Source organism: Ochotona princeps, chromosome 25, assembly GCF_030435755.1.
Source record: "Ochotona princeps isolate mOchPri1 chromosome 25, mOchPri1.hap1, whole genome shotgun sequence".
NCBI classification, from domain to species: domain Eukaryota; kingdom Metazoa; phylum Chordata; class Mammalia; order Lagomorpha; family Ochotonidae; genus Ochotona; species Ochotona princeps.
Genome location: NC_080856.1, coordinates 10,568,031 through 10,712,209, shown reverse-complemented (window position 1 = coordinate 10,712,209; position 144,179 = coordinate 10,568,031). Strand labels below are relative to the sequence as shown.

Here is a 144,179-nt window from a genome sequence, read left to right as displayed (position 1 = left end):
TTTCTGGTGAGTCACTTCCCAGCTACAGGAGCTGCCAGAAGCAGATAGAAAACACTTTGCAGTATCAACCAAGAATAAGAAAACAGATCTTCAACAGTCTTACCTAAAATCAGCTTGTGTCAGTTAATAAGGTGTTGAGCCATTGATAAGATCCATGGGGTATCCCTAAAGAAGTACCTGCATCTCAAATAAATTAAAAAAAAAAAAAAACAGATTCTAAAAATAGAAAAAAGTTTCAGAAGCACTCTAATCTGTCTTGACTCTCCATTGCCATATCAATTTTTTTCAGGAACCTACTCTAATTCACCAAAAGTTTTCCAGAAAAAAAAGGGAAGGCTTTAGTTTGTCCAGTATAGAAAATGTCTGCCCTTTGTCAGTTTTTAAGCCTGGGCCCCTGGGTTACTAATTCTCTTGAAGTCTAGAGAGGCCCAGGAAGCATGTTTAAAAGACACACTGTCTATAGAGATTTGGTCTCAATTTCTCCTAGCCTATGCCTTGAATACTACCCTGGCTTTGATCAGGTGCAGAAGCTCAGCCAGCAGTTTTGTGTGCTCCTGACCTCTAACCCCCACATTGCCTTTTACATGTTCCTGGCCCTTGTTTCTCAGATCAGCACACCTGTTAGGTTCTCACCCAAGTTCCCATGATTTATTAACTCTGACCATTTTCTTAAACTTTACTGTTAATAATGCCTTAATTAACACAGGCATCCAGCACTGTCACGCCCATCTGCTATCATTCCCAGCCCCAAGGTGATAACTTGAAATAAATACCAATACAATTGCTTTCCCAGAGCTGTCTGACTTCTGGGAAATTCTACTGAGAATACTGGATATTTCATCAGCAAGTTTCAAATATTCATCATCAACCAATGTTATCAGAATATTAAATTATATAAATTACCCAAAGAATTCCAACTCTAGAGTCTACCCAGGCTCTATAACACAATAGAGTTGATAAAATGCCTACAGATCAATGATTTTCCAAGAACAATGTGTCCTCTGGTGGCCGGGTAGTCAGGAATAGATGAGGTATTTGCCAAGAAAGGAGAGCAATCATTCCTTAGTCTCTCACAAGGGATTAATCAACGATCCTAGTGATTTTCACCTGTAGATGATTAAAGGCCAGTGTCTAGATCTTCAGTAAGTGTCTAGGAAAGCAGAGACAAGGGAAAAGTTTATTTGCTACCACTTTATTACAGACTTCACTCCAGAAAAGCAAGAGACTTGCAAGAAAGCTAGTGAAAACAGCATCAGTTATTATGTCTACTGCTGATCCCATCATCACCAAAGCGGTAACTTACACACGTTATCTCATCCCGCTAGCCCCACTATCAACTCTAGACTCCTTCATGCTTGGTTAGCACTGTGGGTGCTAAGAGTTTCTTGCCCAGTAAGTATCCAGTTATTTATTTTTGAGGGTTCAGAAATTCTTACATTGTCTCACTCAGTGTTTCATGAGTACCACAATCACCCATTCACCATTATCATTAGGCACAAAAGCAACAAGAAATGTCCCATCAAATCACTGTTTGCAAACAAATGTTTCCCTGACTCTTTTGAAGGGCATCACTCTGAGGTCCTCGTGGAAATCAAGAACCACTAGCTGACCAAACAGTTATGTCTTTCTTCTCTCGAGTTTTCCAGGTAGTGGTCATTGCAGCTTTCAAGTTCAGCCAAAGTATCATTATGTTTTTTGATGGAAAGAACCAACACGTCTAGAACACAAAAGCCCAAGTTATGGTTTCAAAAACATAAACTGCAACAATGTGTCACAAGAAATGACAATCAAGAAAAGTCAGTCCTACTTTTACTCCAGAGTCCCTGCCTGTGTATTCTAGTTAGTGGAGATATGTACCATACAGCAACCATTTGTTTGGCACATATGTGAAAACCTGAAGGACAGTGCCATAAACCAGAGGATGTAGTCCACAGTTAACCCCCTCATCAAACTATTAGTAGGCCAGTCTGCTCTTTTGTTAGGCCAGCTATTTCTACGTAATGGTAAACATGATAATACCAACGATCCAATGACAAGTTCCTATTATTATAACTCCCTTGCCATAGAATGAAATCAGTGAATCTCTTATTCATTGACTAGAGTTGTCCAGAATACCACAAACCACATGGTTTTGAATGTGAAAAATATACTGTCTTTCTAGAAGACAGAAGTCAGAAAGGTGTCGATTGGGCCACGATTTCCTCTGAATTCCTCTTCCTAGCTTCCCTCTTCCTGGTTTCTGATATTTGCCTGCAACATTGGACATTCTTTGGCTTACATGTGCCAATGTCATCACATAGATTATCCTGCTGTCTCTCTGGCTATTCTTCTCTTTTCATCTTATAAGGACACCACTCATATTAAATTGGGAGATCACCATTCAATACTTTCTTAGTTGAGGCCCATCCTTCTCTTGTATGTATGATCTTAATTAATTACAATTATAATGACCCTACTTCCGTATAAGGTAGCATTGTGATGCTCCAGAGGTTAGTTAACACTTCAATTTTCTTAATGTAAGGGACATAATCACACTTCAACCCGTAACAGATGCTATGCCAATAGATTAGGCACCCTCAGATTCAGGTTCTAATCTTTATTTTCAGTATATTCTGTGTTGTAGTGACCAAAAATGACAATACTTAAAATCTGCAGAGACGGCCTGTAGCCTTCAAATTGTTAGTCTTAAGTAGGCTCTAAGGAGACCATAAGTGCTTTTAATGAGTATCTAGCACTTAACAAAAGCTAACCTACTCTGCAATTCTTATCAGTAAAACTGCCCTGCACTGTTCCAGCCATAACCTTCTTATTTCCAGCCCAATCTGGAAATTTAAGTTTAACCTAAAGATTTTGACACCCATATCCCTCATCTGTATGCCTGGGTTTCACTCTCTGCTCTGGCTCCTAGTTCCAGCATCCTGCCAATGCAGACCCTGCGAGATCTTGATGATGACTCCAGTAGTTTAACTCCTGCCACCCACAGGGGAGACCTGGGTTGCATTCCTGGCTCCACTGCAGCCCCAGCCCAGACTCAGCCACTGGGTGCATATAGGGATTAAACCAGCATATGGAAGTTCTCTATTCATCAGTCTGCATCTCAACTAAATTTCCTATTATAAAAAAGATAATAGCCCAAACACATGGAAAAATATATTAACTACACGTTTTACATAACTAACATAATGTAACATGCATTACATAACTCTGGGTTATATGGTTCAGAAAGTGTGCAAAGTTGTATACCTCTTGTTATCAGAAAGCAGGAAGCATGCTTTAGGAGAAGCAAAGTTTTTCCTGGCACTGAAATCTGCAAGACCTTTCGGCGGTCTTATACAGAGAGGAAACTGAGTGATGTAATGGGCAATGTCCTCAACAACATTTTCACCGAAAATGCAGAAGTTGACTTCATTTTATAATGAGGTGGGAAAATTTATTATTTCAACAGCTGGCACAGGGATTTCTTTTAGAGAGGAAACAACTTTGTTGGGAATAACACTTGGGGTGGAAGGAAAGCCTCTAAGGTATGGTGGGTCTGTAAAAGCTTGAGAGCAACAGAAAAAAGAACAATTCTGCCTAATGGGGAAAAAGTCATCTGATGGCCATAGGGGCATTTAAAAATGAGTGGCTGAAGAGTTGATATAAAAAGGGAAAGTAGAAAGCCACAGGGATGATGCAAGGCTCTGGGACCCTTCCTCATTACCTACCATCACCCTTGGTCTTTGATTAAAGTTAAGGCAACTTGTAATTGCTTTGGGCATTTCAAAATGTACATAAAAAGTCAAAAAGTGTTAGTGAAGTTCCTGGTGAGGTGAGATGACAACAGAATCTAAGGACCAGAAGGCAAGAGAAACATAAAGTCCGGAAAACTTGAGCCATGTGGTATCAAGAAGAAACGGGCAGCAAAAAATAATGCTGAGAGCAGTTTCCAAGACCAGAGGAAAAAGTGCTGATTTTGACATCCAAGATGTCAGGAGTGCCAGTCTGACAGATTTGTCTTCAGAAGTTAGACGAGACACTCCCTTCCCTTTGCTCTCTTCATTGCAATGACAGACGCTCCATCCATATTTTCGGCCTGGTCCATGCAGTCCCAGCTTGAGACATTCCTAATAAACCATCCAGCTGGTTGCAGCTTATTGGCAAGGGGTTGAGGAGAGGTAAACAGAAGTGTGTGAATAACTTCGAGGACCCAATCCTATGGGAGGCTACCTGATCTCTAATTCTCTGAGTTTAACATGGGGACACGGTGACAGTGGGGATTATTTATATCATATTTCAAGGAATTCAAGGTGGACAGACATAACAATGTTGTCATAGTGATTCCACAAGATCATCAGGAATGGTTCTGGTTTTCTGGCCTTCTTGTTTGCTATCATATGTTGATCACAATCCTATTTATACCATGTACACCATATTCATAACTTAAGCAGAAAAACGGGGAAAGAACAAAGAACAAAGGAAAAATCCAAACTTGTGATCTTCAAGCGGGGTTTTTTGTGTGTGTCTAAAATTAGTGATTTCTGTTTATAATGAATTAGCACAAACTGTGTCCATGGCAAACCTTCTATGCAAAAGCAGCCAAAGACATGAGAATCGTTTTCCTGAGATCCTTGCTGATAGAAATAAATCCAGAGACCTCAAATCAAAGAATTGGAGAAACTGAATACTGACGAAGCAATCATCAATGTTTCCCATATTCTATCAATAGAAATTCCACTGCTGAACTGAATATAAGGAATGCAAAACAGAACACCTGGAAAACCAGATTCTAAATATTTGCAAAGCACTCATCAATTACCTGATTATTCCTTTTGCACGATGTTCCATCACTAATTTGTAGAAACAGTTACTGTTCCTGCACACTTTATTAACTACTTTTCTATTAGTGTGCCTTCAAATTAGTTGGAGTGTTGGAGTGGAGTAAAGATAGCCACAACATTTTTTATATATCTGTGACTAATGCATGAGTTTTATGATCCCTTTTCTTGAATCTTGGTGAGATCTAGGACCACCTAAGCAGTAAAATGTGGCAGAAAAGATGCTGTGACACATTGCAGGTGTAGACAGACACAGGAGATTGGCAGCTTCCTCTTCTTGCCTTCGCCAACTCTTCCTCTTAGAAGCTCACAATATTTTGGGGAGGAAGTTCAAGCAACATTGCGGAGAGACCTATAAGAAAATCAGCTAACACTACTAGCTTGTAACCCTAGCCAATCTTCCAGCTCAGAGCTCCACTAACCTTCCAGCCATTGTTATAAGTCATTTTGGAAGTAGATTCTCTGGCCTCAATTGAGGTGTTCTAGTTGATGCCTTTTGAAGCAAACCTGAACAATGTGCCCTAAATGCTGCCAGAATTTCAAATTTGTGGGAAAAAAATATTTGATTTTTAAGTCGTGTGTAGCTTGCTACATTGAAATAGAAAAAAACAATAATTTTCAATGAAAGAAATTAGAGATGCTTTCATGCAATATATATTTAGGTGAATTTTTAGTGCTCAAAATTTGTGGAAAAAATACATATCATGAATATGCCATTGATCTTTACTTAGTTCAAAAAGCCAGAAATGTATTTATTAACATTATACTTTGTGTTGCATAGTTACTGACGTAAGTATTTTGAAAGTATATTGTTTTATCTATTCATCTCTTTTTTATTTGAAAGGTAGAGAAACAGAGAGAGGTGTCTCCCATTCACTGGCTCGTCCTCAAATGCCCCCAACAGCCAGGGCTAGGGCAGACGGCAGCTGGTCACTGAGAACTCCACCCAGGTCTCCATCCTGCCACAGGACTGGCAGAGACCTTCCAACAAGAGCTATCACCTGCTGCTTTCCCGAATACACATCAGCAGGAAGCAAGAAGCAGGAGCAGAGCCAGGGATGGGTCTGGGCACTCCACCGCAGTGTATGAGAGCCTGAAGCATCTGAACCATAATGCCAAATATCCACCATAAATATGTGACCAAAATAGCCGAGGAGAATATATTCCCCACCTACAAGAAAGCTTCTATCCATCTATCTGTCCATATATTTAAGAAGAAAATGGCTTTAAAGCATCTGCTACTGTAGTAGTAACACCTTCCTGAGCTCTGGATAAATTATAAATGTTTATAGAATTTAGAGTGGAAATCACCTTTAAAACAAAAACATATAGTTAGTTGTGTTGGGTTTTAACATTTGGGTCTGTCACTGCCTACAAGCACAAAAGTGAATGAGAACAGGGCAGGATTCAACGATCAGTGAGAATGCTGAATCTAATATATTAGACCTTGATAACTTAGTTAAAATATTTTCTCTTGGGTTTTACTACTTTTACAGTTTTAAGAATTTCAGGGGACAAAGTCATTCAACGTAAAACTCACAGAGCCAATACTGTGCAACGGGTTAAGCCACTGCCTGTGGTGTCAGCATCGTACATGGACACTGGGTTGAGTTCCAGTTGTTCCACTTTTCTTTTAAAGATTTATTTATTTTTATTAGTAAGTCAGATATACAGAGAGGAGGAGAGACAAAGAGGAAGATCTTCTACTAATTTACTCCCCAAGTGGCCACAACAGGCAGAGCTGAGCCGATCTGAAGCCAGGAGCCTCCTCTGGGTCTCCCAAGAGGGTACAAGTTCCCAAGGCTTTGGGTTGTCCTTGACTGCTTTCCCAGGCCACAAGTAGGGAGCTTAATGGGAGTGGGACCACCAGTACACCAACTGGCACCTATGTGGGATCCTGGTGCTGCAAAGCAAGGACTTTACCCACCAGGCCACCATGCCATGCTCCGTTTTTGATCCAGATCCCGGTTATACACCGAGGAAATCAGTAGAAGATGGTCCAAGTGTTCTGGGCCTCTGTTGCCTTGTAGGAGTTCCAGGTAAAGCGTGCTCTCTCTTTCCCTGTCTCTCTCTCTCTCTCTGTCTCTCTCTCTCTGTGTAATTGCCTTTAAAGCAAATAAATGAAGCGTTAGCAGAAGAAAAATGGGAAAAAACACAGAAAAGTAGATGACCAATTTAAAAAAAGAGTAAAGCTCACTAGCCTGTTTGAGGTACAATTAAAGAAATTTTTCTTTGTCCACGTTATGATGAGAATTTACATCCTAAAATTAAAATCTCTTAATGGACTCAGCACATAAATAAAACTTACAGCCAGTTTTCAATTAGACCTGGGCAATTTGGTATGAGATCTAAAAATAGAATCACTTTCCCCTATCTAGTCTTCTACAGAAATACACGTAAGTTAGGAGAGATGCTCAGTGATTTATAACCCAGATTCAACATAACAGAGTCTTAAACGCATCCACCCAGGTTAATGGTGGAGGGCTGGTACTGCAGTTCCATTCTTAAGCTTTTAAATAACCAGACTCCGTTTGTCCTATTGCTCTCCAATCTTTAGGTTATTGTCTTCATGTATTCAATATGGCTTGTCACCTTGTGTGTATTTCAAGCTATAGGATGAATGAAGAGGAAAAAGAAGGACAAACCTTCCCTTGAAGGATGCAGCCTAGAAGTACCACAAATCAACAACTCTGCTCACATTCCAGTGGCCAGGACACAGTTAAGGCAGGCCAAACTCAGACTAAGAGGAAGGTGGAGAAGGTAGACTATATCCAGGGGGCCTGCGGCCAGTAAAAACCTGGGCATTCCATTGCCATAAGAGAGGAATGAAGAGTAAATGTTGAGATACTAGAGTGCCTGCCAAAAGGCACATTCACTCAGAAGCAAACATCAGTCTTCAACCCGACGTGTTAGAAGATATTTGATTTGAACATTCTGCCTGAATGAGCAAGGGACCAACACTGTGTGTAAGCCTCTCTGACCAAGACTATGCAGAGGCCCCTGCACTATGAAAAAAGACAATATACCTAAGTCATCTTTATGTATCAGCCATAAAATACTCTGGTAAATTAAAAAAGTCAGAAATCATTGGTTCAGACATGGCTAATAGATCATAAGGGCACATTTATTTTTTCCAAGCAACAATTTTTAGAGTGCTCTGCAATTTGCTTCCATGTAATTTTAGCCCATGTACTATCTTTCAGCAGACAATCTCAAGAAGCTTTTATAAACATTAATTAAGTGAACTTCACAACACTCTTGAGAACTGGGTATTAATACGTCCATTTACATGGCAAGAAGCCAGATGAACATTACAACGGAACATTATGGACCTTACTTGGTTCTGGCCTTGAAAGGACATCTAACAGGCGATACTAAAAACCCAATGTTCACCTGAAAATTGGATATTTAGATATGCTAGATTGGCAAATTATTATTATACTATGTTCCATACAAGCAAGTATGACCCAAACAAAAATAAAGCTTTTCCTTGCAAATGCTACTTCAATTTAAAAGTGACTGATGTGTAATCTATCCTTAAACCTAAGTAAAACAATAAAATCAGAAACCTTTTCATCAAGCTTGATATAATTTGTTTCTAGATTACATTTGAAAAAGCAGCTGATGAAAAAGCTACTCAATTTGTATGTCAGGACAGGACAGCACATATCAAATTTCTCCTAAGAAATAATTAAATTATATAGGGATTTTCATTACATACATTTTCTGTACTAAGAGTTGCTGTGGTGAGTAAAAAAATGGCAAAATACATGACTTTGAATATAATATCTGGAAATCTAGCTCTTTGTTTATGTTGGCACAAAACATATCTTGGACATATTTAAAATTCCAAGCTTTTCACAGTCAGTACTGACTGAAGAAATTTATTGTAGACATGTCATACGTTTGAAGAAATTTTCTAAATATTCACAGAGTTATAAACCGGATCTCTTACATGAGAGCACTCTGACAAATTTGTGGATATTGGAATTAAAAGATGTTTATTATGTTGTGAAACAAATCTGAAAATCATATAATTTTTGCATAACACGATTTCCCCCTGCACTTTTTAAAGACTGCTCAAAAAGGCAAACATACTTATTTCACTTGCTAAGTAAATGATCTCACACTCCTCCTCCTCCTTCTGGTAATGTGATCTATGTCTGAAAAACACTGAGGTCTACAGAACTCAGTAGAACAAAACTTTTAAAAACTAAAAACGAAGGCAAGTGTGTTACTTTCAGAGAAACAGACAGGGTCCAGTGCAAGATTTCCAGGTGACAACCAGGAGGAGGACTAGTGAAATCTGAACCTGACTTTCATCAGAAATCTTTCTTAGTAGTTCTTTTTTTTTTTTTTTTAAGATTTATTTTATTTTTATTACAAAGTCAGATATACTGAGAGGAGGAGAGATAGAGAGGAAGTGGAGCTGCCGGGATTAGAACCAGCGGCCATATGGGATCAAGGGAAGGACCTTAGCCACTAGGCCACGCTGCCAAGCCCCTTAGTAGTTCTTTAAAGAGACATTTTAAATCTTTCTGCAAGGACAACTCAAAAACGTAGAGATAGGGCAATAGCTTAAATGCTCTCTTGGATTTGCTGGCTGGTCTTAAAAATCACAAGCAAGTTGTGCTCACTTCGGCAGCACATATACTAAAAATCACAAGCAAGTTGGAACAAAAGTTTCCTTGGACATTTACCCCGAACAAACCAATAAAGAAATGGAACCCCGCTCCCGTTTCAAAGGACTCACTCATTCCTGTGTGTTGACATTCTCAAAGCATTAGGGACTATTACAAGTCAGTTCATCACCCAAAACTTTTTTGAAGCTCATTATTTTGTTAGGTTGCAGGAGATATGGAAAGCACTTTTTCAAAGGAATATCAATTAAACCTTCATAGTTAATTTTTTAAAAGGTAGGAAGGTGGTGGTGATGGGGAGGTCCAGGTCATCAAAACCTGGTAAATTTCTTTGTTAAAACTAAAGGTAAAATAGAAAAGGTGTTGATTACTTGTGAGAAAATAGGAAATAGTAATAGAAGATTGGGAAGATAGGCCAGGCTGAAAACTATTCTTTGTTTCTACTTGTAACAGGTAGGTTAAACTTTATGGACACGGTTTGATTTTAAGGACTTGCCTAATACACTAGATTGCTTACAGTACTAATTTCATGCTCGTGATGGTGACCAATGCTACATGACTATATATTAAAAGCTCCAAATGGGTGCATTAATGTGCACGTGCAGAAATCACTTACATCTGTAAAATGAGAACCACACTGGCTGTGGTAGGTGTGTGATCTTTTTCTTGATGAATATCACAAACAGAAACTACAGTCCTCTTCACAGATGTTAAGAAGATGAGCTTCTCCCAATCAACCTTCTCCTAAAAAGCCAACTGAGAAGCAATATTAACTGATTCACGTTTTATCTTCTCTCCATGTTCTATGCTTTCTTCCAGTGGAAGGGGTAATTAGTGTAACAATTAAAAGATCAGCTTTTAGAACCAAATATGTACAACAATGTTTATTTACATCCAGTAAATAAAACTCCATGCATTAAGTAAATTGGCCTTAGTTATCCAATAAGGTAACAGCAACTGCATTAGCTAAAGATAAAATATGTAATATTCAAGACAAAAGAAAAAATAGTGCATGTACCAAAATGGGTAGTCTTTCTAGTTTTACTATCAGAGATCATTTTGTTCATTTCAAACCTCTTCATCTGATTAGACTAATTAAGACTGATATTTGAGACAGGATCCCTCATTAATCTTTGCTCACTGGCCACTTCATTGCTGCCTTGCATGTACTGCTCTCTGCCTGGAGTGCTCGTCACTCAGATATATGGGTAGTTTCTTACACTACACTGTAAAGTCCTTGCTGAAATACCACCTTCGTAAGGAGACCATCCTTGAGCACCCAGTAAGAAATTTTCCTAAGCTTGGCATAATACCCATGCCATTTCCTGCTAGTTTTCCCATGGCATTTACTATCATTTGATATGCATGTATTTTCTCAATCCCCTCCTTCCTGGCATTCCCTTCACTGAATTCAGCCACAAGGCACAGGGCAAGGAAACACGGTAGCTACCACATAGAACCATCAATTTCTCAGGACACTGAAACAGGTATTGAGAAGCAAATGAAAACGCCCGACACAATTACTATCACCTGCTGTGGATATATACTTACTCTCTCATAACATGTGTTGATAGATCATCAAGACTCAGTGCTCTAAACACTCAACTTGGCTTCAGAACCAGTAGTTTCCAAATCCACAATTGCTATCCCAACTCATGAATTCTGACTCCTTCCATACCAATTTTCCTCAAGTTTTATAACAGATAACCAAGGACTACGAGACATTTAAGGGAATTTTTGAGGGAACATTCTTATCTGTAAGATAACCTTTCTCAAGCTTCGTAAGAATAGATAACCAAGGACTACTAGACATTTAAGGGAATTTTGAGCGAATATTCTTATCTGTAAGATAAAAACAAAGAAACAGAACAAGAAGGAAAGGAGAGCAATGAGACAGAAGAAGGAAATATGTATAACACTATATGTTATATCTTTATACTATATATGGTATTTTACATTATACATACACATAAAAATCAGAAGGCAAACTGTGCTTTTCAAGAAAAAGACAAAGTAGAAGACAATGGATCTCCATAATCTTTTTCCATATATGCTTGTAAAATATATTTATTAATTTGAAAGAGTTACAGGGAGAGAAAGGAAAACAGAGAGAACCTGCTCCCATGAGCTGCTCCTGGGTCTCCCATGCAGATGGCAAGAGGCCAAGCACTTGAGCCAGCTTCTGCTGATTTTCCCAGGCCATCAGAAGAGAACTGGATTGGAAGCGGAGCAATTAGGACACAAACCAATTTTATCCACCCTGCCACAATGCCAGCCCAAGCGCATTTAAAAGTAAGCTTAATACTGCATGTCTTTTGAACTCAAGTGGTTTTAATAAATAGCTACATGAACAGAGGTAGAGTTCTTATTCCCCTAAAGTATGAATCATATCAAAAATTAATCAAGTAAGTGGAAAGTAAAAATGTTATTATACAGCTAAACTTTGCTGTCAATACTTTACACCTGTGTGGAAAGCAGACTGATGACTGCTGAGCAGCTTGCTAACTTCCCAAACTGCAACTCCTAATTAACACACCTTGAGAACTATCATTGATATGCAGTAGTGATCCATGAGGCCTATTGGCAGGGAGCCTGACAACAAAACGCATGTTTAAAATTCCAAGTCAGGGGAAAATGCTATATTACTTGGCACAACTACTATCACCCACCTGTGCAGAAGGAATATGCTTTTCTCGTGGCTTATTATACATAATCTGTTATTTATATGTTCTTGGTTTCCCTCCAATGAATTCTACTCTTATCCAGTACAGTGGATACACTCAATCTAGTAGGAAAAGTTCATCAGCTTAAATAAAACATATATAATGAGATTTCAGTGTTCTCAAAATTCAATCTGATACAATTTTAAAATTCATATAGAGAGGTTTACAGCACAGTTTATAATATTAGCCTAAAATCAACTTTGCCACATTTAGGACTTACAACAGAGATGATCCAAGCCCTCTAGTAATTCAATAATACAGGAATTTAAAAATATAGCTTGTCTCTAAATGAATGGGGAGGTTTTATCTTAATGCAGAGTCAGAAAGAAGTAATCATTGCGATTGTATGAGGCTGGTTATTTTAAATGTTTGAAATTATTTTAAATGACAAAATCATTTACTTGAAGTTCTGAATATCATGGAATGTTTTTGTAATAGTTTCTTCATCAAAAGTGATTGGAAAAGTACATCTCAGAGCTTCTGCTACATTTCTTTCATAAAGAAACTTTACAAGAAAAAGGCAAAAGACTTTAGTAAGAATGTGGACAATGGCTATAAACAATGAGTGGAAAACAACCATTTCACTAATATATGATAAATTTTAAAGTAATAACACCATTATAGCTATAATAGCATAACATTCTTAATCATCAATTTGATAAAGTTATAAAACAAACTTTTACAAAGTCATATTTAAGGCAGTACTGATACAGACTGACATTTCTTTTTTCCATTTTTTAATTTAGAAATTAGCTCCTCCATATGGGGAAGAACATGCAGGATTTGACTTTCTCGGTCTGGCTTATTTCACTCAACAAAACAAAAAGGGTGTGTGTGTGTGTGTTTTGAGAAAATACACACAAACAGATAAACCTCTGGCCAGACTAACAAACACAGGGAAAAAGTCACATAGCTAAAGTTAGAGATGAAAAAAGAGACACTGTCACCAACACCAGTGAAATACAAAGGATCATAATAAACTAGTAAGAAGAACTACACGCTAATAAACTAGAAAACCTCAAATAAATGGATTCAATACCTACCAAGATTAAATCAAAAAGAGATACACAACCTAAACAGACCCTTACAACAAGCAATAAAATCAAAGCAGTAGTCAGAAGTCTTTAATCAAAGAAAAGCCCAAGACCAGATGGCTTTGCTACTGAATTCTACAAAACATTCAAAGAGGAAGTAACTCCACCACCCTACAAACCATTCCAAAATACTGAGTAGCAGAGTTATGTCAAGCTCATTTTATGAGCCCAATGCTTGGTACCAAAACCAAAGACAGGACATAAAAACTACAAACGTATATCCAATGAACATAGATGCAAAGATTCTCAATAAAATACTAACAAACTGAGTTAAAAAACACATCAATTATAAATGATCAAATGAGATTTCTCCCAGAAATTTGAGGGTGGTTCAATATGTACAAATCAATAAACAAAAATCATATCAGTAGAATGAAGAGCAAAAAATAAATGGTTATCTCAATATATACAGAGAAAGTATTTGAGAAAATTCAATACCCTTTCATGATTTCTTCAATCCTGCTGATTTGGGGTTTAATTTGTTCTTATTTTTCTGTCTTCAAGATACATCATTAGATCTTTGAGAAGTTTCTCCTTTTTAATGTAGCACTTAATGATGTAAATTTTCCTCTTAAAACTGGTCTTACTTTGTGTTGACACAGTGGCATAGCAAACCATTCCTCCACCTGTGACTCTGGTATCCCATATGGATGACAGTTCATGTCCCAGCTGCTCCACTTTCAATCCAGCTCCCTGCTGGTGGCCTGGGGAAGCAGTGGAGGACTGCCCAAAGCCTTGAGCTCCTGCAACTACGTATGAGACCCGGAAAAAGCTCCTGCTCCCCACTTCGAAGCAATATTGACAGATAAGAACTATGATCAGTCATTTTGTTAACTAAATACTGATTTCACTTGCTCTGTTAGTGATTTCAGTGGTGACACCGTGTTCATTTCTTTTTTTTATTTTAAAGATCTATTCATTTTATTACAGCCAGATATACACAGAGGAGGAGAGACAGAGAGGAAGATCTTCCGTCCAATGATTCACTCCCCAAGTGAGCCGCAACGGGCCAGTGCGCGCCGATCCGAAGCCGGGAACCTGGAACCTCTTCCAGGTCTCCCATGCGGGTGCAGTGTCCCAATGCATTGGGCCGTCCTCAACTGCCTTCCCAGGCCACAAGCAGGGAGCTGGATGGGAAGTGGAGCTGCCGGGATTAGAACCAGCGCTCATATGGGATCCCGGGGCTTTCAAGGCGAGGACTTTAGCCGCTAGGCCACGGCCGCCGGGCCCGACACCGTGTTCATTTCTAATGTAGGCCATCCCTCAGAGTTTATTGTAAGGCTGGCTGGTCTGGTGGTGGTGAATTCTGTTTCACTTCCCTAGGAAATATTTTATTTCTCCTTCACTTTTAAAGGATAGCTTTGCTGGATATAATATTCTTGATTGAAAGGTTGTTTCTTTTTTCTTTTTCTTTTAAGACTTTGAATATATCATCCCAATCTCTTCTGACCGCTGACAAATCTGGTTTAATCTAATTGGTTTTCCTTTATATGTACCCTGATGCTTTTCTCTTATCGTCTTTTGGATTCTCTCCTTGTCTTCAATGTTAATAATTTCATGGCAGTATGCTTTGGAGAACAGCTCTTACAGTTGAGTCTTCTTAGGAATCTTTGCGCTTCTTGCACCTGGATGTCCCTATTAATACCTAGAAAATTCTCAGCTATCATTTTATTTATCAGGTTCTCAATGCCTTTTTCCTTTTCTTCACCTTCAGGAACACCTTTAATATAAATTTTTTAATCATTTAGTGGCATCTCATTTCACATAGAGTTTCTTTATTCTTTTTCATTCTTTTTCTCTTTACTTTGTCTTACTGGTTTTTTTTTTTTTTTTCCAAAATTCTTGTCTTCAACGCCAGAAATCCTTTCCTCCAGTTGATACATTCTACTGTTAAAGTTCTCAATCATATTTTTAATTTCACTGATTGAAGAGCTCCTCTCCAGAATTTATATTTTACTTCTTAATGACTCTCATCTCCTTAGTAATATTTTCATTTATGTCACTCAATGACTTCATTGTTTATTTAATCTATCTGTATTCTCTGGCATCTCATTCAGTCTCTTACCATAATAATTATGAATTCTATATCAGTCATCTCACAAATTTCTTCAATTCAGGATTAAATTATGGAAGACTATTCTGTTGTTTTGGAGGTATCATGCCACCTCTCTTCTTTACGTATCCTGTGTCTCTATATTATGTCTACCCATTTGGTGTGTTTGTCCCTTCTTCCTAATGGAGTGGGTTTTATTAGAGAAAAGTTAATGGTTTAGCTGGAATGTATGGTATCACCTGACTTGTTGCTTTGGTTTCACTTTTAGTTGAGGCCAGGAGTATAGTCCCTGCATGATTTCTCTGTCTTAATGTCAGCTCTATCTATAAGGGACACAGTGGTCCAGTCAGCTGCAGTTAGCATGGACAGAAGCATGTCTGAAATGACTGTTTCCTTGGGTGTGCCTACAAAGTTTGAAAATAGTCTCTCTGGCCAATGTGATAGCCAAGACCTTGTTCTTGGTGTTGAGTGAGAAAAGGGTGGCTGCCCCTCTGTCCCATGGCAAGCCTGAGTGATGCCAGGGCTTGTGGCATCAATGGCTGTGTCTCTAGGACAATGCAATATGGATGGACTCTTCTTCAGGTCCTGCTAAAACAGTCCAACTAATGCTATGGCTTTTAATACCAACAATCCTGGACTAGGACAAGAGGATGTGAACTGAAGCTGCTCTAATCCTACAGGGTGACGCAAGGCAGACAGGAGATTTTACTCTGGAGGGTATGAGTCCACAGAGATGGAATGCAGATACGTTCTTTCCTATATCCACTGGGTGGATCCCAATGACATTGAGAAGTTTACAACAAGCTACTGCAGGCTCATAGAATAATAGCGTGGTTATTACCCATATATTCCAAGGTAGGAACAGATTTTGCTATGGGCTACTTATAGTGTTTGCCTTCCAAAAGCTAAGAAAAATCCCTCTTGTTCAGGTGGAATGTGTGAGCAGAGATCTGGGGCCTAATTCCCCCAAACCTCTCACAGTTGTAGAATGCAGAGGATCTGTCCTTGTCCCACATGTCACCCTGATTTTGGTCAAGATCATATCTGATGATAGCAGGAGCAGAATAGAGGGGTGCTGCATGGCTTTTCATTGTGGACTATGGCTCTGTGTGCAGGTGGCGGAGGGGAGAAAAGGAAAGCAATGCCTCCTCCCTGCTTCACACCCAGCAGTGCTGAGACCCCAGTCAGTTCTCCAGGGTGCAATGAAAGTCACTGGGTGACTGTGGAATCTCTCTCTCTGTTAAAACTGAGAGCAGCTGGGTGCACAGTGACCCTTCCTACCTTGAGGTGGTAAGCTCAGAGTAGTTTGAGGCTCAGAGCAACTGACCACATAGCACAGCTGGCAGTAGTGATGTCTCCATCCCTTCTTCTCTTGTCCTACTGAGTCTTCTTTTGTTTCCCGCTTTTCTGCCAAAAATTTTCCATCATTCAGACCTCTGGACATGCCTTCCTTTGTTCTTTTCCTATCCCAGAGCAGCTTAAGTCAGTGCAGCATACACTATTGAGCCAGTTTCTGAACAAACTCAAGCAGATGTTAAGTTGAATCTACCGCAGTAGTCCAGGATCTACAGTAAGAATGGCTGGCTTGGTCTCCAGGGACAAAAGGGCTTTTCTTCACTCTACAGTCAATAGTCATGGTCATGACCAACAAGTGCTCCCAAGAGGGAAGTATACTTGTGTCCTGGGTGATATCCAGGCACAACTCTCCTCCCTCAGGCTCATGTGACAGGTTTACTGGTCTCCTCGATCACATGCTTGACTTCACCTGTGACAGGCTTAATGGGCACATCCAGTCCCAACTCTCTCGCCTCATTTGAGCCACTGAGCAGTAGGTACTTTCAACAACCTAACAGAAAATAGCTTGCGAGTCAGTTATCTGCACTTGTCACAGGAATTTTGCCCCTACTACGTGACTCTTTGTATACTATGTATAATGTATCCTTTGGGGAGGTGACACGGATCTCAGTGTGACTTCCTTAAGAATAATAGACACTGTCACAGTGTGTTAATCCCATCTGTCTCCCAGGAGAAGAGGAAGATTATTAATTACCTAGCACAGGTCAGGGGGTCATCAGTCCCACAAAGAGGGTTTACCCAAGGTTTCCTCAGGACATGAATGAGGTGGAAGCCTGGTGGAGCTGTGGGGCCCCACTCAGGGCCCTCCCACTCTCCAATTCCTAACATGCCCAGGGAGCATCTAGAGGAGACACAGTCCAATTTCCAGATTTATTAATGAATTTTTAAAACTTTATATATACGATCATCTGCCACATAAGGGTTTCATCAATGATGACCCAGATTTCTACAACAGTGGTTCCATAAAAGGAGATTGCCAAGGGACATAGCAGCCATCTCATTTTGTCTAAGTACACTCTAAGATGTTCACAATGCATTTCTTCAAACGTGCCCTCACCCATGATTAAGTGGTATAGAAATCAAGCCTTTGGGACAAATAGATTGAAAGGTTACTATTTCTGGTGCCTTGCTAAACCATGCCAAAGCAGAGCTGGGTCAGCCTGTAGCTGCAGTAACACTGACTGTACACACCACGGTGCACTCAGAGATGTAAGGCCCCACACCTCCCTTTCCCCACAAAGATAGCATTTCTCCTTTTCTTTGTCTTAAAGGTTTTCTGAGGCACAAAGCAGCAGACAGAAAAAAGCTCACACAAATTAATACATCATTGGGTTATGCTGTCAGAAAGACGGCTGATTGTAACACAGTGTGAGATATGCTAAATTAGGAGTAGGAAGGAACATGGAAAACAGACTAAGCAACCTGTCAGTATGCCCAGGGATAGGACAGTGATGGACTCCTTCCAACATCATGTTTGGACCCTGAAAGATGAGCCAGAGATTGCCACAGAAGTATAAAAAGGAAGATCATTCCCCATGGCAGCGAATGAGCAAGCCAATGTCACTGTTTGCCGGCAAGGCTGTAACACTCTCCGTTTCTGCCATAGGAGACCCCAACATTCTATTTTGCTAATTTTGGAAAAAGGGAAAAAAGCAAAATAAAAACTAGGGAAACCCGCAAGGCATATATTCTCCTAGGACAGACTTCATTTCCCAATACCAGCAAGGGTGATACATTCCCTAAGGATGACTCAGATTTCATCTTCTCTTCCCAGGGCGAGAGTTAATGAAGATGAGTAACCCGACTGCTTGTTGTAGAGTCTTGGCCTACTCACTTCTGAAGCAATCTTTGCTGACCTAAAGGTTTCTGGGCTTCTGTTCCCCAGCTGCTCGTACAACAAGCGCCTATACTCTCCTACACTTCCCCAAGAGTGGTGCCTTCTACCACCAGGAGGGAAACCCCTTCTCTTATCCCAAACTGCCCTGCTCCTCTCTCCCTGTCCCCCAAGCCACCTGAGAGCTTTCAGATTTGGCTCTCTACAACCTACATTCAACCGTACTGAATTGTATTCAAATGTTCACAGCAACACACAGAAAGGCACTGATTTCTTTCAACAGCGTAAGTATGTGGTGATTATAATTTTCTTGGAATTTCTCTTAACTGTCCTGACGATTTCTCCTATTTCAATGGATTAAAGGTCTTACTTCTTTACTAGTAATTACCACCAGAAAGTCAGGGAAAAGACATGACTCCCAACATCCAAACAACTTCCAATGATAAAAGTTCTGAGTATGAAGCGTAGAGTGTTCAAGGAGTTGTTAGACAAATCACATTCAGGATGTAACTTTAAAAATGTTCAACCAGGGAAGGAATTTGTTAGAGGAAATAAGCTTACACATGTGTAGGAAATGCTGAGAAGGTAAGATCTGAAAAATGGAGTTAAACAAACAGGAGAGTCAGAGATGAGCCAGAACTTGCAAGGCACTCTGGAAACCAGCATGCTGCCTAAGGCTTAGAAGCCTATCGAAGGCTGCTGGCCTTCCTGCCTCTCAGTTTTGGCAGCAGGAAACAGTGTCTGCTGAAAGAGCAAGGGTCACTTGGAGCAAGCAAGGCCAGGATTAGGAGCGAGGGAAGGACAAACTAAACCCGCTGCCACGTCCGCACCCATCTCTCACCGCCAGCAGGTAGGAGACCAGCTGCCCCTCTTCTTCCTCTCAGAGCTAATATTGTTTCTTTTGTGGCCAGCCTCAGACAATGATTATTTGCAAATGAAAAGTCTGAAAAGCATTAACAAAACAACTGAATGGCATTTCTGAGCATAACCAACTACACAACAGGACAATCTGGCACACTGATATTTAGACTAACCTAACAGTTCCTTAGGCAGGCACAAATAATTACTCCACCTCAAACTCAAGTCCAAATAACAAATGCATCATGTGTCACAGGCTTCCATTAAATGACAAAAATGAGTAAAACAAACAAAAATCAATCTTTGTTCCCCAGGTTTATTACTATCTAATTTTCAAAATAAATACAGCATGATAGAGAACATCGTGCTTTATTACATGTATACAAAAAGCAAACTTCTGAATATTGCTCAATTTCTCTGATCTTAAAGTAGTTCCACATAACCCGTATTCTCTCTAATGTTCCTCCTGATCGCTTCTCCTGACAGTCACTGCTAGAGTGTGGGGGAGCAATCGCTCAACATTGCTCTCCCACATTAAGGAAATGTCTCTCGCTATTCTGTCTCCAATCTCACCCTTCTCTCCTCCTTCCATTAAATCAGTGATATTTTGAAAATGTAAAATTCCATTACTTAAATTACTTTAGGGACTCCTTATCACATCCTATAGAGATTCCTGTGGTATAGCAGAACCCTCACAGGTATTCTGCCCCTCACCTCCTGGTTCAAACCCCCTTCTACCCTAACCCCAAAACACTGTGTCCCAGCGTATCTGCACTATTTGAAGAACCCTGACTATATGATTCCAAGCTTGCTTGCTCCCTCTTCTAAGATTTCACTTCCTCATTTCTGTTACCCTGTAAATAATCACCAGAAGTCTTACTTCTCTTTGAATTCGTGGCTCAAATGTGGCCTCCCTTTCAGTATTGTCACCTCTTCTCACCTCACCTGGGTCCCTGAATCTGACCCATAACATTCTCCAAATGTAATAGGGTATAATGGAGCAGGGAGAGGGAGCCATCATCAAACAGGTGTAATGACTCAAGGCACAATAAACCTTGCTAATCACAGACTTCAAGGTGAGTGGGCCTCATTATGGCTAATCAAACACTGGGATCCCTTGACACAACTCTTTCAGATTCCAAATAATGCTTTGCAGCTACTCACATGCTAAATATGCTGCTATATTCCATCCATGTTAAGATCAAGGCATCAATTTTCTTGCAGCATGTGTCTCAAGAAGCTGCACTGACATTTGAGATTCATAAAAAGCATCCTGTTATCAGAACGGCAGTCGGTTTTGACGGCGGGCTGTTTGCTGCTGACTCCCCTATGTCTAATCCCCTTTTGAACTCCTAAGAGCTCCTAAAGCTCTCTCACTAAGAATGGCAGTTCTTCAGACAGTCCGCTATCTTCCTCTTTCATTTATAGATTATTAGGCTCCTTTTTAAGTTCAAACTCTTTCCTTGCTTTTCTGATTCTACACCACAGACAAGAACAAAACTCTCAGTAACACCAGGGGTGGACAGCACTTCTTACGTTGTCCTAGGTCTGATGCTTTATATGTTGGTTTCCCTGCTAGACTGTGAGCTCCTCAAGTTTCAACCACAGCTCGTTCATCTTTGTAGCCCCAGATATGAACACTTCCCTGGCGTAAGGTAGGGACTCAATAAACATTTGGTTAAAACATTAATTGATGTATTAGGAGATCTGACATGTTTAAATATTTTAGTCCATGTTTATAGTTGCTTCCATTCAGATTATGATTCCCATAAAATATAGTCCTATATACACACAGAAATTGATTTATTTGGAGGCAATCCAATAAATGTAGATGGCCAAATATTAAAATTCAGTCTAAATCTTGAAATGGCCCTAAATCATATGACCTCATTGATCAGATTAATAAGATTATTTCTAAATCTCAACTTCACTGGTGCTGTTTAAACATGCTTTTGATCGCCACAGAATACAGAACAACAGAGAGAACATCTGGTTTTTCTTAACTTTGAGGTGACAAATCCATGTGTTAACAGTAGCAATGGGAGGGCTGACAGTGCTTGATAACAACTCTAGTGCAGGGAGCTCAGACCCAAACAGATGACCAGACATTTCAGAGGAAGCTCGAAAAGGATGATTTTTCTGAGTCAGGTTATACATGCCTTGAAAGTTCCTTCAACACAAGCATGAAAGTTTGCAGATGATTTTATCAGATGTGACAGTTTTGTCTACAGCTTAGTTTACAACTGCCTCGTGGGGGCAGTTGCGGTGGATTTTGCTGGTTTTTGGATGTAAAGGCAGGAATGTTTACAACAGGCCAATGAGCTAGAAGTCCTAAGCAGTGTGCACCACTGCCAGCTTTCTGAGAGTGACCTTTGGTCGCTTTGTGCTCTTTTTTCTTTAATTCTTCATCAACAAACCAAGGTTAACTCAGAGTTACTGCCATTTCTTGGATGTGTTTTAAATATATATTAATAATGATTATGGTTAAGACTGTTAAAAGATTGAACCCTGGCCAAGGAAAAAGTGTTGAAAAGTTTTGATATAACTGGCTTTATTATATTTTAGGATATATTAATATGTAATAGTTCTAGTAATCCTAGCCAAACATTCTGATTTTTCTGTGCCACAAAAACCTTTTAATTTGTGGCAACAGTTAAACTGCCAAATTTACTTTTGGATTTACCAAACATACTCTCCTTGAACTGACTACACATTGGAACAGAAAGAATTCTATTGGGCCAGTGTTGCTCTGCAGTGCATTAAGCTGTCACTTGGGACATCAACATCCCATATCGGAGGGCCCATTGGAATCTCAGCAGCTCTGCCCCTTCCAACTCCCTGCTAATTCACCTAGCAAAGCAGAAGATGGCTTAAACTGGCAAGACCAGGCTGGAATTTCAGATTTCTGGCTTTAGCCCATCCCAGCCTTGACTACCACAGCTACTTGTGAATTAGCCAACGGAAAGACCCTCTTTTTCTCTCCCTCTTTTTGTGTGTGTATCTATGTGTGTAAGAGAGTCTCTCTGTCCTTCACATAAATAAATACTTTAAAATTTTATCTTACTTCAACAAAACAGTGATGAATAAGTATCATAAGAACCAAACAATGAAACATTTTTCTAATATGATCTCTCACATATAATTAGAAAATTGTATGATACATTCACTCTAAGTAAACTTATCTTAGCCAACTTTCACCTAATACTTAATATTTTGAAATAACTTCCATCAGAACTTACAACTGTTTTGTTCATGAAGACTCCGATTCACCGGGATCAAGAGCCAAAACACCAATCAAGTCAGAGAAAGACCTAGGACGACAGTTATCACACACTCTCACGGACACAGTTTTTTAAAGATAATCATAAACAAATGCTGATCAATGAAAAAATACATTGACCTTCACGGCTGCACTTTCTCTGAAACAAGTCAACTCACTTGCCCAAGTTTAAATTAAACAATAAAATCAATAAGCTAATTAAGAAATAAGGCTGTACTCAGTTGTATAAGAAAAGTGAAACTGCTTCTTCAAAAAAACCAATTTGCCACAAGTTATGAAAAAAATGAAAAAACAAAAAACAGAGAAGGGAGCGTAGGGAAAGTAAGAAGCAAAGAATGGAAGGACATGGCTGGGAGAGGAAGAAGGGAGTGTGGAGAATGAACGGATATGGCTTTGGGGGAAGGTACTGATGGGACAAAGAATTGTAGGAGCAGCATTCTAGGACAATTTGCAAGTCTTGACCTTCAATTCTCACCTCCTATGAGGACAGAGCTCTTCAAGAACCCTCTTTCAGGAGTCCTGACCCTGTCACCTTTCTCTCCCAAGATCTCCAAAGGAAAGTACAGAGGTGGTGACCACAGAGGTATAGAACACATTCTGATTCTTTCCCACACCCCAGAGGTTTTGATCCTGTGTACCTCCAGCCCACCACCCAGGCCATCCCAATAGCCCAAGAGCTTTGCTTCTATCTGTACTACATTCTACTTATGAAACTAGGAGCAGATACCAGTACCTTTTATTCTTCACTGTAACGTCGGTCTCCAGCAATCAGGTAAGCAAAAAGATAGCCATGCTGTAAGTTTTGGGTGACCCTGTAGAGCAGAAAGAAAATGAAAAGAAGCCTGCTCCAATAAAGCAGCTTAAGCAATCACCTCACTCATCAAAGGACAAGAAGCAGATTATTATCATTGTAATGAGACATGCAGTTGTTCTGAAAACAGAGACTCAGACCAGCTACCTGATATTGCATAAGTTACATGGCATCTTTGAGTGCCTTTTCCAGGAGGATGATATCTATTCTGGATTTTTTGTAAAACATCTGTTTGTTTATTTGAAAGGCACAGATACAAAAAGGGAAGGAGAGAAAGGATAAAAGAGATGGTCCATCTACTGGATCAATCCCCAAGAGGCTGCAGTAGCCAAGTTTGGGCCAGGCTGAAGCCAGAAGTGAGGACTCTGTCCTAGTCTTCACATGAGTGACAGTGCTCCAAGAGTTTGGACCATCTTCAGTCTTCTTCCCAAGCACAGTTCACAGGAAGCTGAATCAGAAGCAAAGCAGCCCAGACTTGAACCCAGCTTAATCAGCTGCACCACAACCCCAGACCCCTACGTTTGATTTTTATGATGAGGACATAATCAGAAATTCAAAACATGATGGACAACGTCAGACAATCAGTAAATGATATTTAAAGACATCATGCCTTTGCCTGAATTTAGGAGAGGCAATAAACTGGATGTGAAAATGGACCGTATCACTAACAAAATTGCAGCAAGCTGAAGGAGATGGTAATTTACCTTTAATTTCCTCCCCAGAGTTTGCTAGGTCTCTGATTAAAATTATGACACTTGGAGCTTGTAGTCTAACAGTCTTGAACTTCTCCTCAATATTGAATATGCTCAGTCATATTTTTAGATCTCTTGCATATTTATTTTTACAGAGCTCAACCACAAACAAATGACCACTATAAATCAACATAAAGGCAGTTCATATTACAAGCACTCAATTCTGACCCTTGTTGGCTGTTATTTCCACTTTTGAAGACAATGTTTCCCAAAGTGTGATACCTATAATTATTGGAAATTGACACTGAAGATCTTAAGATGCAAAGAAACATATTCTGCAGGCGATTAAGTTTGGGAAATAATAGAAAAGTGAAGTTAAGAAGGGTTTTTGCTTTGTTCTTCTACATGTATTTTCAGAAATTTTTGGAATTCTAATATGCACAATCTCTACAAAGGCCAAAGAAGTCCCTCATTTCCAAATTTCTAATTGCCCACAGAAATGACATGAGCGATCACCACCTGAATTTTACTGGCCTTTTATGGAGACATTTTTCTATAGCCACAATAATACATGTGTTAGGGAAGAGCAGAAACAATGAAGGAATAAAAACACAAGGTAGTGATCACAAGCTCTACGGCTTTCAGGAGACAGTGATGTCAACAGCAGAAGCAAGCCAAAAGTGACACAGGAGAATGCTGAATTGTAGAACCTGTGTTCTGTTTACCATGACTCCAATGCTTCAAAAACACTCTATGGAGCCCAGCAGGATAATTCAGTGGCAAAATTCTCTTCTTACAAACGCTGACTCATGTCCCAGATGCTCCAATTCCCATCCAGCTCCTTGTTTATGGGAAAGCAGTAGAGGATGGCCCAAAGCCTTGGGACCCTGCACCTGCGAGGGAAATCCAGAAGACGCTCCTGGCTCCTGGCTTCATATCAGCTCAGCTCTGACCTTTGCAGTCACCTGGGGAGTGAACAGGTGGATGGAAGATCTCTCTCTGTCTCTCTCTTTCTCTCCATAAATCTGATCCACTTCGCCAATAAAAATAAATAAATCTGAAAAAATTTTCTTTGGACCCACGCATGTCTCTTGTGGGCCCTACTCATCCCTAGTTTCAGGAACAAAACCCCTATTCTAAGAAGATGGCTTATATTTCATACTGAGTGCCAAATAAATAAATAAATAAATAAACTTACACAATACCTTCGAAAATCAAACTTTAAAGCATGAAAGGGAAAGCACACAGGCAGTGGCATATTAAGGCAAGCAGGTAGCTGTTCCTCCTTTTTTTTCATTTAAAATTTTTCACTGATATCTTTATTTTATAATTTTCTTATTTTATTATTTGATGATCCAGTTCCATAGGCTCTGAGATTTCCCTTCACTGACTAACCCACCCCAATTTCCCCTGCAATATTACAATAGTATAATCCTACAAAAACAATCGTAAGTCCATCATTCAACTATTTAAGTATATCCTGACATTGTAGGTATGAACAATGGCAGAGGGTCCAGCATCCTATTGTCAAGATATATTTAACAGTTTCATTGGAAGTCCAGCTTTGATTTGGAAGCAGAGATGCATGTTGCATTGTACCTTCACATCTCAATACGTTGGTCTTTACACAGTTACTATATATATCTTTAAATAAAAAGTCATAAAACAAAATCAACAACATCCATAGTGGTTGTTCTAGTTAGTTTTGATTCATTAAATATTGTAGCAGGTACACTACTATAGTGGGAAACATGGTGGTTTAGAAAATCCTGCATGGTTTTGAGCCCAGATTTTTGGTTTTTTACATGAAGTTCTATTCTAGTTGTTATCATAAAAAGTCTATAGTTGAGTGGTTATAAACAGTATACAGTTATATGGAAAACAATGTATTCTTTGTCAGCAGGATAAAAGGTTTTGTAGATATCAATTAAGTCCATTTGCTCTAATGGCCAGGTGAGCTCTGTTTTTTACTTGCTGAGTTTCTGTCCCGCCAATCCGTCCATTGATTTGAATGAGATATGAAGGTCTCCCACTGTTTTTGTATTGGAAACTATTTCTCCCCTTAAATCCATTAGAATTTGTTTCATGTAGCTAGGTGTTCTGGCATTTGATGCATATACATTTACCATGGTGATCTCTTCTTGCTGAATGGATCCTTTGATCATTATGTGGTATACTTCTTTATTTTTTTTTAATGTTTTTCAGGTCAAACTCTATATTTTCTGATATAAGAATGGCAACACCAGCTCGCACTTCTTTTCCATTAGCCTGTAATATCTTTTTCCATTCTTCCACTTTCAGTTTCCACCTACCAATGTTGGTGAGATGAATCTCTTATTGGCAACAGATAGGTGGATTTTGTTCTTTGATCCAGTCTACTAATTTATGCCATTTGACTTATCAGTTTAAGCCATTTACATTCAGGGATAATGTGGATAGATAGTAATCTGGTCCTGATATTTTAGCATTTGGTTGTTCATTGTTTAGACTTAGTCCTCTGTTGTCACTTCACTGGGATGTTATCCATGTTTGCCTTTGGCTTTTGGTAAGTGTTATTCCTTTTCTATGTCAAAAGAATATCTTTAAGCATCATTTGTAGGGTAGGTCTAGAAGAGGTGAATTCTTTGAGCTTTTCTTTACTGTGGAAGAATTTTATTTCATTGTCATAGGCAAAAGAAAGCTTTGCTGGGTAAGTTATTCTAGCCTGACAATGTTTCACCTTTGAAATGTGGAATATGTCACTCCAGTCTCTTCTGGCCTGTAGAAATTCCTCTGAGAGGAATCTGTAGCTCCTCTCAGAATCTATGAATCTGGGGCTCCTCTCTATGTTAACTGATTTTTTTCATGTGCATATTTAAGGACCTTTTCCTTATGTTCAACAGCATAGAGCTTGATTATCATATATTGTGGTGAAAAATGCTTTTGGTCAAACTTACTGGGAGTTTTGTGCCCCTCCTGTATGTTGTCCCTAATTCTTTCTTCATATTAGAGAAATTGTCTCTACTGCTTCCCAGTGTCGGCAGGTCTCCAGGTGCCTCTGTGCTATCAGCTTGCCCTCTCCTATTTCCTGGAACCTGTCATCTCTGCTTCACCCTGGCTAATTATTCTCTGCCATTTTCTGGGTCTGTCCTCACCCTACACCGCCATCTTGCTCTCTCAGTACATATTCAGTTGTTTCTCTTGACCACAACTACCTTCAGGCCAATCTCAAAGGCAGTAAGTGGAATCTTGGCTTATAGTTTAGCATTGGGTGTTATCCACCAGTGTGTTGGAGGGATAGTTCATGCTTTTTGACCACTTAAATGTTACGAGACACTGCTCCATGCACTTTCCTCATTTAATCCTCACAATGACTGTTTTCCTATTAAAGATTTATTTTCACTTATTTGAAAGGTAAGTTACAAAGGGAGGGAGAGGCAGAAATCCTCCAACCTCTGGTTCATTTCTTAAATGACCAAAACAGCCAGGTTGGTCCTTGCAGGCCCCATCAGAGTGCAAGATATATTTCATTTCCTGAATTATATCACATGCCTACACCTGGCTGAAGAGGATTCTGGGAAAACAAGTATTTCTGTTTTCCAGCCCAAAGAGAGGAGGGAGAGAAGAGAGGATCAAGTTGGGAACAGGTGCTGGCTTATCCAGTCATCAGTGACAGCCACAAGTGGTTTGGTTTGGTTTGGTTTGGTTTGGTTTGGTTTGGTTTGGTTAAGAAAATACCAAAAGCACTTCATCATACAAGTTAACCTTTTTCGAACCAAGGAAAGTTAAACAGCAACAAGTTCACTTCAAAACCAAAACAGAATTCTGCAACTTCTATTACAGTTTTTGATGTGTGTGAATCCATCCATTTCCTAATCAAATCTATATAGGTTTGTGTGTAAAAATTGTTAGACATTCACACACTCAAGATACTTTTTAAGATGTGCCATTTTTAATATTCATTTATTTTAATTGATTTGAAAGATGGAATGTTGGGGGTTAGGGTATCTCCCTTCCAGTAGTTAACACCCCAAATACTTAAAACATCCAGGGGTGAGTCAGGTAAATCAGGATTTCCGAACTCCATCTGAGTCTGCCAAATAGCAGCCATCATCTACCATCTCCCAGGATCGACTAGCAGGGAGCTGGATCAGAAATTAGGGAGCTGGATCAGAAGTGGAGCAGCTGGCATTTGGAAACCAGACTATCCAATATGGGATGCTGGCTCCCAAACACAGGCTTAACCCACCATACTACAATACCTGTCCAAACTCACAGACATTTAATTTTGCTATTCTTAAACTTTATAGCATATTATCTTTGTACAATTAATTAAACAAAGCAGCAATGTTCAATAGTTTTTAAATTGCATGGAAATTGAAATTCCACAGCAACAAGAAACTAGAAAACTTCAGCACTAAAAATATAAAATAGATTGTTCTTATTTATAATCTATTTGATTTTCCAGTTTGCATTGGCTTTTCTGGGTCTTTCAGCAACTTTAATTGTAATTTTTTTCTTTTATATTTTTGTCACGGCTCTCAAAACTCAGAAAACCTGTTAAGGCAACTACATAACTCGATGTAAAAATTCAGTTAACATATTGCTATGGAAACCAGGAAATAGAAACAGCACTCTAATTATTCCTTTAGACAACTGTAGCTAAGTGTGTGTGTGTGTGTGTGTGTGTGTGTGTGTGTGTTTAAATTCACTTAGGTACCTTTTATTGAAAGCTGTTACTGGACTCAAACTCGATCATTGATCTGCCCATAATTAGGCCCAGGACCTTAGCATAAGTAAATTAGCATTTCAGTATGAACCTTAGCCATTATTAAATTATGCCATGTGGTATCAGGATACCTTCAGGATGGCTATGTTTAGTTAGGCTCACCCAGTTGAGTGGGGTCTCTTAGACTGGTATGGGTTACATGTGACCAACACTTAAAAGCAATTATAAAAATAAATAATTGGGGCCTGGCGGCCGTGGCCTAGCGGCTAAAGTCCTCACCTTGAAAGCCCCGGGATCCCATATGGGCGCCAGTTCTAATCCCGGCAGCTCCACTTCCCATCCAGCTCCCTGCTTGTGGCCTGGGAAAGCAGTTGAGGACGGCCCAATGCATTGGGACCCTGCACCCGCGTGGGAGACCTGGAAGAGGTTCCAGGTTCCCGGCATCGGATCGGCGCGCACCGGCCCGTTGCGGCTCACTTGGGGAGTGAATCATTGGACGGAAGATCTTCCTCTCTGTCTCTCCTCCTCTGTGTATATCTGGCTGTAATAAAATGAATAAATCTTTAAAAATAAATAAATAAATAAATAAATAAATAAATGAAAAGCTGGGTTCCAGCTGTGTAATCCTTAGGGAATCCTTGTGGACTCAGTTTCTTCATCTGTCAAATGGTTCAATCAAGGAATCTCATAATGTGATGGGACCTTTCCTTTTCAACTACACTGGGGAGTCATGAGCTAATCACTTGTGAGCGCTGAAATTGCTCTGTACCGGCTCACAGGGCTGGCTGAACTTTCTTCTTCTTCTTACTTTTTTTTTTTTTTTGTAGTACTAAACAGCATCTGAACCTACCGAATGACTTATTTTTCCCAAGACTGTCAATTATTAACAGATCCCTGTCAAATATATTACTGAAATTACTGAACAGGCCCTTTTGATAGCTGAGAGAAACTCAAGCTCTAACAGGCAAGGCGGTTCCTTAGAGCCTGCTCCTTTGGAGTATTTATTTCCTTGCAGGTGGGCATATATTTTTAAATGGAAAATATTTCTTAATCTTCATATGCCCTAATAAATTAACCCCTCAACAATTCACCAAGGGCCAAAACATATTTTTAAATAAGATTTCATTATACAAGTACATATCAACGTACAAGAACTAAACTTTGTTCACTAATATTTGCTACGTTAATCTACCTGTTTCTACTCATGAAAAGAAAATAGAGAAAGAACCTGACGTCTCCTCTGTTGTTTCTCCCTCGCAGACATTCGAGTTATTATAGGAGAGGCTAATGGTTGCGTCACAAACTCAAGGGGAGCACGAGTCCACCCGCTCCCACCGTCGTCGCTGACAAGAAAGCCTTGTTTCTGTGGGGGTCCCCAGCTCGCTCCGCCGGGGTCAGGGGTCCACGGCGCACGCTGACGCGACCGCGGCCGTGGACGTGAGGGAGGCTGAGCGGCGAGCCTCGCGCGGATTGCGCGGAAGGCACGCGCCGAGCGCTCCGCGGCGCCCGAGCGCTCCGCGGCGCCCGAGCGCCAGGAGGGGGAGACTCGGTGCCGCTCCTCAGCCGCTCGCCTAAGTTCAGAGCGCCGGAGCCGGCGACGGGGAGGGAGAGCGCGCAGCCCCGGCTGAGGAAACTTCGCCACCTAGAAAGTTTCACCTTGCCGTGGGCGGGGGCGGGGCGGGAGGAAACGCGACCCCCGCGCGCGGGGCGAGGCGTGGCGCGCGGGCGGGCGGGCGGCAGGAAGGGCGGGGACCGATTTCCCTCTCTGGGTGGTACCAATCCCCACCTCAGCGGTCCTGGGCCGACGAGCCGCCGGCGAGACGGGCGGACGGACAGACGGACACGTGCTGAGGCGGGCGGTCGAGCGAGCGCCCGAGGGCCGGCCGCCTCCCGCCCGGACGCGCCCGGAGCGCGCGCCGGTGGCCGGCTGAGTCACGGCCCGGGCAGCGCGCGGGTGGGAAGGGGCGGAGGGAGCGGCTGCGGGCTGGCGGGCGGGGCGCTCGACTTGGCTGGGCTCGGCCCCGGCCGCAGGTGACCCGGAGGCCCGTCGCCGCCCGCTGCGCCCGGAGCGCTTTCGTGACCAGATGTGGAGCGGGTCGGAGAGCGCGAGCCAGATGCGGGGCGACAGCTGACTTGCTGCGGGGCAGGAGGGGAGGCACGGAGCGCGCGGGTGCTCCCCGCGCCGCCGACTTCTCCTCGACCAGTTCCTGAGCAGCGCAAGGTAAAAACTATAACCCCCCCAAGATCCTCACCCCACCCTCGGTCCCAGCGCCTCTGCTTTCTTTGTTCGCCTTAACACTGTCGTTCCAGTGGGCGAGTCAGCCCACGGAGATGGGCGAGAGTTGCGGGGCTGTTAGAAACTGAAGGGAGTGGCCCACGGGGAGGGGGGAATGGACTTGGGTTTGTGGTTTTGCGGGGGGGATGGCTGCCTTCCGTCACCTCTATGTGTGGGTCAGGGGCAGAGGGGCGCTCGGGCCGGGAAGGCTGGGAGTTTCAAGGCTAGGATCTGACTCAGCCCTTCCCAGAGGGATCCAGTCACCCTGTGCCCTGGTGATGCAGGCGACAGGGTTTGAAGCAAACCATTTCCTTGTCCCCAAACCTATATCTATATGGTGTTATATGTATATGGTGTGTGTGTGTGTGTGTGTGTGTGTGTGTGTGTGGAGTGGGAGGGTGGATCTTCCCCCCGGGGCAGGTGTCTGGAAATTGGTGAATTCTTCAATGTTCACATACACGGGGCTGGCAATCCATCATTTTCGGCGTTCGTTGTCTTTTCACTGGGACTCTGGCTGGGAACATCTGTCTTAATAGGTGAAATAGATTATCACTAGCCCGAGGTCAGCAGCCTGGCTAGTGCCAGTGCTGGCCCAGTCCCGGAAGCACTGGGGCAAGGACTTCCCTGACTCTTGACTGCGCGGAATTCACTCCCAGGAGCGGTTTCATCTTTTGTGCTTTAAAAGAGACGTTTGCTAATTTGGCAATTGGAGCAGTTAGCAGTGGCTCACGCCTGAGTAGCTGCCCAGTGTATTTTACCTTATCACACTTTGGTGCTCAGAGGAGCCCTTGAACGAAATGAAATATTGCCAGCTCTCTTAGGCAAAACAATCAAGATACTGTAATTGCCACGTGAAGCTGGTCGATGAGTTTGAGAGGGTTGTAAAAACTGGCAGGGCAGAGAAGACGGACCTTCTGGACCCTCTGCTGAACTTCGGGATTGGTCACACTTGGTAGCACTGGGTGGAAGTTTCCTGTGTCACTTCCAGCAGCCAGACACATGCACATTGCCATGCAAATCAGTTCAGAAGAGCATTATTTGCCTTTACAGCAAGACTGTTATAGCTGACTAATGAAGTTTTTTCTGCATGAGGATGATCTGGAAATGAGGTACATCATGTTTTTCTGTGCTACTGGGACATAAATGGGCTTTTATGTGAGCAGTGTTAAGTGGTGCCTGGATTATTTACAGGTGTATAGCTTTCCTTCCTAGCTGTAGGCATACAGGGCTTTTGTTTTGTTTTGAACACATCAACCTCCGTAATGGAACAGAAGTAAGGAACTCTTCCAACCATTGCAAGTCTGTGTTGGATTCATTGTGCATTCTTTTGACCTGCTGAATAACACACGAGTGAAATTTACATCATCAGAAATTTTTGTGGTAATGAAAATGTGTCTGATTGCTTGTATAATATAATAGTGTTTAGAAAATTCCATTCAGTACTCAACTGTGCATAAGCCTGCATTACTTAAATAAAATTTGCTTTTAACATGATGGGACTTATGGCATAAAGAGGATGCTCTGTCAAAGACTGCTTTTTCAAAGATTGCTTTGTCCCTGATACATCTCAGTGGGGGTTACATTAGATGCACAATATGTGTTTTCTGAGCTCCTAAGGTTCATGTGAATGATGAAAATGTGCCAGGTTAACCATAGCCAATGAAGAAGAAAACTCGTAACTACTGTTTTCACCACTTCTAAGCCTACACAATAAGATAAATGGCACTTTACTAAATAAGAGAAGTACCCCGTCATTTATAAATTCCTTTAACGTGTTTATGAACATGTGTCCCACATTAATCTTGAGCATTTAAACAAGATTTCTTTTCATGAAGTCTAGAGTAAGAAACACGTTTCCAAAACCAGTGTCTTTAACTATTGCTGCAAAGAATAGTTCAGAATAGAATTAGTCTAACGTGGCTTTTGCAGACCTCCATAATACTCTCAGATAAATTTTCTTTCAAATGTAGCTTTCAGAGGGAGAGAGACAAACACTCTAAAGGACTAAGTGCTTCTCAGGACATTTGCTCTGTCTAAGAGCCTGCACCCAGGTGTTGAGAGAGGTAACTGGTGGAGCATAGCTCATAACACATACATACCCCAGCTTCTGTGCTCCCTCCCAACCCCTTCTGTGCCCTGATTTTTCCAGACCAGTTCCCCCATTACTTCTCCACTGTCATTAGGCTTACTGATTCTCCCCAGAGCCATTCATTCTTTTTTCCTTCCCTAAGATTTTTCTTGATAAGCTGTGTGTGTGTGTGTGTGTGTGTGTGTGTGTGCTGGAGATGCAATATCACAACTGTGCTGCCTGAAGGGAAGAAAATACGTGCAGAAGCTCAAGGGCTGGGGAATCACTCACCTTTTCCTGGTAGGCATAGGTTAAAACAGGTGAATTTGACACACGGCCCTCAGGGCTGAGTTACTCCCTGCAGAATCAGGGCACTTCTGTGGTGGGCACAGTGACTCATAGCAGCTCAGGCTAACTTTGATCCGTGCTCCTGGTGACACCTAACTTGCTGCCCAGCCCACACCTGCTTCACCAGAATAGCTAAGAACGCAGCATGGAACAGCATGAGTGCCAGGTGATAGCAGATCATAGTGAACTTTGTCCTTGAAGAGTTTACAGACTGGATGTGTGGACAGTTATCATGCATATGAAATGAAACCAAATTCGTAATTACTCAGAAGACTTCATACAAGAAAGACAAGTTTATAAATACCCTCCTTGGCTAAAAAATCATGGGATTTTTATTTGAAATCAAAAGAGTGCAACTTCAGACCCTTAACATTTTCACAACACTTCTTTTTCTGACCCTACAACATTCATAAGAGGCTGGCAGAAATAGCTTAATATTCCCATGTTATAGACTAGGAAACTGTGATCTTGAACCTGGCTCCCCTGCCTTCTTTCCAGCACCACACGTGTCTCCCCAGTGTCAGCGAAATGTAAGGACTGTGAGAGGTATTTTCCACGAGGCAGAGGTAAGGATCCTCAATGTGTCATAAAACAATGAAGATAGCATTTCTAGTCGTAGGCGTTTTCTTGCTCTCCCTCTCCCTCTTTCTCTCTCTCTCTCTCTCTCTCTCTCTCTCCTCTCTTCTCTCTCTCTCTTTTCTCTCTTCTCTAATACTACATTCCAAGAAAAGGCTTCATTCATATGCGCAGGCCATTCTGCTCCTGCTATCAGATTAAGACCTGTGAGTAATTTTGTAATCTGGCCTGCTATCACAAATCTCATTCTCAGATATCACTTCAGCTGTGTTAAACAGGGTACTATAGCCCCCTTGGGTTTTGTTTCAATAAAAACATCCAGTAAAATCAGAATACTTTGCTCTTCAAGGGGCAAAATGAAGCAAGTGTTTTTATAAGCTGTAAAATGTAATTGAGAGAAAAGTCACATGTGTGGCATGTGTAACAGGCATGGACAAAGTGAAATAAAAGGCAGTTTACTTTGCAATCACATACGCAGGTATGCGTTCGTTCTTTCTGTAATTATGTAAATTTGGGCAAGTATCCTTATGCAGTTTACTCCTGTTGATTTTGATTTCTGTGGTAGATTATGTAGCCAGGAGAAATTCATTCTAGTGTTCTGTAGACCAGTAGGTTAAATGTAGTGTGCAGCAGGCTGTGATGTATTTTAGATTAACTAAAGAAGACTCCTGAGGTTTCCAGCCTATAGAAATAGATATTTGAAGAACTGAAAATGATAATTACCATGAATTGACTATACACTATATATATGTATCAAGTTTTTATGCTGTACACCATAAATATAGATTCATACCAACATGTGTCAGATAAACAAAATGAAAGTATGTAGTTTTGGTCTCAAAGAAGTTATATAAGACCTGTGGGGCATGTAATTTATGTAGTGAGTGAAAAATTCAAAATGTATTTCTCAGACTACAGTAAAGGATAGCAATTATGACGTGTGGTTAGAAAATCACAGGTTCTCATGGAAGGCCTGTTCCCGTTCTCCAGGAATGTGATTGAGGATTCAGTCATTCATTCAGGATAGTTTATTCAGCACCTACCAGGCATGGACCTCAACTCTAACGTGGCAGTGGAAAATGAACAGATAAGTCAGACAAGGATCTCTGGCTTTACGAGGCTTGATTCTGTTGAGGAAGGCAAGCTGTGAGGAAATAACGTAAATAAAATGTGTTTTATGTATGTTGGGGAATAATAAGAGTTGCGAGGAAGAACAGAGTGGTGAAGAGCAATAAGGACTGAGAAGGGTAACTGGGGCAGGGGGAGTGCTTGAAACAGTCAGTATGAGAACACAGAAGGGTTCCCTTCAAAGTTGACCTCTGGGCTAGGACCAGAAGGATAGGAGGGGAGTAAGCCGTGTGGCTCTTGGGAGCACTCCTTGGGGGTACCGTTGCTACCCTGTGTTTTTCTGGAATTGTGCAAGGGGCAGTTTGCACAGCTGTCATCACAGCCCTTAGATTTTAGGGAAGTACCTGCACAGTGCCTGCCTTAACTAGCTACATTTCAAAGACGAACATGCAAGAGTGGCCCACACCACTTGTTTTCTGGGGCATGGATGAGAATCCATAGTATTTGCTCACTTGTGCCTGGTTTCACTTGCACCCTCAGCCTCTCTCAGAGATGCATTCACACCTTTTCTTGATTTCCATACTGTGCTCCAGTAGTCTTGATTTCCATACTGTGCTCCAGATCCCCTCTGTAGAGTGAATGAGAAACTCACAGGGGATGATCCTTGTGGGTGTGCAGCCTCTGTCTGCTGTGCACTTTATTCCTTCCATCTCCTTTTCCCTCTCCACTGTTAAGCCACTCTACTCAGTTTTCTTCCTTCTCTACTATGCCCTATCAGTGTCCTTTGGGAGGATTTGCAAGCAAGTAACTTGAGTAAAGCTAACCGCTTCACTTAGAACTTCACAAATTGCTTGGAAAAATTCCTGCCCAAGAGAAGCATCTGGCATCATCAGTGTTGCCTTGGGGCCCAGTGCATGGCAGGAACTCGTGTGGTGGCTGTCGTTCAGTCTCAAGAGAATCTAGAAATCTCTGCATTTTACAATGTTGACTGTGTGTCTTCGAAACACTATGCAGATACAGGATGTTTCTGAGCCAGGTTGGCTCTTGCTGGTTCCAATTGCGCTTCTCCCCTGACAGTCAGCAACATGAACAGAACCTCAGGAACACCTGCCTCCACAAATTACTTCGCTTCCAGGAATTCTCAGCTATTCCTCTGGAAAATTAACGATTTAAGAAATTTCATTGCCCACTGGCAGGCACATGCTGCTTTCTCGAAACTCATTTATTCATCTATTTTGGGTAGAGCTGTATATATTTCTACATGAAACAATAGTTTTTTCATTCTTAGCTGAAGTAATCATTCTCTGAAACCTGAATTGATCGTAACTTCTTGCATAAATTTCCAAGTTCTGTCATTCAGTACACACTCTTCCTGTGGAATTCTGGCTCTCCTTTCTTTTGGCTCTGCCTTGAGTTTAGTCTACCCCAGCTTCACCTGTTGTTATTCCCCTGCCACAAATTCAAAAGGCACACTGCCTTGTTGCTTTCAAGTGCCTTTCAAAAGCAATCAGATCGCTGTTGCAATCTGTTTTTCCAAAGGAATAAAAGCTCCCAGGTTGTGCACTAACTTGTTTGCTTTACTCTGAAAAACTCAGTGAAATGCCCAGGCCAGCAGCCTCCTGGAAGGCCATTGTGTTGAAAAGGAAGATTATGTACTGTATTTCTTCCTACTATTTTAAATGCCAATATAGTTATATATCTGAAACCATGCACATATTAAGTTCCGTGGCATTTTCCTGTTGAAATGGCTTTGTACTCTGTGCTGGATTTCTGAGGTGGCACCTAAAATGTCAGGTCCAAATTTTGATGCTTTGTGTTTAAAGAAAAAAGAGTAAGTAACTTGGTGGATTAAAAATTACTCCAAATGTTCAGTAAGACCATATAAGAGTTCTCATTTGTCATACTCTTGAACGATACCAAGACAGTATTCAAAAATGGAGACCTGTGAAATAGCATTGGCCACCCAAGTCAGAGTGAGAGAGATGGAGTAATTTGGTTTGTAAAGGTAGGTTGCTCCCTTTGGGAAAAGAACGCCCAGTCAAATTTTGGGACCATGAGATAACTGTAACGAGCTTAAAAAAAAAATTGACTCTGCTTGGAACCAGAGGGTGATCAGATCAGCATTTTTCTCTCTTATGTTTTAACCCTAAGAGTCTTTGAAGGGAAATTTAATCCATGTGTTTTTGATTCAGTAAATCTTAAACCATTACACATACACTGTATGTCACTCTAAGTTCTTTGATGTCTAAGAAATCTTTGACATTATGTAAACCCCTTTTAGTTCCACAAAAATAGGAAGTTACTTTTGCTAAGGGTCAGTAAACAGCATCTCCAGAAGTCCCATTGAGGTCTTAAATCCTGGAATTGTGATGGAGTGGATATTTGAGTGCATTTTCTGATATAATGTGAAAAAATGTAAGTTCACTTAAAGACCTTGTGTACCAGTGGGACTCACTTGCAGTCCTTCCTAACATTAAGGAAAGGATTTTGACACAGTTTGTTTTGCTGTTGTGAAATACATTCCAAATGTCTGTCATTTTATCTCAGCACACAGTAGGCCTTCAGTAGATATTTTATTGAGTATTAAATGAATGCCTTTTTCTTCTGCTCAGAACCTTCTAGTTAATGTCAATCTTTCTTTTCAATATCAATATCCATCTGTCATGTCTTGGAAAGAAATCTATTCTGAGCTAGTGACCTGGTTCGACAAATTTTTAAAACAAACCATCTAACTAAATATATGACATTTATTGAAATTCATTTTGTACCGTGAAGCAACTGCCTTGCACAGAGTGCTGAAAATAGGAAGGAATTTCTAGGCTAATTTGATTAAATATTCACTTGTTACCATATGCTTTCTGAAAATTGATTTTTTTCCCTCTCTTTGACAATTCCTATCATCCTTCTTCCCACCTTGGCACACTTACTGATTGAAAGCTCTGCACAGAAAAGGGCAGGTCACTTGTATCCATAAGTAAGAGAAGCAAGTTCAAACAGGCTAGAAAATGTAATGCTATAATCATCTGTTGTCTTAATATAGGGGGAGCAGGGGTTACCCAACAATAATAGTGGTGTTGGATTTTGCTCTAAATTACATGGATGACACATCTTTGAACTCCATTGTGTGGGGGAAAAAAAACCCTTCTTACTGTAGTTAGATTTCCTGTTTGTGAATGTGTGTTTTCTGGTAACTAGACTTCCCATATGGGTTCCACATGAAAACATAGCTTTACATGCAATTGAGCACGCAGGATTGGAGTCCTGGCTGCTTTGGAAATAGCACCTTCTCAGCTCTAAAAGGAAGTAACATTTAGAAGGTATAATATGGTAACAAAGGTGTTGAAAGTTTTCTTTGATAATGTGTTGTAGATTTCTGGTGGACCAGCACATTTTATCCTCAGAAAAACATTTGTGATTTTTAAAATAAGTGTTGCTTTAGTGTGACATGTAGGCTAACAGAATTTGGCTATTTCTCGTATCTTGTGGACATGAGGGAAGAAAAAGAAAAATTGTGTCATTATGCTCTTGAAATAGAGATTGTCCTAGGTGAACCTGAAGGTTTAGTGAAAGCATACATCATCATTAAAGTTTGTTTTGACATTTAATTCTAGATAGCACTGTATTTATGTGGTTTAGATATACCTAATTTTTCCCTAGGGGTTGATCAGATGGTCAGTAATAATTCCTTACATACATTAAAAGATTTCCCAACTTGATAATTGAACAAATGCTTGTATACTTGTAATTGTACATTTAGAAAGATGTAGTTCACTTTAAGAAATATTATGGGTGATATCTCTTATGCCCCAGATAAAGGACATACTGATAGATAAGTTGTATTGATGGGGTATTATACCAGTGTAGTCAGCAGAGGGGAAGGGTGGGTGAATCTGTTGGAGTCATGGCTATGTTGATCTGTAGCTCATAAAGAATGTGTCCCAGAAGAAGCCAGGCTCCCTTCCTTCTAAGTGGGAAAGAAACAGGTCACAAGAGGGGAATGCAGGGATACTCACAGTGGTATCTACATGATAAACACAATCCAGCCTTCTTCCATCTAGTACTGCACGTGGTTTGATTCTGGGAGAAGATGCCCTCTCTCTCAAACCAGACCCTGCCATAAGTTGCCAGTAAGAACAGCCCGAATACATAGCAGAAGGTGAGCTTTTGATCTGAGTATTGGTGGCATGTCAGCTACTTTCAAACACCCTGAATGAAATCCCATATTCTCCAAGAAAATCACAGCATTAAAAGAAAAGTGAGGCAAGTTATTACTGTTTTAATCTCATGTTTGAGTGTAAAGTTTTCTAGCCTTTTGGTTCACTACAATGAATAATTTGTTGCTGAACCCAAAGGTTGTGGTCCTAAAAACCATGTCTGTCACCATTCACACAGAAATGGTATCTACTGTGGGCACCTGTTAGCTTCTCCTGCATGTGCTGTCTGAGGCCAGTACTTTGGGCCTGGACTGTAGAATGTTCGTGCTAGTGCAGATGTGGGAATTGACATTTTCATATTTTAAGCACCAACTCAAGTAGTATGCACAGACTTGAAGAAAGCACTAAAAAGGACTGCCTTCATTTCCTCTTTTGTTCCTTTTGAGTCTTATGTGAGCTGCTCTGACCGGTCAGCTTCACATGCAGGCAGTGCCACTTGATCCAGCCATTAGTTACACTTTCCAGAGTGAACCTGACCACTACCAGGTGTAGACAGAGATGCAAACAGGTGAAATGATTTAGGACTCAGTGAACCTTTGGGCTTAAACTATTATCTTAGTTACTATGATTTTTTGTTGTTGTTTAACAGACATAAAATGGAACAAATCAAGAAGAAAGCAAAGTGGAGACTTTGGACAGGAAAAAAAACTTCTCACAGAAATGAATTTGCATTTTAGACTTTTCGAAAAACTCTATCCTGTCAAGAGACTTCTATATTTTATTTTGGCCTCAGTAACACATTCTTGGATTGTTCATTGAAATCTGTATGTAAGGGCTTGTGATTTTAAACATTCTGCTGGCTTTCAAAGAGCTTGACAACAACAAAAAGTTGTTTTTTAAATCACCAGAAAAGTATAGATAACACCCCAGACATTTTCATTAATGACAGTGAAAGGTGACAGTCCTTGAATCTAGGTCATACACTGACTAATTACTTTCTAAATGTTATTAAAGGTTCTAAATGAATAGCTAGACTGTTATTCAGGATCAAGATTCCCTCACAGTTTGCAGCAATTCAGAACTGTTGAACAATCAAAACCCCCAAAGTGGTGCCCTCAGAGCATGCCCCACATTGGAGACCCAGGATGGATGGGATGCTGGGTGGGGCTTCTCCCTTTATCTCCCTCCTTACCCCAGATACAGAATAAAAAGAGAGAGAGAGAGAATGTGGAAACAATGGTCTTATCCACTTTCCTGTAGTCCTTGACCCTTTGTGTCCTAATCAACAATGTAAAGATTATCAAATAACATAATTAATTTAAAAAAGACTCCCTCACAATTTCTAAATGGATTTTAATCTTCAGACCTAGATGATCATTGTATCTGGCTTATTTTATTTAACATCTTCAGACTGTTTTGGCTCTGTTGCAAAAAGAGCAAAATATCTGTTTCAGCGTTATCTTTGCCCTGAAGTTATTCCTCATAGATTACTATAATATAGTTTTGAAACAAAAATAATCCAAGACTGGCATTCCTCCTAATAGAAGTCTATGAAAGTGATGAATTATATAAGCATTACAAAGAATTTTCTACAGAGGTCATAATTATCTAACCATTTACTTCCCAAGCTTTGCCCGCTGACTGTATAGGCAGTCAGTGAGAACAGTCATTGTGCATGAAGGTAAGTATTACCTCAAACAAACTTTGGTTCTTGTTTTCGTCCTTTAGCAGGTTAACCAATCCATGGCATCTGTTTCTCTCAAAGTCTAGTGGGAGACAAAGATAAGTGAATGACAACACTACATGATTAAAACTAGAAAGGAAGTGTATGAGCTCATGGGACAGTTCCTGATCTTGCCAGAGGGTGACAGAGACATCAGAGAAAGCTTTTCAGAAGAAATGCTACCTAAAATGGACTTGAAGAGCAAGGCAGCATTTTCCAGGGAAAGTGAGGACAAGAGTATACCATAAAGAGGGCTCATACTTCAGTAGCTCAGAGGGAGTTTGATGACTACAACCTAGATTTCCTGTGGGGCAATAGAGAAAGGCACTGCTGGACTGTTGGGTAGAAGCTCAGTCATGCGTGGTTTTTAAACTCTGCTAAGGAGTTGACCCCTTACTTCCTCAGCGAAGTAACATCATCAGATTATCAGTTCAGAAAGTTATCTGTGATATACTGGGGAACAGATTATGAGGGCAAGCATGGAGAGGGAAAAGCCAACTAGGTAGTCCAAGCAAGAAGTGACACCAGCCTCAGCTCTGGGAGTGGAAGCAGATGGCCATTTAAACACACACACCCCCACCTCCCAGCCCACCCCCCATAGCTTGGAGTCAAGGGTAATATCCTGGAAATGTGGGAATGTTAGGCAGGACAGTGTAAGGGAGCGGACTTCCTGGGAGTGAATGGACGTGCCAGAGGATGCCTAGTTCCTTTTGTCATCTCTATCTCATTGATGCCCTCCCCAGTCCAGAAGCATTGGTGACCCCAACACTCAGTTGTCTTCTCCTTACTCTCTTCACTCTTTGGCAATCCCATTCAGTCTGATGGTGTTTATGCCGTGTGTATGCCAAACAAACTCTTCATTTAAGTCTCTAGCCCAAACCTTTCTCCTTAACTCCAGGATTTGAACATTTACTTAACATGCTCACCATCTCTATATGGATTATCCCAAGGATATCCCAATCATGTAGAAACCCTCCCTTCTCCCATCCCCACCAAATCCCTGATCTTCTCAAAGCCCACTGATGGATGTACCTATCAGTTTACCCATGTTAGTAACTAGCAGGGCCATTTTCTAAGCTACAAAGGCCAAATTCCTTGGTGTATTCTTGATTCCTTTTTTTTTTTTTCTCACACACCACTTCGTTCCAACATTTCCTCTCTGACCTAGCAAGCTCCCCATTAGCCTCACTACTCCACCTGTGTTCTGTAATAAACCGGCCTCCAGCACTCACTCCCGCATGTCATCAGGATGATTCCATTCAAACATAAAGCCTTGCTCCCTTGCTCAGCACCCTGAATGGAGTCCCCACCTCCCTCTTGGAAAACCCCAGATTTCGCAATAAGGTCCAACAGGCTCTTATTGTTTTTTTCTGATCTCATCTCCTGATTGCTACAGGACCCTTTGCCATGCCTCTAGCATACTAAGCGTGCTGTCACTTTCTTCTGTCTTGCCTCTACCCAGATGTCTCCAGTGGCTAGAGCTACCACTCCCTCAGCTCTTTCCTGAAAAGCTACAAGCATCTTCATTAACCTTTCTTCCAGGGAATCCTGGTCCCCCACCCCTGATCTTTTTGTTCCCAGTATTTGCCAACTACCAATATCCAGCAAGATGGATTGATTGGTTGTATTACATATGGTAATTTTATCTTGGTCTCCCTGCCAGACCAGGGAAGGTTTGTTTTGTTTACACATGTGTCTGATGTATCTGGCGGATAGTAGCGTCTCAATGTACAGTTGTCAAATGTAGTCTTCTATTCCTATTGGTTAGACAAATGTGATGTTGGGGAGCTAGATTTCCAGATTCTTCTGTAGATAAAGACGCAAAGAATAGATCTAGAACTCTTCATTTTGCTGGTAGTCTTCATGTTTTACCACTTGGACACATACATTCTGTAGTGTCTTCTTGCATGTAGCTCCTTTTCAGTCCAATCTACTCAGTGCCCTATCACCAAACTGATCTGATAGATGATGACAGTACATTGTGAGAGAGGGAGAGATAGAGGGAGGGAGAGAAAGAGAGAGAGAATATACTGATCTCCTGCCTGGAAGCTCCCGGTGACACCCCACCTACAGAGAAGGCACACAACCCTAAAGGGATATGTGACTTTGTGATAGCCTTTCATGCCCTGTCCCGGCTTGCCAGGCTTCATTCACTGTCAGCCCAACCCACATTGCCTATTTGCAAGCTTGCTGGACAACCCTACACATTCTCTCCGTAGTAGCTGCATGTGAACCCTTTCTGTCTGGAGTGTCTGCCGTGTTCCTCAAGTGTATCTGAGCAATTCCATGTTATCCCACAAAACCCAGCTCAAATAAAATTACTCCTCTAGGAAATCTGCCCACCTCCTATCATCCACATATAAGCTGTTTTCTCCTCCAACTCACCAAGTGCAAACATCCTACAGCCCAGCCTACTAGTGCAATGGATAAAGCTAGAAACTCCCAGTCAATGGGCAGCAGCTATAAAATTAGAAAAAATTGATAGGTTTTTACTACCTTGCCCTCTCCTCTTTGTCTTCTGCATCCTCTCCCTCAAATATATGTTCTTCTTTTCACACACACACACACATATTGCCTTGAATTATTATTTTTCTTGATGAGTAATATTTAAGTGCAACACTGAGCATAGTTGATCTTAGGTTTTCCCAGCCTTTCGGTTCATTAATTCTCCAGGAATCAGAATATTTACCATGATTTAGAAATTGGATTCTGCACTTATTTTTCTGTACTCCTATCTTTACAGTTTTCCTGGCATTCTCTACTCATTGGAAATATTTCAGAATTTTTTTTGTGGAAACTTTTGTTTGGTTCTTTATTGTCTGATGACATATTGATCTCAGTGTAGTGTTATATGTTTTTAGTTTTTCTTCTAACACCATGAGATTTGCATTATGTTCACCCAAAAAATCTACATCTATGCAAAGTAAGGCCAGATGTGGCTGTTTCTGCCGTTCACAGTGTTCTCATGTTTGCTGACAGCTCTTTGCTACTTTGCCTCAATAAGAAATGTCATATACTGACAAAAATGCATCGTGACAAAGACATCCTGGTTCATTCCAGTGTCAAAGAATCTACTTGCTGATGCCAACTTGTAAAAGAAGTTTTCAGGTTTGAACAGAAGAAAACTCAGAACTAAGTGAAAATGGTTTTATAAGACAAGGTTCACTTTGCTCGAGCACTCTGTATTCCCAGGACAGAACTTGGGTTTTGATGTCCTGTGGTCTCTCTCTTGTCTCTCTATCCCTAGATTGTTGATTTCTCTTTCTTTATGGGGCAGCCACCATGATAGGCCAGGGGGAAGGGTGTACTATCCACCTCCCCATCCCTTCTTAGCCCTTTGGGCTCTGCTTTAGATGGCACTGGAGAAGATCAGTTACATTCTATCAGCCCAGTCCTTAGCACAGTTTCCCCATTTGGAAATTGCAGCTCGCCTTATGCTAAGGACATTTGCAAACAGTGAGGAGGGGAATGCCTGATTCATTAGTGTGTAATGGGCCAGCTTCCTCTCCAACTGGTCTCCCTGCAGCAGTTCACATTCTGACTGCTCTGTCAGGTTCATCTCATCCAAACCTTGATTCTGAGTGCAATTGGAAAAGGTTGCGAGGCTCCGCAGCGTGGCCTAGTGGCTAAGGTCCTCGCCTTGATCTCATGTGGCTGCTGGTTCTAGTCCCGGCAGCTCCACTTCCTCTCTGTCTCTCCTCCTCTCAGTATGTCTGGCTTTGTAATAAAAATAAAAAATAAATCTTAAAAAAAAAAACTTTCCTAGGATTCTTGTCATTTTAACACTTCCTTAGCAGTGGAGAAATTCTACCTTCACACTTTGAAGGACAGTGCATCATCCTGACCTGTAGTTTGTTAATGGAACAAAAGCCTGTCCATTAATTGGAGTTCTGAGAGTTCAGTGTATTTTCTGAGCAGTGTTTTGTTTAGTTTTGTAATACATACAATGGTTTAAAAAAAAAGTGCCATTTATTCTTCCTTATCAGAAATTCAGTACTTTCAACCATTCTTATGAGGACAAAGATGTTGGCTAACAGATATCAATTTATAAGTGATAATCTTCAGAATATAATGAGATTCTATTATTTTTATCTTTGCCCTTACCATATGAGAGTCGAACAATGATATCAATCATATATTACAACCAGAAAATGCACAGTTGGCTTTTTCTCATGCTACAACTCGTTTTCAGCTTTTAAAAAGACTATAAGAAAAAGAAGGGAAACAATATTGAATAAGAATTTGAATAAAACACTGTTTATCTGTGTCCAAGAAGCAGCTTGTGTATAGTAAGTAAAAAATAAGTTTTTGGGCATCACTAGAAATAGTAATGATGACATACACAAATTATTCTTGCACTTAAATTTAACTTGTTTTCTTCTATGATCACCTGTATTTTAATCTGGATAAACTATTTTTAATAAATAAATTACTCAACTCTTGGAATACCTGTGTGCTACTGAAATTTTACATCAAGTATGGACAGGTTATAAAGCATACAATTGTATGGTATGTTTAGAAAATAAAGCAAAACTATTCCCTTCTGCATACTTATACCATCACATGATATTTAAAGCCATCTGCAGTTTAAACAGGTTACCCTGTTAATCACTTTTAAAAGTGTATTTTAGATACATTGCAGCAAAACTTTAAAAAATAAATTGTTTTGCAATGTTTATTTGCTAGAAACAACTTAAAAAAACTATTCTACTGCAAAAAGATAGACTCCACCCTAATCCTTACAGTCTGAATTCTATCCATTTAAAATTTGATTAATCCATTATTTTTCCCCATTTGCTTGCAACTAGAATTGTCATATAAATAGGTTCCTGAGACATGCCAGAAAATTATCTACTGCTTGAAATCCAGATGTAACTGGGTGTCCTTCCGTATTCCATCTCAGTGGGGCTATGAACTTACTGTTCTCTAAAGAGGTAAAGGATTGGTTCCTATTGCTTTTGTTTCTTGGTATGAGAGGCCCTTCTGTGACCTCTGTCGAGAAGCACATGTGAAGATGGATGTCAAGAACTCGAAAGGAGGTTCAAGGAAAACCACAGGATGGCCACAGTATGGGAAAGTAAGAAATCACATTATTTCAACTGTAGATAAGAGGACTGAGATGACAAAACCGTCACGAAGTATTTGAAGCAGGTTCTTTTTCTAAGGACAGCTGCCTCGTTTCAACTGATTACAACACAGCTAAGGGTAATCGGCATCAAAGCCAGCTTCTTAGAAAGGTGCAGTGTGTGCTATGTGGTTAAACACCAGTGCCATGCTCATCACCAGCCTTCACGGACAACCCACAAGATGTGTCCACTCTCCTCACATTTGACAAAAGAAAATGGCAAGGTGTGGAAGCTAGTCATCCTCTGGCTTCACACCACATCCTAAGCCTATCTAACGAGCAAGTTCACACTCTCACCGCTGCAGCAGTGTTCATCCACTCCTCAGAAGAATGGTATGAGATGTGTTGTGAGGAAAACGCTCTGTAAATATGAAAAATAGACTTCCCTCACAGGTGTTCTGGAGTATTTCAGTGTGGCCACACACAAGAGCAGTAGGATGGGTGGAAGAATCCTATTGTCCCACCGACTCATCATTAGCAGGTACCATCAGAGTGGTGTCTGTCAGTATCAGAGGGGATTTTGACTGCAGGTGTTGTTGGACCTTTCTAAGGACAGGGTGGGATCCCTGCATGACTATAATGGCACTGCATTAAATCTTTCAACACAGGCATCAAAGCGTTTTCTTAGATTTTGTTTTCTGAACAGCCCAGTGCATCCATTCACTTTCAATATGAGCTACACATTTAGATTTGAAGTTTGTCCTGCTGTAATTAAACCTAGAGCCTGTATGCTCTTTGAGGATAGCAGTTCTCAGAATCTAAACAAGCAGGTAACCTGCAGTGGGTATTCAAAGATATGTGATAGAATGTAAGGTAACCCTTCAAAAGCAGCAACTATTGATAAACATGATTTCTTGAATATCATCAGCAGTCTCCAAAGGAATATGCTTTCTTGCACTTTGTCTTCCTGTCCTGTGATGATTTAAATGCAGAACTAAAAGTTTTCCTTAGGATTCATTCTGGCAAGGCTTCCTGAAGAGTTAGGCCTAACTGTTTTTATGGCTGTAATTTCCTGCATATGGGATCTCGACCATTTTCCATCATCATAAATCCCTTTGGTATACTTAAAAGCAGTATTGAGATTTTTTTCTAATTTTTATATCTTAACTCTTCACTTAGATATATTATTTCCATTTTCAAATTATGTTAAATAAATATTGTGGAATTATATTGTAGGATAAAAAATAGCATACTGCCTCAGAAATCTTAACAGATAGGTTCCCAAATGCAATGTAAAATATTTACAGTAATTATTCAAGTAGATAAAGGAACCTTCCTTGTCCCAGTTGGTTGAATATTGTACATAATGTTCCTTTGTATGCACCTAACTTTGGTTTTGAACTCTCCAGTCTATAGTTTTCTACTGGACACTATTGTCCAGGCATTTTTAAGAGTGAAGGAAACTATTGATGAAGAAAGAAGAACAAAATTCTATTTCCTTTAGCTTAAGGCATGACTGGATACAGATTCATAAACAGTAGCATCAGGATACTTTTTCTGTGCCTGGGCTATCCTATCCCAGGGTGGTTTCAAGTTTAGTTGGGTTTTTTCCATGGGGTAGCAAAGATAGTCACTAGACACTCCAAGTTAATACCATCTCTAGTGCTTGTGGTCTCTGAAAGAGAAAACACCCACACTTGTATATCAAATCCCAAAAAATACTCTGGCCTTGCTTTAAGTTCCATGTTCAGTCTGACCAAGTACTGGTCAAAGAAAATACAGCTGGTATTTGGTACAGCATGTAAGTCCCCGCTTGTGATGACCACATGTGATGCATCAGGGTTCATGGTTCTAGTCCTGTTCTTGCACTTATAATCCAGCATCCTGATAATGTGCATCCTGGGTAACAGCAGATGATGGCCCAAATGCTTGAATCCCCATGCCTTGCATATGGGAGACCTGGATGATGTGCTGGACTGCTGGCATTGGCCTGGCTCACACTCAACTGTCGTGGGTATTTGGGAAATAAACTTACCAAATGGAAGGCTATCTTTCCTTTTCTCTCTCTCTTTCTCTCTCTCACAAATAAAAAATAATTTTTTAAAGAGAAGAGAATAGAGATCATTGAAAGGCCACGTTGGTTTGCTTGTGTGCACTTTACTAAAAGAGAAGAAGAGGCTATATGGCTAACAGACCCAGCTGGTAGGGGATGAGACTTTTGAAAAGAGTTACCAGTGAAAGAGTCACTGGGTGCTGGGCAGGTAAAAATCAGTATTATTGTGGCTTTTGAATAAAAATCATTTTCAGGAAATGCAAATGATTTGGAGCAGTTCTAATGAGCATTATACATTAAAAGGATGCTCACAACTAGATTGTGTGTTGGGTGCTTTTTTGAAAATGCTTTATCCTCTTTAAACCTCATTTTTGCTTCTGAAGACACAGTAGTTTTGATCTCATAATCATGATAAGAAGAGATGCCTTAACCATGTTTTTGTAAATGCTAAAGTACTATTTATATAATTGTAAATTGTTAGAATTTCTAACAAAATTTTTCCTCAAGGAAAGTTAGCCATGTTAACATTCAAAAAGTCTGGCTCAAAATACTGTTTTCCATCACACCTGTTGTATTTTTCCTTAGGACTCAGTACTTGGATATGCTTTGCAAGATGCTTTTGTTGATGTTGACACTGTCAATAGGCACAGGTAGTAGGTTTCTCAGTGAAGAGCTGGATAATCAAATATATTGCTATATTTCTGGGGGATGAAAAAAGTGATATAAGCTGGTTTAATGAGAAGCTAGAGGTAGGTGGATAAAAAAATGGAGTCAACCAGCTGGTTTTACGGTTAAATTAAGCAGATACACAGTTAACAGAACAGTCCTTCTGAAAGGAAATACCGCAAAAAAGCAATGGGATAATAACCAAAGTTCTACTCAAATAAGCACTCCCAGGAAATATTTTGCCAGTGAGAATATCTTAACCATCAACTGAAGAGAAGTAAAGGAATGTTTTATGGGTGATTCAGTTTCACCTGATATATGCCCAACATTTTAAGAGAATGAATTAGTCAGTCTGTTTGAATCATCTTTATGTGTTCCTTGTAGTAAAGAACTCAAAGCTGGTTAAATGGCTAGCACTTTCTCAGAATGAAAAAGCAGCAAAAACAGTGAAAACAGACATTTTATGTTGAAAGCCTGATCCAGGCACATCATGAGAATAAATGTATCAAGACAAAAACATGCAAAAAGTGGAAGTATTTCTGGAGTCACTACCAATATAAATATGAAAATTGCTCAAGACAACCAGATCTGGCAGGTTATATAGATGGGAAAGTGAAAGCAATTATGTCACGTTAGTGGCACTGAAATTAAATGAAATTGCAGGAAAACAGTCTCAGAATTGAGAATTATTAGAATTGGAAATGTTTTGGAATTACAGAGTTTATCCCAGAAGTATGCTGGTTAATGTTCGATAACATTCTCCTCCCGGCCAGAGAAAAACCAGTGTGTCAGCTTCTATGATATAAATACTCCCACCCTGGCTGATTTCGGGCCACCAAGATGAGATGACTGAATTGGAAGTTGGAAAGAGATGCACAGTATAAGATATCATGAGCAGTGAAAGTGTACTCTGACCCACACCTGGGTCAACACTATAATTTCACAAGTAGGAAAGCAGTTGAGGTCAGAGGGGATTTGCTCTGGGTCATACAAATAATCAACTGTGCCGCTACAGCTAAAACCAGGTTTTCCCTAATGCTGTATTTTAGGACCAGGTTGGTATTATGAGGACTGGACCACTGATTGATTGATAAAACCATTTTTTTCCTTATACAGAACAAATATCCCTTTCTCTATTTCCTTGTGATGTTGCCATCTCATCCAGGAGATAACAAGAAGCCCATTTGTACATTGTCTCGGGCTCTAACAGTAAAGTCTAGTACAGTGAATGATTTATGTGCCAACCTTAAGATACAAACTTGATTTTTGAAACATAATGTCATGTGAAACCTCAAATGTTAGAAGATGATCATTTTGAAAGATCCGTCAGAAAGTCTAGAAGGAAAACAACAGTTGCTCACTGTCCACACTGCTTTTATGAGCATCAAGTGAGATGCAGATTGGTTGAAAGGTTGTGTTTTTTTGTTCTTTGTTTGTTTGTTTTTGGAAACAATGGTTCGTTGTTTCTTTTGTTATTTTTTCCTAGAGAAAAATATGGTAAGAAGTTATTTATTGGGTTAATTTCCCAATTTTAGAAGAAAAATTACGACCATTTTAAGAAGAACATTGCATTTTTTATGTAATAAATGTATGCAGCTAACATGTATCTTATAATAGGACAACCTGTTCTTTTTTTTTAAAGGTTTATTTATTTGAAAGGCACAGCGGCAGAGAGAAGGAAAGAGATTTTCCATTCACTGATTCACTCCTCAAATGCCTGTATCTGGGGCTGAGCCAGACAAAAGCTAGGAACCAAACTCCATCTTGGTTTCTAACATAAATGGCAGAAAGTCAAGTACTTGAGCCATTGTCTGCAGCCTCCCAGACCCATTACTAGGAAACTGGATTAGAAGTGGAGGTAGGGGCCAGGCGTGATGGCTCAGTGATTAAATCCTTACCTTGCAAGTGCCAGGATCCCATATGGGGACTAGTTCATGCCCCAGCTGTGCCACTTCCCATGCAGATCCTTCTTGTGGCCTGTGGTAGCAGTAGAGGATGGCCAAAAGCTTTGGGACCATGGACGCACTTGGGAGACCTGGAGAAAGTTCTATAAATGTGATCGGCCTTTCCAATAAATAAATAAATAAATAGGGTTTTTTCCTAAAGTGAAGGTGGAACTCCATTCCAAGCACTCTGATGTGAGCTGCAGGCATCCCACTCATTGTACCACAACCTCTGCCTCCTACAGCTTGTCCTTAATTTTTCTGTTCTTCTATGCCTGGTCATTCTCTTTATAAGCACCAAAAATGTCCCAGTACATTTCAAAACAAAGAGAATTATATATAAAATTACTAAGTACAGCCCGTTATATGGATACGCACTGTGTCTCAAAGCTCTCTTGGTGACCCACGTTGAGTCATGTGAGACTGTGGAGCTGAAACTTAGAGATGAATGAGTAGACAGACAGCTGGAGGTACAAGTGGTCCAGAAGTAGAGGTCTGATTGTCTAACTCCTGATGCAGTACACACTCCATCACCACTCAGAGCACAGATGTCCTGTTGGCCAGACACATAACTGAATCCTGGTTCTGTGTGGTTTAGTGAGTATACTGATCTAGAATAGGGAGATAATAATACTTCCTTCTTCACAGGTGTGTGAAGAGTAAATCAGAGGGCTTGGCAGCATGCCTGGCACATGGTAAGCACTCATTCCACATTATTATTAATTTTATTGTTAAGTGGTAACATCTCTTCTAGGTCTTCACTTTCCAGAAGCTTTGTTTTGCCTTCTGACCCAACTGCACTTTCATCATTTTCCTTACTGCTGCGAAGCCTTAATCAGATGTTTCCCTTTGCTCTGGCCATTGTATCCTTGACCTTTCCCTCTGAGTTTCTTCCATCTTTCTTGAATATGAACAGGAAGTCACAACACATCACATCTTATCCTGAAGGAGCCCTCAGAGCAGTCCTTTTACTAATGTCTTGCTGGTCATAGCTTGCATGCCCTGCAGAATCTACTCTTACCCTCTTTATGCACTCTCCAGTCTCTCTGTATCCATCACTTTCAGCAGATGATCATGTGCTGTGATTTATTTTTAAAACACAAGATCATATGTCTTGACCTCCTTCAGTGTTCCTGTATGTATCTTCATCTGACTTCCCATTCTCTTCTGCTGCCTCAGTCCTGTGACCTTACTTGTGTTCCAAGTATCTCAGACACATCTGTTTTGTCCTTAGCAAATTGCTCCGATGGTTTTATCTCTCCTTGGCCTCTTTGATTTTCTCATTTCTGCAGCCTCAACTGCTTGCTTGCTTTCCTGTCCAGGTCATTTGCTTTCTACTTTGCACAAATTTCTCTGCCTGCCAGAAATTTCAGCCCTCGTCCTCCTTGAAGATTCAGCTCCAGCATCATTCCCAATCTTCCCGGTTGCTTCTCATGGTTGTTACTCTGTCTATAAGCCCACTGTGTCCACCAAGCAGTTGTGAACTTTGTAGGAACAGCACTGTGTCTTTCTGAACTTTGAATCAATGTGAGTGGAAGAAAAGAAGGTCTTAGTAGTAGCACTTGCCCTTCGTGAATTTGCATTTCCTATGATTTAAAAATTAAACCCTGTTTATACCTTTGACCCTGTTAATACCTTTGACTTGGCCTTCCTTTGACAAACACCCCACTTCCTCAGTACTTACTGCATTTTAACATCTGACATCACTGTTCAATCTATATAAACTACTCTCTTGAAAACCAACAAAGAGCTTCCATGTGGACCCAGGTCTCCCAGAGATCATTGCCTGGCTCCTGTCATACAATGTGATACTGGCACTCCTAATGCCTGCCTGACATAACCTTCCTGGACTCTTTCACCGGGACCTCAACAAAGGGTATTGCCTAGGGTTTGCTTCATTCACCCCCTCTCCTCTACTATCACTTCATTTCTCCAAGGACATATTCACTCTTGGCTTCAACCATCTCCTCTTTGCAAACAACATGCAAGTTTCTATTTCAACCAAAGTCTCAATTACTTCACTAAAACTGAGTTCTGAATTTTTATTCCTTCTGACTACTGTGATGGCAGATACCTGGTACTAATGCTTCCAATTGTTGTCTTATCCAAGACAGATAACGCCTCATTCAAAACCCATCAGCTGCTTTCCCAGGAAGGGCAACTTTCCCTGCAAACACTTGTCAGTGTTCATCTCTACTGCTTGGCACAAACACTCTGCCTGCTCGGAATTCTCATTTTTCACTTATTCCAAACACCTGCTTCCTGGTGAATAATGTGAAATCTACTCGTCATCCCTGTAGTAAACCATTCACTCATTTCCCATCATCACATCAAAGTCAGCACTGCTAAAGCCAAATTTCCCCGTCTTCAGCCTAACTGCCTGCTACTAATTACTCTGTTGTAAATGATCCCACATTTCCCCAGAGAACTGCCATCATCCTCCCTTCTCTTAGGTACTGCACCCTTTAGTTCAAAAATGCTATTTATTCAAATATGTCTCTCATTTTTCCCTTTTGTTCCTGGTGCCACTGGCTAAGTGCTAAGCCTGTAAGCTCACAGTGGGTTATTATTTATTTATTTATTTATTTAAGCTATTGCTGCTTAAATGGTTTTGATTGCCATGGTCTCCCTACTCAAAGATACGTTGGCTTCAACATAATTTTGGAGTAAATCTAACATCAATCTTATAGTAAAAGCTTGGTCCCATAGCTCAGAGCTTTTCAGTGGCTTTCCATTGCCTCTTAATGAAAGCCTCCATTTAATAGAGTAAAATTACCCTTGATTTTTGGAGTCAAAAAGATTTGGTATCAAGTTATGACTACTAGATTTACCTGATTTACTGGGAGAAATGGCCTGTACTTGGGATTATGACTTGAGTTTTAGAGCTTTAGAGAATAGTCATTTAATTTCTTTTCATTCTAAACCATCTCCTTTCCAAAGTGCTAAATGACAATAGCTATTATAAGGCACACTTTTTATAAATTGTCCATCTTAAGTTTTTAAGCAGAAGATTCTCTCCTGCTTCCTAATAGAAATATCATCCAAGTGCAGATAATAGAATGTCAAAATCATGTTCTTTTATACTAAGTAGCTTTTTAACTTGGTAATGAACAATCTGTTGTGCTTTGGTTCTGAAGATAATATTTTATATTATACATTTTCAGATTGCTGTTTCAGGGTTCCTGGTGGTCTTACATTGTGAGTTTTTGTCTATCTGAAACAATAGGTTAACTATAGCCAAAATGTAATCGTACCTTTCCTCTGCACACAAAATCCTATAAACAGCATGTGATCGTATTACTACTAGAATTTATGATTGTTTTCTTCCAAAAGGGATCTAAATTTAGCCTAGTAATTCTACATGCTCCCAAGGAAACAATGCCTGCTGTGATTTCTAGAATAAATGAATCCGAACCACAGTTCCTTTACTTGACTGAGAAAGCATAAATATCAACCTAGTCATTAGCTAGAGATCTGAACCCACATAAAACAATCAGCAAGGGGTTAATAAAGACATGCCCTATGTTTCTTCCTTCCTTGTTGAATGAGTCTAACTTAGTTGCTGTTTCTTCTTTAATACAGAGCATTGTTTGCATCTCGTAATGGTTCTCTAAAATTACTTGTTCATGGCTTGAGTTCTAAAATTAAGCTATGTGGAGTCATGTCCAAGTGCACAATGCATCTTTTTATGTGAAACCCACTGGAGTTTTTTGTTTCTCTTCTATGTAGAAATTCCAGCTGGAAAGCTTTATGTACTATAGTTTTTACTGGGGTCATTCTTTCCTTTTTTATTCCCCCCTTCTTTGTTTCTAATGACGACTAAACTGCTCTTGCCTTGAACGTGTCTTGGCAGATAAACTTCTCACAATGAAGGGGCCCGCTGTGCTTGCACCTGGCGTCCTTGTGCTCCTGTTTACCTTGGTGCCGAGGAGCCATGGGGAGTGCAAAGAGGCGCTGGTGAAGTCTGAGATGAACGTGAACATGAAGTATCAGCTTCCCAACTTCACCGCGGAAACGCCCATCCAGAACGTCCTTCTACACCAGCATCACATTTACCTCGGCGCCATCAATCACATCTACGTTTTAAATGACGAAGACCTTCAGAAGGTGGCTGAGTACAAGACTGGGCCACTGCTAGAACACCCGGACTGTTGGCCATGTCAGGACTGCAGCAGCAAAGCCAATTCCTCAGGTGCCATTTGGAAAGATAACATCAACCTGGCTCTGCTTATTGACAAGTACTACGACGACCAACTCATTAGCTGTGGCAGCGTCAACAGAGGCACCTGCCAGCGACACGTTCTCCCACCTGATAATGCGGCTGACATACACTCAGAGGTTCATTGTATGTTCTCACCACAGGCAGACGAAGAGCCTGGCCAGTGCCCGGACTGCGTGGTGAGTGCCCTAGGAACCAGAGTTCTCCTATCTAAAAAGCAACGGTTCATCTACTTCTTTGTGGGCAATACCATAAATTCTTCTTACCTTCCAGATCACTCGTTGCATTCGATATCAGTGAGAAGGCTGAAGGAAACGCAGGATGGTTTTAAGTTTCTGACAGATCAGTCCTATATTGATGTCCTGCCTGAGTTCCGAGATTCCTATCCCATTAAGTATATCCATGCCTTCGAAAGCAACCACTTTATTTACTTTCTGACGGTCCAAAGGGAAACTCTTGACGCTCAAACTTTTCACACAAGAATCATCAGGTTCTGTTCCAAAGACTCAGGATTGCACTCATACATGGAAATGCCCCTGGAATGCATTCTCACAGAAAAAAGGAGGAAGAGAGCCACCAGGGAGGAAGTGTTCAACATCCTTCAGGCTGCCTATGTCAGTAAGCCTGGGGCCCATCTTGCTAAGCAGATCGGAGCCAGCCTGAATGATGACATTCTGTTTGGGGTGTTTGCCCAAAGCAAGCCAGATTCCGCTGAACCCATGAATCGATCGGCCGTCTGTGCGTTCCCTGTCAAATATGTCAATGAATTCTTCAACAAGATTGTCAACAAAAACAACGTGAGATGTCTCCAGCATTTTTACGGACCCAATCATGAGCACTGTTTCAATAGGGTAAGTCACACAGGTTCGCCACATGCATAGCATGAGGCTTAAGGCAGAGTAAGTGTCAATCTAGAAAAAAATGTCAGCAGTTTGCTTGTGCGTCGTGAATGGTCTCTATCCAGGATATTTGCAGATTCTTTCCAAGAAAACTAAAAAAAAAAAAATGCATCTTCATTTATAATTAAAATCATATTTAAAAATTAATGTGGAAACTGGAGAAAATGTACTTTTACAGTTTGGGTTTAAATGTATGCAAAATCTCAGATTATTAAAATTGTTTATCATAAAAGCTTTAGTAGATCCAATCAGATTTATATTGGTTTTGACAAATAGAAATCAGTGATCCTCTATACTTAAGAAGTAGATTTTTATTGAAAGTGTTAGGGAAATTCTTAGTTCTGTGACTGAAATATAAAGCTACTAGCTATACCCAAATGTATCCTAGGAGTCACTTGTTCACCTGTCAGTAGAGAAACAGCATTAACCTGGAACTCCGTTATGGCCTGTGGCATAATTGTACAGGACGCAGATTTAACTATCAGGTCCTGAGTAAACCTCATAACTTAGTAACTACACGTAATTGTAACAAAATGAACCCCAACAGTTTTCAAGGTTATACCAAGTAGAAGGACCACAGACAATGTCCTTGACACAAGAAAGTATATAATTTGTTAAGGATAGCAAGGGCATATGAATTTAGCAACTTTGGGCTTTTTCTGAAATACCTAGGCTGCTTTCCTAGGCCAGACACTTATGGAAATGCTGAGCAGCTTTTTTTCCCCTGAAACTAGGAAGATACTTCTGAATATGTTAGTTCACCTTTTGGAGAACAGCACATAAGATTTCCTTCTTCTGTATCCAAAGTCAATGAATATATTTAGCTTACACACACACACACACACACACACACACACACACACACACACTTCACAACTAAGGCTTATTCTCTGCATATGCTTAAATGATACATGGCAAATTTGGCAAGAGGTAACAGAATTCCATGTGAAGCTACCCTTTTTTCTTCACTGGAAAGTACAAACAAATGAAAGGAAGCAAAAGGACTTGCAGAAATCTGGTATTAGAAAATAAAGGTGTAGTATTAATAGCGTTACAGAGAGAACACTTCCCCTGCACCCAGTAAGTTGCTTCAGAAACACAAACTTACTACAAGTCTGTTGGGGATCCCCAAGGCTTCCAGGGCACGTGATGGCTGTTTACATCTTGTCTGTTAAAAATGTGAAAGAGACTTGACTTTAGGATATATTGAGAGCTCACATCCTTGTTTTATTTTCTACATTTTATCCTCTAGATGCAAAAGTATTTATGAATTCTAGAAATCCTCAAAACACATCTGACCTTTGCCTTACCCCTTGACTTGTTTAGTGTTCCCAGGGGAACGATGAGACAGGATTATCCAGTGAAATGCAGGTCAGTTTTATCGCCCAGGAAAAATGTCCAAAATGCACAGCCACACCTGAAACCATTATCACTCCCATCACAAAAATTTCTGTGAGAAACAAGATGAAACTTGCCAGCATAGTCTTCTTGAAAGGAAAGCAAATTTTTGCACTGGCCACATTCCATAAAAACAAATACCTTAAAACATCCTTTATTTATTTGCCTATTTATCTTCTTTGGTTAAGAAAGACAGAATTCATCTAAAAACAGGACTACATATGTTGTATGTTTTTGTATACTCAGTCCAAAGACTTGAATCATTCCAATAAATAGCATATACTCTCCCCAGCTTCATCTTGCAGTGAAGGCACCTGGAGCCATTTGTCACACAAAAACAACTGATGTACAAGATTAGACCTGCTCGGAAAGTCTAACATTAAGAGGACTTAATTTTATCTTGGCAAACTTATTTGGCAAGATAGCAGGTGACCCTTCTATTAATTTCTTGGAAGTGAGCTTTCATTTCAGCACGATGTTTGGCGGTAGATACACAGCTTATTACAGGATAAGTATAGAGTGCATCGGATGCAGTCTGCACAAGGTTAAGAGAACTACAGCAGGTGCTCTCATGCAGGCCTCTGCCCCGTCAGAGTCACAGTCACACAAGGGGTTTTCTGACTCTTGTGGAGCTTCTGACCATGTAAAGAGTGATTTTCTATCACAGGACAAATAATGTGTCCAGAAAGGCTGTTTTGCATTCTAGTGGTACAGCAGGTGGGTCTGGCCTCTGGATCACATACTATATTGCCATCCCATGCTCATGCCATCCATGAAATGTGGTAGAAACTCCTCCCATGCATTTTCTCATATAGGTGACATCATAAAAATCCACTTTCAAGTCATGTGGTGATTCCCAGAATACCTCACATCACCTATAAATTTAATTGTGTTTCAAAACTGTCTCCACATATAGTTCTGTTTCTGAAAACTTACCCAATTCACAGGTGACCAGTGTTTTCGTTGTATTAGTTGGTCTATAAAAATATGATTTTGATATTCACATGTAATTACTTTCTAAAAAAGATTTATTTTTACTTATTTGAAAGACAGAATTACAGAAACAGGGGAAGGACAGGAGGAAGTAGAAAGAGAGAGAGAGAGATCTTCTATCTGCTGATTCACTCTCCAAGTGGCTCCAAAGCCCCAGCTGTGCCAGGTTGAAGCCAGGAGCACGGTTTCTTTCATTTCTCCCATGTGGATGCAAGGGCACAAGGACTTGTACCATCGTCCACTGCTTTCCTAAGAGCATTAGCAGGGAGCTGGATCAAAAGCGGACGAGCCAACACTAAAACTGGTCCCTGTATGGGATGTCAGAATCGCAGTCTTTTTCACTCTACCACAACGCCAGCTCCAATCACTTCATTTTTTTTAAGATTGATTTATTTTTATTGGAAAGTCAAATATACAGAGAGGAGAGACAGAGAGGAAGATCTTCTGTCTGATGATTCACTCTTCAAGTGGCCGCAGTGGCCGGAGCTGAGCTGATCCAAAGCTAGGAGCCAGGAGCCTCCTCCAGGTCTCCCACATTGGTGTAGGGTCCCAGGGTTTTGGGCCGTCCTCGACTGCTTTCCCAGGCCACAAACAAGGAACTAGGTGGGGAACAGGGCTGTTGGAACCGGTGCCCATATTGGATCCCAGCATGTGCAAGGCAAGGACTTATAGCCACTAGGCTACCTAATGCATCAGGCTCCTGTATTACAAACATGATTCTTAGAGAACTTGTTAAAGTGACTTCTGATTGAGAACTATGAGACTAAAAACAGACTTGAAAAAGTTTCTGGAATCATGTGAATTATGAGAAAACTATCATGAATTTGAACAAAACTTTAACATCAAAAACTTGGTTTTTAGTACCATTTTTCTATAAAGTGTTTAATGTATCCTCAGACACCACATACAGTCACTAAATTCATCTTAAATATCTTTACTGCCTTTTTGTTTTGTTTCTCTGGTGAGACTCCATCAGCATCCTAATCCTAGTTTGGATGGAAATTTATTTAGATGGATGTATATTCCCTAAATAGCTCATTAGTATTCAAAATAAAATGACTGAGAAATTATTGGAAATAATATGGAAACTTAGTGAACTCAAATTTCAGGAGGCAAAATGTTAGTTCCTATTGAGGTGTAAACTATATTTAAAAATCAGCTAATGTGCTTTAAAATAGCTATAATTTCCAAGTAAGACTTTGGTTTACATGATGTTTCCTGAAAAAAAAAAAAGAAAATACAGAATCACCACAGAATCACATTCTTCTTATCTATAAATGAGCATCAATATTGAAGAGAATTCTTTTTTTATTCTAGAATCAGCATAAGTCCAGTTCCTTAAATTGCCATGTATTTACTGAGAAGAAGTGGCATAGTGCATTTCGGAAAAATGTTTGGTGAACACAAATTAGGAAAGGATCCTTCACGGTGGGGACTGAGTTGTGAGAGGGCAGCTGGAGCAGAGCATTCCAGCTAATGGTCGTCTGTGGCTGAAGTCTAGGGCTGCAGTTGAGTGGTAGAGCTGGCAAGGCCAGCCTCGGCCACTTCTGCATTAACCAGAACTTCCCTGCCAACCCCTGACCCTGGACACAAGCAGCTGCTTTTCCAAGGTAGACTCCAGAGCTAACCAGGAAGTCCTCAGCGAGTGAAAATCCGCCAGAATATCAGCAGGGAAAGAGGCAGTCTTGCTTCTGCAGTGCTCCCTGGTTCAGGTTGAAATTAAAGGGGATAGCATCCAAGGAAAATGTGGAATTTAGTGTCATTCCTGGCTTCAGATTCTAATCTGACCACTTCCAGAGTGTTTGCTTGGGTGAGAAACTTAATAAGCTCCTAGGTGTTTAAACCAGGGCTTCCTTATTTTTAAAATCTAGATAATAGATATAGCTAGCTTATATGGTTATTTGATCACTAAAAAACAATTTATCAGTGTCTGACACAGTAAAAACTGCTCAGTATATCAAATCGTTTGTTAGTATCTCTTTTTATACTGTGCTGATGAAGTGCCTTGAAATTTACCAAGTGTTTTCAAATACATAACTTTCATGAAGTTCAAAAAAAATGCAGATTCTGAAAATATCTATGAAGTAGTTTCCAAAGTTTTGTACCAGAATAAACTTACTTTTCATTTAAAAAAAGAAAAGTGTTCTTGAAATAGCTCTTACACTTCCAAAAAATACGATGAACACATTACACAGTTTTTCCTACAGTGATATTAGCCAAGTTTTCTCTAAATGTTTGAAGAAATGAAAGTAGGTATCTAGCAAGAATTTGCATCAGCCTCTTGAATATCCTGATGATTAATGATGGGTCAGCTGATCTCTCATCATAAATAGCAGCTTTTCCAGGGAGGAATCCTTATTCAGAGGGGGAAAAAAAAAACAGTGAAAATGATTGTTTTCTGGAAGAGACACATTCTGTTAGCTGTAGGAGTCCTTCCATACCTGTTGAGTGAGCCACATCCATCCTACTTACTTTCTTTATACATCTTATGAGGTAACAGTCTACCCAAAGAAGCACAGGGAAGGGGCTGAGTGTGAGAAGAAAAACATTGCATCAGAATTGTTCTGTAGTCAAGCTGGACACATAAATTGTGCTCCTTTGCCCAACTTTGTCTCGATAGACCCTTGGCACTCCAAGAAACTGTGCTTATGTGCTTGTCACTCCACAGAAACAAGGGTTCACAGATAACGTGGTTTTAGAAAAAGCCAATCTCCTGGATTGTTTGTATCAGGCTTCCTTGTTTTTAAATATCATTTATACTCCAAAGAGAAGCCAACTGCTTCCCAAAATAAAGGAAACTTAAGGTAGTAATTTTCCATCTCCGCATTAGAGTGCCAAAGTTACAGGGTCATTGCTCAGCCAGCAAAGGAAAAAAGCAAAACAATTAGAGTAGTTTTGAATGAGAGCAAAAATCAAACCAAAATGTGAACAAGAAGTAATAGAAATAGGCAGAAAAATAAGCATACAGTGATGCGTCTTTATTACTGTTATAAAGATGACAGCTGAGGAAAATTGAGTTACGTTTAAGTTGTAATGGAAGAAAATAATTGCAGCCTTCCATCAGGAAAACCACAAGGACCATTATTGATCTGTCATCCTCAGGGCATGTCCTGTAATATTTAATAAAATAAACAAAGATTTATAACTCTTCATGGCCATATATCTATAATCTCCCACACCGTATGAACTGCAAATGTGGAATCAGTGTTACAAATAACATCCATGTAATTATATTGGTTTGGCCTGCCTTACTTAAACAATCTAGTACTCTCTGGAGAATGCATTTTGTATTAGGGATGAAAAATATGAAGTCATATTACAATTATTTCACTTCCTGTGCTCAGAAATGAGAGAATATATGAAAAATATTGGAAATTCTTCATTCATGATAACTAAACCTAAACACTGAATATTTTGGCCCTGGACCAAATGTAGTAGGTACAAAGTTGAATCTTGCAAGAAGGAAAATCCTCAAGGTATAAGGATTTTAATATAAGTGGAAATTCATTAATTTTTTACTTGATCTCTTTTCCTTCTGTAGGCTGTACTTCATTTTCCGCCTGGACTTAGTGTGTTGCCGCTTTCTAACTTATTTATTTGAATTCTCTGTCTGTCCCAGGAGAAGTAGCATATTGCACAATTGTGTTAGAAGATACTTAAAGTTAGCTTCTTTCCACAATTTTGTTAACACTCTGAGGTCAGTGGGTGTATTAAGGGAACACACGCCCTTTGTCTTCTCCCTTCCTCCACTTCCTCCAACAACCTGTCTTTGAACCTTTGAGTAGTTCATTGACAGAACTTTGCCAGGAAAGACAAAACAGCAAGGACATAGTATTTCCAATAACTGTAACCATAAAAGGATATGGTGGAATTAAAACTGTCACCAGAAGTGTAGGTAGGGCTCTCTGGGTTGTATTGCATGACGTGGTTGGTAGTATCTCCCACTTGGTGTGGGTCATTAACTATGTCACTTGCACTTCCCATTCATTCTTCTTAATGTCCTTGGAAAGAGATATAGGAGCTATGTTTTATTTAAGTAGTTGATTTTCGCATGCAAATTCTATTGGCAAAATTGCAATCAACAATGAGGAGTTCGTTCAAAATCTTAAAGAAAAACTCTCAAGAGAGATTTTTTGAAAGCTCAAATGCTAATAAAACTTTGAAGCCACAGTGCAGATACATGGTATTTTCGTTGCCATACTACATGATTTGAGATTTCTGGAAGAATGTGGGATTGTACATTTTGATAAGAAGAGCAACTTCTTTGAGTAGTATGAGTTTTTAGTCAGATTAAACTTCCGAGCTTTGGGTGTTACCTCTCACTTCAGACTTGTGTCTTAACAGTGCCCGTCCCACCTGCATGCTTATCTCCTCATTCTAATAAGAAAAATGAGGTTCTGTCTGTTGTATGGAAGATTTACCAGGAATGTTTGCCATTGCTTATTCATGTATTGGCAAGGAGGCTGGTTTGGTGGGCATAAGAAGAGCAGAATGACTCAGTGCCCAGATACGTGCCCTCAAGTCACATCTCCAGTGTCCAAGGAGGGATATAAATGCTCTTTTATCCAGGAAGTGAAATCAAGGGCTCAGCTACTCTTGCAGTCATTAGAACTCCTTGGATTTTTTTTTTTTTTCTTTTTAATAGGGAATGTGGTAAGTGATTCTGGAGGCTGGATACATTCCAGGCTGCTAATTATGTATACTTTTCTAACTAAAATGTTCCAGGCAGATTCATTTACATATGAGTTACTTGCTGAACAGTGCTGACTTCCTGGTCTGAAAGCCTGTTCCTGCCTTACGGAAGCAGCTGACTGCCCTTCACTCCAGACCTGCACTGATAGGAGCAGACGCCATGTGACCACTTACTTAGTGACACTTCAAAATACTCTTCAGAACAAGATGACAGCAAAATGGCCAACAGTTCCATGCTAATGTAGGATACAGGCTTGTTTTTAATCAATCTTGTTTTTTAGTAACAGGGGAAAATGCCTTACAAATAGTATAACTATTTAAAAAATACATCATGATTCCAACTGAATGACTTCAGTTGTCTCATCTGGGTATATCTCCGAAAGTTTCATTAGTTAGAGGACATGAAAATGGTGAATGATGCTTCAAATCAGAGCCCAGATAAAAGGGGTGCATTAAGGTCAGTTTTGATTTGGAAAACATGTTTTCCTAGATCTGATTTTCTGAAAATTAAGTTTGCTGACTTGTTCTCTCAAAATATACAGATTATTCATGTTTAGCTAGAATATGTCCCCACACCAAAAAAGTGTCTATCTGTGTATTAAATTTTTTAATGATATTTAAGTTTTAAAATGTCTGTTTAACTCTCGGTAGGCTAGCAACCAGTCTGCTAACTAAAGCATAAGTGAAGTGATGCTCAGGAAATGGGACAAATGCAAAGATTAAATTGGCCTGTTAGCTCTGACTGAGTCAATAGTATTTAGTGCTAATGCACTAAGCAGATTACAAACACTAATGTAGTGGCAGTCAATAGCTAAACGAATATCTCTCAAAATTATCTTGACAATAAAATGTGCAATATTTTCCATTTATTTTAAACTAATCACATTATGGCCTTGTTCTTTTATCTTATTCGTTTAAGCCAAGTGCTAGAAGCCCAACCATTTTATTTAGTGTGCAAAATGACCCAAAACTAGTAATCATTTCAACAAGAGAAAGAAGAAAGGATTTATTCATATAACCAGTATTGGACAAGAAATTCAAGAGTTATTTCTGCTTTGTGTAACCCTCCTGGTATTACAGTGGTGAATGAGCTGGGCGCTCGTCTTTCCGAAGCAAACATAATGACAGACGTAACAGTGAGCAGTCAGGCTCATGGACAAATCAGAAAGTCCATGGAAAATGCATATTATGAAAAGACTGTAACAATTCCAATTTTTTTACACCAAAATAAACTTTTATTTTATACTTTCCCACAGACTTTTTGAAAGTCCCTTCTACATCATGACTTATGATATATTTGCAAGGGAAGTAAATATCTATGAACACAAATGAAAAGGAATATCTCTGTTTTACAGTTTAGTCACAAAAGGCCTCCCTGAGTAAATGAAAGTTAACTTCTCAGATAAAGCTTAAAATTTTAGGAAAAGTAATACATCCTTAGTACATGGGAAGATATACAGAGAGCATGTAATAAGCTGATAGTCATTACTTGTTTCATAAGCTTCATCCTGTAAGGACAAGCCACTGCATATTATCTTATACTTACAAAACTTCACGAAAAGTAGTGATATGCTAAGAAATGTAGCCTTTACACATTTCTTATTTTAAACATAATAATTTATCTGTATGTTTAAACTTTGCTTCTCTTTAATTTCTAAATGAACTAATTTGTTTTATTAAGCATGGAACTTTTTTTTTTTTAAAATGAAGCTAACTATAGATTTCTAGATGCTGAGGATATAGTGCAGGTTGCACTCTGAGGACCTGTTCCCTTAGTTTCTTTCAAAGCAGGTGTTTCTCATGTCAAGCCAAGTCATTTCTTCTTTCTGTGATCAGAAGGGGACCCTGTTTGTCAGAAGCACACATTTCTCTTACTGTAGAACAGGGTTGTCTTGTAAGCAGTAAGTCCCATGACAAAGAGAGTCCTACAAATCTGAGGACACATAAAATGAGCTCCTTTGAAACTACCAAACTTGTAGTCATTACTAGAACTCAGGGGAAGGTGATGATGAGTGAACCCCCAATCACATTGCATCTGTGTACTGAGTGCTGCACAATGGCATCTGTTTTTAGACATTTTCCTTCTCATGAGAATCATGTGGTGTCAAGGGCGGAGAGACAAGCACTCCAACTCACAAGGATATCATGAGCACCTACTGATGTACAACTGTGTGCTCTCCAATTGGAGCCAACTCTCTATTCTCCTGATGGGTAGGCAAGGTTCTCCATCTGTAGCTGCAGCCTTTCCCTTTCATTGAAATCACATTGGTCTATAAGGACTGAATTGTGCAAATATCAGAATAAGCTTGAGGTCTTAGAAGGCAGGCTCTCCTCTTTGTAGCTAAGCACATGCTTTGCAAAGGGAAGACGATAAATAGTGCCAAGTACATTCGACAAAGAATTCCTCTTCCAAAAGAAATCTTTGTATTTATTTAACACAATAAACAAAAACAGTCTGAGTTGCTGAAGTGTTTGTGTAAAAGTACTTGATAACATTTCCACTTGTATTTTTATCGTAAACCAGCCTGCCTTTCTCACAACCACAGACCAGGAAAGTTTGAAGTGCGGTTGTGAAATCATGTATAGGGAATAAAAAGGAAGATTCTGTCTTTTTCTCTGTTCCTTAGTCACTTATCTCTGGACAAGAAGGAGTGGTGTTTATCAAGGAACTAGGAGGCGTTTAATCATCAGGGTGATGCCCCTGTCACAAGCCAGAAGAGGTCACTGGCTTGCCCCTTTTGAGAGCTGTGATTACTTACAAGTACCAGTTATTTTCCATGAAAGTAACCACAATCTTGGGTGTAAAAGACTGTTTATAAGAGCACAGTAGTGGGGAGGGGGCAGGGCACACAAAACCTCAGGAAAGATCATAGAAAAGTGAGATATTTTCCTTCCATTTCAACAACATGAGAAGAGAATGTTCCAAAGTTAGAGAATAGAAGTGAAAATGAGATCATGTTAGCTGAGTTCATAGGCTGCACGAACTAAATTAAACAAATGAAGCAGCATATATAATAGAATATGACATACCTGGTAATTCACAAATTATAAACTTGTAGATCCAACTTTATAGTAAACAATTAGTAAATGTATTATTGAAGGAATAATGGAGAAGTAACCTATCAATACATTGTACTGATCCATAGCCAATGTGAAGAAAAACTGAGCAATTTTTTTTTTATTCTTAACTGAACTTCCTGTTTTTCAGAATAGTCACGGGAACAAATTGAGTGAGTCCAGGTAGACTTGGCCATGCATACCATAAGGTTAGTTCTGTTACTAGTCCAATCTTAAGGAGATATGTCAGTGTTTGCAAATGAATGAGTAATACAATGTAACAGCTGTAAGTAAAACTTAATGCTGAAAGGTCAAAGTACAGGTTTTTGACATGTATGAGTACAGAGAAGACTAAAATATATGACAGCCTTAAACATTGGTACCATAGGTGTTTGGTTCAGGCTAAAAGGCGCTCTGAACTACCACATCTGCTCTCTGAGGGCCTGGGTTTGGGTGCCAGCACAGCTTGTGATTCTGGTTTCCTACTGTGAATACACCACAGGGAAAGCAGCAGGTGGTGTTCAGGTGGTTGGCTCTTCTGCTGCCAGATGGCAAACTCAGATTCCAGGTTCCTAGATTTGGCCTGGCCCATCCATGGCTGTTGGGAGCCTATGGAGAGTGAAGCAGCAGATACTATTCTGTCACTGTCTTTCCCCCATACCTCTCTCTTTCAGTTAAATGTATTTTTAGGAATTAATAATAATTATAAATTCTGATGATAATTCTAATTTTGTTGTCCAGACACCTCCTAGAATTAACTACTTAGAAACATATAGGCAACATTTACAAATTTGGAGGCAGAGTAATATCTGTCTCCACTTTTTTTAGTAGATTCCACTAAAAGATGCTCATCTCAATATTGGGAATTTAGAGATCAATATTTGTGGCATAGTTATAAGACTCATAAAAGTGATTTCACCACACCTAAAAAAAGTTTCTACTTTTAAAAATATTTATTATAGGATCTTGGGTCACTGTGGTATAAGCTATATCCTGTTGAGAATGTTATGTTCCTAATAATGTGGCAATCAGTTGAATGCAGAGTAACTCATGAAAACGGATTAGAAAATATTTGGAACATATGCATGTAAATTTTCATATGTGAATGTTAATTTAGTATTTTGTGAACTTTAGATATTAGAAGCTTTCTCTGCATCCTCTTGGTCCTTGAAACCTGCTGTTACAGCTCCAGGGACTTATTCAAAGCCATATGCTGAAGGTTCAAGAACTAGTTAGGAAACAGTCAAAAAACTTCTATTTTATCTATCAATATGTGAAAACAAACCCCTATTCCAGTGAACAGCTGAATAATTCTTTTAAGAACAATATTAGTATAGCCTCATTTTACCTTTCTTGCTGTTAGTCAAGGTTGCATTTCATATACTGATCTACAAGTAAAATCACAAATTAAACTGAGCTGTTGTTTGTTTAATACTGTCTCCTGCTAACCTTGTTCCTGTCTATCAACCTCAACCCAGTTCCCAGTGGCTCAGGAAACCCTCTGGTGGGATTAAGTAATAGTTTACACAACCTTTCTCATTCATTAACCCATGTTGGCTCTCGATCATGCTTGAGCCCAAGCCCCAGTTTTGACTTTGCTAAGCTCCTTATCCAGCTGCTGGTTTGATTTGGAGAAATCTACAACTCCCAAGGAATTACTCAGTCTATGAGCAGTTTTCTGCATTAGCACAGTCCCCTTCATCATGGTGGCCCTCTGCAGAATAGCACTTAGTCATTCACAGCAAATGCAAAGTTGAAAGTGCGTTAACCCTTATCTCCTACATGTATACAAAGCAGACACAGAAAATGCTATCATTTCAGACAGGGATTTTCAGTGTATTGAAAAATATGCCAATAAAGATAAAACTTCTTCTCCCCTGGCTGCGTCCTCATCCGAACCCAATCTTATGTTCCAGAATGCTGCTGGAGTTAAGGAACCTTTTCGGGGAGCAGCCCCATTTGTAAAACTGCATCCTTAAAATAATCACAGGGCTCTCCTATGGATTTCAGAGTGAAAGAAAATCATGCTTCTCAGCCTGCTGACCTTTCTAAACCTTCTTACCTTGGTCCTGGCCTTTGTTGATCAACCCTCACACCCAGGGCTATGCTGGTAAATGTTTAACTCTGAAGCCCCTGATGGATAGTGTTTGCTGATTTCTTTGGCATAAATCCCCTCAAAAAGCCAATTCAGCGTTACTACTACAGCAGTTTTTATCACTAAAAGAAAATTTGGAAGAGGGGCAGGTGCTTGGCTCTGACACAAAGCTCTGCTTGGGATGCCTGCGTCTCATATGGGAAGGACTGGATTCCAGTCTCAACTCTGGGACAGCAGTGACAGCTCAGGTACTGGATCCTTGGACTCTCGCCTTTAACTTAGCCCTGTACCAGCTGCTGCAAACATTTGGAGAGCAAACCAGTGGACGAGATCTCTCCCAGAGTTGCACAACTGACCCTGTAAGCTGATAATGGCCGTGGCTCAAACATAGCTGTCCACCCAGCCTGCTCTCCACCTTATCATTCTTCTGACTTCCAGAATCTGTATTCCTCCCAACCATGCCTTCACACATACTGCTCGATCTGCCTCAGAAGTTGTCACTTACCTTGTTCCAGCACCATGCACAAAAGCTCAGATAGACTGATGTGATAGAATGCTGATTAGTAAAACCAAATTGTTTTACATAAAATAATTTCTCTCTCTCCTAAATCTCTAAAAGCCTATTTGTAAAACTGAGGAGTTTCCCAGAAGTAAGTTAACACTGAAGAAAACCCCCAAAGTTCTGTGCACCATTGTCACTGCTCCTTCTTTACACACACCCTTTTCTGACTGCCAGGTTGAAGTGAAGATAAATCAGAGACAAGATAAAGACAGGGAGAGTTAATAAGCAAAAGTGCCAGGCTTTGTGCTCTATTAAGGAAGGAACTAAAGCTATTAAGAGAAGCAAGAGGAAACACCTTCCTTGCTCCTTCAAGTATTTTGACTCTTCCAACAAAACTGCCCCTTTGAGTAGGTGGTGTTACCTAGCAGAGGGATTTTAGGCAGCATCTTCTAGTGGATGTTGCTTGAGTAATGGTACCATGAGGGATACCCTACTGGCCATCAATCTATGGTTTTACACACACACGCACACACATGCAACAAAACTAATTGCTTTTGGAAGAAGAAATAGACAAGAAAAGAGAGCAAGAGTCTTCCCTCCACCAGTTCAGTCTCCACGTTACTGTATCAGCTGGAGCTGAACCACGCTAAAGCCAGGAGTCAGAAGCCCCATCCAGCCCTCCCACATGTATTGCAGGGATCCAAGCCTTCTGATACTTTCCCAGGTAAATTGGACATGGAGTACCAGGAAAGGAAAAGGTGTTCATATTGTGATGCTGGCCGTACACCACAAAACCAGTCACCATGTATGCTTTCAAGTTGAAGATGATGTGTGGGATTAAGGAAAAGTCACAGGCATAAGTCTTTACTGATAACACCTTTCCTGTGGCCAGGGGCCTGCACTCCACAGTGGCATTACTTCCTATGTACCTGCTGTGTACCTACCCCAGACAGAAACCTCCCTGAGGCCACCTTGGTGTCAGTGCTGTGAGATGAGAAGAGAACTGAGTGGGCATCAGGTCCCTTAGCCACTGAGGTGAATTACAGATCTGATCCGAAACAAGGGGAGGAGATAAGGGTCTCACTCCACACTGTTAAGATAGAGAGGAGGGATAAGTGGTAAGGGTAGTTGGGCTAATGGCACACTACAATGCAGCCGTGGGCTTACACAATAGATTGGAGGCACAGCTGAAGGATTCTCATTTCACTCATCTTTCACCTCCTGTTGCTCTCCACCAAGACAGCTAGCTGCCCTTCTCTATTGAGCATGACACTGTTAGAAACATAAACACACCAGGGCTCTTATCAACCACAAGAAGAACCATTTGTGTCTTACTGGGTGGTACAGGGCAACTAGTGTTATGTCTTCTGACTATCTCTTCTATTTCTCCAAATAAACACATTAAAATATGGATTCCATTAACTAAATAGAGAAAAGAAGAAGACCTCTTTAACACAAAACACGAAACCTGCCACACTTGGAACACTGTTCTTTATGAATCACTGTCGCTCCTGGATCTGATTGAAGTACAGTATGAAGGCTGCTAACCAAAACCACATGGGCTCATCTGTTTTAGATCTGATTCACCTTAGGAAGTGGAGATAAAGAAGCAAAAATGTAACACTTAGAATTCCAAAGGCCATAACCTTCTAAAGATGAGTCTGGAATCCTGATGATAACTACCCTGAGGGTGAATATGTATTTATTTCACTTAAATGTAAGTATGGTGTTTGCGCATGTATATATACACATAAACTCATTCATACAACATATGCTGCTACAACTACAAGTATCTCTCCCTTCCCTCTCCACTAGTTAACTTTGTCTTGAGATCCATGCAACTTTCACTTCTACCATTGGCTTCCCTATCTGTTTCTTTTCTTTTTTTTTTTTTTAAGATTTGTTTATTTGAAAGAACAACAGATTTAGAGGTGGAGACACAAAAAAGAAATCTTCCAGCCTTTGGTTCACTCTCCAGATGGCCACAGCATCCAGGGCTAGAGCAGACCAAAGCCAGGAGCCAGAAACTCCCAGGCTTCCACACGTGTGTCCCAGGCTCAAGTACTTAGGCCATTTTGCACTGCCTTCCCAGGTCCTTTTGCAGGGAGCTGGATTGAAAGTAGAAAGGTCAGAACTCAATCAGCGCCCACAGAGGGGACTGAAGTTATCTCTAGCAGTGGCTTAACCCACTATACCACATTTGCCCACTTCACTTTTTCTTAATAGAGTTTATACTCTTTAAAGAGTTTAACAGCAAAAAAAAAAAAGTCACAAGAATCTTATGTCTCTTGAAAATATTTAATATCAAACCAGTTTTAGGGAATGATGAAGTGTGACAGTGGAAAGATAGCAGAGTTGCACATTTTGGAGAGCCATGAATCGCCTTAGTCCTAAGCTACAAGTAATTCTGTGTAACAGATATGAGAGTTTCCATTTTACAGGTGGAGAAACTGAGGATTGTTCACTTAAATTATCAAAAGTTTGGATTTTGATCTTACAGACAGACATTAAAGGCATCACTAGCTCTAACAGTAGCAGAGACTGTTTCAGTTGCACGTGGTGGGGACTCACATGTTTTCACTAGCTGCTTTATGCTTCTAGCATCTACACAGACTGGGTCACTTGTTGTAGCTTTTCTTTGTTTTCCCAGAGCTGCCATAGCAAATTACTACAAAGTTGGTGGCTTTAAACAACAACAACAAAAATTGTTTTCACTCAATTCCGGAGGCCAGACATCTAAACTTGAGTTATCTGCTAGGTTATGTCTGCTGTGGGATTCCAGGGAAGCATCCCTGCTTGCACCGGCAGATCAGGTGCCCAGGTCTTCCTGCAGTTGAGGCAGCCTCACTCCTGTCTGTGCCTCTGGCTTCCTACCTTCCGTGTGTGTCTCTCAGTGTCCTCTCCTGTAAAAGACAAGAGTCTTTGGACTTAGTGTCTGCAATAAATTCAGGACAACTTCATCTCACTGTCCTTAACCAAGCTCCCATTCTGTAAGTTCTTGACAGACATAAATTTGTGTGAGAGGGTGATGGTGAGGCCACAAGTCAACCTACTGCAGATTGATGTATTTTGAATGATTGTGTAAATGAAAGAAATACCATAGCACCTGCATCACTTAATTTAAGCCTGAAATTTTTTTTTTTTACCTGAGCATGTGAAGAGCTGAGGCTTTGAGATCGGGCTGTTCTATGTTCATGTAACAGATTCTCCCACCAAGCTGGTGTGACGACGATGGGATGTACTGAAAGGGTGATTGGGGAGCATTCACTGAAAAGATCAAAAAACTGGACTGTGGAATCAGGAAATCGGATTGTGGGAGGCCAAGTAGGAGCTTTCCTCTTAATTCCTGGACAAAATTGGTAAAAGTCAGTGAGTGGATTTGAATAACAAAGGAAAGGGAAGCTTCAGGGTGGAGACCTAACCTTGGAGAAAGGTTAGTAATGGATGCCATGTGGAAGTACGAGACTGGAGCAGGAGCTGGCTGTGGGAGAAATGTGGTTTATTTAGAAGTAGCCTGGGAGCAGTGATGGGGTAAGGGCTGGTCCTCGGAAGAGAGCACTGAGGGTGTCAGCTGAGGCCACCGCCGTGAGGCTGTGAGAGCGGGGCAGCTGCAGAATCCGGCACCTCTGAGTCACCAGAGCACGGCAGCCACTGGCTGGACCCCTGCTGTGCTCCACTCCTGGCTGTCTCTAAGCCACAGCCAGGGAGGATACCCATTCCTCCCTCCTAGAAACACGTCAGCTCCCCCAGCAGTGCTCCTCTGCCCAGCTCTCAGGTGGGCAGGAACCAGAGGCTGAGGATTACTTCATCAAGGGCAAGTAGTGGAGGTGGAAGCACTGAGTCGCTGTCTCTCTTCTAGACCGTGTTGAGCACATCAGATGGAACTCTTTTCATTCTACAGATGACGTGATTGGCTTCTTAGGATTGGACCACTATGAGTCTGTTTTGCATCAGGGAGCCTGTAGAGAAAGGCCTGCCCTGCCAGTTAACTCACTCTTCATTTTGCCAAGAACCCAGGAATCCTAGACCTTTGAGTATAAGAGGATTTAGAACCCGCCTGTAAGGAACATAGCTGATATGGAAGTTCAAAGCACTGTTCATCAGCCTGCAGTTGGCTTCTCACCATCCCCTTTCCTCACCCTGTGTGATAAAGACCACATGAATGAAATCTAAGGAGATAAGCTATATGAAATTCCTGAAATTTCGTATAGCTGGGTTTTTAGCCAATCTAAGAAAAGTTCTAGGATGTAGGCAAAGAGAAATTTTTTATTTTGAAAATTGTGTCCCCAGAAAAACTGTTATTTTGTATATCTAGAATTTATATGAAGCATGATTATGGATAAAATTTATATTAAAATGCTGCTGGTAATTTAGTCATGATCAAGATGGGAAGAAACCTGGTATGAATCAACTGAACAATCTAATAAAATAGTTCATTTTCAAAAAAAAACTTATTTTTCAAGAATCCTAAGATTTAAAAATTGAATGAAAAGTAAATATATTAAAAATCTTAAGACTGGCTTAAATTGTCTATAGGTGAGCTAAATCTATCCTATAGATCAATTGAAAGAATCACTATTTTACATATATCGCATCCTTAATTACACTGAATCAAATGTGATTACCTATTCACTGCATACATCATGAGGCTAACTAGGAGAAAGATTTTGAATCAAATATGTTGAAACAGAGTACTTTGATTTTATTTTTATTTTTAAAAAAAGCCAAATGCCCAAGTCAGGTAACAAATAGTCATGAAAAGTGTTGTAGCAGGACTTCCAAATTGTAGAAGAATACTTCTTATTTTATAAAGTTTTAATTATATCTGTTTATTCAAAAGAGAGCTCCCTTCTGCTGCTGTACTCCCCAAATAGTAGGGCCAAGTCTGGGCTGGGCTGAAGCTGGGATGAGGAACACAACCCTAGTCTTCGCTGTGAGTGGCAGGAACCCAGTCACTTGGGCCGTAGACATCACCTCCTGACCCTGCACGTGACCCACTGGGTGCCTCTGTTCCTTCGTATGCTTCTGATGGGATTGCGTGAATTTGTATGTATGCAGTGCTCAGAACAGTTGGACCCACTGGAAACACTACAAACAAATGTTTATTCCATAGCTAAGGTGAAGCTGGGACCAGACAGAAACAAGTGATTTGCCTGAGGCCAGCAACTCTGCAAATCCCAGCTAGAACAGAACCAGAAATGACCCTAGATTCGTCTTTCCTTTCTGCCAATCCTTAGGCCCCAGGGTGAGGATTCTCCCCAGAAATACTGTAGGCATATATAACTAAGAATCTTGAGGCAATGTAAGGAATATAGAGTGTTTGTATGCTATCTATACAAACATAGCACGTATATGTGTGTGTTAGGGCATTTCAAAAAATTCACAGAAAATGAAATTTTAAAACATTCACTTTTCATGCAAAATTTCTTTTGAAAATCATGCATGCAAAAAAAATCTGATAGAAAAAGATGGACATAAAAATTTTTGCACCAAAATCAGTTTGTCTTTGAATTCCATTTTTCCATGTATTCTTAAGGTAACTTCATATATGAAAATTAAAATTTCTCCCACCAGGCTTTCAGGCCCCTGTGTGTCCCCTCCCGGTAGTATCTGCTCCTCTCAAGAATGGTAAGCAACAGTGCTGAAGTGTGTATTCAAGTGTGCCAAGTCAGTGGTTGCACTTGGAATGTGTGTGAACTTAAGCACTTGCCTTGGGTGATTGTTTTCCCCTGTGAGTCACATCTTTCATTATCCACCTCATTCTGTGTCACTACCTCCCCATCCTCACCCAGTAGGACAGGTGACTTCTGTTGGTCACAAGGCCTCTCATGTAGCTTGCTGGTTAAGACTGCTTGAAACACTTGCTTCCCATATTGAAATGCCTAATTCCAGTCCCAGGTCTGGTCGTCTGCCTGTGACCCACATAGGAGACCCACATTGAGTTTTCACCTCCTAACTTCAGCCCTGCAGCTGTAGGGATTTGGATGGTAAATGGTGTGTGTGTGTGTGTGTGTGTCTTTCAAATAAACTCAGACCTTTAAAAAAAAAATTTCATACAGAAAGGTTTTTAAAAAAGGGCTAGGCTACAGGTTTTTATGAGAAAAAAGTACCAATGACAAGTGGTAGGCAAAGCACTGTCTCCATGTCAGCGTAACCACATAGATAATTTGAGAGGCCCAAAAGGTCATCTGATCTTAACTCCCTAAGGGCAGGCAGGCTAAAAAGGATAAATCAAGGCAGCTTTGAATACTGTGAGAGGAAGTCCTCATCTTGGGGCCAGGGATTCAGGAGCAGCACTGTGCACGATGTGTAGCTGGACTTAGCAACTATTTGTACGTGGAAAATTCTAGAAAAAGAAATTGGTGATGATTCAAATTTCAAGTCATCTGCATGCAAGCATTGTCATGTCCGTTATCCAAAATATTGGAAGAGATTTGAGAGTTAAACCGATTAGTACAACCCAACATACTAATGGTTATCTCTCTGCCATTGTCTGGGAGATAATGTTGAATTTCAGCCTTATCATGAAAGGATTGGAATGGAATAATGCCCAGCCTTTTCCAGTACTGTAATTGTGCAATCCTCGGAACATTGCCCAGCATAGTAAACAGTAGCAAAGAAAACAAAATTAAAAAAAAAACCACGAATGAGTGTGAAAGTCAAAAACAGCTGAGTTCTCCTACCTGTTTCAGTGTGACCTGGGCTCTGCAACCAAGCCCTTGGCAGCCCCTTTGTCTCTTCATCCCTAATGCTAAATATGACAAAACCTCAGAGGGCTGCTCTGAATCTTCTAGACTGTAAAAATGCCCAGTTCAGTGCCTGGCACGTGCAGTGAGAGGTCAAATGTTGTTTTCCTCCCTCCCTCCCTCCCTTCCTTCCTTCCTCCTCCATTCTTCCTCCCTTTGTTACTATAGGACCAAGGCAGTCTGGCTCCCTCGGCCAGCAGGTGTACAGCCTGCTGTGCTCTCTTCTGTGGTTTTCCAGAGTAGCTGCCATCCCAGACAGCTGCTTGCTGCAACCTGTGCTCAGCTTTACCCGGAGACACAAGACCTCATGGCTTTGAGGGAACACAAGTCGCGGGGAGAGCCATGGGAGCAGGTTATTCCAGGGGCTGCCACTCCTACCCAATTTGCCACACGCAGGAACTGAGTAGAAGGTACTGAGAAGAAGCAACCCCCATTCTCAGTGCACAAATGGGCAGCAGACACAGCACAGCGAATCAGAGTGAGATTCGGTTGTAATTGCATGTTCTTTTACCTCTGTGATACTGTGCCCGAGCTTCCTGTGAGTGGCAGGGCTGCTGTTAGAGCTCACAAGCAGCATGCAGCCCTGGAGCCCAGTTCCTGCCACCCTGCTCCCAGCGACTGAGTTTGTCAGGATTCTCAGTATGAAGAGACCAGGAGAATATACTCTGCTAACTTGAGTGCTGCAGTGTTACCTCTTGCTATTTCCTGAATGTCAGCAGATTTCAACTATGGGGGAAAAATGAAAAAGCAAAAGCTCTGTGTCCCTGGCTTATGAAACTTGAGTACGGCCGGAACCTGACACACTGTTTGTTTTGGGGCTCCAAATTGCACAAGTTTCAGGATCAAGAAGTTCTTTAAAACCTGTTCCAACATTATGCAACGTCTGTGTCCTCAGGAATTGTTATTTGCAGGACAGCAGAGCTGTAACTGGATTGTTGCAGCTCTTGAGGAGGTGCCATTTAATGTCCTCACTATTTCCTGAAGGAGAAGCCCAGAAGAGCACAATATAAATATTGCATTAAGCTGGGTGCACAGTGCCACCTTTATGCCTTACCTGTGTGCAGACAGGTATTGAGAGGCTAAAGACCTGGTGTTTTTTGAAAAGCTAAAGACCTTTCCCCCAGGCTTGCAGACTCCACAGAGTCGGACAACATGCTGTTGTATTCCCCTGCTCACCCCGCTCAACAAGGCAGACCACAAAGCAAGCTGGGTAGAAAATGGGCTTTATTTCTCAACAACTTTGCTGATGCATTAAATTTTTCAAAAAAACACTGCTATTAAATACCTACTGGATGCAAAACACAGTGCTGGACACTGGGGATTAAAGAAAGCAATTCCTTACTTGTTGAGAAAAACTGACAGTTTGTGATCAAAGAATCCTCGTTCCACACAGAGTACTTCTTAATGCAGCCATCAGTGCTCCACCAGCACTGTACCCTTCATCGGGTTGGAGACCGCAAAGTTTCCGGTTGACCATAAAGGAAAAGACTTGGGCACCAGCAAGACGCAGGACAAAGCGTCCACTACAGCTTGACCCACAGAGAACCTTTGATTGAAAACTAGCCCTCATTCATTTAAGGAGTTCCCTTCCCATCTCAGCAAAATGGATGATTGATCCCCGTCGAAAATGAATTACCAATTAATTGGTTGCTACTTACTGAATCATTAGAGCATGTCAGTTATCTTCTGCTCCCCACAGCAATCTATAGCACTTCAGCGAAGAAAAGCTTCTAATTAAATTGTGAAATTACACTTAATTGTATATCAAAATAAGTGCCTTCAACTAAAACATTTTTAATTATAAGCATCCACTTTAACATCTCTAGCACTTTGTATTTATTAATTTAGTGCAATTTAAAATGTAGAAATAGTTGCTGATTATAAAATCAAGCACTTCCGGTGAGCCTGATTTCTCTCGATCCGTGAATGAAGACAGAAATGTGTGTGTCATCCAAGCAAGAAGCTCAGGCTGCCTGGGGAGAGTACCAGGCATGCGTGGAGGAGTTGTGAGAATCCCTAATGCCAAGGGCCACGCGTGGGTGGTCCTGGCAAAGGAGGCATGACAGCTGTAGGCTGAGAGCTGGAAGGAAAACCTCAGGCATGGAGTGTCAGGTGAAGGGAGGCTTCTGCAAGTGCTTACCTGTCACCTGCAACTGAAAATTACTTTAAAAAATCCTCCCGTTTGAGGTTGGACCTACAGGATACTGCTGGATTGAGTCATACTTGTCCTTCAGTTAACTGAATCCTGGGATGTATGGTGTACAGCTTTTACACTTTGTGTCTTTCAGCATAATAATAAGTACTGAAGATGTTTTCTGAATGTGCTGGTTCAATGATAAGAGGTTTGTGTGAACTAATTTTCAGTCTTTACAACAACTCTGCAGTCTAGGTGCTGTTTCTATAACTCCACTGTCTTACAGATGGAGGGAATGAAATTTGGGTGAGGTGCATTTCCAGACACAAAGGTGACAGGAGTCGCATAAAGCAAGCTAACACTGGCACCAGGATCTAATGCTGCCCTTGAAGCTGTGCACCATTGCTTAACTTATAAATTGTCTGTGAAACAGCATTCCCCAAAATTGCTGTGCAACCATGTGTACGGTGGCTCGTATTTTAAGATATGACATCAGAGCAGGTGTCGAGCCTCATACCAAGACACCCTCCCACATCAGAGTAACTGAGTTCAATTCCCAGCCCTGCCTCCTGACTCTAGCAGGGCAGATCCTTGACAGGAACAGATAATGGCTCGGGGTACTGGGCTGCTGGCACCCATGTGGACAAAGTAGATGAGGTTCCTGGTTCCTGGCTTCATCCCAGACTAGTTCTGGCTGTTGTGGGTATCTTGAGAGTAAGCCAATGGATGGAAGCTTTTTCTCTCTTCTTTTGTTTTCCTCTCCCACTTCTCTCCCTTGCCCTTTCCCTCCACTCTAAAGTAAAAGACAACATTAAAGTTTTAAAAATGTAGTGTCAGCAGATCTGATGCTGTGGCACTGCACACTAATCCTCTGTCTGCAGCACTGGCATTCCTATATAAGCACCGGTTTGTGTCCCAGCTGTTCCACTTACGATCTAGCTCTGTTTATGGCCTGATAAAGCAGCTGAAATCTGCCAAGGCCTTAGGCCCCCTCACACACATGATACTGAGTCCTGGATCCCAGCTTCAGATCAGTTTAACCCTGGCTGTGTGGCATTCTGGTGATTGAATCAATGGATGGAAGTTCTCCCTCTTCATCTGTCGTTCTCTCTCTTCCTTTCTCTCTTTAAAAATTTCCTTTTGACTAAATAAATATTGTTTTAAAAATCTAATGTTATTGCAGATTGTGCTGCTGTGAATATAGGACTATAGATCCCTTCCTCATATGCATATTTCATTTCCTTTGGAAAAATTCCCAGAAATGGCATACCTGGGTCATATGGCAGATCAGTTTTGAGTTCTCTTAGCACTCTCCATAGTGGCTGTACTAGCCTACACTCGCACCAACAGTGAAGGAGGGTACCTTTCTCCCCACATCCACACCAGCAGGTGTTATTAATAGAGGTCTGAATGTAGGCCAATCTCGCTGGAGTTAGATGTATCCTCCATGTGGTTTTCATTTGCATTTCCCTGAAAGCTAGGGAACTGAGCATTTCTTCATGTCTATTAGCCATTTGAATTTGTGATTTTGAAAAATGTCTGTTTTGATCATTTCCTTCACCCATTTCTTCACCGGATAGGTTATTTGGAAACAACCCAGATGCCTGTCAAAAGAGGAGTTCATATAGAAATTATGGTACATCTATTCCATGGAATACTACTCAAACAGTAAAAAGAATAAAATTCTACCACTTGCAAACAGATGGTCCCAACTTGAGACCATTATGCTCAGTGAAATAAGTAAATCCCAAAAGAACAAATATCGTATATAAGGCAAACTTCATGCACAGTACAAGACCAATATCCGTTTCAATATTGTTTGTGCTACATTTCGGGAGGGGGTGCTATTTTTGTTTTTATTTTCATTCATTTAAAAAGTTTTTTTCTTTTATTAAAATTTCCTCACTGACTCAATAGGTCGCAAAATGATGTTGTTTGCTTCAAAAAGATCTTTGATTTTGTTTTTCATTTCTTCTACAGCACATTGGTAATTCAGTAGCACATTATTTAACTTCATATTGTAGTAAATTTTATATTTCTGTTCCTATTGCTGATTTTGTTTTATAGCTTTTCATTTAAGGGGATGTATAGTAGCCATGTAATGGAGATTCTTACATCCAAAGATGAAGGTACAATGCAGTACGCATCTTCGCTTCCAAGTCAAAGATGGACTCCCAATGAAACTGTTAAATATATCTTGACAATAGGATGCTGGACTCTGTCATTGTCTGTAGCTACAATGTCAGGATACACTTAAATAGCTAAATGATGAACTTACGACTGTTTATGTAGGATTATACTATTGTAATGATATAGGGGAAATCAGTGGTGGGGAGGAGATTTGGAAAGGGGTGAAGGGAAATCCCAGAGCCTACGGAACTGTATCATAAAATAAATTTTACAGTTTTTTTAGAAAATCACATGTCAAGTACTAGTGCTACCTTTATGCCAAAGGCTGAGATATTTAAGGTTTTATTTTTGCTGTAATGGCATCAGCTAAGGTTATGCATTTCCTTTATTTAGTTTGTTATTATTTAAGAGAGAAAGAAGACAGAAAGAACTCCTATGCTCTAGCTCATATCCTAAATGCCAGCAGTAGCTGGGGTTGGTGCAGGCAAGAGTCAAAAGCCGAAAACTTCATCCATGTCTCCCAGTGGTTGGCAAGGAATCAAGTACTTAAGGCATCGGCAGCTGTCTTCTAGGGTGTGTATTAGCAAGAACCATCAGGAGCAAAGCTAGGGCTGGAACTGAGATTCTTTAATATAGGATGTAGGTGTCTTCATTGGCCTCTTAACCACTAGCTCAAACATACATCTTGAGTATCCATGTATTGGGATTTCAGTGCAAATGATGATAGTGGGTCTAGCCTTGTGACGTCATAGATTGGACCTCTCTGCAGAGCCAACATCCAGTAGGAGTGCCAGTTTGAGTCCTAGTTTGAGTCTGGACTGCTCCATTTCTGATCTAGCTCCTTGCTAATGCTCCTGGAAAGGCAGCAGAAAATGGCCCACACAGTTTGGCCCTTGCCACCTACGTGGGAGACCCAGATAGGGTTCTGGGTTCCTGGGTTATGTCTGGCCATTGCCAGCCATTTGGAAAGTGAACCAGTGTATGGAAGATCTCTCCCTCCCTCCCTCCTTCCCTTTTTCTCGCTTTCTCCCTCTTTCTCTGCCTGTCTTTTTCCCAGTATTTCTCACTGTTTCTCCCTCTCTCCGTAACTCTGCCTAACAAATAAAAATCAAACTTTTAAAAAGATGATGATAATAAGATGAGCCTCCATTCGAAAGGTTGTATATGCATACACAACAGTGCTTGGTGAAACCGGAGCCCTTTCAGTTTCTAGAAGCACATAAGCCTATCTGGGGCCATTTGTCTGCACGCTTGTCCTGGCCATTCCTCTCCAAGCTCTGAAAGGGTGCACTGAAAAGTTTCCGACCAGCTTGTTCGCATCTGGACTCCCATGAACTGTATGACTATATTTTCTTCCAGACCCTCCTGAGAAACTCGTCAGACTGTGAAGCACGCAGCGATGAATATCGCACAGAGTTGACCACCGCTCTGCAGCGCGTGGACTTATTCATGGGCCAGTTCAACCAAGTCCTCTTAACATCCATCTCCACCTTCATCAAAGGCAACCTCACCATTGCTAACCTTGGGACCTCAGAGGGCCGCTTCATGCAGGTGAGTGCTTGCTGAGTGTGTTTGTTTATCTCGTAGAGTACAAATTGTTTTTGTCTTTGCAGTAAGTTATTTCAAATAATTTAAAGTCTGACTCACCATAGAGGTGAAAGACGCACACACACAGAGAGCCAAACAAGGACACCTTATCCACTTTTTATGAAATATGTGGCCTATTTGTGTTAACTCAGACCTTTGAAAAGTTTGATGTGATTTGTTTAATTTTCTTGTCCAGAAATGTTTAGAATTTTTTTCCATTCATAAATGCTGTCACATGATTGGAAAGTAAAAATGAAACAATTATACAGTGCTTCTGGGCGATGTTTTCCTATTTCAAGGGAAGCCACAGATCAAAGGGAGCTATTGTGTAAACCGTGCGTCTCCGTAAGAAGAAACATTCACATCATTGAGAAATACTGGCAGCCGTTGGGATGGGAGGCTGTCACCAAACCTCCATTGTACTTCAGGCTCTTCTGATTCTGTAGAATGGTGGGGGTCACACACACAAAAAGTTCAAACACTTATTTAAAAAAAAAAAACTGAGTTTTTATTAAGAAATGCTTTTAATGGGTAGCAACAACATTTCCATACAGTGAAAGTTGACATTTCTAACTTGATTGAAGTTCCATGTTTCCTAGATACAGGAATCATAGCACTTCACAGAAATTAAAATTGCATTTTAGTGCTGGATTTATATTACTGCTTTAATAGTCATCAGTGCTTTCAACATGAGTTCATGATTAGATTCTTGATTAACGCAGAAAGGCCACGATAGCTAAAGAAGTGCTAGATTTCTGTGAATACTAGAAACTTCCTTTAAAAGGGAGATTTTTCATACAATCATATGATAGGCTGGCATGGTGACCATTCCGTGACTTCTAGTACACGCACTAAGGATGGTGGGGTTTTCCTGTGTGTTGCCAATCTGTTCATCCTGTATCCATATCCTTTTTGCAAACTGTATTGTAAAAACTCAAACACAGTCTGAATACAAGTCATTGCCATAGTTTAAGAACCATAAATCATGTGTCTTTTGTACTTACTGGCTTGGTAGAATTTTTTTCCGAGTCATAAATAAAGTCTCCCTAACTAATCTTCTAGATCCTGCGACCAAAACTTTCCCACACTGGTCACCCTTGCTCCTGTGCTTCAGCACAGACTCGGCCTCCCATTCCTTTCTCCTGGCCACCAGTGCTTATTATGTATGTGCCTCATCCATATGGACCATTTAGTTCAAGTCTTACCCTCTCAGAGTTGAGAGAGGGATGCTCAGTCGTTTCTCATTAGACATGCACTGTGGCTAAAACCATTATCCTTGTAAAAAGGTGCTATTAATTAATTCTGTGTGCTATTGATTTACATTGATGGTGTTCTATAAAATCCCAAAGATCTCGAAGGAGCCTGAGGGAGGTTAGCATCTATTGAATTCCTAACCTGTTCCAGTGCTATTGATTTGGTCTTCTATATTATTTCTGACTTTTTTTCCAAATTACCCACTACCTCACCAATCTAGTTTCAAATGAATAAACTGTCTACAATTACTTCATATCTGATACTTTTTTAATATGAAAGAGTTTCTGGATTTTTTTCAAGGTGCTGGAATTCCAATGAAATTCATTTTTTAAGTAGGTTGCTTGAATAAAGAGTCCACACCTCAGGGATATGTCGGGTATCGGTCTCAAGCAACAAGAAAAGATACAGCACATCGTCTATGTTTGTCTCCCACCATTTGTAGAATAAACCTGTAAAAATAAATAGATGTGTATTTTATGAAAAGCACTGATGTTACTGATTAAAAAAGAAAAGGTGACTAATTCATCAACTATATCCTGGAAACCTACTGACTTTGCTTTTCAACGCAAACGATTGAAACCAACAAAACAGTGGCACTGAACTTGCATTCAGGACCACAGGGGAGATCACCATTGACGTCGTAGTAATAACATACACAGACAATGGTCCGTGGGGACCCACAGAACTGTTTCTCTGACAGTAGCCTGAGAGAATTCCATTAACTTTCATGTAGATAAGTCTAAAGCATTTGAAGAATTAGTCAACATCACTGAAATCGAGTTCATTTAGGGCAAATTACAGTGGAAAAACAGGGAGGAGGGGAGCAAAGATAAGGGTGTATTCAGCCTGAGCTGTCAGAGCAGGAATGCCCTACCAAGTTTTGGGAAGATTTTAGCTGTGTTAAATGCTAAAACTCTGGCAGAGCCCAAGTTTCTACAACTCGCATCTTCATAAATACTATGCAGTTTTTGTTACAAAATAGAATGGGTATCATTTCCCCGCTCCCCAAAGACAGCTGCCACACATGAAAAGGAACAGCAGAATCATTCTATTTCCTTCCTCCCCTGAACCCCAGTGGCAAGGTTGCTCTGCAAATTTTTGCTCGCAAGAGTTTGCAGCTGTTTCTGCCCTTCCTCTCATGCTTACCCTCGGTTCTCACTGGGAACCCAAGCCACAGCTGCAGCTGTTGGCTGCAAAGTGAATCAGGTATTTCACAGTGGTTACTTGATTAGAAAGAATTATATTGTTTAGCTAACAATATCATGTGTGTGCAGAGAAGACATTTCTAACATTGAAACATGTGTGACTTATCTTGTACAGGTGCAACCGTGTCTAAGTGCACTAAGATGTGGGTATATTTGAGTCTGTATAGCTGCAGTACCATGCCAGGATAGATTTCCCAAACAGTGGGTTTTTTTGTGATCGCTCTCCTGGGCTGCTTTGATCAACACTGCTTGAGATAGCTTTCATACGCCAGGAGAACTGAGTTCTTACAAATTAGGGAAGGGGAGGACTGTAGAAAGGAACCTAACTTAGGAGCACTCACACATGGAGCATGGCTGTGGGAGCAGTGGGGAAGGGATGCTACTGCAGATCACAGGTTAATCACAGGGATTGCCCGCGTCTCCCCTTCCAAGCTCCTTGTCTAATATACGTCCAAAACAATGCTCACTGGAATTTTTTTTCTTAAACCAGCACTTGTTTGAGGCCTTTAATCTCTAAATGCAAAGCATTGCTATTAAAATATTTGTGCATGACTGTCAGGCCAGGGAGAGGGAGTGAATCAGGAATGGGGGCGGGGTGCTGAGGCCTGTTCAAGATTTGTCTCGGGCTGAGCTCCACCGTCACTGGGCTGATGCTGTGTGCCCTGCACACGCCTGTCTTTGGTAGCCTTAGCCTGGGCACCCTTAAAGCTGCTGTTAGGTTCTTGGGGATCATGCTTATTCATGCTCCATCCCCCGTTCTCCCCTCTCCCCATCCGCATTACCACTAATCCCTTCTTTTCTGCGTCTAAACTACACTGTCAAGAGAAACTTGAAGAGGAGAGAATCACCTGGGTAGAGATCCATCCTTGTTGATGAACATTGCCTGACGGATTATGTTCATGACCAGGGAACTGAAAATAATAACTCACGTCCAATCAAAAGAATCAATTCATTTATTGACCTCTCAATATCAGATTCTTTCTGTGCGTGTGCTGTTACTGTGGCAAGTCTTGTAGGGAGAGCCCGTGACACACATGGCTGCCCTTGTGGAAGATGTAGTCACAGATGATGGCAACACCATGCTGCTAGTGTCAGACAGGGACACAGCCAGAGGAGGCTGGGACCACATGAGCCTTTTTCATAGGGGACTGCTATTTTAACAGTCTCCTTTAGACAATAGATAGATAAAAGCATGCTAACTTTGGTATGCTATTTTAGGAGGAAATATGCTCATTAGTTCTGAATTTTGTTTGACAACTTACTATAAGCATTGATTGCAGGGTTATGTCCAAACTAAAACTTAAGCCCAGTTCATGTGTAATCTCTTAGAATGAATTGATGCATGCTATTAAGAAATACATATATCTTGTTTTTAAACAATTATTTATTTATTTAAAAGGCAGATTTACAGAGAGAGCGAGCTTCCATCTACTGGTTCTCTCTCCCCATATGGCCAGAATAGCTAGAGCAGGGCCTGTCTGAAGCCCGGAGTCAGGAGCTTCTTCCAGGTCTCTCATGTGGGTACAGGGCCACATGACTTGGGTCATATTCCACTGGTTTCCCATGCCCATTAACAGGGAGCCAGATAGGAAGCAGAGTAGCCAGGACTCAAACATACAACCGTAAGGATGCAGTACCACAGGCTGTGGCTTTACTTGCTATGCCACAGTGCCACCTTAAGACATGTGTCTGTTACCTGCAAAGAAATGTAAAGCATCATTAACATATGGAACCATGGACTTGTTTTTGGTTTTTGGAATAGCTGGGATTTTTTTTTTTTTTTTGCATGGATGTTTTTTGGAAAGAACAGGAAGACGTGTATGTAATATATGAAAAATACTAATAGATTTTTAAAACCATCACTTCAGAAGCAGACAAACTGTGCTTATCTGCTTATAAGTTGGCTAATTATATAGCCAATATATTTGGAATATTGATTTAAATGTCTTAATTATATAAAAATTTTACAGGTTTTCTAGCATATGTTTTGAGATGTTTTTCATTAATAAATATTTTAAAACTTTAACAAATTTTTCAATGTGATATTGATTTATTTTGCCTCACTTTTTATGCATTTCAAAAAGATGAAATGAGTACATCAGTACTCGTGATAAGGAGGAAGACTGTTTTGCCAGTTTGGTGTGTCAGGCATTTGTAGAGTGAAGTCTGTACGGAACCACCCAGGCCTCTTTTCCAAAAGGAACAACAGGAAGAAGGAAATAAAGCATCATTTAATTCAGCTTTTACCACCCGGTCCTGTGTTTTACCACTGTTCTTTTTTGTTTAAAGATTTATTGTGTTTACTTAAAGGAGTGACAAAGAGAAAGAAAAAGAAAGCAAGAGAAATCTTCCACCTGCTAGCTTACTTCCCAAATGGCCGTTAACAGGCATGGCTGGGCTAGGCAGAAGCCAGGAGCCAGAAACTCCATCTGAGTCTTCCAGTACTTGGCCAGGTGAATGGAACAGCAAGGACTTGAACCAGTGCGTATATGGGATTCTGCCTCACAGACAGTGGCTTAATCTGCACACCCCCCCACACCTTTTCATTCTGAGCTATCTATACTGATCAGTAATTTCTACTTCTCGGGGGTTTTCCCCCCTAATTAAAAAAAACTAAATTTTCTCTCTGATGGAAACAAATAGTTCTACTACACATGTTCTGGTTTCTTTGTAATTGAGCACCAGTTTCCTTCGCAAACTAAGAAGGTAGTAAACCTGAAGAAAGAAGCAAGGGGGGCCCGGCGGCATGGCCTAGCGGCTAAAGTCCTCGCCTTGAACGCCCCGGGATCCCATATGGGCGCCAGTTCTAATCCCGGCAGCTCCACTTCCCATCCAGCTCCCTGTTTGTGGCCTGGGAAAGCAGTTGAGATGGCCCAATGCACTGGGACACTGCACCAGCGTGGGAGACCTGGAAGAGGTTCCTGGTTCCCGGCATCAGATCGGCGCGCACCGGCCCGTTGCGGCTCACTTGGGGAGTGAATCATTGGACGGAAGATCTTCCTCTCTGTCTCTCCTCTGTGTATATCTGGCTGTAATAAAATGAATAAATCTTTAAAAAAAAAAAAAGAAGAAGAAAGAAGCAAGGGGAATCAGGGGCTGACTGTGCCTTGGAAATTCATATTGAGTTCTGCAGCATCCATTCATGTCTTCCTCACAGCCTCAGTGAACCTGTGAATCAGTCTATAGATGAAGGCAATAGATCCGCCTTGAGGACCTGCTGTCCTTCCAGAAAGATGCCCTCTCATCCATGCTGCTCCATCCCTGCCTTGCTGCCACCTCTCATGCCTTCCCCTAACACGCTCCACGCCTTTGCCTCCTTGGCCAGATACAGGCACTTGGACAGCTTCCCCCAGCCCTCCCTCTGCTCGATTCTCCTGGAAAAAAACACTTTCGTTCTTCCCATCCCTCCCTTCCCGCCCCCCCCCCCCCCCCGCATCTCCTCTTGGATCCTGACCATGAAGGAATGTTCATCAGATCCAGGATACCAAACAGGGGCCACCTGAGAATGCAGACTGGGACAAGGTGAGGGCACTCGAAGCCATGGGCCTCCAAAGGCAAATCTTCCTCTTATTTGATTAGGGAAAACATTTGGCGGAGTAATACAAACTGAAACCCCAGAGAAGTACCACTTCGCACCCCCTAAGGTGGCTGTAGTTGAGAAAATGGAAGGCAGCAAGCATTGCCAGAGAAACTGTCACCGCCCTCCGGGAATGACGGGTGGGAATGTCATATGGTGCAGCTCCTGAGAAAATGGATTGTCAGTGGCTGTTGAATACAAAGTTAGTCTAAGATCAAAGCATTCCACTTCCACATATCTATACCCATTAGATACCCAGAAGTGAAATCATGCTTACACAAAAAAACTAGGGATTTCTCATTCTTCACAGTAGCCAAAAGAGGAAACAAAATAGTCCACAATCCCCATGCCATTCAAGTGATGAACACAAAAGCAAAATAAAGGTCTGTTCAATCAAGGGAATATTATTTTGGCAAGAAAAAAAATGAGCATGGATAAAAGCATATCTGAGAATTTGGGGATTTCATATATCTGAAAAATCAAGAAGAAAATCTGTAGGGACAGAAAGGAGGATAGTGGCTGTCAGGGGCTAGAGTGCGTGTGGAGTTGGGTGAACAATGGCTGGAAGCTGTGGGGTTTCTTCTTCAGGTAACAAAAGTGTTCCAGAACTGGTTCTGGAATGGTTTCATATAATCTTTAAGTATTCTAAAAGAAAAAGAAAAAAACATTGCATTGTTCACTTGAAAAAATTACAGGAAATAAGAACTTGCAGGACAATAGGTTAAGCCACTGCTTGAGGCTCTACCTCCCAGTGTCTGAGCACCTGTTCAAGTCTCGGCTGCTCCACTGCTAACTCAGCTCCCTGCTAATGCACCTGGGAGAAAGTTGGACCAAGGACTTGAGTCCCTGATACCCTTGTGGAAGATGCAGAAGGCCTTCTTGACTCCTGGTTTTAGCCTGGTGCAGTCCTAAGTGTTGTGGCCATTTCAAACAACAACAACAACAATAATAATAATAATAATAATAATAATAATAATAATAAAAACATAAAGCTTTTTGTAAGACAGTCTAGATATTTGTAAAGGCCTGCTGTTCTCCTCTCATGCATGGATTTTTATATTTTATTTAAACTAATTAAGCTTATATAATTGAACATATTTGTATGTTAGATAGGCAGCTGTCTAGCTACCCCTTATTTTTTTTGATTATTCATTTGGTCCTGACATGATGGTTCTGTGACTAAATCCTCACCTCACATGTACTGGGATCCCATCTGGGCTCCAGTTCATGTGCTGGCTGCTCCACTTCCCATCCAGCTCCCTGCTTGTGGCCTGGGAAAGCAGTCAATGACGGCCCAAAGCCTTGGGACCCTGCACCCACATGGGAGACCTGAAAGAGGCTCCTGGCTTTGGATCAGCTCAGCCCCAGCCATTGCGGCCACTTGAGGAGTGAACCTGTGGCAGATCTTTTTCTCTGTGTCTCCTTCTCTTTATAAATCTGCCTTTCCAATAAACTTTTTTAAATTGTTCATTTAATTGAGTGGGAGAGAGTGAGAGACCTGCAGGGAGAGACAGAGAGAGCTTTCATTTGTAGACTCTAACACAAAATTAGTTTTGCTTAGGTTTACAAATGTGGGAGCCTAGCCATGGTAGCTTTTTTATATTTGTACACACATTTGTTCCCTAAGAACTCCCCCAGATAACTCACTGAGGAAGGTTATGTGAGATCATAACCACAAGAATTTTAGATTCCTTTCTCCCTCCAAAATATATTAATCTTGTATTTCGAAAACATTAAAGAAAAAGGTTTTGTGACCAAAATGCCTAAGTTTGCTACTCATTGACGCAATGAAAACTCCAAAAAGAATTACTAGTCTTCTATTTTGTACTAATTGTTCTGGAATTGCCAGGTGATCTATTGTAAGAATTAAATTTAGATGCCATATTCAGTTCTGTTCCTAGAACCATCGCCATGGCAACCAAAAGGAACTCTTAATTTCTTGTAAACATTGCTTCAGGGTATTTTGAGTTAAAGTGGTTACTCAATTATTTAGAATCTCAGCAATAAGAGAAAGCAAGAAATTAACAGTGGAACATCATTCTTGCCACTTTACAGCAGTCAGTAGCCCTGCAGGGAACAGGGGAATGATCTACTAAAACCATATTTGCATCTGGGTGAAGCTCTGCTCAAAATCCAAAGGATCATTTTCCCTTCCCGTGCAGACTTTCCTGCTTTCTCTTGTTCCACCATCTAGCACTTTGCCTAGCTGGTGGTCAGGAGTAGAGCTTGGGGCCAGCATTGTGGCACTGTGAGTCCAACACTGGCATCACATACCAGAGTGCCGGTTTGATTCCCAAGTGCCCCGTTGTTAATCCACCTCCCTGTTGCTGTGCCTGAGAAAGCAACAGAGGTTGGCCTAAGTGTTTGGGCCCCTGGTTTCAACCTGGCCCACCCCAACTGTTGTAGCCATTTGGGGTTGTGATCTAATGGATGGAATATCTGTTTCCCTCTCTGACTGCCTTTCAAATAAAAGTAGTGGTAATAGTAGTGGTAGTAGTAGCACAACTGTATTAGAGTTTCAGGTGTGCAATTCTGATGCAGCGGTTAACCCAGCGTCAGAGTGTCTGGTTTCAAGTCCCACCACCACTCCTCATTCCAGCTTCCTGTTAATGAGCACCCTGGGAGGTAGCAGCTGACAGCTCAAGAAGTTGGGTACCTGCCACCCACATGGGCCATGTGAATTGGGCACCCTGCCTTCAGCTTCAGCGTGGCCACTATGAGCATTGAGGGAATTGACCAGTAGATGGTGGATTTTTCCTCTTTTTCTCTGCCTTTCAAATAATTTTTTTTTAAAAAAACAAGAATAAAATTCTTTCAAAAGAAGGCAGCAAAAGAGGAGCTTCAGGAATTCTGTTAGTATGACATTTCCACTTTGCCATCAAAGACAAAGCAAAGGCTTCCTCCTTAGGCAGTGAAACATGGAGTAATTGACAAGGCAAACACATTGTGAAATTTGTTTTAGTGCGCTGACTCACGAGTTGAAGCTCTTTATTGGTATTTACTCTGGTGCTCCAAGCATCCAGCAGTGGGATATTTAAGGACAGGTCAAGCATGCAGATTCTGGCGTGAGCTAAAGCTCCTTAGATATCCAGCTGTTGTGTTGTCTCACTAAAATTCTCTGTCATGTTTTCAGTACAGAAAAATCTTAGTACCTGTCTTGCAGGTTAATGTGAGGCTTCAATGAAATCTATATTTAAAGTAGCTAGCTTGGTCCCTGACTCAGGTAGCAGCTGTTAAGAAAGTTCCAATGCCTTTCAGACAAGAAGTCTTAACAAAAGATCAATGAACCCAAGTGGATAGGTGCAAAGAGCTTCTTTGGGGAATTAGCAGGAGAAAAAGAAATGCTAATCCTTTCCTGTAAATGTGTATTTGGATGGGATACAGATAGTTGAAAAAGTCAAAGATGATTGGCCATTAAGAAAGAAATGTGGGGCCTGATGCCATGGCCTAGCAGCTAAAGTCCTCCCCTTGCAGGCTCCGGGATCCCATATGGGCACCAGTTCTAATCTTGGCAGCTCCACTTCCCATCCAGCTCCCTGCTTGTGGCCTGGGAAAGCACTCGAGGATGGCCCAAAGCCTTGGGACCCTGAACCTGCGTGGGAGACCTGAAGGAAGTTCCTGGCTCCTGGCTTCGGATCGGCACAGCACCGACCATTGTGGTCACTTGAGGAGTGAATCATCAGATGGAAGACCTTCCTCTCTGTCTCTCCTCCTCTCTGTATATCTGACTTTGCAATAAAAATAAATTAATTTTTTAAAAAAGAAGGGAATGTGTAGTAGAGATTCAGGGAAGGGCTCTGAGTGGTGATTGTTCTGCAGTAAGTCTAAATAAAATGGGAGAAACCACTGAGATAGAACCAAAATTCAAACATCCAGTGGAAGTTACCTAGCGATAAATCTTTCCATGAGACAAAAGCTCAGAATGTGATACAGAAAGAGTAGGATTATTAAGGCAGGCTGAGTTCCTGTTGTTTTGACTTGTGAGTGAAAGAAGGATACTTTTTTTTACCACCTTGACAGTTTGAAGTGACTGGTAGTGACCAACAAATACAAGCGTAAGGTGGGGGAAGGTGGAAAAGAGCGGAAAAAAGTGAGAGGGGTTAAGACTGCGAAATTGGATTCATGAAATTTGGATAGCTTGAGAGGGAAGCTGTGGAAGTCTAACACATGACATTTTGCTAGCAACTAGCACCCTGAGGTAGGTAGGACTAGTAATTGAACTTCTTTCCATTTTGCCTGCAAAGGTTGTGCGTATCTCTTGGGCCCTAAAGGTTAATTCTCTCCATCCCTATCCTGACCAAGTCATTGAATGTCTGCACATGCAGCCACTCTGCTTAAGGACGTGTTATGGAAGTGCTGAATGTTTAGGGTAGAACAAACTCTAGACCAGAAATGTCATGATAGTTAACTTTTACAGCTCTGTGAACTTAGTCTCTTTATCAACAATCTACTCCCTAGGAACAAATTGGGTACTTTGGAAATGTTCCTAAATTATTTCAGGCTACTTGGCTGCTTTATTCTGCTCAAGAAAAAATTTACTGCTCTTCCCTGGAACATTTATATGTTGTATGTTTTTGTGAAGAATACAGAGCAGCTCCTCCTGTAATTTTCATTCCAATTTTATGAATACAGTTGAGGCACAAAGAATGACTGTTTAAATAATCCTAATCTCACAGATGCCCATGTTTGTCCCATGGTCTCATACTCACGGCAATTAAGTAAACTTCCAATGCAATCTAACAGGGGGAGAGGTGCCAGACAGCTCCCTGGCGTAGACTTCCAGCCCAGAGCTGTGTTCAGCCCTTTAGATCCTACTGTGCTTGAATATACAGCCCAAAATCCTACCTAGGAGTGAGAGTCTTTCTGAGAACTCCAAACCCCCTTTGCATCTGTGTTCGTCTAAGTTAATCATGCTGACTATATGCTAATTGGTGATTGTCATCTCTGAACTTATTATTGAGTTCTAGGAAGTGGGAAGATGGAAATTATATAGCTGGGCAACACTCCAAATGAGACATACCTGAAAGCAAGAGTGACTCTGTAGTCCAGCCTCGTTTCCCATGCATTAAAATGATCAGTCTTTATTTTAAAGCCAAGACAAGAAGAGCAACTTTTATCATGTGATTAATAACAGCACAAGACAGTGTCTTATAAGAACTACAGTCCATCATTTCAGAGTAGCTGGAGACCTCCTTTGACCTCGGAAGGTCTATAAATACGGCCTGAGAGCAGCACTGCTGAACTAGCTCAGGTTTCCAGGCTCCCGTCCACTCTTCTCACTGTGACATCAAGGAGAACTGCCCAGTGGGTAGGATCAAGGGGCCGGATTAGAAAGTGATCCAGCATCCTTGTGCCATATGTGGTGTCTTCTTTCTGGGGAAGAGCTTCGGTCCCGCCACTTCCCTGTACAATTGTGAGGATTTGTCTGCCTCAGCTAGCTGATTGATTAGAAGGTCTCCTTCCCTAGAAACCATTAAAAGATCATAGGCAAGAGTTTATGTTGGGGGCTCAAATAAATGGTCCCCAAGGCAGCAGATTAGAGCATGTCATATTGATTTACAAGATGAACTGTTGGGTCTTCAGTGCAAGCACCCATGAACTTTCCTAATCTGTTATTTCCATTATCATCCACGTTTCACATGCACATTTAAACAGAACTTGTTGGAAACTGGGTGTTTCTCTCTCTTTTTTTTCCCTCCCTCAGGTTGTGATTTCTCGAACAATACCGTATGTCCCTCATGTGAATTTTCGCCTGGATTCCCACCCTGTGTCTCCAGAAGTGGTTGTGGAACACCCATTAAACCAGAATGGCTACACACTGGTGATCACAGGAAAGAAGGTGAGCCCTGCTTCCGTGGGAGTCTCCACAGACCTGCTTCTGCCCGAGTGAGCATTTACAGCAGGTGTCACGGAGGCCTGCAGACTGTCTCTCCTTGCCTTAGACCCACCACTCCTGCTGGAAGTTCTTTCTTGATTCTTCCAAAGATCTCCCGAAATCAAGTTAGAATTCTCAGTCAAGGGAAATTGGCCCAAAAGGATGTCTTTTTACGGTGTATGCTTCTCCTTTTGTCCTGTATTTCTCAATAAGAAAAACAAGCTTTTCTTAAACACAAATGAGAAGTACAGTGCTCGTGGCAGAACTCTAATGCAGGCAGATAAATCCTGGAAATGCAAATTGGAATCTGACATCAGCAAGGAATGCTTTTTCTCTGAAAGATGTGCATCTTGTTGCTAGAATGATATGTGACCTTCCTTAGAATTTTCCAGAGGTTCAAATGTGTTTTCCCGTTGCTTAAACCACATTCTCATGTTATTTTAAAATCATCTCAGACAGGAAAAAAAAAATCTCTACTACACACAGCCTGCAACATTATATGACAAAGTTTGTATTCTCTGTACAGTAATTTTTAATTGTGTTATATATATGCCAACAATAAAGGGAAGGAATGAATTTTATATTTTCGATATTTTAATTGCTTAATGTTGATTATGTGACTTACACAATTACTATCCCTGGTAGATTTCATCAAATTTTATATTATGTGTATGTGTGTGTATTCCACAGAAGACACATACAGCTATATAGAAAGATATAGTTAAATATATAACTTCAATGAATTCACTTTTTACATGACAAACAAACCAAAAACCCCTCGGGAAATTCTTTCTACATCCCTATTGTTTTTTGTTTGCTTTAAATAAATAGTACTTGCCCACTGATATCTTTTTGAGAAGCAAAGGGTCGGATAGACAGACAGAGAGACATCTCACATCTGCTATATCACTCCCAAACCCTTTTAAACAACCGGTACTGGACTGGGGCTGAAGCCAAGAGCCAGGAAACCAGTCCAGACCTCCTACGTGGTGGCAGGGACCCAGTGAGCTTGATCCATCAACTGCTGCCTTCCAGGATCCGCATTAGCAGAAAGCTGGATTCCAGAGCTGGAGCCAGGAGCCAAAGACAGACACTCCCATGTGTCAGGTATTTGAACTGCTAGGCTAACCACCACCCTGTCCTTTTCCTTCACAGATTACCAGGATCCCGTTGAATGGGCTAGGCTGTGGACATTTCCAGTCGTGTAGTCAGTGCCTCTCGGCCCCTCCCTTTGTGCAGTGTGGCTGGTGCCATGACAGATGTGTGCCAGCAGAGGCGTGCCCCAGGGGAACATGGACTCAAGAGATCTGTCTTCCCGCTGTCTACAAGGTAGGAATCTCTGTTGCTTATCATGATTTCTTTCTTTTTTTTTTTTTTGCAAGCATAAATATGATCAAAAAGAGACATTTCAGTATTAGGGTACAGCAAGTTAAGCTGCCACCACTACAAAGCTGGTATCCTATATTGGAGTACCCAGTTTCCATCTGCTGTACTTCCCACCCAACTCCCTGCCAATGCACCTGAGAAGGTGGAAGGGAGTCCAAGTGCTTGAGCCCCAACCACTCACCTAGAAAACTCAGATGGAGTTCTGGCCATTTGGCAGAGTAATACAGGGGATAGAAAATTCTCTCTCTCTCTCTCTCTCTCTCTCTCTTTCTCTCTCCCCCTCCCTCCCTCCCTAACTCTCTTCAGATAACTTCCTTTCAAATTAATAAATCTTTTACAAAAATGTCCCCAAATCTGGGACCAGTGCAGTGGCTCTGGCTAATCTTCCATCTGCAAGTGCCTACATCCTACGTAGGCAGCATCTCATGTCCCATCTCTCTACCTGTTGTCTGGGAATGCAGTGGAGGATGACCCAAGCCCTTGATACCAGCATGGGAGACCTGGATGAGGCTCTTGACTCCTGGTCAGCCTCTGCCATTGCAGCCATTGGGGGAGTGAACCAGTGGATGAAAAATCTCTCTCTCTCTCTCTCTCTCTCCTTCCTTCTCTCCATGAATCTTCCTTTCAAGTAGAAATCAATAAATCTTTTTTTTTAAATCCCAAATTCCATCTACTCATTTATCAGTGAGACACTAGTCAGAGCAATCTTTCCCTCCTGGTTTTATTCCATCAGTGGCACCTGATATGCCTGCATCTGAAGCTTTTGCCTACATTCTTACCCTGGGCATCTGCTCTCCCAAGGTGCTGTGTGAGGGAAGAGTGGTGGACAGGGAGCAGTGGTGGTCCCCCTTTTCCTCACCCGAGGACTGATCTGTCCTCACTCACCCATTGTCTGATTCCTCACCACCTGCTTTATCTGCAGAGTGCCCAAACAGCTCAGGCCACAGAAACAGATGTGCTCTTGGCTTGCTCTGGAGCACTCAAACCAAAAGTGCAACCACGCTGAAATAGACAGGACAGAGGTTTCTTCCTGTCTGATACAAAGGGCATGGGCCTGGTCTCAGCACAGATGAGATCAGAGGTTGTTTCACAGAGTGAATTAGGGTGCAGGTGGATGGACAGCCCCCACGGAGAGCTCAGTGTTCCTGGAAGAGAAATAAAGACTCAAATGGTGACTGGACAGCTATCCTTTTGTAAGACATTCCATTCTTAAATCCATTCCAGAAGTATTTATTGAGCTTATGCCATGTAGCGGGCATCCTTCTAGGCAATGGGGAGATACATTCTGTACAACACAGACTGATCTCCCGCTGTTAGAGAGCTTAGCTTCTGCCGGTGGACATTAACCATGACATTGAAACCACACTCTTATCTTATTCTGGTTATCTTATTCTGGTAAGCATACTTACTTCAAAATGTTCATTGAAAAAAAATGAAATTAAAAGACAAATCTATGTTGATACGAAAAAGAAATCTTGAAATCCATGCAAATTGTTTCCGTAACGCTCATTTTTTTCACAAACTTTTTGAAGACCTTGGCTATGCATGAATTTCAAAGATATTTTTTTGCAATAAAATAAACTTCTTTTAACTCTATTTTCCATGAATGTATTGAAGTACCCTTGTGTATTTGGCAGTAGGACTATCTCCATGGCAATTTTTTTTTTTAATTTCTTGATCCAAATGTATTTTACTTCAAACTCTTCTCACTAAGGACCCCCTATGTGTTTTCTCTTCCTGAATGTGAAAGCAGTTGGTGGACTTTAGTAAGAGATTCTTGTGAAAGAGTGAAGTTAGAGGTCTCAGCGTCCTGGTTCATGCCCAAGTAAACAAAGTGTGCAAGGCAACTCAGGAACCACCCCCAAGTGCTTGGCTGTTTTCATTTAGTTACGGTCGGGGGCAGGATTTGTAGTGGGTGACTGGGTTTTAAACCAGATCCTTTCCTGTTAGGTGTGACACAGTGCCTTAGCTTGATCAGCAAGAGAATGAACTAAAAGAGAATAAGAAAATAAATTTAATTCCTTACTACAGTAGTGATGCACATTTTTGTTCTTCAGTCTATCTTAACATCAGAAATGATGGCATGTTTTCCTGAACACAGCCTGGAAAACGACTGATACTGGAAATCTAAACTCAGCTACTCTCTGAGTGCAATATGGAGAATGTATGTGGAAGATGCATAATTCAATCACAATACGCTCATTTTTTTTAAATAGCTAGGAGGGTGTTGCAAATAAAGAAATCAGAGTGAAAGCCTAAATAAATGAAACATATACCTTAGACCAGGGTGCTTCCTTTTACTAATCAGGAAAGCTACATTGAATTGTTGAGCAAGTCTTTTTGAATTTGCTGGAACCAGAGAGTCTGTCTTAATGTTTGGGTTGCCCTGCTTTCTCACTTCCTCAAGCCCCAGCACTCTGTAGTTGGAGATTTTCAAAGTTTGCATTGCATCATGCAGATGTGGGCCAGGGTTCGGTTGTAGGGCTAAAGGAGAATGGTGCAGCTGAGTCCATAAATCCCTCTCAGTTCATAGATGTTAGGAAGATTTCATGCTACACTGGACCGTGACATTTAGCATTCTTACTGCAAAAAAAATAAGACCAATTATTCATCTTTTTCTTATCTGTCTTAAATGCTACTTGCACAAAGTCCAACTGATGTATAGAGTTTCACCTTCCAATACATGTAAGTTAACCTGCTCTTCAAGGTACAGAGACCAAGCTACTTTTCAGTTCCACACAGGAGAGACTTCAGGGTTGGAAGTCCATTCTTTTATTTCAAACCTGTCATCTGAGCTCGTGCTTAAAACGCAACGAGAATTGGTTTGGAAAAAGGAAGAGCACTATGCCATGCTTTCTGAATCTGTTAGGGTAATGTTGTCTTGTAGGATTGAATTCAGTCCCATTGAGACAATAAAACTTTATTAATTGATCAGAAGGCTCGGCTAAGAAACAACAGCAATATCTGGATGGCGGGGCACAGGAGGATGGTCAGGCAATTCCCTGCTTTCAGAGCATTTGTGACTTTTTTTCCTATTTGAGAGCAAAGGAGCCCAATCTAGGAATTTTAATTTTCAAATAATTTTGGTCTAGGGTAGGGAAGGCTTGGTTTCCTTATGCTTTATCTCAAAGGGTTTTTGAAAACTTAAAACACAGGTGTGTGGTAGGCATTTAAGATGCCACTCTAGGTTCAAGCCCAGTTCCACTTCCAAGTCTAGCTTCCTGCTCCTGCATGCCTTGTAAGGTAGCACATCATGTCTCAAGGACCTCGGTCCTGCCACCCACATGGGCTACCTCTCCTGAGTTCTGGGCTCCTACTTCAGCCTGGCTGAGCACCGTGTTGGCCTTTGCAGGGTAAACCAGTGAATGGAAAACATGTGTCTCTCATCCTCACTTTCTTTCTTTCTTTCTTTCTCTCTCTCTCTCTCTCTTTATTTCAAAGAAAAACAAGCTTTTAAATAGAGTGCTATGGAATTTCTCATCATTAAGTGATTTTTCGCTACAGAGAGCTACTGTGGGCTCTTGTCTGCCCTGTGCAGGCAGGTGGGAGCCCTCCGACTATAAGGCTTTATGCTAAGACACTCATTTCCTGCCCTCTGCGACCCTCTGTACTTCAGGATCACTCCGAGTTTGCCAGCCCATTGTTGTGTCTGCCCAAGGGTGTGTAGTCCACAACTGCTTCCTTCCTTTCCTCCTGGAAGAGTGAAGGTTATCCCCTAAGCCAAGAGGGGAGTGCTCGACTCAGCCCAGGATAGAGTGCCAAGCAGAGCTGGCCCTTCTAGCCTGAGCGTCTCCCAGAGGCCTTGGAATGCCCATTTCTCTCACCAGGGCACCAACTGAACAATCCCTGGTGTCCTTCTTAGATCATCACTCAATCCCTGTGTCAAGCTGTGGCGTGCTTTGAGTGGCAGACTTCAACTTTTCCATGGAAAGGCTCTGGGATCAGGCCATCATCAGCTTTGGGCAGCTGTTTACGATGAGGGATCCCCGATATTAGCAGAGGGAATCGGGGCTGTGTGACTGCCTCCAACTGGATAGAGTCCTGCGAGGGCTGCTGTCTTGCTCTCTCCTGGATTTCTAACATAATAATAAACAGATTTTTTTTTATCCCCTTGCAGTTCTCATTTGACTAGACATGGATGAGGTAAATTTTCATGAAAGGCACACTGTGTAATGGATTTTATGGGTAAAATGGCTATCATAAAAGCATTAAGCTAAGACTTTAAAGGGGGTCGGTAACAAGGGTAAGTTAAGACATTGGTTTGAGATTATTTACTTAGGAAGGATGGGAATGTTTGCAACTTTGAATTTGGTTAAAAGCCCTTCTTAATTTGTACAAGAGTCACTTTTAGACTTAACAAACTTTAGCAAATACCTTTATTGGTTTCTGAGCTGCCTCAATCTTGGTGCCGACTTTTCCCACCATTGTACTTTAAAGCACAATTTACAATATGACCCCCCTAAAGAGCATTTCCTTTTCCAATTGTCACAAAGCTGCTGCTGGGGATAAGCTTATTTTTAACTTGCAAATATGTTTTTGTATTCATCATTTTACCCTACAAATGGTGAGTTGTCTTACAGATTATAAGTGTTTCATGCTGTCTTATGTTGTGGTTACCAGAGGTTTTTTTCTCAATAAATTCCAATTTTACTTTTACCACATCAGAAGGAAGCCTGCAATAGTTAAATTAGATCTGTTATTCATTTACCACTGAACCTGAGAACTTGGGAGACCAATCCTGAAAATTAGATGTAAAATAATGTTAATGGAAATAATTAGAAAAAAACCAATACAATATTGACTTGGGTCTCTCTCTGATTCTCCTTTTTGTCCATTCCTATTAATAATAAAACCTATGTGCAAAAAGTCAATTTTTAGGCTGTGGATATCAACTCACCGACTGGTATGCATGCATCAGTGACTGTATTTAAACAATTAAAATGGTTTCTGTCAATAATATGCGTGACTTAAGAGGTAGAATGGGAACTCATTTGACCTGGTGGCTTAGGTGCTGGTTGGGATGCTGACCTCCAGCAGCGGGGTACCCGGGTGCAGTCTGGTCTCCAGCTTCCTGCTCATGTGACCTCCCAAGGGCAGCGGCGTGGACTCAAGTGGTTGACTCCCTGTCACCCCTGTGGGACACCTGGACTGAGTTCCTAGCCTGCTTCCTGGCTTTGGCCTCAAGACTGTTAAAGCATTCGGCAGTTACACCAATAGTTAGGATTTCTCCCTTTTTCTCTTGGAAATAAATTTAGAACAGGCATAAAGAAGCAGATTATTCTGTTTATTTGTTAGTACCTGGCACATGGAAGGTGATTTATAAATAATGAATGAATGATTGGCAGATATGTATTGAATACCATCTGTGCGTTTGGTGCTGCGGTAGCTGCTGAATGCAGCTGAGTACTAAGAGAGGTATTTTTACCATCTGACTTGTTGTCTGGTAAGAAATACCATAGTATTTTTTAAAAAAAAAAGAGTAGCATATACAACATTAAGGTATATATTGCACTTTGGCTTATAGATATGTGAAAAAGTTTGGAATTTGTTTGTTTGTTTTGAGAGGCAGAGGAAAGCAAGGTGAGGGCATCAGGCAGACACAGAAAGAGCGCCCATCTGCTGGTTCGCCTCCCAGATGCCTGCAACCAGCAGAGCCAGCATTTGGGACCTCATTCCAGGTTTCTCATATGGGTCTCAGAAACTCTATCATTTGAGCTATCACCTCCTGGCTCCTAGAGTCTGCATTAGCGGGAAGCTGGAATCAGGAGCCAGAACAGGGAATTGTGCTGAGGTTCTCCGGGGCGGGGTATTTGCATCTTAACTTGTTGGCCACACACCCATTGAAGGAGTTTTGGTCAGAGTTTTATCAGGAAGCCCATGCAGGAGTTAGATTTATAAGCAAGTGAAAGTCTGATGTGACTACTGCTCCAAAGATCCGTAGAATCTTCGAGCAGCTCCACAAAGGCCCTTCCTTCCCACCCCAGCTGAGTCCTGCTTTCTGCCCCATCTCTGTGTCTCCTGAAAACAATTTGTTCCAGCAGCATTTCAGGCTTCTCCATGTGCTCTGAAATGCACAGCCTTTCTCCTGTCGTGAAAATTCACGTGCTGCTGGATGTGGAAGAATGAGACAATTCCAGGCATGTAAGAATACATGTTGTTTCTGTGTTTTCTACTCCAATGAAAAATAATAACATACTGGATTTTTTTTTTCTCATTTTGTGTCATCCTTACAGGTCTTCCCAGCCAGCGCACCCCTTGAGGGTGGGACAACGCTGACCATCTGTGGCTGGGACTTTGGGTTCAGGAAGAATAATAAATTTGATTTAAAGAAAACCAAAGTCCTTCTTGGAAATGACAGCTGCACCTTGACCTTAAGTGAGAGTACAACAAACACGTAAGGGCTTCCAAGTGCTTTGCTCGGGTCTGTATGGAAAACAGCCTTTAGCTTTGAATGGATACTTATGAAAAGTTGCTCCAGAAGACCCTATCTTGAATGGAGAAGGGCTTAACCTGTCACATCTCCTGTGGCCTTGTCTCACCTTGCTTTCTTGTTGTTTATCTAGTGAAATTATTGAGATAGCAAAGTAGCACAGCCTTGGTGAAGAATAGAAGTAGCCAGCACCAGGGAAATCTTCACTCATTTCTCTAACAACTCTGCGGAAATTGCCCAAAAGAGTAGCACAGGTTTGGGGGGGGGGGGGGCACTCTGTTTATATGAAGTCTCTTTAGCTTTTTCTAAATTCATTCAGAAGAGTCCAGTATCAGTTCTGTCTTCTAAATTCATTTTCTAAACCTCAGAAATGTGATCTGGTAACTCACACAGGTGTCGGAAGCCCTCTAGGCATAAGTTTGCATTCCACTACTATTTATTGGTTGGATTTTATCTCATCCAGCCAGGCACAAGCTACCAATAACTTTCTTATTTTATAATTAGGTACCTGAAGTTTAGAGAGCTGGAACATGGCTTAGGAGAGAAATACTTCAGAGTCAGAGTTGGACAGACCTTTGAATACAGCTCTTCTAATCCAACACCTGTGCTTCTTGCACCGAATTGCTTGTGTGCTTTCTGTACGCTATGAACTGCATAGTGAGCCGAGAATTCAGGAACTACTCATTATGCAGTAGTAACAAGGAGATAGTTCTATGAGCTGAATCTTTATGGTCAAGCTTTTTCCATCAAGTGGTGACCTTATATATCTTTTAGGATTTGTTCCAGGATTACACAAACGTCTAATACTCTTTATTTGCCTGATGCTAAAGCATCAATTCATGTCATACTTAATAAGACAAAACAAATTCATTCTAGTAGTCTCTCCACAAGTTCTCCAAACGCTTAATTATTATCATATAAATTAGGAATTGTAAAAATGAAACAATTTATTCTCATCTTCACAGAGGCATTTATTGTAACAAATTATATTTAAACTTTTTCAGAACTACAAGATTGCTGATTTAAATATATTTCTATGGAAAGCCTATCACAGTTCTATTGGCCTCAAATTATTTAAGCATACAGCTACTCTAGTCCCCAAAATAAACCTGTAGACATGTTTTAATGATGAAATTTGGGTTTTGTACAGCCAGCTTTGTTTCTGAAGCTACTGAAATGTCTTTCCTTGTGTTTTTTTATTTTTTACTTTATTTTTAATGTTATTTACATAGTGGAGAGATATGCACACCCATGTAGGCCTCCAATTAAGGTGGGGCGGGTCAAGGTACGGAGGAAGGACGGCGAGACAGAGGTTCCAGTTTTTTTTTTTTCTTTTTCTATTTTTCTGCATCCACAGAGAGGGATGGGTGGGATCTGCTTCTTGCTATCAGACTGTATCAGTACCCCATTCCTTGTTTTAAATATGTTTACCATTATCCCTAAACTGTGAGCATCTTAAACTTGGATTATTAGGCACTTTTTATCAGTAAGATCTACAATGATGAATTCTAACATTTCCTGTTTTGTCTGCGCAAATGCTATCTTTCAGTGAATGTAAACTTTAGCGCAATCATTCAGAAATAGGTTTGTTTGGTTTCTGGCCCGAGTGGGTTACCATGAGCCTCTGCTTGCTATGCAGAGTCATAGCTCAACCTTTAAAGTGAATGCTCCTTCACAGGAGGATCTGTAACATACTCTGGTTTGTTTCAGGTTGAAATGCACAGTTGGTCCTACAACGCATGAACATTTCAATATGTCCATAACTGTTTCGAACAGTCGAGGGCGAACACAATATAGCACATTTTCTTATGTGGTAAGTTTCAACGTTATTTTTCTCACAAACTAGATGTTTGTTTGGTTGGTTGGTTTTACTTCATCTGTTTTGGATTATAGAAATTAACAAATTGATTTCTCTTGTTTTTATCTCCCATTCAGGATCCTGTAATAACAAGTATTTCTCCAAATTATGGTCCCAAGGCTGGTGGCACTTTACTTACTTTAACTGGAAAATACCTAGACAGTGGGAATTCTAGACACATTTCAATTGGTGGAAAAACATGTACTTTAAAAAGGTTTTGTGAACTTATTTATTATTGCATTCATCCAGTTGAGTTAATACATATGCCTAATTTATATTTTAAAAAAAGGAAAAGGAAAGCTTATTCTTTTGTGAAAAAAAAACTAAATATGTTTATTAATTATTCTGACAAAATTGCCTGCTTCCAAAATCTACCTATTTGCTCTTGCTATTTTCCTTCCCTTCCTTTATTATCTATTTATCTTGCATTTCAATCTTACCATCTCTCTCCTTATTGTGTCTTAGTATCTGAGCTCATACTTTGAGGTATGGGTTGCTGGTAAGTTAACCGTTTTGGTAGCGGTTTATACTTAGGGGGTCTCCGTTGTGATACCTTGAGTGAAGCCACGGCCTGCGACACCAGCATGCCTATCACAGCACTGATTTGAGTCCTGACTGCTGCACTTACGGTTCAGGTCCCTGCTAATGCAGCTGGGAGGCAGCAGATGATGACCCAAGTTGTTGGAGCTCTGCCCCCTGGTGGCAGAGCCGGGTGTAGTTCCGTCTGCTGGGTACAGCCTGGCCCCGCCCTGGTCCTTGTGACCATTTGGGGAATGAACCAGCAGATGGAAGATCTCTCTCTCTCTCTCTCTCTCTCTCTCTCTCTCTCTCTCTCTCCCCCCGTCACTCTGCCTTTCAAATAAATAAAATTGATCTTTCAAAAAAAATATTTACAATTAGTGTTATTTTGGGGAGGGGCTGTTGGGTTTGAACAGTTATGTTTCTGCTCAGTTTACTCAAGCATCAAAATACTTTCAGGATTGTTTAAAATGAAGCTGTCTTTTGTCTACAACAAGGCTAAGTTTAGGACCCAAACCAATGGCAATAGGACCCAACAGACAGGACTTTCTTGCGGATCACCTCAGGAAATTCCTGTTTAGCAGCTATTGAGCTACAGTTTTGTTTTTGATTTGTGAATATATTTCTAAAATATGTATATTTCTAATGACTGAAGTCCATTTTCTGAATTTTTGCTTGTCTAGCATGTCATACAGTGTTCTGGAGTGTTATACCCCAGCCCAAAGCATTTCAACTGAGTTTCCTGTTAAATTGAAAATTGACCTAGCCAACCGAGAGACAAGTAGTTTCAGTTACCGGGAAGACCCCGTTGTCAATGAATTTCATCCAACCAAATCTTTTATTAGGTAAGCACAAGTTGCTGGTATATATTAGAAAGTAGGAAATGTAAGGATGATTTGACTTTAGCAGAGTACAAAAAAAATTGCAGTTTCATCTCTGGCTTTGTTGTTGCTGTTTATTTGTTGGTTGGTTTTGTTTTTTTTTTTTTTTAAGATTTATTATTGTTGGAAAGCCAGATATACAGAGAGGAGGAGAGACAGAGAGGAAGATCTTCCATCCGATGTTTCACTCCCCAAGTGAGCTGCAACGGGCCGGTGCGCGCCAAACCGATGCCGGGAACCAGGAACCTCTTCCGGGTCTCCAACGCAGGTGCAGGGTCCCAAAGCCTTGGGCCATCTCAACTGCTTTCCCAGGCCACAAGCAGGGAGCTGGATGGGAAGTGGAGCTGCCAGGATAAGAACCGGCGCCCATATGGGATCCCGGGGCTTTCAAGGCGAGGACTTTAGCCGCTAGGCCATGCCGCCAGGCCCTGTTGGTTGGTTTTGAAGGCTACCTTTATAGTTCAGAAAAGAAAATTATATGCAGTGATGAAGTAAATTTTCATGTTTCTTCCTGTTGCTGAGTTTGTGTTGTGGCTCTTCATTGGAGGGGATGATATTCTGCCAGCTCTACTTCCAGATCAAGGATGGTCTCCCAATGAAACTGTTGAATTTGTCTGGACAATAACATGCTGGACTCTCTGCATGGTCCATGCCCGCAATGAAGGAATTATGACTGGTTATGAACTGTACTACTGTAATAATATGGAGGAAATCAATATGGGGGGAGGGGTTGGGGGGGATCCCAGAGCCTATGGAACTGTGTCATAAAATGAAAAATAATAATAAGAAAGAAAGAAAATTACACGCAGGTCCTGGGCACAATTTTACTTCATTGATGCCAGTTCACACCAAGAGGCATTTTATCCTATTCTACATTTTAAACAGATAACAGAAAAAAAGATCAAGGTGGCATCATAAGATGTATGTGTGTAATGCATGAAAACATTAATCTGTATTAAACTTAGAGCACAAAAATGGACTTACCTTTTTCTGTCATTTTTTTCAGTGTTTTTTGTCTTGGCTGCTTCACACACAGCTTTTTCCTCTTCTAGATTCCTTTTGAGTTATATTTTGTTGGAGACAGTTCAACTTGCCCTATTTCTATTCATTCTATCAGAATAGCAACAATAGTATTCATTTTTCTTTGTATTTTTTAAGAGAAAATATTTCTTTTGTGTATTTGGTAATTAAAAATATAAATGTATTTCTTCATTTTACGAAATATGAATTTTTAAGAATAATTTCAAGTTAAATAAGTTGTTTCCAGAGAAGAATTACCCCCTGAACTTCCACTTGACTTTGGCTATGCCTCAAAGTCTTCGTATGTGATGAAATTCAACCTCGACTTCTAAATGCTGCTGTTTCTCTTCTCTGTTTGGCCAGTGGCGGGAGCACAATAACAGGTGTTGGAAGAAACCTGGATTCAGTTAGTATCCCGAGGATGGTAATAAGTGTGCAGGAAGCAGGGATGAACTTCACAGTGGTAAGTCCTGGCAGGGCTGTTGTGCTCACAGTACTGCTTCTCTACCACAGCCACTTGGCTTCCAGGGCTCAGGAGACGTTTGGCTTTTTGCTGTTCATGTTGGCTAGTTACCTTTTCTCCCAGTACAGATCACAGTCATTTTTATTCAATAGCTGAAGTGATCCGCAGTCTTGGGCTGACCCCGGAAAACAGGCACGAAGAGTGTTTAGGCACAAATGAAGATAATGAGGCAGAATCTGTAGAACCTAGTGCAAGTGGAAATCACAGCGCTCTCCTCTGTCTCTTTTGCATTTGTGATGGAATATGGCCCCTTCCATGCTAAGAAAACTCGGCTCAAGCTGCTGATTCCACTGCAACATTCTTGTCTTCCTAAGCTAATGAAACACACACAGTATTCTTAAATCCTCCTGCTTTTCTTACCTTTCTTCTTAACCCTTTGTTAGCACATAATTCAATAGCATGCCAAAAAGAAATCCTGAAAATATTTATGTGAAGTTCTAGAGTTTGGTGTTTTTTCCATGTTTCCTCATCTTATTCGTTAGGTCACCAAAATGCAATTGAATGCCTCCTTAAGAGCCAAAGAGCCTTTTGTGCTCTACGAAATTATGTAGGTCATATTAAAATGGTGGTTTTGGTTTAGACCTTTGGAAAGTTGGAGTTGTTTCCAAAGATTCCACACTTTTTTTTTATTGTTGTTTTGTATTATCAAACGCCATAGTCTAGTTGAACTAGTGCCCTCAGCCTAGCGCAAATGTTCTAAGTCTTCCCATTCAAGTAGGATCTTGATTGGGCAGCTGACAGATTGAGTTACAGCACTTTCTTTTAAATTTCCCATCCAATATTTCTTGAAAACCAAAGCCACAGTGTTCTTTAATTAAAAAAAAACAATTGGGGCTGAAAAATCAAAGCCAACTCCTCAAACAGTAAGGTCATCTCAAATGAGATTTTTCTTGACCTTCTCAATCAGCCACATTGCATCACCTCTAAAGAGAATTATTGGATTTTTATCATATTCCTGAGAGACTGTACTCCAGGGAATCACAGTACGAAGCAAAGGGCTTTGAAATCAATCCACACACATGGCCACAAACAAAGTTAGAATACCACTGCTATTCATTTAAAGGATCTCAGTTCTCTACAACTAAGCGTAACAATTTTTCAGAAACCAAATAATTCTCTCTTTTTTGTTAATTGTTTAGTGTTGGCGTGTGATTTTTGTAAGTAGAAATCTGAGAAATTTTCAATTTATCTAGTAACACCAAACCTCCTTGATTAAAATAATAACTAGGTTTCATTTCTTCTCTGTCACCAGTATCAAGAGGAGCTTTAGAGGCCTTTGAGCTTTATTCATTCACTTGTAATCAAATACTTATGGAAAACTTGTTGGGTAATAGACGAAAGGGTGGTTTATCTCAAGGAAGATTCAGACAATGGTTTGGGATGAACTCGTATCTGTTTTCATATTTGGAAGTGTATCCTTCCGTTTCTTTAGCTAAAACCATGGTATCCCGGGAGAACTGTGCATTAGAAGTGGACAAAATTTTTAAAATGCAGATGACTTACTATTTACTGTTTTGATATTTACTGTTTTTCTCTTGTTCGTGAAGACTACCTTTAAGAGTTATATGTTCCTTTCATATTCCTTACCACTTATTTTCAAGTTGACTATGATGAATTGAATTCATTTATTATTTAACAAATAAAATGCTCTTGTTCAGCTCTTACTTGGATATAACATCCAGCACACAATAGTGTTAAGTCCAGTAAATTCAAACCCTTGAAATAAAAATGATCATTTTTTTTTTTTTTGCAAAATGTATGTTAGCTTGTTAATGTGAATTATTCCCAGAAGCCTTCAGTGTGCTGTGTACTTTTCAGATTTCTTGTTGCTATGTAGAGAATTAATGTGATGGCAATAAAATTGCTCACTTCTGTTTTTCAGGATGACAGTTATAAATAGCTTTTAGTTTCAAAACATGAATTTGACATAAAACCAAAAAATATTTCATACATACTATATTCAAGCCTTTATCTGCTCACAACATACATTTTTAAATGAAGAATATTTTTTAATTATTTTAAAGAGAAAATATCAAATAACAAATTCTGATTGTGCTTTTTATGTATATCCTCACTTGTTTTTCTATTGTGGTCATAAGTAATTGTTTTATGTGCAACTATACTTGTCAAAGAAAAGGAAATCTAAGGGATGTTCTTGCTTGTTTGTCTTTTCCTTGGGGAGAAAAACATAACCATTTAACCTTAAATGTACAGCTTTGTGTTGCTGGTTTTAGTCTAATTACAATCAAGAGGAAACTACATTTTTCAAAATTCCATAAGTTGGAATCCCAAAGTAGAATATTTGAAATCAGAGATAAAAGGGCATGAAATAATAATAGCACAGCTGTTGTAGACTGCGGAGCATAAAAAAAGATTTACCAATATAAAATGTACAGTGATCAAACAGTGAGTCATGGGAGTACAAGCAGTGACTTTAGGAAATAATGGCCTGGGGTGTATTTACCTCTTCTACCACTCAGAGGTATGTGATCCGGGTGCATGAACAATGTATGCTCCAAGACCAGTTCTTCATCTGCTGACTGTGTAATCAGAACACTTACCATAGGATGGTCATGAGAATTAAATAAAATCGACTTGGTGTTTTGCACAAAACAGAATAATCATTAAAAGCTTAAAACACATTGATAAGATTACCTACCTACTTAGTTGATTATGATGTTAACCATGCAGTGTTTGGCAGTTAATAAAGTACTTCTTCATGTAGTGTCCCACATTGTGAACGACCCTTTAATCTTCATTGCTAAATGAGGAATTCTGACAACAGTGTGTTAGTTCTTACACCTTGTGTTAATGCGAAATTGTGAACCAAGGCCTTCGGACCTCACAAAGTCCAGCCTCCACTCTCCTCATAGGACACGAGGAGGCAGTCTCCCTCAGGTGAAGACATGATAACGGAGTGAGGGTCAGCTTCAGATACCTTGCTGTCAGTGTTCTAGGCCAGTAAACGTGCACATTCCTTTGAAGACTGCATTGTTTGGATAATTTAACTTTTCCACTGTTTCCAAAATTGTATTCTTCAGCATTAGGAAGTAAATACGTATTTTTGTCAGAAATGGAGTGTTTTCACTGGATTGATGCTGTTGGAATGAGCAGGTCTCCATGGGTGTTGTCAAGCTCTCGTGTGACGGTGGTGGGTAACTGTGTCTCCCCACAGGCGTGTCAGCACCGCTCCAACTCGGAGATCATCTGCTGCACCACTCCTTCCCTGCAACAGCTGAATCTGCCCCTCCCCCTGAAAACCAAAGCCTTTTTCATGTTGGATGGGATCCTTTCCAAATACTTTGATCTCACTTATGTACATAATCCTGTGTTTAAGCCATTTGAAAAGCCAGTGATGATCTCAGTGGGCAATGAAAATGTACTGGAAATTAAGGTAAGAAATGCTTAAAATGCTGTCCTACATCATCAGACTTTATTAACTTCATAACTATATGAATACAGTTGCACTCGTTCATTGTATCTTACATCAACAGTAAACTCTGAAAAGAAACATTTTTAACCTGATAGAAGGTAAGTATGATCATGAACCATTTTTTAATGAAGCATTTGAAAACCCTTGCATGTCTATATATTTTTAAAGTAGCAAATGCAGGAAACATAGATTAAGTAGCTCCCTGTGTTAGATTAGCTTGCAAATGTTACACATTCCCCTGGACATTTTACCTAAATGTGCATATTGCACACTAAAAGGAAGATCCAGGAAAGTAACTGTGACTGTTTTGATTATGTGCGTCATTGCAATACTTGGAATTTCATATCTGGGTGTGGTCATGTCTGAGCTGATTTATAAATGGAAATGAATTTCCACCACCTTAGGAATATATTACCTCTCAGTATAATTTAATGGAGAATAACAGACCATCTTTTCTAAGCCAGCCTGTTGCACATGAAAAACCCTAAGGCCCGGAAAGGTTAACTGCTGTGATAAGCGCTGAAATAGTGGCAGACCAGAGACTGGAACACATCAATCATATTTACGTCAAATAACAGTAAAACAGGCAAATTGATCAAGACTTTAACTGCCCAAAGCCCTTGAACACTAGAAACAGCAAAACATTTATCCTAGACAGTCACTCTTCTCCAGAAAGATCATCTGAATGCGAGCATAACCAGAGTAATGAGGCAGTCCTTGTGTAGCGGTATGCTGCCTTCACTCTCTGCAAGCCATTTGTTCACAATGAGCTTTTCTGTTGTTTCATCTAAATTTTTATCTACAACCCAACCTCTGTGCACTCGCACTTGTACAAGTTTACCAACCTCGCAATTGTGTTTTGTTCAATAATTAAGCAAGCCCAGCATGAAGTTAAATGGACGCTTGCTTCAGTGAACTGTGTGTTTACCACAGCGAAATTCTTTCATCTGCTTCTTTAATTAGTTTTAGAAAGGGAGAAAGAGCTTCTATCACTTCTTTTTTTTTTTTCAATGAAACTAATCTAGTGTGACCTTTGCTTTCAACAATTACTGTTTGCCATTTGAAAGATTCCATTTGGTTTTTCCTGATGAAAACAAAGGTTTATGTTCAAATAGTTTTACGCCCAAGGAAAGCATCTTTATGTTCCCATATCTATGATGGAAGGATTAGAGATAAACGGTTCCTTATCTGCCCTTCCAAGCACAGTCTTATATGGAAGAGACAACTTCTTTTTCTGTAAATTAAATACCCATTATTCAACGTCCTACAAAACTGTTGGAACAAGAAAAACATGAACTGACATCATCCTCGGTCTGTTAGTGGTCTTCCCAACATGGCTCAAGGGCCTTCAGAGATGAGCAAAAATGCCTCCTTTTCTGAAAAAATAAAAATAACTTGTATTCTTTTTTATTACTTTTTTTTCAAGTATGTACCACATGGCATGTCACAGAGGAGTAATCTAATAGAGATGGGGCAGTTTTAGGATTACCTTTGGTTTCATGAGTCAATCTTTTTCCATACTCCATTTTCCTTCAGAAGCGAACATCAAGAGTAGTATTGCGTGATAGTGGTTTCACCCTTAATCAGTTCTTAAGTTGAGCACATTAAGATCTCTGCCCGTCTTAGGGTAGAAATGAAAAATGAAGCATGGAAAAAATTTTTTGTTTAAAAAAGTCTACCCTTGGACAAGTATTTCAGTGTTTTTTAGCAAAAGATTATTTTATTTGATGTTATGCTTGCTCAGTGACCATTCAAAAGCTGAGGCCAGAGCATGTGTGTGTGTTTTTTCAATGAAAGTGCTTTGGGAGGATCATGTGTTTATAGTGAGACTTGCTCTTTATTGCCAAGAAGAGGTCATGCTCCTAAACCAGCCAAGCATGCAAATATTCATTGGCTGAAAAAGAACTTGTGATAGCGTCCAGTCAGCTATGAGACTTGCTAACTCAGTTAACCCAGTGACTACTCCGTGGGCAAAAGAGCCAGCCAAGTTTGGGTCAAGAAAACACAATAGAGGCCCAGGATCAGTCACTCCGCAGGATGAATCAGAAATCCTGTGGATGGAGGAGGTAGTTTGTGGTCAAGGTTTCCAGCACAGTAGGACCAGCTGTAGACCACGGACAGTGAGTAGCACTGGGTGTCCCTGTGCTGCTGTCAGCCGCAGCCCAGTTTCATAGGGAATTTTATAGTTAACACAGCACTTAACAAACACTCTTTTGAGCATCATAGGACCCTGTGAGGTTGTGAGACCAGGGAGCATTCTTCCCCATTTATAGCTTAGTAAGCAGGTTGATAAAGATGAGTTGTTTTGTCTTGGTTCCCCCAGGCAGCAAACAGCAGAAGTAGGGCTCACGCAGACATCTTCATTTTAGATTCTACTAAGTTCACTAAACTATAGTGTTTCTCAAATTAATAAGCCTTTTGTATATACCAAAACACCTTGCATAAATTATATGGTAGGTAGAACTCCTATACCATTCTTGACATGAGGTAACTCTAAGCTTTCTCAAACATCTACAAGCACATTCTGTTTCAAAAAATAAAACAACAAAAAACACCTATTTTTCTCTTCACTATCATATCACATGATTTGTTGTGCCTAAGCATGTTTTTTGAGTGCAGAAATGTGCAGTATTTGGTGCTAGAATGAGGATGTCCTGGTACTTCCCTGGAAGATTTAGTTATTACGGAGAATTTGGGAATATATCAAAACACATATACTTACAAATTCTAGTTGGGAGAACTTTGCTAACACAGGAAAAAGGAGGCAGGAAGATGAGCTAAAGCAGGAAGCAGGGACTAAAGCTATGACATCATGAGAACTAGAACAAATGGAAACTAGGCATGAGAGTCTCAGCACAGGAAGCTCTAGAAGGGTGCATCAGTGAAGCAGACCTGCCCGTGTGTACCCCAGGAACAGCCAGAAGTTCTCACCCAAGCCAGGGTGAAATGAAAGGATACATTTCTCAGGGAAAATGTAGCCAGCATCAAGGCAAGTCTTTAGTTCACAGTGCATTTAGCTCACTTTGAACCAATATTTCCACCCTGCACACGTTAGTAGACATTCCATGAAAACGAATATATATTCCCGGGCCCTTGGACAACACTGATGATTTTGTAGTGCCTAACAATGCAGTTCCCCAAGTAAATAGTAAAAGCGCCCGAGGAGCAGTGAAGGAACCAGCCCTGTTTGGGTTTACTTGGCTTTGCCTTTCCCAAAACACCCATTCGTGTCTCCTAGAACTCAGTAGTGATGCTTTGTATGAAGGACATTTGGTCTCTTCTCTAAGCTCAGGGCCTCCTACCTTCTTGACCACCTTCATTGATTTTCTGCTCTCCACCATCCTGGATGGTCAACTATTGCCTGACTGGGTCGTGCTGCCCGCACACACCTCAGTGATTGCCCCAGGCCCACCTTGTGGTCTCCTATGCATGTGAAAACTTACAGGACACTCTGGTGTTACAAAACTTGAAGTGTCAAGGCCTAGCCCTTTTGCATGAACTCCCAGGCCTGAGTCCTGGCTGGAAACATGTTGCACCTGGATGGAATCGGAGAGGAGAAGAGGATCAAGGAACATACTGATTGACACCTTGGCAGTAGCTTTCATTTTAGAAATAAATCCTTTAGAACATGACAGCAAGAGGCAGAAATGCTTATTTATATTCTCCAGTGATGGCACAACCTAAGATAGTAAACAGATTTTGTACCAAATGGAATGTGATTTTTCCTTTGAGCTCCTCTGATACACAAAAATAGGCAGCCAGTTTCATTTTTGTGATATCAGGGATTTTTAGCTTTTAAAATGACTTCATGGACACTCAGTGTGTGTGATTTAGCCCTTAAGATGCCACTTAGGGGTGGACGGTGCGATAGCTCAGTGGCCAAATCCTTACCTTGCAAATGCTAGGATCCCATATGGGCACTAGTTTGTGTCCAGGCTGCTCCAGTTCCCATTCAGCTCCCTGCTTGTGGCCTGGGAAAACAGTAGAGAGTGGCCTAAGGCCTTGGGACCCTGCACCTGTGTGGGAGACCTGGAAGAAGCTCCTGGCTTCAGATGGGCTCAGCTCCAGCGATTGGGGCCACTTGGGGAGTGAACCAGCAGATGGAGGCTCTTTCTATGTCTCCTTCTCTCCATAAGTCTGACCTGCCTTTCCAATAAAAAACAAATAAATATTTAATTTAAAAAAATGCCACTTGAGTTGTGGCTCTGAATCTGCTAACGTATACCCTGGAAAACCTCAGATGATGGCTCAGGTATTGGGTTTCTGCCATATGTCTGGAGGTGAAGTTCGGAGCTCCTGGCTTGAGCCTGGCGCAAGGCTCCAGCTGCTCCAAGCATTTGGGGAGTAAGCCTGCAGATGGAGAGGAGTGCTCAGTCCCCTCCTGCCTCCACTCCCCTCCATCATCCCTCACTCCCAAATATTTTAATTACTGCATGAAGAAAGCTGGCACTCATTTCATAGAAAAGTCATGGTCCCTCATGTGTTGTTCCTTGTTAGGCAGCCATGAAAAAGGGTCCAGTGACTTGGTTGTGTGACCTTGGTTGTATCTTAGAGAAGCCTTTTGCACCAGCCAAGGAGACGTGGAACCTGAAGGGATGAAAGCTGGAAATGTCAATGCAGGGTGTTCATCCCTTCCCCTAATCTTGGTTGTTATCTAAGCGAGAGAGACACATTTTAGTCCCGCTCATAAATCAGGCCTCCTGCTCCTTTAACGCATTACTTTGAGGGTCTCTGAATTCCCTCCAGAATTCCTTCACTTCCTCATACCCAACCAACACATTGTCCTTCGAAGTCCCAGAGTGACCCATGAGATCTGTGGGCTTCTCTGTGGAATCGCCCTGTGTGGCCGACCCTGCTCCTAGAAATGGCACAGGGCAGGGTACGCCCATTGACATGTTTTCTTGGATCCCAGTTTCATGTTAGAAAGCAGGGTCCTCTTGGAACTTCTTTTCCTGGAGTAGTATCACGTGTCTACTAAGATTGGAAATGCTGTATGGGAAAACAGTATGTGGATCAAAAGATCATACAGAACAATACTGCCGCTGCTTTTTGTTCATAACGAAAATCCTCATAGGTTTTGATTTATGTCTCCTCAAACTAATGGCTTGTTTAATAAATCACTCTTCTCACTTAGTCTTGATATGAGAAATTGCCGTCTCTGTTCGCATTGCCTTCCAAGGCTGATTCCTGGCTTCTTCAACAGAATGTTACATTTTAGAAATGTGTCATAGTAACTTCCATTAACTAAATCTAGCAAATTGAGTAAATCCTCCAAAAATATATAGCTTTTATTTTATCATTCAACATAGTGTTCTAAGATCATAATAAAGGTGATGTAGTGTCTTACAAGAATTTTTTTAAAGGGCAGACATTAGACTTTAACTATGATGTGCCTCGGAGTAGCTGGGTTTGAGTCACAGATCTGCTCAAAGTTCAGCTTTCTGTTACCGCTCACCCGGGAAGGCAAAGGTGGTGGCTCAACAGCCCTGTCATCCACGTGGGACATCCAGGTGGAGTGTCACGCTCCTAGCTTCAGCTTGGCTGTTGTGGTAAAAGTGAAGCAGTGGATAAACTATTTTCTCTCTGCCTTCCAAATAACTAACTTTTTAGAATTTTTTGTTAAAAAAAATAAAATTCATTTGTGCATTGAAGTATTGAAAAAACTATACAAACTTAAACAGAAAAAAATGAATATATGTGCACAAGCCAATTACTTCAGCTCTCTGGAGATGGGACCCACGCGTTCATATTTTTTGAGATTCCAGCCAGACTTTTGTGTCATTAGGTGGTGCAACAATTCAGTCTCTAAATTGCTTTGTGTGTGTGAGAGAGAGAGAGAGAGAGAGAGAGAAAGAGAGAGAAACTTAATTCCCACTGAGGATATTAATAAGAGGATCATGGGTAAGAATTGTTGTTGGTGGTAAGAATGTCCAACTAAGAATCTGCTCGGTTTCTTTCAAATCCTGGTTGATGCTGTGTAATTCCTAATTAGTGCCCTGCGACAGGCACTTCCATCATTCCATTCCCATGAAAATGAACATTGAAATTACATGCCTTTTTGTGGTATAATTTATATACTTTCATAATTGTTAGCATTCCTGCAAAACTGTAAAGTGTTAACAGCCTTTTTCCCCCTCTTCCAGGGAAATGATATTGACCCTGAAGCAGTTAAAGGTGAAGTGTTGAAAGTTGGAAATAAGAGCTGTGAGAACATATACTCTCTTTCTGAAGCCGTCTTGTGCACAGTCCCCAATGACCTGCTGAAATTGAACAGTGAACTAAATATAGAGGTGGGATTCCTGCATTCCTCTCAGGATGTAAATAAAGATGCCAGTGTAATTATGTCACTCGCAGGCTTAAAATAAATCATTAAAGCTCATCAACTCAACCTCAGTTCCTAGATGTTATTTTAGAATGAGTGGGATTTTTTCCCCCCTTGGGTATCAGATGGTTTCAAAAGTCCTTCCTACCCACACTGCTCTCCATCTTGCCACACTCTACCAGTGTTTGCTGAACTTGTCAGGAGGGAGTGCCCATGTGCCCACAGACCAACAGACCAGAGCCAGTGTGCGCCTTCCACTACAGAGCTCCCAAATGTGCGCACTGCATAGAATAAAGTAAGGAGAAAACTATTTTACAGTAACTTCTTTCGTGTAAACAGGTAAAACAGATAACCTAGAACAATAGTTGTTTCTTCATTGTTTTTTTTTTTTTTTTGAAGAACAGTTTAATTGTGGTTTAACTCCCATGCCTTAAAATTGGCCCAGTTTAATTGCATAGCTGAGTGGATCTGAGGCTATAATACTGTTAATTTATTTAAATCGTAGTGAAAATATGTAATAGAATGGTGTTTTTAATGTGGCATATAATTAAATTTACATTGTTATAACCATCACCAGTGTCCAATTGAAAAACTTGTCTCATTACCCTATATAGTAATCATTAAGTGGTTAATGCCACATTCTGTCTATGCCATGGATCCTGGTCACTCTACTTTGTGTCTCTGTGAGTTTGTCTTTTCTAGATAGTTTATATCAAAGGACTTCTACACTTCTGTCCTTTGATCACTGACTCTTAGTTAGCATATTATCTTCGAGGCTCATGGTTCTTGTATCAAATTTTCATTGCTTTCTTTAAGAAAGTAACATTCGATTGTGTATACATCACATTTTATTTACCCAAGTATGAGTGATTTTGAAGCATTCCTGCAGTCTTTTAAAAGCAGCACAATAGCAAACTACAAAAAAATTAGAATATCTAAGGCTGAATCATGATATTAGTATTGCTATTTAAGAATCATCCATCCTAAAAATCATAAAACATGGGAGCCAGAAAGAACCTCCAAGATTTCTTCTGTGTATCCAAATTTAAATAAAAATAATTTGAGACTTCATTGTCTCATAATAATAACATAAATATTTATTATTTACTCTTTTTAAACAAAGATTTATTTATTTTATTACAAAGTCAGATATACAGAGAGGAGGAGAGACAGAGAGGAAGATCTTCTGTCCGTTGATTCACTCCCCAGGTGGCCACAACAGCTGGAGTTGAGCCAATCCAAAGCCAGGAGCCCAGAGCCTCTTCTGGATCTTCCACGTGGGTACAGGGTCCCAAGACTTTGGGCCGTCCTCAACTGCTTTCCCAGGCCACAAGCAGGGAGCTGGATGGGAAGCAGGGCTGCCGGAATTGGAGCCAGCACCCATACGAGATCCCAGCACCTTCAAGGCGAGAACTTTGCTAGCTAGGCTACCACACTGAGCCCGTGAATACTTACTCTTTATCAAAGTCTTCTCTTTCCTCCACCCCAACCTTCCAGGACAATATCAGTGTCCGATTGTCTGCGTTCCTTACTATTCATTCATACTCCTATTGCATTATGACCCCCTGTTGTCAAGAGTCTCCGCTTGTATGCATCAGTTTCTTGAGATCACAGACTTTTTTGTCTGCTAATTATTTAATACTGAATAAGAATCAAGGAATCTCCTATTATTCTCGAAGCACTTATACCAGTTCTAGAGTGGTGTTAACAAGGTGGTATTCTGAGCCCGGAAGGATTGTGATTCTGCCTGGGTAGTATCTTTTGTATCCATCATGGCTGAACTCTGACTTTTTCTGTCTTTTATTTAGTGGAAGCAAGCAGTTTCTTCAACCGTCCTTGGAAAAGTAATAGTCCAACCAGACCAGAATTTTATGGGATTGATTATTGGTGTTGTCTCAATATCAATAATACTTCTGTTAGTACTTGTGCTATTCCTTTGGCTGAAAAAGAGAAAGCGAATTAAAGGTACTGTTCTCTCACTGTTTTCCTAAGTTACTCTGGGAATAGAAATACTCATGCCGTCATGGATTCATGTATGCTTACTTATACACAATTCATAAAACCTGTGATTTCTGGGCCCTGGTTCAAAGTCGGCCAGGATCCGCCACAGTCCAGTCTTTAACAAACTCGTTCTTTCTCTCTCTTTTAAAGATCTAGGCAGTGAATTAGTTCGCTATGATGCAAGAGTTCACACTCCTCACTTGGATAGACTTGTAAGTGCCAGAAGCGTAAGCCCGACGACAGAAATGGTTTCAAACGAGTCCGTAGACTACCGAGCTACTTTTCCAGAAGGTATATTTCAGTTTATTGCTCTGAGAAATGCCTGCATTTGTATATCTCAGTGGGTTGTGAATGTTTTGTTTATTTTTGGTTGTGCCTTTATCCTCTTACAGAAATTGAAGTATTTGTCTCTGCCAAACAAGTGCTTCATTTGACACAAAATTACATTGTTCTTACTTTAAAATGATCACATGTGTTATCATGTTAGAGTCTTTGGGCTCTCTTCCCATAAATAAGTTAATTTTAAAATTATTTGAGCAAGGGAAAATTGTTTAAGTGTAATGCTAAGCCAGTATGAAGCTCTCTTTACCAAGCTAGCAACAGTTTAGCTGAAAACATAGTTATTTAAGTCAGTTCAAGCATCTCAGCTATATATGTATTTTTTTAATCTGTTAAACCCCAAACATTTAAGATATATAATTGGAAATCTTTTCTCAATAAATTGTTATTATGCAGCTTTTTGCCTACTATATTTCAGGATTGGAACACATTTTGAAAATTGTCCCAAGAAAAGCCTTCAGTTATTCTATTGAAAAAGGAGGGGTCCGCATGATCTGCCTGGCAAAATGCTAGGCCTCATGATGTCAGTTACCCAAAGCTTTTCACATTGTTTTATTTCAAATCTCCTGGTGCGAGCAAAGTGTCTGTGCTGTTTGAGCTCCATTATCTTTAGAAGTTACAGGACGTGAGTCAAGTGCAAGCATTTCCCTGGTTGAATATTTACCATTAAACAAATGCAGTGAGTCACAGGCAGTTGGGAGTCCTGGAAAAGTTAGCAAGGGCTCATCCGAAACTGTACCAGAGCCATGGGGCACGCAACATCTTAACTTTTTCAACAGTTATTGCCTCTCATTTTTTGAAGTTTGTATTATTTCCACAGAGCACTAGTAAACCCTGTCTTTGTCCATGTGATTCCATTTGCCTTTAAAGCCCAGTCCTTTAACAATCTGGGTAAGCCAAATCTATGTTATAGTTTGACGTTTAGATCCAGTTACTCTCTGTTTGCATGTAATAGCTTTAATCTGAAATCATCAAAAGTAAATATCTGTTTTAAAAAAAAAATCCTTGCCTATTTAGACTCCTTACTCACCAAATCTCTGGCGTCATTGCTAAGAAAGTTGAGTTTTGGGCCCGGCGGCGTAGCCTAGCGGCTAAAGTCCTCACCTTGAACGCCCCGGGATCCCGTATGGGCGCCGGTTCTAATCCCGGCAGCTCCACTTCCCATCCAGCTCCCTGCTTGTGGCCTGGGAAAGCAGTTGAGGACAGCCCAAAGCTTTGGGACCCTGCACCTGCGTGGGAGACCCAGAAGAGGTTCCAGGTTCCCGGCTTCGGATCGGCGCGCATCGGCCCGTTGCGGCTCACTTGGGAGACCCAGAAGAGGTTCCAGGTTCCCGGCTTCGGATCGGCGCGCATCGGCCCGTTGCGGCTCACTTGGGGAGTGAATCATTGGACGGAAGATCTTTCTCTCTGTCTCTCCTCCTCTGTGTATATCTGGCTGTAATAAAATGAATAAATCTTTAAAAAAAAAAAAAAAGAAAGTTGCGTTTTCTCCTCCTGTCTCTTCCTTGGAGATGCAGGAAGATAAAATAGGAAAAGGGATCATGAGGAAACAGATGCGCAGTCAGATCCTAAGAAAGAGGCAACTGAAGAGCTGTCCTCTCTAACAATCGGGAACACCTGGACAGTGTTTTTCATGGAGGCCTAGAATTCTGTGTGGTATACACCAAAGTCAGGCTTTCATAGATTAAACCGGTTTCTGCACTTATTTTTACTGAGCTAAAGGGTTAGTAGAACACCAAGAGCCTTCTTCCCAAGGAGTGCCCTCAATCCCTACACTCCTGACAAGTTAGAAAATTCATCTCCAGGGTGTAAATGTTTGGGAAATGAACAGTTTAGAGAGAGCCATTTGCATTTCCAGTATCCTGGGAATGGTTTGGAGAACCTGACTCCTTGGGATTAAAGGAACAGACACCCATCTGGGCTCCTCCCTTCCCTCATCCTCCCAACACCCTTCCTTTAAGGCCACACCTGAGTTACTTCCGACCAGCAACTACCCTGCCTATAGGTGACTCCCCAGCTTTCCTGGAACTACTGTTCAAACTGAAGTGCTCTAGCCCGGTTCATTTTTATTAAGCTGTCTATGTGGAAGATGCTAGAAATGTTTCAGTGGGGTTAGGAATAGTCAAGGTACACTTGACCACATTTCTCAAGTTCTGATTCCCTTATTCCTTTGCAGAAAAGCTATTTTTGGCGCCAATAGAGCCTCCTCCCCATATAACCTTCTTCCCATGTTCCATACTGATACATTTCGGAGTCCTGACTCATTTTTCTTAAGCTCAGGCGCTACAGTCAGCATCCACATGGAGTCAGTGAAAAGGGCAAAGCAACTGGTGGCTCCTTCGCCCTATGTAGCAATTAGCATTAACACAGTTCCTCACTCCTGGGGTGGCAAAGCTTCTTATAAAACAGAAGCTTACCTGAGGCTTTTAAGCTGATCATAACACCCAGTACTGGAACCGGGGCTGTTCTCCATACAGTGGAGAATTTACCACTGCATGGAAAGCTTTCTGTTCTGCACATTTAATCATTACATAATTGTAGCCATATATATCCAGAGAGATATGCATTCATCTTTGTGTGTGTGTATGTCTGTATGTCACATGGTTCACTACATAAGTTTTATCTTGGCCGAGAATCAATGTAAGTTTGTGTCATGCTAATTAATTCCACCAATAAACCCAAGTTTCTCTAAATGTTTTTTTCTTTTTATTTTATTACACTTGAGCTGGACCTTTTTTGAGACTACTTAGTGGCTTAGCTATCCTTGCTACATCTCAGTCTTTAAAATATACTAGTCACGTGTTCAAAAATAAACTTTAGGCATAGTTTTTTACTATCAAAAATGTCTAAGGAAATGAAGAGGTAATTCACCTTTTGAAGTTAATGTTCAATTTAAGTACTCTATAAGATGCTTGTATACGTAAGCCAGTATCTTTTCCCAATTTATTATCATTTTTATCAAAGCAGTTGCTTGATAAAGGCTCCTCCTAGCCACATGCAATGGTATAAGCACCGAATCTTTAATTGTAGAATTCAGACTTCTTTGTTAACCCAACTTGAGGCCTCTCTTTCAGTCCTAAGTCAGTTTTCACTGTTGTTTCTTAGTAGTTTCACTTTATCTTGCAGACCAGTTTCCTAACTCATCTCAGAATGGATCGTGCAGACAAGTGCAGTATCCTCTGGCAGACCTGTCTCCCATCCTGACTAGCGGAGACTCTGATCTATCCAGTCCGTTACTGCAAAATACTGTTCACATTGACCTCAGTGCTCTAAATCCAGAGCTGGTCCAAGCCGTCCAGCACGTAGTGATTGGACCAAGTAGCCTGATTGTGCATTTCAGTGAAGTCATAGGAAGAGGTAAGTATTTCCACTCGTATTTCTTGTTACGGTTTTCCAGTAAGCATTTTATCTCCTGCCTTTGCAGATTAGGAACTTAGACAATTGTGAGAGCCACTGACAGCACTGATAATAAGCATACTTGATTTCTGTCCTGCCAAAATGTAGCCAGGCAAATCGGAGTCCATGGGGATTTGCCCCTGTGCCTAAAGGCAATCGGGTTATCACCCCAACCTATTTTAAATAAATCACATTCCTTTCTCATCTTTCTGTCCTGCTGGCAACTACAATTTCTTGGAAGCTGCAGTTTACTCCCCTTTTAAAATCATTCCTTTCAGCTCAAATACTTTCACTCATATCTCCCTCTAGTCTTTTCCATGAGCGCAGTGACAAACTCCACCAAGTCTTGGTTTATAGCACTTTGTACCCTGCTGGACAGCATCAGAAGACAGGGGATTTACAGCATTCCCCTGATCTGAAGCAACATACATCATCTCCATCGCACTCCGGTTTCTTTATACAAAGAACGAGTATTTTATAGTAAGTTAGCAAGAGCAGCAGTGCCAACTGGCATAAGCCACAATAGAGGAAGTATTTACCAGGAAAAGAAGCCAATTAGAAGTCAGGAAATAAACTCTACTTTACCCACTCCTGCCTTTTCCCCTATAAAGCTTTTACCCTTAATACTGAATGACCTCTGGCCCCTTCATTCTACATATGCCACAAGAGGTTGTGCAGGCCTGTGGCATCACGATGCGGGAGAAGCTAATGACATGATTGACCTGACATGATCACAGGCCTTCTTGATTTGCTGTGGGGACACCTACACACTGCTCCATCACACACCAGGGAGGTTTAATCCTGACCATGCACCTCTTTCCCCAAAAGCAGCTTCACTGTCACAAGCCTGCTCCGGGGCTCGTGTTAGAGCCTTGTTTCATTCTCTTACCAACCCATAAAATCCAGTCATCAGACCCCTTTTAGAGTGTGTGGCCTCACTAGATATGGTCTAATCTTGTAATATTAGATATTTCGAAAACTAAAACGGCAACTACCTTTTAAAGTAGCACTCATTAAAAACTCTGTAAATATTGAATGTCTTCTACGTGTGTGTTTTTCTCCAGTGGACCATAAGCACTCAACAGAACAGGCTTTATTTTATTCACCTGTGCATCAAAAAAAAGGTACCCTAACGCCTGATACTCACATAGTAGGCACTCAGGACAGTTGGCTGGCTGCGTTAACTAACTGATGAATGACTTACACAACCATCAAAAATGCTGGCACTTCTGGGGAAAATTACTGCCACTGGATGAATGGCTGCCACTGGGAAGATGATGTGGTTAAAGCCAGAAAGAATTGCGTGAAATGAGTCAGTGAATTTTCTTCATTTGGACAACTGTCTTTCAGTTTCTGCCAACCTGGCTTATGTATTAGCCAGTGACTAATGGGGAAATCCTTATTCTAGCTGTAATACTAATTTATTTCTCATAGTAACATTTTTATTTCAGTTTATTTTCCTGGAGTATAGGTAGCCGATTTGATTTCTTAAGAGTGAAACTTTAGTATTACTGTGCTTTAAAAATGTTTAATCCTTAAAAATAATAAATTTTACTTACAAGGCAGATGTTACCACTATTTCCAATAGTCCCAGTAGGCCTGCAAATTTTTTAATAGTAGTCATATCACCCATAGGCTTTGCCATATGTTAAATAATCACGTCGCTTCTATCTTCAACTGAGATGTACTGCGTAACTACATAGACACAAACTCAGAGTGAGATTTTTATGCCACTGTTAAGACAGCTTCTCAGATGCCCACATTTGATGGCAGGTGTTTGGGTTCCAATCTCAGCCCCATTTTCAATTCCAGCTCCTTCTCAGTCTGTGCCCTAGAAAGCGTCAGTTGATGCTCAGATAGTTAGGCTGCCGCCAGCCATGTGAGAGGCCCAGACTGAGCCCAGGGTGCTGGGTAAGCCCCAACTGTTGTTGGCATGTGGAGGGAGGTCTCTCTCTCACCCTCTCTGCCTTTCCAACTGTTTTTTTTTTAATGTACACAAATATAGCGGTGTTATCGCTCAAAAGTATACGAAACAATGTGTTTGTTTTCCTGCATGGAAAGAAAAGGAAATGAAGGTCATGAAGATCTGAGTGAATGCCTGTTCATAGTGAAATGTTAATGTAGCACTAACCAAATTCCCTCCTTCTCCTAGGGCATTTTGGTTGTGTCTATCATGGGACTTTGTTGGACAACGATGGCAAGAAGATTCATTGTGCTGTGAAATCTTTGAATAGTAAGCTACACTTTACATAGAACAGTGAAATAAATGTTTGCAATTTGCAAACCAATAAATAGTTCATTAGTAAAATGTCAGTGCACTCTTTGTTGTGTGGAAAAGTCAGCTGCTGCTAAAATTATGGGTCCAACCTAGAAAATTTGCCCTAAACTCTTACTTAAAATCTCCCTTCAAAGTCTTCATAAGTAAGGGTGTAGGCAAAACGAGGTTATGGATGAACCAAATATCATTTAATTGTGTTGTACTTCTAATGCCTGTTTTGCAAATGACATTTATGGAAATATTGGAGGCATGTTGGCACATATGGTAGTAATGACTCATTTTACCCAGAGACATTGCAATAATTATTTTAAACCACAACTCCCATTAAAAAGATAAAAAATGAAATAAGACAAACAGGAGAAAAATATGCTGGCAGAAAACTGGAAAATCGTAAGTGTGATAATACCTCATTTATCCGCATATTTGGGGAGTGAGATGGCTTCACATAAATGAGCCTCCTCAATAAATGAAACTTACCCTCTTTTAGTGCTGGAACGTTGCTTAAAAATTTTGGCTGTTATTGGAAAAATCTTTCTAAGATGAAATGTTAAAGAAACAGAGAATGCTTCCAGACATAAACTAAGTCTTTATGGAGGACTCAGAGTCATAATTACAGCCATAAATTAATGTGTTGTACAAACCAATGTACACCACATGCTGGAGTGTGCCTGGCTCTGCCTTTGTGGGCAGTTTTCACATGCTTGCTTTTTTCTGCTCTCATTTTTAATTCACTGCTTATAATTTGCATTTGCCTGCAAAATGTTAGCTGGTTCTACTACAAATTTACATTGAAATTAATAAGCATTAAATGCACAAATGGACATTTTTCCTACAAGACAGATTATTATTGCCACAACTATTTCAGCTTTTTCTTACATAAATCTCCATGCTGAGCAGCACTCTGTATGGTTAAAGTGGTTGGAAGTCTGACCACGAGGCAATTAAAGAGACAGCCTGTGTGATACCTAATTACAAGCCTCTGATGGTTACCTCCTAAGACAGCATTGCTGCCAGTTGTACTCAGAACAGTCATAATGGTAAGGAATGTATCTCTGTCCTTGGTATGTGTTCAAGTATATCATAACTTCCTGTGGCTTTTCCAGATCTCAAAATGTGTTGAATTATCTAGCAATGATATCAACACTATCACTAACCCCAAAGAGATACCAGTCAAAATAAGAAAAATAGAAACTATTAACTCTTCAGGAATGCTAATTTGTATCAGGCACTTGGTATATTCTAAATGATTAGAAACTCTTGTACCAAAAATAGGTACTTAGATGCCATATGGTGATTGTTTTTCAAGTTTTCCTAGTTCAGGTAGCAATAATCCATGCCCCACCACCTGTGTTCATAAATGCGATCATTGTGAACACAGCCGCTCTCTGTATGTGGTTTCTTTCATGTCTCAGTAGCGTAGTTGAGTGCTTGCAACAGAGACTACCTATTTATTATCTGTCCCTTTACCATAACGTGTGCCAGCCTGTGTCCTCAGCAGGCACTATGAAAATGGACTGGTGGGCTTCCCTGCCCTTTTCTCTATGGACAGTTCTGTGGCTCTGGACGACACAAGCTGATTGCTGAATGCTGTCTCAGAAAAGTGGGGGTCGGTGCTGACACAGGGTAGGATGGAATTGTTTGGGCTCAGAATTCTGGCATTTTGGCATGATGGGGAACCTTGAACTAAAGGAGGCTGGAAGAGCCTCAGACACAAAGTGTCTTAATGTTTTCCCATCCTTCTTTCTGCTGCTTTCCTTTCTCCCCAAAAAATGGACCAAGAAACTAGAATTCCTCTTGACTCCCCCCCCCCCCCCCCATCCTTTACAGACAGCCATAAAACCCAGCAATTTTCCGGTAACCTTTCTACGTGAGAGTTGGCCACCAAGAAGCTCTCAGACTTACCTGATGGGAAGCGCTCCATCCAGGAGACTCCTGCCCCACACTCAGCAGGAAAGAACACTAACAGGCCTTTCTGGCTTCCCTCACTTGGGCTGTTGTCATTAGGTTATGCCTTTGGTCCAACTCATTTCTACACCGCTGTCCATTCTCTGTCAAGACTAGGCATAAAAGCAGGTGGCTTTCCGCTGAACCTTTGGGTATTCATTTCTGAAAACTTCTATGTCACACAAAACGGTGGTTATGTAAAGAGATTGTGCTTTTCTCTTGCCAGCCTTCAGTTTTCATGGGAGTGTCATCTATGACTCCTTTGAAAGGGGAGATGGGTATCCCACATTTCTGTTCCTATAACATCATTCACTCCAGTGTGTAGTTAAAAAAAAAAAAAGGCCCTCTGGAGTTTAAACCTCAGGGTAAGATGCAACCCTAAGTTTTTACATTCCTTGCCCTGACTGTATACATCAAAGACGTGTCCATCAGTCTTTCATGGAATTCATATCTCCTCGGCCGGATCTTTCAGGAATCACTGACATAGGAGAAGTTTCCCAATTCCTCACCGAGGGAATCATCATGAAAGACTTCAGCCATCCCAATGTCCTCTCCCTCTTGGGAATTTGTCTGCGAAGTGAAGGCTCTCCACTGGTGGTGCTACCGTACATGAAACATGGAGATCTCAGGAATTTCATTCGAAATGAGACACATGTAAGTATACTACCAAACTTACTAGCTCTTCAGCCGTCACCCAGCCAGCCTTTCAGAATGTGCCTGGTTTAATTCTTTTAAAACACTGCTGAGCCAGCACTATGGCTCAACAGGCTAATCCTCTACTTGAAGCTCCAGCATCCCTTATGGGTGCTGGTTTGTGTCCCAGTTGCTCTACTCCCCATCCAGCTCCCTGGTTGTAGTCTGGGAAAGCAGTGGAGATGGCCTAAGGGCTTGGGACACTGCACCTGCATGGGAGACCCAAAAGAGGCTCCTGGATCCTGGCTTCAGCTTGGCTCAGCTCTAACTGTTGTGGCCATTTGGGGAGTGAACCAGCAGATGGTAGATCTTTCTGTCTCTCCATTTCTCTTTAAATCAGCCTTTCAAGTAAAAATAAATCTTCCAAAAAATAAAACATAGGTAGCCAAAGATGCATATGTAAAAATGTTGGCGCCATTTCAAAATACTAAATTATGAAATAGTTACCTGTGGATTAATATATACAAAGGGACTTCAGAAAAGTCATGCAAATGAAATTTTAAAATAAATCTATTTTGGAGCAAAAAAAGAAATTGAAAGTCCTGCATATGTGGGACCTTCCAAAAGCTCATGGAAAATGTGTATGATAAAAACAATGCATGACCATAAAAAAAAAACAATGCATGGCTTTTAGTATATATTTTTTGCAGGGCCAGGATTTTGGCACAGCAAGGTCTCTACCTGCAATGCTGGCATTCCTATATTGGCACCAAACTGCATTCTGGCAGCTATACTTTCTATCCAGCTCTCTGCTAGTGCACCTGGAAAAGCAGTGGAGGATGGCCCAAATAACTGGGCCCCTGTACCCATGTGGGAGACCGGGATGAAGCCCCTGGATCCAGGCTTCAGCCAGACATTTGAGGAGTGAACCAGGAGATACAAGAGCTCTTTCTCTCCCTGCCTTTCCCTTCTCTCTAACTCTGTCTTTCAAATAAGTAAAATAAACCTTTAAAAAATTCTTTGCACCCTAATAAAGCTAGCTTTTATCTATTTTCCATAAACTCATAAGTGTATGTACACATCCCGTCAGAAGAGTCAAAATCTCGTGTGTGGTTCAGTGCTCTGGCTCCAGTCCCTTAAATAGTGTTCAGCACATAAATTCTTGGTGAACATTTGTTGAATGAATGAGCTGTTGGTTTCTAAAAAGGTTCTTACTCTCAAAAGTGAGAGTTTTGTTCCCGACAGTAGGGCCAGGACTTGAATGGCGGGCCAGCATTGGCCAGGGCAGGGCCCTGGAGGGTGAATGGAGCCCACAGATGCCTGTGCCTCCTTGGCTCCAGAGCCCAGTTTCTGTGCGAGTCCATGGAATCGCTTTACTCATGATAAAAAAACAGCTTTATAAACATAATGTCAAATTCTCAGAGATAAGAAGCTTCAGCACACACACACACACACACACGCACACACACAAGATCAAATTGTAAAAGATTGGAACACTCCCTGGTAGGGAAGCCGTATAGAATAAGGTGACTTTACCTTACAAAGCTGCCCTGATGGAGATCCCACTTTTCCTCTTGACTGGGTCCTGATGAGTCAGCAGGGTTGCATGTGCCGTCTGCTCCAGTAGCGTGCCCAAGAGTCCAGCGTGATCGAGTTGCCCTCATTGTCCAGTTTGTGATAGGACCACAGTCTGTTGTGACCCAGGCAGCTAGTACAGATGACAACTGCTGACACAGAGACGTCTTACAGAGAAGATTAAAGCACGACCATTGGCCCAACCACATGCTGTGCAGGTGGGCACTGCAGCTCTTCTGGATGGTTCTCTACTAACATAGTGGCTGCTGGAGATGCCCCATTCTCAGACTCAAGCTCTGGTGTAGGTTGTCAGCACAACAGGGCACCTGTGTGATTTCAGATACAGTTCTTCTATTGCTATAGGCGTTTGGGGTCTCTGTCCAGTTTCCAGGAGGGCATTTGTGGAGAACAAGGATCTCCTGTTCCCTGCTGGTGCAGGACCTCCACTGGAGTAAGCAGGTGCTTCAGTGGCTATGGGAGGGCTTCTGATGGGATTGATTTCACAACCAAGTAGCCTTTGGAGCCAGCAGACTTAGGTTAAAACCCTGACTCCACCACTAACCATCTGGGTCTCTCATTACTGTGTTTCTACTGCTTTGATACCTGAGGCCTCCCTGATGCTGGAGGGACAGCCTATCCCAAGACTGGCTCATTCCTTGAGATGTAGTAAACAGCTTGCCCTTCCTATGCAAACGAACCAATCCAGAACCCACATCCCTACCACTTCCTTGCTGCGGGCTTTCCCACTACAGTTAATATCCACTACCCTAACCAGCCTGAGGACCAGGCACAACTAGGGGCAGCCTGTGGAAGACCCTATGGAAATGATCCTAATTAGCTACAAGACCCTACAAGACTCTATGGAAATGATCCTAATTAGCTACTCCACCTGGCCTTCTTGGTGGAAACCTATTTTTCCCCTTCCTCACAACTCTGTCGTCCTGCATAAGTGCTCCTCTGTGTGGTCTGCATAAAGTTAGGTTCCCAACCCAGCTTAGAAACTGTAATTCACTGGCACTTGTCTCCTGATTGATTATCCTCACCATATCCTAAGAATAATAAAATCTAACTTTCTTTTAAAGATTTTATTTCTTTTTATTGGAAAGGCAGATTTACAGAGAGAAGGAGAGACAAAGATCCTCTGCCTGCTGGTCCACTCCCCAAGTGCCCACAATGGCCAAAGCTGAGCCAATCAGGAACCAGGAGCTTCTTCCAGGTCTCCCACATGGGTGCAGGGTCCCAAAGCTTTGGGCCATCCTCCACTGCTTTCCCAGGCCACAGGCAGGGGGTGAGATGGAAAATGGAGCGGCCAGTTCACCAGTACCCATATGGGTTCCCGGGCATGCAAGGCAAGGATTTAGCCCCACTAGGCACCTTCTCTTCTGAAGAAGCAGAGCCTGTGACATGTGCATTACAGAAGTGTCTAAAGATCAGGCATCTTATATAAAAAGTTTGCATACAGTACATGCTTAAAATGGCTGTTGCTATCAACAGGGTACAAATTGTTATTTGAGGAAGTATAATTCTTATAAACACATTGGAATCTGAGGTCCACATGGTGCGGTATGTGTATAGCTTATGCTTCTCCAACTCTGATTGCAGAACCCAACTGTAAAAGATCTTATTGGTTTTGGTCTTCAAGTAGCCAAAGGTATGAAATATCTTGCAAGCAAAAAGTTTGTCCACAGAGACTTGGCTGCAAGAAACTGTATGTAAGTAGTGGAGTATCCATCCCAAGTATCTAGTTAAGTGACAAGGAGGAGTCTGTTCCCTGCTGTTTAATGCTAGAGCAGCTGTTTTCTCCTCTTATGCGAAATTCCGTTATTTCCATTAAAGTTTTAAGTGGATGTGTAAGCCATGGGGAAGTGGGTGGGGCTTTCATGCTGTATCCCACAAATGATTTAAAAGGGTCTCACCATAGGGGGTCTTACACAGCTGTTGTATGTTTTGCTACCCTGATCCCTTCCCCACCAATAGCCCCCAGTGTTGTGGTTTCACGCTGCATTGCTGCTTGCCAGGGAGAATTTGATCTTCAGCATTTTACAGTGGAAAAGAAAGGACTGGTAGCACAAGGACCAATACAGTGTAGCTTCCCGAGGGTGGATTTGAAGCCAGCCTTCAGAAGCCCTACCGAAAATGGCGTTCGGGAATGAATATACAAAGAGCTTTATTTGTGTCTGGCTGCCTGGCTGGGTAACACAACAGTCAACAGTTCAAAATCGATTCAGTGCTTTTTCCCCTGCACAGCCCTGATTCATGACTTACGGTATGTGTGAATGAAAGAGCTGTGCTATTAATTTCCTACCTTGGTTTTGGTCTGTGTAACAACATAAAAGGCAGCCTAAACAAAGGATGCACTGCTCCAGATAGCAGAAATTGATTTTTTTTTTTTTACTAAACTTTGCTGATTTCTTAGATACTTCACTATAGATCCTATTTTCTGTTACCTCACTGGTAAACTATACAAATTTGATGTACTAATGTAGCCTTTCTGAGAATTTTTTAAAAAGTACTCTGGCATGTAGCTCATGTAACTGAGTATTACTAATAGGTTGGCAGATGAAGATTGGTGATTGCTCTGGATACTCAGTTGATAGATTCTGTATACCAACCAAGGAAGAGTGGGAGAAGAGCCAATTTTACTGCTTTTCTAGCTCTCAATTAAAACATAATGGGGTTTGTTATGCTTAACATTCTTGAGTTCTCAGCCTGTTGAATTCATAATGGAAATGTCAAGCCTTTTTATTGAAGAGTTCCATTGTAATTTAGTGTTAGGTCAATAGAGGTCAGATGAGGCACTTCCTTTAGGAGTTATGGATTTCAGATACCTAAGGCTCTTGCTCAAAGCTGTAGACGTTCAGCCTCGCTATAAATCATTCTCTTTCAGCCATCAGGAATAAATTTTTTTGTGTGCATTCTGTAGGTTGGATGAAAAATTCACTGTCAAGGTTGCTGATTTTGGTCTTGCCAGAGACATGTATGATAAAGAATACTATAGTGTACACAACAAAACAGGTGCGAAGCTGCCCGTGAAGTGGATGGCTTTAGAAAGTCTGCAAACTCAGAAGTTTACAACCAAATCTGATGTGGTAATGTATTCATCATCCCTGACTTTCTCCTCTTTTTTATACCCAAATTTCTTTTTGGCAGCCTAATTTTTACAAAAAGAAAACACTTAAATCAGCTAGTTCCAGTTATCTTCATATGTAAAACTGATGTTGATTTTCTGTGGGATCACCGTAGGCTATTTCCATAGGTACATTCATTCATTTTAAAGCATTTGCGGAGTATAGTATACATACCATGCTGGCTCTTTAGAAAGCTCAGAGGGGAACTAAGCATGACTCCTGTTGTCCGGGAGCATTGACTCAGAAGAACAACAGTACATGACTTCACTGAGTGCAGCACCAAGTGGATGGGATTAGCCCTGCTTCTCATAGCCCAAGGACCACAGGAACTCCCCCTTGCATCCAGCGTTGACTAAGGTAGGTTTAGCAGTGAGGACTTGAACAGCCTCCTTGATCTGTAAAGACGATCCTCTCTCGTCGGCAAGCTTCAGAAAGCGTGCACTTAAGCATGGGATGGGAGACATAATGGTCAGCTCCACTACATGGCCCTTATTAAGTTATGCAGGAAATGAACTGAAAGAGAAAAGATTTGAAATTGATCAACTGAGCAGATGGGAAATTACAAATCCAAGTCAGGCAAATGGTATGGGGAATATAAGCACCTCTAAAGTTATAAAGAAACAACACTTGTTGATGATTGAACAAGCAGGGAGAACACAGGGATGAGTTAAATTCATTGAGAACAGATTTATTCTAGTCACAGAGGCCCTTGAAAACTCAACTCGAGAACCTGGAATCTAATCTCTGGCCATGGAGAAACATGCACAGGTAGCCAGATTCAATTGCAATTTTCTTCCTTCTACAAGATGACTTGAAAGGAGTAGAGGCAAAAAGTGGGTACAGGGTAGAACCTATGAATAATACAGAAACTGTAGGATTGGAAACTCTTGACAGTGAAAGGAGCAAAGCCGAGGATGGACAAAACTGTATACGAAGACCAAGAGCAAAAGCTAGAGTAGGAAAAAAATACATAGGTTTCCGAACATGCTGAGTTCGACTTGGGGGTAGGACTTTCATGCAGAGAAGTCAAACAGGCATTGAAAGTAGGGTCTGCAGCTTATAAAAAAGCTGTATCAGGTAGCTGGGGTGTCCGTAACAGTATGCCCAGTGACTCACACAGCAGATCTCTGCTTCTAACAGTTCCAGCAGCAAGAAGTCCAGGATCATGTGCCGGGCTCTTGTTCTGGTTTATAGATAGTCTTCTTTCTCTGGTCAAGATTCTCTACCTGACTTACAGATGGTCACCTTTCCCACCATCTGGAGAAAGGTGCTCACCGACTGGGGAGAGCAAGATATTTTCTTCAGTGTCTCTTTTTAAAAGGTTATTAATTCCATCAGGAGAGCCCACCCATCTGGCCTCATCTGAACTTTACTACCTCTCAGCGACTCCATTTCCATAAGCCATCATACTGGGGATTAGGATCTTAGCATATGAACTTCCAAGGGACACAGTTCAGTCCATAGTAGAAGTTAAGTCTGGGAATGTGTGTTTAAGAGTTCTAAAGCAATTCTTCAGGAGAACCTACACATGTGAAGTGAAAGAACAAAGCAGTAGACAGCCCGGAGAGCCAGAGGAAGGCAGAGTTTCAAGAAGAAATGGTCTGATCAACAGTGTGCAATGGTGCTGAGCGCGTCAGAGGAGGCTTTGCAGAGACTCAGTCTAGTGTGCACTGAGGAGCCTGTGCTTGGGTGTTCTGAGATGTGCACTTAGTCTGTCCACAAGACTGTGAATCCAGAGGTAAAGAAAAATTAATGTTTAGGTCCCATGATGTCAGCAGACAACATGGGAAGAAACCTAGTGTTTGTGGAGTTCACGGATTTGCAAAGAGGGTTGGCAGCTATTGCAAGATAACAGGACAGAGACGCAAATGCTGTGCTGCAAAGCCAGACGTCCCCATACTCTTCCCTGTGAGCAGGCAAAGGGAAGCGGCATGGTTCTGTCCATTAAGAGTTTTATACAAATTATGGTCCTCAAGTGAAAGTTGAGTTTCAGTTGCTTTGAGGAGGTGAAGGAAACACTAGAGGATCAATCGAGGTGATTGGAAACTTATTTTTTTTCCAACAAATAAGTGTGTTACAGTTTGTAGTAGAAGAATATGACTTCCAGGTACCTAAGATTACCAAGAGAAACTGATAGCATACAGTGAAGCTTAATGTCTGGGGTTGGAACCCTGCAAGGTTCTGAAAGAGAGGAACAAATTGGGGCCCAGAAGGGAAGCTGCAGGCAGCTTAGAGATCATGGCAGGCAAAAGTATAAGGGAAGGAGAACTAACCCAGCCTTTAAAAATATACTCTTTGTGCAAGCTTGAATGTTAGTCTGCCATTGAGAGCATATTCCAGTTCTCAAAATAATCCAATTTTTAATAGGCAAAATATCTGAGTAGTCATTTTACTAAAAAGACATATGAATAGCTTGCTGATAAGCACATAAAATGAAAACATGTACCTATATTAAGATGTGTGTACATGAGTGATCACTGTAGGGTTATTCTTTATAACCAAAACCTGGGAGCAGTCCTAATGCCCATCAACTGGTGAATGAACAAATAAAATGTGATGCATGGATAAAGAAGGATACTGCCATTCATCAAGATGAAAGAATAACTGATACATGCTACAACATGCATCAAAAATATTGTTAGGGGAAAGAAAGCAGACTCAAAAAATTTAATGTTGAGTGCTTTTGGTTATATGAAATTTCTGGCAGTAAGTCAAACTCTCGGGAGGTGAGGGTTAACTACAGTTATGACTGCACTTTCTGAAGTTGTTAAAGTGATTGTGGTGCAGCTGCACAATTACCCAACTTTACTAAACATACCAACTTCACAATTGCAATTGGCAAATATTATGATCTGGAAGTTATCCATCAGAAAAGCTAAATAATAAATAAGTAGATAAGAGAGTGCCTAATGAAATTTTGGGTGTTCAATACAAGATGTGGATTCTGAACTTTGGGCAGCATCACACACACACACACACACACACACACACACACACACCCAGCAAAGCCAGCACTTCTCACGTAGCAGCAGTCACTCAGATACTTGACTGGAAAGTTCTGTAAACTTCTGTGTGTATGACAGTGCTATTTCTCTCTGTATGTTGTTGAAACAAACTGTGTTCATATGACTCAAAGGCTGAACCTGAGCAAGCTGTACACAATGCTGCTTGGACATGGGTAAAATTGCACAACAATCGACTTTCAGAACATCCCAGTCTTTTGGCAGTTTACACAACACGTTTCCAAAAGCATGTTGTAAGCTATATGGATGTTGAACATCCACAAGCCAAAACTTGCCTGCTTATAGATAATTCTCATTCCAGCCAATGCTGGATGAGGTTCAGCTACAGTCCAAATACTCTGTCAAGTCAGATAAAATCAAAGTGTCATGACACGAGAAGTTACTCAAAGCTGTGCGTCATAGAGTTCCAGTTATTTCGGTGGTCTGCATTGACTTCTAAGAGGGTCCAGTCCAGCTAGCTTTCTCAGCCCCTGTCCTGTCTCAGTCTCCTGAAGCACTTCACTCGTCCCCCACGCCTTCCTGCTTTAAAAGTTCTCTTCCTTTGACTTCTGGGACTCTGTCTCATGCTTCTCGTTCATTTTGCTTGTTTGTTTGTTTTGATTTTGTTTTTATCCTAGGTGTGCTGTTCTTGGCTTCTCTCAACTCCCCCCTTTAACTCATTATTTTTGTTTCTGGTGTAAGCCTCCCTGCACAACTGCAAGCATTCTAGCATCAAACAGCTGTGCCCTTCTGCCTGGGTGTCAGCAACAGCCTCACTTGCCATGTTCAGAGTCCCATTCTCTCCTGCCAAAGCAGCATTTCTCTGTTCGAGATTTCTGAAGGCATTCCCATTGCACAACGTACCTGCTCTCTTTTTAGTACACCTGCCTTCAAATTTTGACAAAGCATGTCTTACGTAATCGCCGCCACCACAGTCAGGACAGGAGAGGGTTCCTGCATCCCAGAAGCTGTGTGTCCTGAATATGGGTATGACGAGTCCTCTAAGATCAAGTAGGAATTCTGAGCCATAGGGTAATTATATGTTTAATATTTTGAGGACCCTAAATACTGTTTGCCAGAGACTCATTTCTTTCTATTTCTGAGTAATACTCCACTGTACAGTTAGATTTCATTTCATTTATCCACTCACTGCTTCAGGGACATTTGGCGTCTTTGTTATTTTAGTCAGCGAATTATACATAATTGTAAATGTGTGACGTTTGCTAAAATGTTTGTGTGTGAAAACAATTTTTACTTCCTTTTTGCTAAAAGCCAAGGAATAAGTCTACTGGTAGGTCGTAACGTGTGTGTGTGTTCAACTGTATCAGAAACTTGCCAACTTTTTTCCAAAGTCTGTATCATTGTATATTTCTGCTAGCAATCCATATGAGTTCTAGTTATTCAGAAACTTCACTAAGGGGCCAATGTTGTGGTGTAGTGGATAAAGACACCCACAGCAGCATCCTATATGGGAAACAAGCTGTTCCACTTCTAGTCCAGCTCCCTGCTAATATCCTGGAAGCAGCAATGGAAAATGGCCCAGGTACTTGGGCCCTTGCCAGCCATGTGGGGGGAACCAGGAAGTGGTTCCTAGCTTCATGTGGCCCAGCTAACTGTTGCAGCCATCTGGGAAATAAACCAATGGACGGAAGATCTCAGTCTCTGTGTCTTTCCCTCTCTTCGAAACTCTCAATTTCAAATAAACAAACGAGCCTTGGGATTTTCACAGCTGTTTGGTGGTTTTTGCCACTGTAATAGGTTGTAGCAATATTTCCTTTTTAGTCTGTTTCCCTAGTGATTTATGACATTGAGCTTCTTTTCATAAGCCTATTACCATTCTGGCATCTCTTTCAGTGAAGTGTCTCCTGGGATCTTCTGTCTTTTCTTTTTTTACACTTGGTTTCCTGAACTTTTAAATAAATCTTTTGAAAAAGTGTTATATATTTCCCTTGTATTTAAAAGGCAGGGAGTCAATTTCTCCCACTTGTACACTTGCCCAAATACCTGCAACAGTTTGTGCTGGTCCAGTCTGACGCCAGGAGCCTCAGCTCCACCCAGGGCCCCATGTGAGTGTCAGGAACCTAACTACTTGAGTCGTCAGCTGCTGAGCCCCAGAGTCCACATCAACAGCAGGGAAGGGTCAGCAGTGCAGTGGGACCTAAGCAGGGACCCACGCACTCTGGCATGGGAGGCGTGCAAAGCAACCGACATAGTAACGCCTGCACCAAACGCCCTGCTGCCAGAATAACGACCTCCAGGTTAGCTCCATGTAGTGTATGTGTTTGTCATGATAACGAAATGCAAAAGCATTATGATAAATGCTTTCTTCTACCACGCTAACTCAAGACTGTCCCTCACAGGCTCCCGTGTTGCACTTACTGTTCTGACTCGGAAGCCTTCTAGTTGCTCCCTCTGTTGCGGATCACCACGTCCTTTTTGTCTTTTGCATATAGAGTACTGATAGATGCACTCTCCAAAAGCATGAGCTCATGTCCCGTCCCCTTCAGTTTAGCCCACGGGCAACATTGAGAAACCTCCACAGTGACACCTGTCTCACCTTTATCTCTAGTCGCTTCATTCACTCAACACATGAAACGGTATGATCCACGGTGCTCTTGATTCAACAAAAACATAGGTGTCCTCTTCTCTTTTTTAGATTTATTTTATTTTTATTGGAAAGTCAGATATACAGAGGGGAAAATTTTCAGTCTAATGGTTCACTCCCCAAGTAGCTGCAATGGCTGGAGCTGAGCCAATCTGAAGCCAGGAGCTCAGAGACTCTTCCAGGTCTCCTACGCAGGTGCAGGGTCCCAGGACTTTAGGCTGTTCTCAACTGCTTTCCCAAGTCACAGGCAGAGAGCTGGATGGGAAGCGGGGCTGCCAGGATTAGAACCGGTGCCCATATGAGATCCTGGCGCGTTCAAGGTTAGGGCTTTAACATACAGGCTACTGTGCCAGGCCCACAGTTGTTTTCTTGCTCTTGGACCATCCCCTCTGTCCAGAGGCCCCTTCTGCCCTCCTGTTCCCTTTGCGCAGGAAACATATGCTGCCTGCTCCCCAAGACCCATCTCCCTGTCATTCTTCCTGAAGCTTTTCTCAGTACCTCACTGTTAGGGTTAGGGTTAGGGTTATCTCTTGGGCTTTTCACATTTGCACCTCACTTATATGACTGCTCTGTGTCAGCATCTTAGTGCTCCGTGTGACAGCTATCTGCACAATGGTCTTAAACTCGTTCAAGGAACCCGGGGGTCTATCCAGTAACAGTGCTCCACTTGAATGTGATCAGAGGTCAATAGATACTCATGAGATGGGCTTAGAATTTAATGTAAATTCTGCACCTGGAAGGTTTATACAATGATAAGTGAATCACAAGGCTTTCAGGCTATGGCAGCTTTTGAAAGGCTGAATTAAATAAGAGTTATCTAGCAATCCCCTAGAGAGGGTTGGCGGCATTTGATTCAATCAAGATATTTGGTGGCCTTAAAGGGCTTTCGTACTGATTCAGACAGAAAGAGCCATTAACAGAAATTTGTATAAGCAACGCAGGTCCTTACCTAGTTTCTTTCAATCACAGTTTATCGTCCTTGCAAAGCATTACAAGCCACCCTTCCTTCTCAATTTTATAACTTCCTGTTTTACCTGTCTAGTCTGGATTCTCCTTCCCTACCAAGCTTTTCTTTCTTTCCTTCCTTCCTTCCTTCTCTCTCTCTCTCTCTCTCTTTTCTCTCTCTCTTTTTTTCTCCAGGGTTTCATTTCTTCCCCCACATGCTACTTAGGCTCCAAGTTGCCTGGTAGTATTGCCAGGCAGAAACTGACTTCCTGGGTCCTCTGCTCAGGAGGCATCAGCTCATGCTGGCTGGCTCTCCTTGTGTCATTGTTACCTTGGCACATGTCCAGGGGAGATAATGTTTTTGTCTCATTCTTCTGAGTAGAATACTTTAGAACAAGAAATTGCACATCTAAATGATGTTCTTGCAAGGGGCAAGAACTCTCCAGTGATTGTCCCAGTGTGAATTCAGCTGTGGACTGTGGACTGAGGAACATCTAGCAAGTCACGTAACCTCTCCGTGTCTTCGTGGCCCTGCTATGGAGTGCTGATGCAGCTGTTTTATATTAATCTAAGACTTCAGCATTTCCAAACTGTAATTTCACCGAAATTAGTTTTCAGTAGGGGGTCTTATTGCCTAACAGTTTTATATTTATGGTTTTTACACAAACTGATTTAAATCTTCTCTTTCAGCCTTAAGGTTTAGATAGGGTTGCATTTCTTAAAGAGTATTTACATTGGTTTGAAATCTCACATGTTTAAATTCTGGAAGGCTCCCTTTATCTTATACTAACACTCGAAGGTTGTTGTGAAGCTATGGGAAGAGAAAAGGACAGAAGTGTGCTGGGGCTTTGATCGTTTAAGAGAAGACTTGGAGACTTGCACTAACTCAAGGAAATCCTAATCGTGCTATACACTCAGCTAATCCTTTGGAAAACTGCATTTATGTATAAACTAAATCTTAACTGGTTCAGTTATCCATGAAAGCCACAGTTTAAAAATCGCTCTTCAGAAATCATTTGCCCCAAACAGCAATAGCACTGAATGCATGAATGCAGCTTTCTTGATTGGAATTGAATGGTCACACTTCTCTCATCTGGATCCTGCTGTTTCTCATTTGACCAGTGGTCCTTCGGCGTGCTCCTGTGGGAGCTGATGACAAGAGGCGCGCCCCCTTATCCTGACGTGAACACGTTTGACATAACTGTGTACCTGCTGCAGGGCAGGAGGCTCTTACAACCCGAGTACTGCCCCGACGCCTTGTAAGTAGGCATCCTGACGGCACCTGCTCGCCCTCCTACACCTTTGACTTTTCAGACACGCTTACCTCCCTGTTTTCTCTCATGACATCTCGTTCCAAAACAGGTATGAAGTGATGCTCAAATGCTGGCACCCGAAAGCCGAAATGCGTCCATCCTTTTCGGAACTGGTCTCCAGGATTTCTTCCATCTTCTCTACCTTCATCGGGGAGCACTACGTCCATGTGAACGCAACATACGTGAACGTGAAATGTGTCGCCCCCTATCCTTCCCTGCTGTCATCACAGGAAAACATGGACCACGGGGTGGACACATGACAGGCAGATGGCTGCATACCAGCAGTATCCAAGCGATGGTCACATGTTCACCAGTTCTCACTGCCTGGCCCCTGAAGGGTCATCCAATGTTGTTTAGTTTTCGCTTTTTGCTTTTTGTCCAAATTGGGTGGTGAGAGGACTTTGTATTCTTATTTGAGTGTCTAGGTCATTAGGAATTTCTCAGCCGGTAGTGCATCAGGACGAGGGGCTTGGTCCTTCAGGCCAGTGACCAGCAGCAACCCTGCTGCCAGCATCACACTTCTGTCCTCCCGAGTGCGACCCTGAGGTGTGAATCCAAAGTTTCAAAAACCCTAGGCCCACTTGATTTCTCGTGGGGAAACTAAGGTTAATGCATATTGAGGACTTCTGAGTCACAGGAAATTCAGAACAAACAGTAATGTTCACAACATATGTGGCAGCCGCGGAGCCTGCCTCTCGTTTGGAATTCAGCATTTCCAAGAACTGTGTGCTGTGTGGTCATTAACATTTCTCTTTATTGATGTTGTCATTCGCCTGTTAGGTAAACATTCCCATTTAAACTTTTGTATACACATTCCTTTTGTTGGTGGACTGTCTGGAGGAAAGCGCTTTGAAACTGTCAGCAAAGTTTCAAAATAGCATGACTTGGGGACATTTATGTATTGTACATAGATGACATGAAGAAGACCTTCCTATCATAGCGAAATCAGAGTGAAGTATTTAGTTGCCATTTAAAAATCGACAGTTTGAGAAAGATTGTGTTCTGATCTAATAAATGTGGATATTTAGGGGTTTTGTATTTTCTTAAATAAAGACTCAAAATAAATTTGTGGGGACAAATTATCTTCAAGAGTAACTCCACATATTCTTAAAGCAAAAGACGCCCAACGCACAAAGGTACATTGATTCCCAACACAGCAATGCCAAGAATGGGTGACCTGGAAACTCCTGACTCTTCTCTCTTACGAACAAAACTGCAATAGGGCAGGCTTTGTGTCAAGCAAGACCAATTTTAGAAACAAGCAAACAACAACAACAAAAGACAGTTGGCAAGTCTAGCTGTTTTTCACCTGGATGAATATTTGCTCTGGACAAAGCTATTTTGGCATTTTGTTCTATGGAATTTTGTGCTTACTACTGTATAGTGCCTGTGGTATCAATTCCTCTTCACTGGTTTTTGTCCGTGTAAACGTTGAAAATACTATATTTTTATAAAAATGTTTATTTTTAATGATATGAGGAAAAATTTGTTAGGCCACAAAAATACTGCACTGTGAATATTTCAGAGAAGGTATGTCAGACTCCAATTAATAATCGCACGGTTTTCAGCGGCTGTTGATAGTGATAAGGAAATGGGCTGATTGCCAACACACCCCACCCTTGTTACATCACCAGGACTGGAAGCCCAGGCTTAACACAACAAGCCGCAAAGAGGGTGTGTTACGCTGAATCCAATCATTGAGTCTGGCTGCTGTGGCAGAAAAATTGTTGCAACCAAAAGCTCTTGGGCAAAGGTGGGAAGACACAAGGAGTCACCCTCCGGAGATGCTTCAGTTCTGATGTACTGTTTCATAAACAAGAGCAAGACTCATCCACGGGGCATAGTAAACGCTGGATGTTAAAACAGAACTCTTCTGCCGGAAGAAGCATCTGACGCAGTCGAGAGAATTAATGCATCAGGAACTTGAAAGAAGTTGTAGAAACCACCGTGCCAGCAGGACTGCACCCTGTAAATACATGCTTGAAAAGGCTGCAATGTGAAAATCAGGTTTGCTATTTATGAACTTGTCCTTAGGTTGACGTGTTTGGACAGATCATGGGAGTAAGTGACTCTTCCGAGAATTAGATACTTGTCACTGCCTAAACCTGCAGTTGAACTGAATGGTACGTTGTGTGTCAATAGTTGTTGTTCTGAAAAATCATATGATTAAAATAAAATAATGTAACATCTCGTTTGTGGAGAGTTGGTTATTGCTAGTCGTGCTTCATTACCTATGTCATTTACATCATGACAGATTGCTCCTGGCTCCATCAGGTGTCTCGTCTTGAGAATCTTGAAGGCACTCTTTGTAAGGGTGGTTTGCACTGAGGTCTCAAATAACCTGCAGTTTTCTGGCAATCTTTCAGTTTCTATGGCAGCTGTCTCCTATGGCAACATGCCACTGTTCTCCAGTCACCAGTGTCCTGGACCAGAAGACGCGGCCAAGAATCTGCAGCCCCGTGGTGGGCACAGATAGGTCCTCAGCTAGAAGTTGGAGAACTTAGAGGTGGGCTTTCTTGCCATCTCGTAACTGTCCTTTTCATCCGCATAGCTGCCCATCCTTCTGGAGCCCCCAGCTGCCACAATCATGACCTTCAGGTTATCTCCATATAGCGTATGTGTTTGTCATGATTAAAAAAAAGATGCAAAGGTAATACTCAGAATGAATAAGAATAGTGTAGCATTTTGAAGAAATGTGATCTGAAAAATGACCCAAGTTTAAAGCAATGTCTTCCAGATGCAGAGGACGGGGGTAGGGGGCTTATTCTTTCCTGAGAGAGAACTTCCTGCTCCTAGTCAGACTTCCTCTAAGCCAAGAGATATGTTTCCACAGGAAGTTCAGTCTGACTTGATGCCCCATAAGGATAAGAACCTATCATATTGAAATCCCTAATATCTGGTACTGAGTAAAATCTCAAATAATTGCTGAAATGAAACAGCATTCTCTTATCTTCACTCAGTCGCTGTAAACTACCTCTGGGACAGGTCTTGCCCGTGTAGCTCTCGTGTTTGTTGAACACTGACATGGGGTTGGGGTAGAGGGACTTTGTGGAGAAAGAGAGAAAAAACCAAAGATTTGGCTGAGTTTTGTGTGATACTCTGAATTCTTAAATACCACAGAAATTTTCCCCCTTTGTAATTGGGCATTAATTATAACGTATTCCTTGATCAATATTGCACATTCAGTCCTTCAGCAGGACGAAGAGATGTAAAACCTATAAAAATGTATTAAATGTTGTTAATCCACCGATTAAGTTCAGGAAGTAAGTTGGCATGATATAAGGAATTATTTTGTATTTTTTTTTCAAAGATGTATTTATGTATTTAAAAGACAGAATTCCAGAAAGTAAGGGTGAGAGAGCGAGCCTCCATCTACCAGGTGCTCCCCAAATGGCTGCAGCAGGCAAGCCTGAGCCAGGAACTTTCCTCTAGGCCTCCTACGTGGGTGCAGGGGCCCAAGGGCTCGAGTCATCCTCCACTGCTTTCTCGGGAAAGGAGGAGAGAGCTGAACTGGGAAGTGAAGCAGCCAGAACATGAACTGGCATCCATATGGGATGCCAGCGGTACAGGCAGAGGATTAGCATGCTATGGCATTGTACCAGTCCCATATTTTATTTTCTTTAATTCAACAAATATTTATTAAGCACCTTTATGTATCAGCCATACTCTGAGGTCATGGAGTTGTATAAATAAAGTCTGTCTTATCCCAAGGAAGTGAATATAAGAGACAGACAAAAATCACATACTTGGTGAATTATTTCAGCAATAGATTTCATAAACCTGTAAAATATCAGAGAAGTATTAGAGCTGTGTGGAAGACTGAGCCACTGCCTGCAACAGCAGTACCCAGCATGAGCGCCAGTTAGAGTCCAGGCTGCTCTGCTTCTACTCAGCTCACTGCTAATGCCCAGGGAAAAGGAGTGGATGCTCAAAGGCTTGGGGCCCTGAACCCAGTTGGAATGCTTGGAGTTCCCGGCTCCAGTCCCAGCCACTGTGGCCATTTGGGAACTGAACCAGCAGATGGAAGATTTCTGCCTCTCTCAACTCTCTGCCGGCAACTCTTTCAGATACGAATAAATCTTTTTAAAGAAAAATTACAGGCTCTCGGGTAAATCGACCAAACCTTGACTCATTGTGGGTAACACATGGAACTCCTCCAAACCTATTTTCTTTCCTGAAGTATAGGTTACTCCTGCTTACCTCAAAATCAGGGTACCTGACACAGTGATCGCAGTGTTGCAATCTTCACCTTAGCCAGTGAAAGACCATGTAAATAAGCATAACCTGTGATTGGCTAAAGGGAAATGAGGCCCGACAGGTTCTCTACAGATGGTTGACCTCAAACACTCCCCCTGTTCTTTACCGCACACTTGGTTATTGCAGTACTCACAGAACTCTGATTCTCCTTCATCCTTGAGCTTCGATTAAGAGAGGGAGATGAGGGCCCGGCGGCGTGGCCTAGCTGCTAAAGTCCTCGCCTTGAAAGCCCCGAGATCCCATATGGGCGCCGGTTCTAATCCCGGCAGCTCCACTTCCCAACCAGCTCCCTGCTTGTGGCCTGGGAAAGCAGTTGAGGACGGCCCAGTGCATTGGGACACTGCACCCGCGTGGGAGACCCAGAAGAGGTTCCAGGTTCCTGGCTTCGGATCGGCGCGCACTGGCCCTTTGCGACTCACTTGGGGAGTGAATCATCGGATGGAAGATCTTCCTCTCTTTCTCTCCTCCTCTCTGTGTATATCTGGCTGTAATAAAATGAATAAATCTTTAAAAAAAAAAAGAGGGAGATGAGAAGAATGGTAAGAGTAGCCCCTTTCACCTGCGTGCAGGATACCAGCGGGACACCTCCATGCCTCTCTGAGCAACCTGCTACTCTGGAATCACCTCTCCAAGAACTCACTTCCTTTGTGGCTGTTTTACCTTCAGGCCTGCAATGTATAACACACAGATAGGGACAAGAACAATCTAAATTACAGGTATTTCATGGAGATGGCATGATACAGGACATCATTCTTAGTACTGATGTCTAGAGAGTATTATGGTGCTCTATTTGATAATCACTCAATTCTGGGAAAAGAATTAATAAATACAAGTTATTTTAGTTTTGTGATGTGTGTTTAGAAGCTAAAGTTTCATCCATCCAGATGACCAAATAACACACAACTCAGGTTTGTGGCCCCGTAGACTGTAATAATATAGGCATCATTCCTCAAAGGAAGAAATGGCCACTGGTGCTTTTCCTGTTCAGGATTGTCCCAATTTCCTACGTTATCAAAACTAAAAAGAACACCAGTCACAAACGAATGAAATATTTCAGTTGGTGAATTGAAGGTGATAAAATAGAGCTTGCCAAACTGTCCTCTACTGTAAATTATACCAGAAGTCTGGATGACGTCAGCCCGGGGTATTGATCACTGCGCTGAAAGGTTTATCACTACTATTGACTTGCTGTGTGACCTGAAGCAGAAAAGTCAGAGAAGCATCTC

General features: G+C 41.2%; 1 protein-coding gene across 3 annotated transcripts; it reads left to right on the top strand.

The window, feature by feature from the left end:
- The first annotated feature begins 30,702 nt into the window (after nucleotides 1–30,702).
- On the top strand, nucleotides 30,703–139,851 carry MET (MET proto-oncogene, receptor tyrosine kinase). 3 transcript variants are annotated; one of them, XM_058681475.1, is made up of 22 exons: nucleotides 30,825–31,084; nucleotides 51,451–51,497; nucleotides 54,656–55,872; nucleotides 81,027–81,218; nucleotides 92,995–93,129; nucleotides 94,321–94,494; nucleotides 100,785–100,945; nucleotides 102,692–102,794; nucleotides 102,917–103,053; nucleotides 104,042–104,203; nucleotides 105,623–105,722; nucleotides 108,958–109,176; nucleotides 115,359–115,505; nucleotides 117,346–117,502; nucleotides 117,689–117,829; nucleotides 121,004–121,234; nucleotides 123,426–123,506; nucleotides 125,968–126,149; nucleotides 129,306–129,415; nucleotides 130,627–130,792; nucleotides 138,506–138,642; nucleotides 138,746–139,851. In XM_058681475.1, exons 3-22 carry the CDS (start codon nucleotides 54,670–54,672, stop codon nucleotides 138,954–138,956), a joined length of 4,149 nt encoding a protein of 1,382 aa, XP_058537458.1. In that variant the 5' UTR covers nucleotides 30,825–31,084; nucleotides 51,451–51,497; nucleotides 54,656–54,669; the 3' UTR covers nucleotides 138,957–139,851. The 3 variants fall into 3 exon arrangements, with proteins under 3 accessions (XP_058537459.1, XP_058537460.1, XP_058537458.1); XM_058681476.1 differs by lacking the exon at nucleotides 51,451–51,497 and having other exon boundaries at nucleotides 30,703–31,084; XM_058681477.1 differs by lacking the exons at nucleotides 117,346–117,502; nucleotides 117,689–117,829; nucleotides 121,004–121,234; ... (4 more) ...; nucleotides 138,506–138,642; nucleotides 138,746–139,851 and having other exon boundaries at nucleotides 30,823–31,084; nucleotides 115,359–115,580.
- The last annotated feature ends 4,328 nt before the right edge of the window (nucleotides 139,852–144,179 follow it).

Excerpts from the sequence above, each read along its gene's own strand:
- MET (XM_058681476.1), top strand. The coding sequence starts at position 54,670 with ATGAAGGGGCCCGCTGTGCTTGCACCTGGCGTCCTTGTGCTCCTGTTT. Across the intron at positions 55,873-81,026 it reads ATGAGCACTGTTTCAATAGG|ACCCTCCTGAGAAACTCGTC; the intron begins GTAAGTCACACA and ends ATTTTCTTCCAG. Across the intron at positions 109,177-115,358 it reads AAAATGTACTGGAAATTAAG|GGAAATGATATTGACCCTGA; the intron begins GTAAGAAATGCT and ends CCCCTCTTCCAG.